The sequence below is a fragment of the Scomber scombrus genome, chromosome 20 (genome assembly GCF_963691925.1).
Source record: "Scomber scombrus chromosome 20, fScoSco1.1, whole genome shotgun sequence".
Lineage (NCBI taxonomy): Eukaryota > Metazoa > Chordata > Actinopteri > Scombriformes > Scombridae > Scomber > Scomber scombrus.
The window spans coordinates 17,824,780-17,968,958 of NC_084989.1; the positions used below are offsets into that span (position 1 = coordinate 17,824,780).

Below are 144,179 nucleotides of genomic sequence, written 5' to 3' on the forward strand. Positions count from 1 at the left end.
TTGACTGCGTAAGTATGACATTGTACGCACATTTGATTACTTCATAGTCCTGGAGGAATTTTGTAGATATAATCCTTGGCCATGTTGATAAGCAAAAGCATAGTCAAAGCAGTCCTCATTGGTGGGTGTTGTGATAACCTGTCACAAGTTAGATTACATTGTTCCCCCTACATTTTTCCTCAATTTCCAAATGAAATGGCACGTCTATTCAAAGTGCAGATAGGGGAAAAAACACGGGGGAAAATTGGTAGAAAAAGGACTTGTTATTGCTTAGTAAATAACAAACTCAGCGTAACATGAGTCTCCAGCCTGATGTCATTTGATTCCTCGCAGACTCAAATTTGTTGTACTGACAATCTAACACTTTAAGTAAAAGGGGGAATATCGATTCACAGACTCAAGAGGCGTTTGTTTAAGTATTCGCAGTGCAACGTCCACACATAATCTAAAATCTATTAAAATTTTGAGTATGGAAAATGTAAACATAATTGCAGCAAGAACAACAAAGCAGCATATTTTTGACTGATATGGGCCCATTATCAGTCATCAGTCCCTCATGTCACCCAACACAGACTCAGTGGGGATTTCTCCCTGGCTACCACTATATAAAAACAGCCAATTAAACCTGCCCACAATTACCTGGCATGTGATGTTTATTTTTATTAATTATTTGTTAAAGCTCATAATGTATCCCACAGCTCTCCCTACCACTTAAAAAAGGTGCTAGGTGTTAAGATTGTTGAATGTTGGTATGAGTCTATACTTGTAGATTTGCCCATCGCTTAATTAGGCTCACATAGAGAAGAACATATTTTGAACATTTTCAGTATCTTATAAATGTTTTACATGTATTTGCACTTTAAAAAAGCTGGCATGTACGCTCCTCATTGTTTGCCAATTTATCACAAGTGGTAAGTCAACAGGTAAATGTGTTAAGCAGTGTATCCTGATGACAGCATGACATGTTAAACTGCTTGTATACCTATTTAAGCCAAGCTCATCTTTAGTCACATTAATCCATCTTGGCAAAGCTTTGCATGGGGTTATGATGTCAGAGTCTTGTCTCTTTTCTATTTGCTGGAGATACGATGATGACCTGATGATCCTTTAATGGAATGTCAAGCATTTGATCCATTCAACATCCTTTGCGTCCATTAATATTTTTGTCTGCGAACAGGCTTATGAAGAGAAACGTTGAATTCCCAGCCAACTCCTCACTGACTGACACTCAATGCTTCTGTATAATAAATAAAAAATGTTAATGTGCTGCTCTGTGTGCCAGGATTATGGTGGACTCCCTGCAGTTTCTCTTTGTCTTTGTCATTATTTGTTGCACAGATGTAGTGCAACAATGACAATACCTGCGGAGGCGTCTTATCTTGAATCTGTCAAAATATGGACCAACTCAAACATAATCACAGCTTATCTTTGTTGATTTTTGCATGTGTACTTTTGTGTTTTCTTGGTCAACACATGATTTCCATTACCTTTGTAGTTGTAACAATGATTATAATATAATCTATAAACACAATAATTATAATATTCATAAAATGTCCCTACAGGAAAGCATTGCATGAAGTCCTGTAATATTTAATTTAACATGCATGTTTATTTGTGCTTTTTGTAAGGTTATTTTTTCTTACATGTGGATACCTCAAAAGAAACAGAATGTATAACAGATGATAGAAAATGAAGAAAAAAGGTCACAAATCTTTCTCTGATGGAGTGTATGTATTGTGTGTCAAAATAAAAGTATGTTCTACCTAAAAATGTCAGTATATTCAGCTCAGTTTTATTTAGAGTAATGGGAAGTTCTGTGTTGCAGTAATTGTCATCTCCTTATCCTCTGTTTGATGTTCATCCATTTGATGTAGACTACTGAATCCTTTTTAGGCATTAAATAATTAAGCAGACCTTTCTCCGACTTAAAATTCTCTCATTATTTATTCTAAATGCTCATTGGACTTCAGCAGATATGCTCTCAAACATAATTAGACTCAGAAATGATTAAATGTTTATAAACATCTTTTTTTCTTTCTAAATGATTGCTAAATATTGGTATAGGAATATAGATTATAGGGATATTGTGACAAAAACTGAAAAATCTAATATTTAAACTAATATTTAATGTCACCATGTGACATCTAAGAGTTACTCTGTAATTCAATGTTTCTACATTTTGATATAATGCTTAATATGTCTAAGGATTTGCTAATGCTCCTAGTATCCGAATGCCCATACTGTGTACTGTTCTTAATAACCAAGTAATAACCTAATGTGGAAATCTGACTGTAGTTAAAGAATGCTCTAAATTCTTAGTTTTATTTTTATAATAATAAAAACTATGTTTAAAAGGTTTTTTCAAAACTTACAAATGATGATAGTAAATGTTAATAAGTTATATTTCACATAAACAAGGTCATGTAAATAAAAATGTGATATTTTCAGTAATACATCTCTAAAACAAAAAAACTGAAGCCAGACAATTAACATTACAATTAAGAATTTTCACATTAACCGCATCAATGTGCACATTTAAGATCACAGTAGGGACAACACTCCATCAAGCCTGCTCCTTTTCTATCTCTGAAAGATCATTAAGCATATTCACCTACATTCTGTGCAATGGAGTCCCATCGTTAGTAATTACATTTTAAAGATAATTTAATTTACACTCTTGTTTACCTGCTACTACATAATCAACATAACCTCAAGTCACCTGTGAATTATACCTATCTCACATCCTCCCAGTCTGCTGACTTTTTCTCATTTAAATTGTCAAATAGATAATTCTAATTTTCACTTGTACCTTTAGTTAGTTAGTAACAATAGTATTATATGCACTATGTAGGAGCACTTGTTACTATGCATCTGTCTAGGTTTTTAATCATTGTTCTTTCATTTTCTTTTCTGAGCTGTTTGAGCTCTTCTGTGTTTGCACTGGATGACAAAATGTTAATTGAGACAACAAATCCTCCTTTACGTTCCAACAATATACACAGACAGCACAATTTATCAGCTGAGACTGTAAAATACATAATTAGCTTCAACTGAAAGCTTTTCTGCAGTCATCAGTCTTTTATCAGGTACTTCAGCCAAGACTGATAGCATGCCACAGTGCCAATGCCACACTGTTTGCATTACTCAAGTCTTTGACTCGCTTCTTTTAACAGAGAAATACTGTCCAAAAACCTTCAAGGAGATAAAGTGTCTTTTTTAAATGAACTCGAGACTCTTGCCCCACAAAAAGGTTTGTTTGTCTAGGATAAATTAACAGTGTTGTTCTTTCACAGCACTGTTTGAACATAAAAACATGCAAAACAGAAATATAAGAAAACAGAAACAAACAATTAAGAAACACTGAATGGGTCACATAATGTTGAGCGATAATAGGTTCCCACTGTCAAGTAACAAACACGAGAGACGAGGAATAACTTTGTGCTGGTTTGAATTCATTTAGAAAAATCTCGCCTGAAAGACCTCAAACTGACAAGTAGACTGTAAAAAGAATAACATCTGCCGTCTCATTTAAAACATCCTAAACCTTTTAAATCAGCACTTTTACAGACTGAATTTTCGGGGGATTTTATAGCCCAAAAAAAATGTCTTTTGTAAATAATGCATTCATCTCGGAAACGCTCTTAGTCCACACATCTTTTGCTTCTCAAGTGAAGTTCTTAACTTTCATGAACACTGAAGGACAATTCTTGACACCAAAAATGTACTTTTTTTCAGACAGAGCAAAGTGTGCATTAATTATTAAGGGATTGAACACTATTCCAGGCCCACTTTTTGATTCAGGATTATGAGAGGCACGTGGGTTTCATGTCAGATAAATGTAGCTTTAACAGTGAGGAAATGAGTGGCGTGGATCCACATATTTGACACCCATAACTCCTCTACTGAACAGGACATGATAAAAAAAGGAATAAAAAAAAAGGCCACAGTGAGCGCTCCCTGGCCACAGAAATACAGTACAATAAAGTGGTGATGCCAAAGTCACAAGGTGCAGGCCAGGGCAAGATTATTGCTATCAGACCACCAACACGTGGCTTTTTAGTTACACAAGGACAGGTACGTTCAACTCTAGCGCTGCGGATGTATTTACAGTGCTGCGGAAGAGCGGAGATAGGAGAAAGCAACTCACCAGGTGTCACTCAGGACTATATCCACGCCGGGTAAATTGATGGCAGTGGCAAGAAGGAAGGCAGGAATGATGAAGCCTTTCACTGCCACCAATCCATATCAGTGCATCCCGGATAGCGGTGGCATCACGCTGTGTGTGTAAACAGTGTGTGTATAGTGTGCATTTCCCCATTCCCTATGCAATGAAAGTATCTCGGCAGACTCCTTCAATGAAAGAAAACTCTGCAAAGTCTCCATTTAAATCCAGGTGGTAAATGCAGCATATCCCCCCGAGTATTACACTTACAGTTTTTTATTTAAAGGAGTTAGAAGTTGAAGCTGTAATTTGAGATTTTAGATTAAAAAGTCTGTATCTGTATCATCCAAGAGTACCACTGTGAATCCATAATGTAGTGACTGATTTCTCCCTGTGATGTCATGATTTAGTTATTCCCTGCGGATCGGTTCACCTACTTAGAAAGCTTTATATAGCTGACTCTATCTATCTCTAGAAATGTACACAGTATCACAATTTAACTGTAAGGTGTTATTTTTGTTCAATTAGTAACATCTTTTTTTTTTTTTTTTTTACATGTCAAAATGATAATCAGTCTCCATTCAAGATTACATTTACAAGTAACAGAGGTAGAATAGGAAGGAGGAGAAACACATCTCAATTCTTGTGCACATGCTGTGCCAGAAGCATCATCCTGGTGGAAAAAGGGACAGTTAAAATTTGCATTTAGATTACTGTGGTAATAGAAAAACCATAGTAATGAATCTTGTGCTGATGAAGAGACTAATGTGGCTGTATTTTGAATAAAATTGTAAAGTTGAACACTCGGGGTGAATGTGTATGAAAAGATGAGTAATGGAATCGTCATAATCTATCATACCTAGACAATAACAGCTAAGTCATTGCTATGAACGTCTGGAGAAAACTGTTACACAACAAAGAAACTAAAGTTATGAAAATGAATATAATTGTTAAAGCTGTACACATTACACAGTTACTATTAGGAATATTACATTTTCAGCCAAATAGCCTGTAACTGACATTGTCTGATGTCGCCATTGTTTGAACTGGAATCCGATTAATATATCTATATTGGCCTATCATGTTGTCCAATATGCACCAATATGTATATTTTTTTTAATGTTCTACAGACAGCATGTGGGTTTTTTTTTTATTTTTATAATTATTAATGCCCTGGTGAAGTTTACTGTGTCAGTGCAGTGTCTACTGTTTAACTGTAAAAATATAATGCCTTCATTACATACACTTCTCACTAATGTTTGATAACCACATTTGAGGGATCATTGCAAAAAAATATGTTTATGTATATATTTTGTGTATATATAAGATTAACAGCTGATATTTTTTAACTCCCTAATATCGGTATCAACCACATAAATTAATATATCGGTCGGGCCCCGGTTTGAACTGTACTCTATTTTGTAAAAGTCTAATATGTGATTCTTGAAACAATGCCAGGTTGCAATATTGAGAAATAAACATATAAAGTGATAAACAAAAGTTTGGATGGAAAGTGTGTCCAAACTTTTGACTGTCACTACATAATGTTATATTTTAATGCTTCCTTCACTCTATACATATCATCTCCATATGGCATAGACAGAATGGGAAATGGGAAACCGATTGTATTTCAATCACGAGAGGATTTTGCCACACGCCACGTCAAATTGCTGATTTTCATATTCATAAGCGCCACACTGTTTGTAAATAGTGCATACCAAAAGGGTTTAATTTGTTTGCAGTTCTCCCCCGTCCTCCGATCGCAAAAAGTGACGACTCCTCGGCATCAGAGCCACTTAATTAAGCTTCACCGAGTCTCTTCACATACACACGTTTTAGAGCTGTCTCAAATAATAACGCCTTCATCGGGTGAGAATTCCCCCGTCGACTCTAGTCATTACTGTGGAAGGGAAAATGTAAACAATGGGAAAGAAACTCAATTGAACACAAGTTGGGGGGAAAAAAAGTTACTTAGTATTAACTTATTTCTTGTACTTACTTCTCAAGTTGAGAGAGAACTTGATACTGCAGCACAGCATGATAACAAGCTAGCTGTTACTCCACACCGACTGCATTATCGACTGGTGACAACTCAAATACAAGTTGGAGGAGTTTTTTTCCATCTGTCTACAAGGTGACAAAGACGAACTCGTTGGGCGAGTGCAGTTTCATAAATGGCTAACACTGAACTGTCAGATTCCATTAGCATTCATTCGACTGCAAAGGTGAAGATGTTAGCCCTGTTTAAGCTTCAGTGAATAACAATGAGGAGCCAACCATTCATACAGTCATGAAAACTCAAATTGAAAAGTTGAATGATTCAATTCAATACTAACTTGCAAGGTTGTTTTTTGTTGAGGTTTATTTAACTTCAACAACCTGAGGAGTTTTTATCACTGGGTGTGAAATGTGACTTATCTGTCCACTGCATCGACGTGATAAGTACAACAGAGAGGCCGCGGTTGATGTGAGGACTTGTTACAGAGGTGAAAACCTTTTGATCTAAATGTTGAATATAAGATGGAACATTAAATAAAAGCCGTGCATAATAACTCTGCTTTTAAGTACATAACAGAAACACAAAATGAAAGAGAAAATAAACAGAACAGTGGGGAAGAGAAGAAAGAGCCGCTCGTAACACCGGCTCCAAAATCGCTGATTAAAACAGATAATGGCACCTTCAAAAAATGGCACATAAAACGAACATGGCGGGTTCTTTCTCTGCGACCATTAAACAGGAATTCAGGAATTGTTTAGGCCACTGCCCACTCTCTCTCCATCTCCCCCTCTCTCTCTTTCTCTCTCCCTCTCACATATCTAATTTATTGCCATCTGCTCAGGCTGGGTGTAAATCTGAACACAGACTGACTTGTTCGCCCAAGCTTTATCTGTTAACATTTAGCAATGTCTAATTAAGCGAAAATGGGGATGCGTTGGCTGAAAAATGCTGCAGCCAGATAATGACAGTCATAATAGTTTGGGATATACGTCTGTCACACCAGGCAAAAGCACTTATTAGATCAGGGTAATTAGAGGAAGACAACAGCTGTAATGGGCAAAAGTGGTTCTGCTGTGATTAAAGAGGCCAACTTGCACAATGCACATCAATTGTTTTCTCATAAAGTTTCAGCTGTGTGAGTAACTAATGAAGGTCACTTAGGCAAAATACCTAAAAAGAATAAATAAATAAAAAGTCTCCACTTTCCACTCTCACTGAAGGCAGACTAAAAACTTACAAAGCCTGAAAAATTATCTTTGGCATAATCTGATACAGGCAGCACTAATTAACTGTGCTGGATCAACTCCACAATATCGAATCACTAAATTGGCTAAATATGGAGCTTTCAGGTGACGTAACATCCACCGGAGGCCAGATTTGAGCACCAACAGCTGAACAGCTGATTGCATTTCCCGGCATATGACTCGTAACTGCAACAGAAATTAATAGAAAAGTATTTGTGCTGTTGATGATTGCTGACAAGAGGTTTTACACTGGTAAGCAGTTTTAGGACAGTATTAATGTTAATGTCACTTTAGTGCTGCTATGGGGAACATGAATTTATATGTCTATGTGAGGTTATATCTAAGCTATAGTCCAAACAAGTCTTAGTTTATGTGGTCAGCAAACACTGTTCTGTTGCCAACAACTAGGTGGCCATGCATGTAAATCCAAATTGATTACACTAAACATAAATATAAAGTTGAATGTTGTTGAATTATCCATAATCCAGGGTTCAAAATTCACTTTTTTGTCCAACAGCCAAATAGCTAGTGAATGTTTAAATTCTACCAACCATTCTATAGATAATCAAGTTTTTTGTTTTTTTTGGCTTGTCAGTGAAGCACATCTACCAGCCACCTGTACATTTCACTAGTTTAGTGCTATCTTTGAGCCTTGCCATAATCCAATTTGCCACCTTTTATTTTAGATAGTAATTGATTTCCTATTTAAATTATTTGTGAAAAAACAGTCATGGGCTTTCCTTTTCCTAGTTATGTAACATAGTTTGTGGTGCCAAATCCATATTTAATGATAGGGTGTTGGTCTATGTCTACTGGGGTCAACAAGTCTTTAGTGAAAAGAATCCCTACATTTCATACCTAGAACTCCATTTAGCTTGTACAATGACTCGGGTTAAATGTTAATGGAAGAAGTAATTCAACAGAAAACACCTGAACTATATTTAATAGAGCAGAGGTAACCCCTAAATGATGCCTTTGATCTTTAATTTATCCTTTAGTTATTGGTGAAGGTGTTTAACCCATGATTTATTCTGAAGAATTTATTCTACCATATCTAAGGAGCCAATCCCCTACCTCACAAAGTACTGGGTGGAACTGGTGCATTAAATTCAGCTATTTAAGGGACTCTTGATTTATTAAGTCATTTGAAATAGTTTTTTTTAAGGAATGTTGGCCCACAATCCACTGCAGTATTGCCTAGAATTGTGGGCATTAAACCTTCATTATCATTATGCCAAAAGGAGATTTATGGTGGATATGTTTGTATAGAAGAATCATGTATTAGTTGTACTGTTTAGATTATCTATGGATCTAATTATGGCAGTTTTTGTAATGTGGTTGCAGCAATGTTGACTTTAACATGCTGTATTTTGTTTTTGCACAGTGTGTAACATAGAAGACTCCTTTGTGACTTGTAAATGGTAAATGGACTGGAGTTGTGATTTTATTTAAAGTATAAGATAAATGCTTGATAATTGTTAAATATCCCAAATTACCCAAATATCCCATGTTTTTGTTGTCGTTCTGCACAGAAAATGTTTGTACAGAAAAAAAATATCACAGATTGATACCACCCCTTATTAGCACCCCTTATTATTGACCACATTTTTAAAAAATGTCATTCATGCAAAGTCACCCTGTTATCATTTTCTTTGATACACTTCCTCTTTTTGTGCTTGACCATTGGCCCTCTTCCATCTGTCTTGTTACAATCCGACTGGCCTTCTGTAACCCCTGTTGTCAATAGCTAGCATCGCCTTCAGCAGAATTTAATGACACACTCTTTAACACAACAACAGGGTTCAACATTTAGCCTCAGACTCTCTCTTTTTTCTCAGTCTTTTCTGAGTTCAAACTGTAGCAGTGGGGGCAGAAGCGCTATCTGAGTCTGCACTGCATATCCAGTAGAATCAGGTAAGGCAAGATTCCCCCTACTGTCACTTTGGCTTCTGGGTTCATAGTCAAACTGAGTGCTGACAGGTCTTCACAGTCACAACTTTTATTTTAATGTTCATTAATTCGGCTCAGATCAGAGAAACAACAGAGGCTGCGCTGACTCAAACAACAGGAAGTAGGCATCTTCCTGCTGCAGGGGTCTTTTATTTGTTTGGGTTTTTTTTTTTTTTTTTTTTTTGTGTGCGTATAACATGTCAGAGACTATTAACTAAATACATCAGTTAGGAGGAAATATGATTCAGATCCAGGGAGCCCATCTGAAGTTTTATATACGGTGTATTTCCTTTTTTAATCATAACCTTTCATTGGAGCTATATCTGTTGCATCATAGACTTTGTTGGCAGGGTATCCAGACGTGTTCACGCTGGGGAGAGCTGAGTCAGTGTGGTGTTTCTTTATTGCCTCAGGCCAGTTTTGTCTTTACAGCTAAGCCTTCCATATCTTAAGGGGGGGAAAAGTTCAGTTTCGTGCAGAGAGGCAACCTTCGTTCAGTAGGACACGCAGCCAATTTATTTTTCACCATCACTGGATTTTATTCAAGGTGATGTACTATCTCAGGGAGCTCATGTAGTCAATGATATGAGGCAGGACAGAACAATTAATCCAAATTTTATTGAAATTGCAATATGGCCTACTGCAATTTTTCAAATCACAGGATGTGCAGTATCTATGAAAGGTGAAATGTATCAAAATACCATTTTAAGTTCAATATTGTGGTGCAGCAGAGACATCATGGACTACACATTGTACTCTATAGACTTTGTTTGGTACAGACCCATCCCCATAATCATTTTTAAATGTTTTTCAATTAAGTGACAATAATGATTTAAAAATTCCCTGTAATATCAAAACATGAGGTTATGGGCAAAATGTAATTGATGAAGCTGCTTCTTGCCAGATTATAATCCAGTCTTTTTCCTGAATGGTATGATAGAAAATTATGTGAGATGGGATAATCTAGGGTTGCAAATAAGTCGAAAAAATTGCCTTTTTTCCCTTTATATGAATAGTTATAAGAAAGATCCAGCATGGATGACATATATTCACTTTGGCTTCACAAATCTCTGAAAAGCTGTTTATAAGTAGCCAGCTGATTTGTGACTGAACCATCATTTTTCAACTTGCTTCACACGCGCTTTACAAAAACAGATTTTTACACTACAAGTCTATCTGCTTCTGATTTACACACACTTCTACAAAGACTGTGTACTGGGTTAAAATGTGGCTGATCACACAGCAGTACTGTGACTGACTGAGAGCTGATGCTGCTGCCGCTCTGCTGCTGACTCGCTGTTTTGGCATTTGGTGTAAACAGGTTGAAAAAGTCTGAGACAATGAATGATGTCTATGTACTTGATATAAACTCTTTAATAGAAGCAATGTAAAAAATACAAGAAAGAGGAACCAAATGTCACTAAAGGAACTGACACTCCGTCAAAACAGTTTAAGTCAAGTTGTAACACTGAATTAGGGTTGGCATCGTCCATCGGCGATGCCTGACAGCCATTGCCAATGGAGACCCCCCCAAACATAACCTTGTCTTGTTTGATTTAACTGCCAGACTGCTTCCTGGCAGTGACTCATCAGACTGTTGCCATAACAAACACACAGCAGATTAATAAAACATTCGAGAACTCTACAAGAGTTGATGACATACAAGAAGTCATAATTTGATGTTTGTGTAACATATTAAGATGTATGATTGCTTACTTAAGTAGTAAACTACTCAATTATTTGAATAACTTTTATTGACTAATTGATTTTTCAAGTATAACCTTCAGCATTGACATTGCTAATATTGGAATGATTGGCAGACTAACACTTTAGTTTCAAAGCAGCTTCCTTGACACAAACAACAAAGCTCTGCAGTCTCTTTCCAGTGATGACTTCATGTTTCTGCAGACATTGCACTTTAGTAAAGTAAGCATCAAGGCACATTTATCACACAAATGGAGTTGGCAACGGGAGGAGTTTCCATTTGTCACTATTAAAAGAATGTGTTTTGGCTTACTGTCTTAGTGCTCTAATGAACTCAATGAAAGATAAAGGTGTTGTCTTCAATAGGACAAATGCTATGCCTCAAATCCTGCCATTCAATAGTAGCGTCATCTCTTTCAAAAATCACTGAGTGCTTTAATCGCTAAGTGCATTTTTCAGCTAAGTAGCTAATTAGAAGCATTTGGCTAGTAGGTGGTCTAAAAACTCCTGTAATATGAAAGCTAAGATGTACACACATACGGGAGGAGAAATTCAGTATAATCAGTATATAAATAACCACATCAAATCAGCTGTACTCTATGACAAATGATAAATTGCTTGGAAAGAGTACTTATTAATGATATGCCTTTGATGGGAAGTAGGTGAATGGATATAGGCAGATTATCATATTGCAATGAGGTCAAATTATGGGTTATCATGAAGATGTAAAAGCACCACTGACACACTGTAGGGAGTCTGGTCATCATATTTCTGGTATGAGCGCCCACAGCACTTCATATCCAATATGAATGGAAAGCATATTTTGGCTCTGCCCAAACATAATGTGCGTGGGATGTAAGAAAAAGTAGGGAAGACGACACAGCAGATCATAATAATGTTTCCATTGTTCAGTGCTCCTTACAGCTCTGTGCACAGGCCCCCCATGAATATCATACATTAAAAACATAAAAACATTATTTTCCCAATATAGCCACTGTGGCGTTCTGCATCTATAACAGTAAATGTCATTGTTTCACACCTAAATGTGGATAAAGCATCTGGTTTTTTTTGCCAAGCCAACAGAATTGTTGAATCCAAACTGCATTGCAAATGAGTAAATGTATCTGGGTAGCTAACGGAACCAATTTATTCACTATTCATTACTTTGTTTGTGCTATAACCTACGCATGAGGTGTTCTTTGATAATTTAGCTTGACTGGCCAGCTGTGTTGTTACTCCCATTTTCATTACATTGCTTCCTCCGACACTTCTTTCCTCCCACTCTTTCCCTAAAGGGTTTCAATGATATTAAAGTCTTCTTTGGCCTTAGCAGTGCAAAAACAACAGTGCTTTTCTTTTTTTTCTCTTTTTTTTTGTGGTCTTCCCTGACTGACTAACACTTTTTTCAGTCATTTCCTCAGCCGGAGTGTGTATGAGAGAGTATTCTCATCAGTCAGTGCTGCAGTTCAGTGGAGGTCACTGTTTTGATCATTGTGGTTACAGAGTGAGAGCTCAAAGCATCTCTCATTAAAAGGAGAGGAGCCTGCAATTACAACCAGTAGTTAAACGTTATGATCTGTACCAGTGTGCCATTAATCTCTACAAACAGATATCTGCATATGATTGCAGTATAGTTGCATTATATAGGCAACGGGACAAGATTTTGGAATAGTATTGACCAATATTCTGAGTATGCTTTGGTTGCATGCAGGCAGTGTTGCCCATCTCAGAATACATTGGCTAATGTCGGACACCAATTGAGCTTTTTATTAGCTGTTTTTATTCATTTGTATTCATGTGCACACGTGTTTATAGACAACAACTGAAATGTTGTCTGGTCTGTCTCACGTTGCTAATCGGACTATAAAAAAAACCACCTGCACAGGGATGAGGAAGCCTTGGCCCGCATATCTGATATCCATTATCCAGATATCTAATGGGACCCCAAAATATTGGCCGTTGGTCCCAGAGGCTAAATTGTTGTCAGATAGCCGATTAGTTGTGGTGCTTGCATATATGTGCATACAACATATAAATACAGAGACATGAAGTCTTTTTGCAAGTCTGGTTTTCGTTCCCCTTTTAAATGTAATTAGTTTAAAAGATTTTACTTATATTAACTTAACAGACTCATCTCTACATGTGTATGATAACCCAAAATGTATTGTTAGAAGATATATAATAAAATACAGAAATAAATTAACAAGGCGCTATGTTACTCTACCTTATAATTTCTTAACACACAAACTAATTACACTCTTGCTCCCTTTGGTATCACTTCAAATAAAGTCTGCTTTATGACATGATTAAGATGAGCTCTGTATTACATTTATCAAGATTTATTCAATGCGTATGTCAGCTGTATTAGATGATGTAATGACATAAATTATCCTGGTTTGAATACATTTAGAAATTTAGACAAGGTATAATGTTATATATAATCATCTTCTTTACTGTTGCACCACTGGTGACCTGTTTGTGCTGCAGTTGTAAGATCATTACACATTTTCATACTTTTGTACTGCTTGAATTATAGGTCTAACATAGTGCTTATAATCCAAAAGTGAATCACAACGATTTCAAAACTATTCTTGAAAACGTCTTGATTATTAATCAATTCCAGTCTGAATCATGTGGAGGGAGGTCTATAACCTTGGACATGCCAGTCGACAATGCAAAACACTGCAGTAGTTGAGGGCAGAAAAAAAGGAAAATCTCTCTGCCCACATATCAGGAAATAAAAAGTGTATGCAAAACAAGAACTTGATCCAGATGACTCATTTCTCCTCTCCATCTCAGAAGTCAATGCCTACTTATTTGTTTGTCATGTTTATGGCAGCCTTGACGACTAATAACTTTCTGTGGGAGTCTCTTGTGGGTGGTAATCTGCACCAGCAGATCGGCTAGCCATATGTTCTTTGATTATTGAAGGTGATGTGTGAGAACGCTGTCAGCCCACTGCATCGTGTTATCTGAAGTAGACACACAGGTCAAGGCTCACAACCGAAGCCCGACACATGCTAATGAACTTATCTCATAAAATATGCATCGAGCCCTCCCAGGGCTGTACAGTGGCAGGGGCGTGATTTTGCAGGAATTATGGGAACAGTCATTTTCCATTATGTCGATGCTAAATGAGGAGTGACCTGCGGGAGAGGCATGTCTGACTCGTGTCAAGATAGTTCCTGCCAATTTTGCACACAGAACTTTGCAGATCAGTTTTGACTTTTAAGATACTGTGGTGACAGAGAGAATAAATGGATCTGGGTGCACCGTATAACCTTGTTGAAGTAATCTCCCTCTGAAGCCGATGTTCCAAGTCTGTGTAATTAATCAAAAGACAATGATGTCAATGAGGGCTCCGGTTATGAAATTAGAGGAATGCTGTCTTCCATTACAGTACAGCTTATAAGTGCATTAGGAGGGAGACAGGAACAATAAACCAGGTGTGGAAACCATTAGCTCCATCCTTCATTCTAACTATTTGTGGTTCTCGTCTCTTGTTTTCTCCACAATTAAGTGTCTCGTAACAAGGCCAGAACTGAATCTGTTAAATGTGTATTGATATGGTAGTTAGCATTGCAAACAAGGTGTGAACATCAACAGTGCAATAATGAATGAGGCTTAACAAATAAGGTTGGTAATATGTTTTTCCTCTTTTGTGGAGTAGGCTGCGTTATGAATGATTGTTTAATTAAGAAATCACTTTTTTTTTGGTCGTCTTAATGATTAAAATGTGTTACCTGTCCAACCAACCATAGCTCACCTGAGTAAGCACAAGTAAATAAACTGCTGCATTTTTGTGCATTCAATACTAAATATTCTGTCCATTTACACCACACAGAGCTTTCATACATCTAAAAAGGTTTTTAATCCTGTTTCATTTTATAATCTGCAGTTTCTGTTTTAACATGTAGACTCATCGCAGAAATGATTCGTGACAAATTATTCAGTTGCTGTATTTTCTTTGCTTTGTAAATAAGAATGATTGATTAATTGTGTTATGTAACTGTAATTGTGAACCATATTTTTCCTTTTCTGAGAAACTTTTAAAATATGCTTGTATTGTCATGAATACAAAATGTATTGTACAAACAAATAATTCAGTTGTGAACATAAAAAAACCTCATATGTTAAAAAATGCCTCAACATTATTTACATTACAAATTTTCTCATTCTGACTACACTTGTGTTTTACTCATGCATGCAAGATCAAACTCAGTGGAATAACATGTATCCTGTCCATGCTTCAGGCTCACCAGTGTTTGCACTTAAATATGCAAAGATATAAACAAAATAACTGGAAGAAAGAACAAATTACGTATTAAACTGTGTGTCTGAGAGCTGGATTACATATTGGTAATCGTTTGTAATAGTTGCTTTTTTCATTGAACGCTTGCTAGTCAAGTGACACGCTGCGGCAAGCGGAACAATCTCTTGTGGCTGCTGGTTGTCAACTGTGTTGTGCTCCTAACCGGAGTGATGTCTGACGGAAAGCACAGTATCTTAAAGAAATCATTGTCACATGCTGCTTTGCGCCGACACCTCGTACAGTACACATGTCAATTTGATATATGGACTGCCAATGCATCATGCCATATCTTCAGATGACTGACTGTAACTGATGAAGCAACACCACTTTTTTTCCCCAAGTACTTTAGAGATGGTTCATCTCCATTTTTAGCTACTTCCTGAGACGTTTGACAGAAAAATACTGAGATAACATTTATGAAGCAAAAATAATAAAAGCTCATCAACAACTTCAGGTGTCATTAAATTATACATGACAACAGTAATGCTGACAGGTCTGCAGCACAGCAGTGGCCTGTAATTGACAGCCAAAAATGAAGTCACAATTTGCACAATAGACAAGTAAGCTAGTTCATCTGAGCTTAAATCTATCACACACTATTTTAAATGTTTATTTATGCTTGACAGTGCCAGCACTATTTTTCATCACACAGCAGTTAATAATTAAAAGAAGGTGTGGGCAAACTATAAGGGCCAATACCAGCAAGCTATCCACACCCAATACTTACTGTACATGCTGACCACTGTTTGCTAAACAGTTAGTTCTGAACATTGTCTAATAAGCATAATTAATATTCCCAGATAATGGAGATTCAGCACAAAGCATTCCCTCTAAATGTATTTTAATGTTTTCTCTCTTTTAGGTGATGAGCTTCATATATCTGTGAGTGGGCTCCTGACCGACCCGGGAAAACTGCTTTTCGGGGTTGCCACACCAGGCACGGCTCCCCACCTCACCCATTCCCCATAAGCAACATTTAACAAGCTGTTTCAACGTGGCTCAGCTCTCATCACTAGACTTTAACTTTGGGGACCTGAACCTCACAGATCGCCAATGCTAACAAGGAACTGCCTGCTGCTGTTCCTTTGGTTTCTCGTCGACGAAGGCTCAGTCTCTTCTTTACACCTGCCTTCATCGCCACTGGGACGGAGCAGGACAGCGAGGGAGCACGCCAGGAGCTTGGTGGGCCCGATGAGGAATGGGGCAGCTGGATTTCAGCGGGTCAAGAGGGGCTGGGTGTGGAACCAGTTCTTTGTGCTGGAGGAGTACATGGGGTCAGATCCGCAGTACGTGGGCAAGGTAAAAAGCTTTATTTTTTCCAGTTATTTATGGTGCGGGAGAAGTCATAAATCACATAGTAAGGAGCTTGGGAGAAATTGAATTGGTGGTAAATGGAGGGAGCGCAAGAACGTGAGGGAGAAAAGGCAGAAATGAGAAATAGAACTGAAAACAGCATACAACTTAGAGTAAGTTTAAAACTAAACTTATTTCAGCTGGGTAATTTCAACAAAATAAAACATCACAATGTGTTTATATATAATTGATACATGACAGTATTTTGGGTGAGACTGTGCTTTCTAGCATTGTGGTACCATTCATGCAAGTACCATTTGTGATGGAAATTACCACCAGTGACTTATTTTCATGTTGCCCCTTGAACTGAGCCTCACCATTTTAATCTAGTAATGGTCCTGTTGTAAAAATGTTTTCTAGTGTTTTAGGATATTAATGGTCTCAGGCATGGGGGGGGGGGGGGGGGAATCTATACATGCTAATGGAGCTATGCCACAACATTTCTATGTCAGACTGGCAGTTACACATGACACTGAAGTGATGAAAGAATTGATGGCCTGGCAGCAATAAATGTAAATTACAGTCCTTGTAAAGCTGTCAGAACATCATAGTTATGAGCCGGGAAGGATGCTGACAGCAATAAAACAAACAGCAGAGAGACCAGATCCTGAATTGGATACAGACTAAGATATAGGGTTGGGCTGGTTTCCAGTTGCTGGTCCCATTCAGTGTGTGATGTAAACCAGGTTTGATTTCACAGAAACTGAACCACAATTTGTCATTATGAGACATCAAGTGTCTCACTCTGAGGCTCCAACACTGCCAGGAGCAACAAATTCTCTGAGCACCGTGGGGCCACGGCGAGGCTCAACGAGGCAGGGGCAGATGGAGCCTGCGCCGGCCAAAGTGAAGCCGCAGGGCCCACCACTGCTGTCCACCCAGCTGGACGCCAAAGACGATCTGGAGGAGCTAGGCCGATCCCGGGCTAGTGCTTTTCTCACCAATAACCCAGATAAGCCCAGTCGAGCTGCTCACAGCTTCCTGCAGCCTGTACAATTAGACACAGCGGATCCATTTTACCAGCCAGCATGGCAGCTAGCAGCTAGGCAACATAGCTAGCAACGTTAGCATAGTAAAGCCGTGTCATGCTGTATGTAGCCACGTTATTTCTGAGTGTTAAACCAGAAACATTGCAGTTACACAAGAGAGAAAGTTAAGACAAGTTGCGTTGAATGAGTTCTCCTTATGTTCCACTCAGGAGTATCCGAGTCACATGTGAACCCTAGTGGTAAAATTTGGTATTACAGGTCTGGTCTTTGGCTTGATATCAAACTGGTTTGAACATTTCTACACCAGCCCAACCCTACTGAGATATATACACACATCCCATCAAACACACTCCCCTCAAACCTTGCCATCTCAGTTTTTAGAAGGCTATAGGATTTTTTTATTCACTGCTGTGGCTTAAGACATGCGTAAGTAAACTCTGTGGGGGTTTAAGGCTAAACTTGTAATTTGGCACTCTTAGCTTATATAGGATAATAGTAAGACTGACTTATCTGCCCTACTGCCACTGCAATCAGCCCTGACAAGCCATGCTGTTTGTGGTAGTCTCTGAGGCTACAAGCAGGGGGAGGGAGGCTGCTGTCTGCTTTCACTCCTAAGTCACTTAATCCTGGTGCTGCTGCACTGCTTCAAATAATTGACTGATTCTGTGTCATATGAAAAGCATTTGGAGATGAGATCCTCAGACCTTTGTCAGGACAGTCTTATGGGAAAGGCCTTTGGTTCAAAACAATTGTAGTTCTAACAGGATAAAAGCTTAACAGATAATGGCTGGAGACTGGGAGGGCAGGGTGTTGGTGACTTGTCTTCCAAAGAATTTATCAAGTGCTATCAGAGAGGCATATAAACGGTAATAGTTGTATTTTCAAGGGACATAAATAAACTCTAATGGGCCATGAGTTTCAGTGTAATGAATGCTTCTCCTATAATACATCAAAGCATAATTGTGCTAATGTATTCACTCTGGAGTGTACACATGATTTCCATTTAGTGACATGCAGAGTTTAGAGGCTACAATGTCTCGAAGATGCTTAAAGCACCCTTCTGATCCAAATGAAAAAAATATCTATTAAACTGTTTACTAGTATTGTTTTGCCCCCCCCCCCCCCTCATCCCTTTCTTTCTTTGAGCATGAATGAACATAATGAACATTATCTGATTTCCTCAGAGGTTATGGTTGGTTTGCATAGTTGCTTGAAACTAAGGTTAAATTACCAATTTATTTTCATTTGGCCCTCAATCAGTTCATTTCCACAGGCCACACCAAATGGTAATATGCTGTGCTTGCTATTGTGGTCAGTTTGTTGAGCCTGTTATCACTAAACACTTGTAATCTATATTACAATTTGAGGAACTTTAATTGTCAATGGAAATTGTTTATAGCCAATTACTATATTATGATAATAGTTAGCCATGGTTATCTAAGGTACTGTAGCTTTATTTGCTCATGGTGATGCTGACAGTGCCCTCTAAAGAGAGGAAACAGAAGCAGAAAGAAAAGGCTAAGGGAGTAGCTGTAAATTAAAGTTGATTTCAAAGTATAAACCAGTCAACATCTGAATCACAATGTATATAGAATTTATATTTTCTAATCAGTTGTTTCTCCAGGTAAACACATAAAAGCATGACAAATGTATGTGTTAGTGAGGAACATGTTTTTTTCCATATGATGCATGATGCCTCTCAAACTATCTGTGCACAATGATGTTAGTATTATTCATTCAATAAGTTTGTTTGGGGTTTTTGTTTCATCCCTACATACACTGGTTAAAACATTAAGAAAATGTGAAACTTTTGGTATAAAAGGCTCTGCTTTTTGCATAACATCTCCAGCCAGGACTGAAATGCTCCTTCTCCTCAAGATGGCTTAAAAAAATAAGTCTTATCTTAGCCTGCAACGCACCTGAGATCTGTAACTGTCTGCTGACAATCAAACTGCAAACTATATTTTGAAGAATGCACACATTTTATAAGCTTCAATAAAGTGGGATTAACTGGTTTGCATTAGATTGTAGCTATTTGAGGTATTTTAGTCAAAATTCAAAGAACCAAACTGAAATATTAAAAACAAGACTAAATCTACAGCTTGAGGCTTTGTGAATGCTATCATTCTAACAATAATAATACATACTTACACACTAATGTTAGGTAACCGCCTTAGTTCAGTATGTAAGCATGCTCACATTTTGCTACTTAGCACTAAACATAAAGTAGAGCTGGGGCTGATGGGAAAGTCATTAGTTTTGCAGGTATTTGATCATAAAGTAAATAACTGACCTGATTATTCTCACAATTCTTGGTATCAAGATTCATTTAAGGAACTATGCTTGATTCAGGAATGATCACTGTTTCCAGGCTCTTACTCCAGTGCACTGTCTGAAAACAATTCACTTGTATCCTTAGTCCACTGAAATGCAATATGAAACATAACTGGCAAGTAAGATAAATGGTCATGATAAATGGAACAGAAAAACAGCAGAGAAAAGCAGGAGAAAGTGTTTTCATTTAAAAAAAAGTTAACTGCATTAGTTTAGAAGCATCTCTCAGTCTCCAGTCTGTATGAGAATAATAGAATGAAAATATAATTTACTGTCTGGTGATTACATTTGTTTTATACAAACAGAAGTTGGTTTCTGAGTTCTGAAGTCAGGGAGTAAAAAGTGGCTCGGTCTGTCTCAACAGTGTGGAGCAGCACCGACCAGTCAATTCAACTTATGAAAATAGCTGCAGTGTCTGTTGGTCAGACGGTCTGGTTTATTTATACTGAACTTGTGTGCTCCACTTTACTAAGCAGGTAAACAGTATTCACAAATACTTTAATTAGTGCTGCAAGCTAATTATGAAGTTATTAAATCCAAAATGCACAAACAGTTGTGAACCACAAATACATTTTGAATGTACACATTGTACACCATCAGGGTGCTGCACATTGTCCTCATATCTAAGTCAGGGATCACCAGGAACATACATATATTCACCAAATTGCATGGCAATTAAACAATAGTTGTTGAGACATTTCACAAAAAAATGGAAAAGTCAAGGTATCACAAAAATAGATGGGATGGATCCAAGTCTACACATTTTTGTGCCAATCCATGAAGAAGATATTTCTCAAGTGAAAATGTTAAACTACTGGTGGCATTCATTATGGCATTAGGGATATCTGGATACCATCCCTAGAGCCATGCTAAAAGTGCTTGGGATGACACTCTTGTCACCTAATCAATATCAGTTGCTGAGCACCTTTACATTTTAAATGCAATTAATTCATGCAACCTAATTTGAGAACAAAATCCGTGAAACTGTCTAACTATGAAAAACAACAAGAAAAAGTAACAGTGTTTCTACTATAATTGTAGAAGCCAGACCAACGAGAACCACCACCAGACCAAAAATCTATTAATTCGGAAATCAATAGCATTTGGGGGACTCTGTGTGTGCCGTTCCAAAACAGGAGTCAACCTCTGTGTCGTTGCCAGGGAAACTCTTGGTAGCGTAGCTCCTTTTAAGGAACAGGGCAGTGCATAATGTGTGTGCGTAGGGAGTGAGAGATTATGTGAGAGAGCAAACAGCAGAAAAGTGACAGTGACTGCAAGCAGAGCAGAGGAAATAGTAATATGACAGTAAGTTATCAAATACTGCAGCTTCTCAAGACAAAGAAAAGTCTATTGTTTCCCCACATGCAGGAAAAGTGAGGAGGGGGTTAGCTCCAATGTTAGCAACAATGGGGCTGACGATGCTAAACAGAGAAACAGAGAGGGGAGAAATGTGTGTGGCTGAGTCTCTCCAGAGTTTTTGCCCCCGTCCCCCCAAGCCTAAACAGCTGTTTTGCCGCACTAGATAAGGTGGCAGACACTAAACGTGAAGGGAATGTTAAAAAACCTGAAGTCACAAGTGGGAGCTTCTACTTACACTACTTATCCTCTTTTCTCCCCAAGGTGCAAATAAGGTCACGGCAAGATGCCTCTATCCAGCATGATCTGTAGCACTGCTGCTGCTCGCTACTGACAGAAACTGCTCAGGTTATTTTATTTTTAGTTAAAAAATTAAATAAAAAAGTACAGTGGGGATATTAATACTACAAGTAATCTGTTAGGTATGTAAAAAGACCAGTCTACCAAGGGTGAATAAAAAAAGATTTACATTACTTCAATTATCAATCCAATTACCATGACTCTCTTCCTCTGCAGTTATAAAAAGACATAAATAATATCAGTTGAGAAACAAAAAGAATGCATTGATCCTAAATCACTTTAAGCACCAACATTTCTCATGCAGAGATTTCTGACAATCTCCTGTTGACAGCAACCACATTATAGCAGATTAGCAATTAAACCCTGCACGCTCAGAATTAGATAATGCTGAGGCCTTTTCCTATGCTGAGCAGTGATTATCTGCTAGAAAAATCTGCCATTAGTGGTGTGGTTGTATATCAAACTGAGCTGCTTCCTCTCACTCTCTATTAAACTCTCCACTGAGTTCAGCACTTTATTCTCCAGCATTTCTTTCTGGCATCATGGCACTCTGCATTTGAACACTGTGATAAATTCCCGTTTGTCATACCTTCCCTTGAATTATGTTGACGTGGAAAGTCAGAATCGGCTTTAAGGAGCTGTGCTTGTCATTTTGACGCATTATAAATATAATGACCACTTACTACCAGTGGAGGTGGAAGCGAGAGCAACAGTTGCAGGATTGACTAATGCTTTTTGTATTGACAACATGTACGAAAACAAACACTACATTTGTGCAATATTTATCTAATAATCTATAGAGAATGCACATACAGGCTTCAAAATAAGAGCACAAAGGAGCAGGTTTAGTGAATACGATACAGAGATAGGTGTGTAAAGAGAGATTGGTGTTGTGAGAGATCACACAGTGTGTTTGTACACAGTACTATCTTTCGCAAACTAACCGATGAGGGATTGGACCCACATAAGGACTACTCGGTCTCCATATTTGCAATGTATCTTAAAAAAGACATATTTTGTGTGTCAGAATCCACACTGGAAGTCGATACCAGAGGGAAGCGTGTGTTCTTTATGCACAAGTCAGGGGAACATGATAGCAAGGCAACATGTGAGATTCTCTCAAAGGAGACTAAACAAATTATACACTTGGCAAGAAGACGCAGCAGAGGAATCAGTTCCATAAAATAACTCGCTAAAGCTGCAGCCATTAAGTTCAGAAAGCTAAAATCATACCCATAACAGCACATGTACTGAAGGTTAAAGAGAAATCCAATCAATTTAGATAGAGTCACACTTGGGACCTATAAAAAGGAAAGGCAAAAAAAAAACTCTCAGTAGCCTTTATAGTAATATAAAGCATGCAGTGGCATGCTCCAATGCCCCGTTTCTCACACTTTCAGACAAAAGGTCGCTCATTTAAATAAAAGTCAATAAACCACTTTTCCTAGAAAGGGCAGACCTGTTTCTCCTACAACTTGTTTATCCCCTTGCTTCCTGCCTGACAAGAAATGACCATCCTTCTTTTTATTGATGGCCTTTCCTCACAGTCCCACCCCACACCTGGCTGAGATTTATTACTGATGTGCAGACCGCAATTTAATCTTTCAATGAGGACCTATAAGAAGGACATAAAACTCTTTTCAACAAGACCTACGCACCGGAGGCCAACAAAAAGAGATTCCATCATCTGACCATATGAAATTTAGCAGCCTCACCAGTGATAGTGTGTTCCACGTTGTTAAATATTGTTTAGTTTAAATGCTTTAGAATTTAGTTGTAAAACGCTTGGAAACCTGAAGAGGCCCACATAAAGGCAGCAAATGTGTTTACATGCTGTGATGAGGATAGCCACTGTTGTAAAATACTTCAGTGAGACTGACTGGAAGCCAGCAGCTAATTAACATTGATGCCAGTATCACAGCCCAATGTAGAGGTTTGTTCAGTGACCTGCAGATCTGAAAGGCTAATAAAAGCAGTCTTATCTGGTTGATCTCTCCATGGCGTCCATCAAGAATGACCAATGCAGTAACAGAGGCTCTGACACTACAATACTGCAATCACTGATATGGGAACAAACAGTAGCACACAAGTATCTGCAATTAAATGACTCAATATTAATAGAATGATTTAATAGAAGAAAAATGCAGTTAAAGTTGTGTGCATTGTGTAAAAAGTTAATAAAACACTCCCTCATAAAATATTAATGCATGCTCTCTTTAATATTTACTCTAAATTCATCTAGATATGTGTTGCCTAAGTAATTCGGTGTCAAATGCAAAGTAATTTGAAAAGATTGCTCCGCTGAAGATTACGCACAAGGTGTGCTGGTGATTCAGCTGCTCGTTAGAACATATTAAGAGGTTGAAGGCATTACAATTGTAATGTACGCTGATGATGAATGTTACGGGAAATTCACAAAAGAACCGCTGAAATAAAAGCTAATGACACCATTCATCTGTCCTGACAAAATAATATATATCATATATATTTTGTCCTCGTGGGGTAATGGACTTTTCTCCTGAACTGCCTGGATCATATTTCCAAATGGTGTTCTAATGCCCCAATCAGTATCACTTACTTATGTGGTCAGCGTTTTCCATTTGTACGTTGACATTGACGGGCAATACTGCCATGACTCTGGATAGAAAATTGCATTCTGCATGTTGTATCAATATCACGATATTGCTTAATCAAGTGTGATATGAGAAAAAGGGAATCAAGCTTTAAGCCCATTCTGTAGGATCAATAACAATCATGTACATTAATGTGATATGTCAAAAATCATTCTTACACCATGTTATTGTCTATTTAAAAAAAAAAAAACACAGATTTTTTTTTTTTTTTTTTGGGTAATGTATTGTTCTACTCATTGCATCACATTAATTCCTTCAGATTGGCGACCTAGACGAAGCTTCTTTTTTTTACTACCTAACATTTTATTCTTATTATTTCAACAAGCGTAACTACAATCTCCATCCTTCAACAAACGGTGAATGTAGTCGTTTGCTTTTTGATGAATGGCTGTTTACAACTGCATGAGAGATGTAAGGAGCACTGAACTGTGCTAATACAGCTTCAGAGGTGAATACAACTGAACGGCTTCTATCTGTCACACACACTAGGCTATATCTGTCAATTCTCTCTCTCTCTCTCACATTTTCAGTGGTTGCTTATCTACCTATATGGCCTTCTGTGTGTATGTCTGCTTTTTATTTTTTATTTTTTCCTCCATCCCTATTACCTGACTGAGGCATGACACAACCCAGATAGCGAGCTTCGAGCTGTCAGCACCAAAGAAATGGCTCGCGAGTCAATATCGATCAGCTATAATAAGCTTGCAGCATTTGACACAGTTGTTTTCTTTCCATCAGCGGCTCACCAGCATACCGACTACCCCGCAAGAACTTACCGCGCAACCGGCACTGGCCTGACAATGCACCACCTCAACCACCTACAACATGCTGCTCCGTCATCACACCGCGGCTGAGTGGTTGTTGGATTGACGGTTGGGACAAATAATGAACTGCTGCATAAAGACACATTTAAGACAGCAGTAGGACAGGGATGCCTGCAAAGCACAGATGGATGCTGAATAATTCCCACTGATTAACAGCTTCACAGTAGAAATTCTGATGGGAGACATATAGTACATGCTGCAGTCCTGCTTGACCTGAAGTAACCTGTGTAACCTGCTGTTAGATATGGATCAGAATCAATGTAATCACAGTATTGAAGTGTAATATCTCTATGTGGCGTGGCCCTGTGGCACCGATGTGTCTATATTCTATAACCGGGAAATATCAAAAAGCAAAACGCATTAACATTCATTTCATTTAAAGACGACAGAAACAAGCATGTTCCGACCCTTTCCAGAATGTTTACTGATTTGTAAATGCATTCGCTGGTTTCGAGGTTGCTGGGCCGTTCAAGGAAACAATGTTGGCTCGCTATCAAGCAAAGAGTTGTGGCTTCCATATTTATTCCTGAGAGGAGCTCCATATAATCCTGGAAGCAGAAATCCAATTACAGCATTTTCAACAGAGGTTGGTTACGTTCTCCATTGAAATCACTCAAATTAATCAATATGCGGGTTTACAGCATAGCCGATGAGAGAGAGCGTGTGCTGCAAATCCTGCGAGGAGCAGGCAACAGCACCTTCTCTCACAGCCAAGAATTCCCTGTAAAGCACAATCATTAAGTGACTGTTCCTCAGCCGCTCATGACAAGCTACCATTTCCCCCTCCATTCATACTAGTAGTTCAGTAGCTTTAGTCAGTAGAAGTAGTTTGCACTGATGATTATTAAGAGGAAAATAACAGGCCTGCTTATATTTGTTTTGATAACAGCCTTGATGCATCTCCTCAACTGATCCTGACAGGACAAAAAGGCCTAATGGTTAGAGAAACCACTGTGGATGGATGTTATAGGTCACAGCTGCCTTCATCCCTACAATATCTCAGTTATGTCTATAATAAAGCGTCACATCCTGACAAAATGAGCTTAAACAAGATTTTGAACCATATCATTATCGCTGTAACTTCCTTTTGACGAAAGAGTTAACTGTCTAAAATGTTAATTTTTTGACAGTCCTGTCTAGCACCTTGAACAATTGAACACTGAGGGAAAAAAACTAAATCACGAATGCAAACATAATTACTCGGATGGTGTGAGTTTGGATGGTGACATGAATCTTATTGCAGTTCCGCACACTACCTTTTTCTTTTTATAGCCGTCATGTCAACTGGTGCCATGAGCTGATCAACTTGCTAATTATGCTCATCATGAAAAATGGAGTGTAAAAGACATTTTCACCATAATATGGGTGCATATCATGCTGTCTCTACATACCAGCTCTCATTGAGTCACTCTGCACATTTGGATTTACATAAAGGTTATCAGTAATGCCATCATTTAAATTCTGCATACACTGGTGTGGTAGATTAGAAACAATTGTTACAAGAAAAGAAAGGACAGTATTTTTTTCTCCTCTCTCTTTGTTCAATCAATCAATCAATCAATATTTATTTGCATAGCGCCAAATCACAACAAAGTCATCTCAAGGCACTTTACACATAGAGCAGGTTCTAAACCATGCTGTTCAGGTTTTAATTTTAAAGAGACCCAACATTCCCACATGAGCAAGCACTTAAAATAACTTATTCTCTTCTGGTGTACTGTCAATAAGGTTGTGGCTGTGATTCTTGCCTCTTGCCTATTGAGCCCCAATGGGTGTTTTGTAGTTTAAAAAGAGCCCTTGTCTGCCCCCTTATTAATGAATCTTTTTATATAATTGATTACCATTGTTAGAGTAATGGAATTTTTAATTAATAACAGTCAACTTTCACTTATAATTAATGAGGCAATGTGCCTATTCTTTTCATATTTGCAATTGCATTTCTTTTTCATCTTTAATTGTGGAGTTCTGAATCAATCCGCAGGTGCCTCTCCTGGGCGTTTGCATCGAATTGAATAAACTGCAATTGGTTTTTATTTAATTTATTTTTTTCTTCTCAGTCAAAAGGACAAGCAAATGTAGATTCACCATTAATGACAAATACAATGTGATAATGTATTCCATAGTACACGAAAGTATGTAATATGTGTGCACATGCCAGAGTATACCAACGCCCCATCCAGCCTCAGTGAAAAAATGTATTTGGTGTTGATTATTAGGGCCTGTGTCACTTTATCAATATTTGTGTTTAAATGCCTTTGTTGCAGAATAGTACAGTTGATAGAAATGACCACAAACCCCTAAAACAGTCTTATCCAATCCAAATCAACATGAAAATAAGATGAATAATAACATTGCAATTTGTAATATAATGCAATCACAAACACAAACTTTGTGTCCTCAAACATTCTCAACAAAGACTGATAGCTTTCACCATAGTAGTGTTTGTAAATATTTGGTAAAGGTGTGTTTGTGTTTTTGTGTGTACCCCCTGTATGTTTTATATCAACCATGTGTTTTCTAGGCTGGAGCTAACCAGTGAAAGATTGTAGACCTCATTATGATTACATTGTTGCGACAGTCCATCTGCTCCTGTGATCTTTTTTTTTTTTTTTTTACTACGCCAAGAGAAAACCAATTTTCATCATGCCTAAGAAATTAGATTGCTGTGCACTGGTATTGTAATTTCATCTAATAGAAAAAAAAAGTTTAAAAAAAAAAGTCCAATACTAAAGTCTGCGATATGATGATGTACTGATGACTTTATAAGTTTTTTGAAAGGATTGAAAAACATGATTATGATGTTACGAAACAATAAGAAACAAGATTGATAATATCTGAACAACAGTTAGACAAAAAAAATATTTTCTGAAAGGTCCCCCCACTTCTATCACAGTAACACGGACTGCTGGAATAAACGCATCATTTTATTAAAGGCTGGCAAACCTGAAAGCACAAGTTTCTGGGCAGCACCTGAGGGCAACAAGACTCTTAAACCAGACTGCTGACAGCCAAACAGGCCCACAAGAAATACATCCCACTGATTTGGCTCAACTAAAAATGCAATAGTTGGATGACTGCATTCTGTTTGTATTATATGCAGCTACAAAAACAATCCAATCCAAGTTAAGAAAAACACTCAAAGACTTATGCAACTCTAGCTGACATCTGATGTTTAGGGTTTGAACTCTTGTGGTTCAGTTTTTTGACAAATCATTGCTGTGCAGCCTCACCTCCACAAATGCCAGACATGCAATTTCACCCAATCTCACAATAACAGATAACTATGATCATTGCTGTTCAAACAAGTACTTACCCAGTTTGTCTGACGGTGGCACTTTGATTTCAAAATAAGAGGAGTCTGTGTCACAATTTGTTTATCTTCCTACGAAACCAGATACAAAATGAGTAGCGACAACCAATGACAGCATAACACAAATACATGAATGCACATACAAGCAAGCGAGTGGTACAGCGACCAACACTGAGGTAATGGCACAGCGACCTCACCTCAAGCAGCATAGAAAAGAACAAAATAGAATAATGTGCTGTATGTATGTAGACAGAAGGCATTTGAGAAGTGTGTTGTATGTATGCTGCAGAAATGGTGCTGGTTTAAAAGGAGTCTGTGTCACAGTTTTCCATTTACCAGTTACAAAAATAAGCAAACACTGCCAACAACACAAACAAATACATGAATGCACACATACACACAAGCAAATAAGTGATACGGTGACCAACATTGAGTTAATGGCCCAGCGGCCTCAACCCAAGCAGCATAGAAAAGAACAAGATAGAATAGGAGGAAGACATGTTAGAAGTGTGTTGTATCTACAAAGTCAATAAACCCACCTGTGAGCAAATCCATCACATAGCTCATATCCAACATATCCAATCCAAACTTGCTGTCAAAGGTTAAACACTGAACTCAAAATCACAGTTGACATAATATAATAATAATTAGTCTCAAAAGCTGCACACATAAAAAACAGGCATTTCTGCTTTAGGAGCTAGGGGTGTGACGATACACTCAGCTCACGAGACGAGACAAGACGGGATATTGGGTTCACGAGATCGAGATGAGATTTGAAGTATATTTTTAAGAAAACCTCAATGAGGAAATATATGACTGTTCTTTTATTTAAAATTCACAAAATGGAAATTGAATTGAAATGTTTGAACTAATCTTGTAATGAATCACTTTTTTCTACTTTCTAAATATATAATTATCATATGCATATGCAGCACTGTAAAAGGTTTCCCCATATAGATATTTTATAGTTGGATAATTTTGGTATTTATGGAACTAACAACCATAAATACAAAAGTTAGATACAATCAAAAATACTAAAAAGTAAATTGTAAAGAGTAGAAACAATTCTAATATATAAATATAAATTAAATAAAGAATCCAATTATCACAAATTATAACATATTGCTAATAAAAAAACAGAAATAAAATTAAATTGCACAAATCCTGTATCACATAAATACACAAGTAGAACAACATATAAATTGTGTTATAATTTGGTAGTGTGACTCATTTTACTTTTTGCATCATTAGGCTCGCGAGATCTCGTGGTACGAAATCTTGTCACACCCCTACTAGGAGCACATAAAACCTGACCCTGACCTTTGATTGGCTGTTTGATTTGACCGCTGGCACAGTCGGAGACAGGCAGTTGCTGGAGAGAACAACCATTTTAGCTCTAAGCTAGACAGAAGACATCAAATCAATCACAAACTTGATAGGATTTGATTCCAGAAATGCACTAACGTAATGTATTAAATACATGCAGTCACATGGAAGGAAAGACATAGTACTTGACATTGCTCAAACAATATTCAGGATTGAGAGGACAGGAATATAAATTAAATTCATGTGGATTCCTGCACATGCTGGTGTGGATGGAAATGAGCTGGCAGACGAATATGCAAAGAGAGCAGCAAGAAAAAGAGAAATAGGTATGGTCGTAAAATATAGCAAGACTGAGGTTAAAAGTATAATCAAATCAGAAATGAAAAAAGAAATGGCAGGAAGAGCTGGATAGAGGAAATGAGGGTGAAACTACAATAGCATTCAAAGAAAAATAGGAGAAATGAGAGGAAGCAATAGAAATAAAAAGGAGAGGGAGGACATTATATGAAGGATGAAGTTTGCTCGCGCCATACTGAACAGTACATTACACAACATCAGGGGTCAGAATTTACTTTTTTGTCCAGCGGCCAAAAAGCTAGTAAAAGTTCATATTTTACCAGCCACTCAACAGATTACCATAGTGGGATTTTTTTTTTTTTCTCTATTGAGTGAAGTAACTCTACCATCCACTCGCATATTTTACCAGCATTAGGCCGGTGGCTGGTGCTAATTTTGAGCCCTGCACATCATGAATAAGCATCATGAGGTATCATCACATCATGAATAAGAATGCTATGGTTAGATTTGAACATTGTGGAAATGGTGGCGCATGTATTTTTATACTGTGCTAGATATCAACAAAAGAGACAGACACTTAAAATGACTCTCTAGAGCAATCACATGACACTCGGCTATTAGAATGAATGTTGCAGAGGAGTTCAGGGGATGTAGGGTCCAGGGCTATTTTGAGATTTTTATAAAACACAGGAATTAATTGGAGAATTTAATGGAATATGATATTATCTGTTCTGATCCACGCGCCAATCCAGATGGTGGTTATGCACCTAAAAGCTGTTTGCCAACCACCTTTAAAAAAAAAAAATTAAAAAAAACACATCAGCCACTGTGTATTCCATCCTCGCCTACTAAGTCTTAAAAGACAACTTGATGATGCTCGTGGATACTGTTTGTGTTCAGGTTTTCAGACTAATTAAACGCCATGTCAAAATCCCTGCACAACTGAAAATGATTAACTGATAATGATTATCACTAAATCACTTCGGTTGTTCACTGTTCAACTGGTTACATGACACAAACACACACAATACTAAAAACATGCAACTATAACTGCTCAAAGACATGCTTCCTTAACTTGACAGCACAGCCTAATAAGTTTTTTATCACTTATATTAAGCAACAAAAATAATTTAACTGAATCCACTAAATAAAACATGCCAACACCACCACAGCAGGTGGGACAACACTAATACATGCTACACATCTTCATTGACATCTGAATGGTGCAGCGACCAACACCAGCATGATGGCACAGCAGCCAAAACCCAAGCAACACACAAAAGAAGAAAATGCCATCCTACCTATTTGTAGTCACACCTGCAGAGTGTGTCCAATCAGCTGTCCAACTTTGCTCCTAAACAAACACAAACACACCAAAAAAATGCACAAAGAGGCAAATTAGCAGCACATCAGCCAACATAGTAGAGAAAGGCAAAGTCCGGAAGTTACATCCAAGCTAGCCTTTGTTCCACCAACTTCTGTGACTCCATATAATCAATATTTTAAAAATTAAGATTGTTCCAAGGGATGATTTGCCATACTATAAAGAAAATCTGCATCCACTACAGTCCTTGCGATTAGAAGTTGAAACTTTTGTGATTTTAAAATTAATAAAGAATAAAAAAATGTACCAGTGCAGCACACACATTTGCGTTATTCAAGAGTTAAGGTTTTTGTCCACATCTATACAATTTACACACTGTCTTCTAAATAGACTTGCCTCTTTGGTTGAGCAGTGTCTTGTAACCCGCATTGCTCTGGAGTGTCTAATCATCTTTGTTAAAGGCCGCTAAAACAAAAAAAATCATAATCAACAATATTAGACTTTAGTTAGCTTTGTCCTGATATAGACTTGGTTCTCAGGTATTTGTGGTGTTACAAATGGAATTGGAGTCTTTTTTTAATTCTGGAACAGAAGCGTCTCTCTGTGATGTCACAGCTGCATCCAAGCAACAGCACAAAGCATTGAATAACATGGAAAACGAAGTGAGAGAAGAAAAGAGAATAAAATGCAATAGGATGACATATAGCTGCAATGATTAATTGATCAGTTGCCAACTATTAAATTAATCATAAACTACTTTGATAAAAAAATATCTAATCATTTCAAAGTCAGATTCCAAAATTAGAATATTTATATTTTCTTTAGTCTGTATGACAGTAAACTGAAATATCTTTGAGTTGTGGACTTCATCTGGATGAAACTTGACAATTGAGGACATCATCTTGAGCTTTGAGAAACAGTGATCTACATTTTTCACCAATTTCAGACATTTTTTTGAGCAAAGAATTTATTGATTAATCAAAACAATATTCAATAGATTAATCAATGGTGAAAATAATATTTAGCTGCAGCCCTAGAAGATCACTTCTGCACCAAATACATGACCAAGACAGGGACATAAGGCCACATTCAAATGTATTTGAAATGGATATCATACTATTAATGAGAATATTTTCTAATATGACTATAAATAACAATGATGGAAAAAGTATTCAAAAATCACATAAAATGCCAAACATTAATGATCAGTGCAATGGCCTGTGCTCCACTGAAACTCATATCATCAGTAATTCATCTCTCAATGTTTATTAATTTTTTCACAGGTTTTTTAAAACCATTTTCTCACATTTTGGAACATGTCATTGCAATGAATATTCATTTTGGTATTTTATGTAACTGTGAATACATTTGCCAACATCATTTTGTATCAGAAAATACTTTCATTAACAGTACCCATTTCCATATCTATTTCAAACATATTGCCCGGCTTTATGTCCATGTTTGGTCATTTAACTAACAGAAGTGACATTTCAGGGCTGCAATGATTATTATAATTATAAATAATCTGTTGATCATTTATTAGTTCTTTTGTCCATAAAATTACAGAAAAAGGTGAAAAATGTCAACATCGACTTATGATTCCCAAAAGTCAATAAATGGTGATAACTATTATTCAATATTACTGAGCCACACATTTACTAACCCATGGCCAGAGAATAACACAGCAGCCATCAGCAGAATAATGCATGACACAGCAGCTTTCAACCAAGTAGCAAAGAATAAAAAAGAAAAAAGGCACAGCGGCCTGAAAACACTATAAAAACAGAATTCAACGTTTTCATGTCCTTCCTTTTGTAGTCAAAGGACACTTCAGGAGTCTGTTGACATCTTGTTCATAACTCCATGTGTGCAAAATCCTCAAAAATACACCTTTTTTTTCCCAAGTTGCCATCACAAATACCTGTAGATGTTTCAGTGGAGTTCAACTCCTCTGTGAAGTCCTTTGAAAACAACAAGGCTATAAAGCCATTTGTTGCACTTATTGTGGATTTAGCTACATATTAAACCAAATAAGCTAAGCTATCTTCACCACAGTGGGGGGTATACATAATTAAATAAACGTCTTCATGGTGGAAAGCATACTTTGAGCAACGTTTTCTTCAGATTTATTAAAATGTTAGCAACTGTTCTCTGCTTGTATCGGGCAACATTTTACATTAATTAACTCCTCATGTAGCTGCCATAGGTAGCTACCTGCTTATCTTCATCATGTAAGCTGGGTCCGAAGTCTTTCCTCTTGTCAACATCTGGAGGGCTTTGCAAGTTGTCCTCCTCTTCTTTTAAAATAGGTAACATTAGCACCGTTTCTTTTTTTAACATTTATTTTCCATTGACTGGGCTGTGATATGATGTTAGCGTCTACCTGTGGCATTTCTCTGCGTGGCCCCTGCCTTGTGGAGAGGGAAACCCCAAATTGCCCAACAAACAGATGGCTGCCAAATTCACTTCCAATTTACCTGAAGCTAAGGTGGTAGTGTCCTCACTCGTTCCCTAGCTCGCTCATTTCATCCCCTAGCAGGAGGGTTCTCCTGCAGATGGGAGGTTTCTGATGCTCTTTGATCTTACAAAATTAAGTTGCTTTTAATATTTAAAAGATCCCTCCAGACATGCTTTAAGATGTATAAAATACTCCACTTTTTTTTAAAATCATTTTTATCATAAATGATTTGGTTTGGTGTGGGTTTTTTTGTTTGTTTTTTTTCACAAAATAAGTGGAATTATATTGTTAAAATCCTCAAAATTACATGTCCTTTTCCCTCATTTGTTTGGCTCATAGGAATTGGTTTTACCATCCCATAATATAATCGGCAAGCATCTCTTGAGTGGGGGTCATCAGGTGGGCACTCTCCTTTCTCGCTTGGTGTCTCACTGATGGGCCCACAAAGCAACAGACCTTGAAGATGATCAGTCGAGTCCAGGTTTCTTCTGTAAATGATACAGTCCTGTTTTCATTTTTTTAAAGTCCAGAGACAATGAATACACAAATATTGTTCATTTCAGAAGTTTAACTGCTTGACACACAATGTCTCTTACAGTACATCAATGTAAAGTCCATTCTTGGTGTATGTACACTAGAGGCTTCAAGTTTCCACATCACACTTGTGTAAAGTGAATATTGGATCTCGATTGGCTTGCAAACTATTTGTGATGTCATAGGCCCACAACTTAAAATTGGAATTCCAATTAACACAGAGAAACTTTCCAATTCCAGCAGATGAATGTGAAAACAGTCTTCAAATATCAAACTCTGCACATAGCTCAAATATTCAACTGTAGAAACAAGTAGAAAACCATATTTTTTGAGTGGAGGGGGACTTTAACATTTGTAAATCAGCTTTGACTGTGTGTTCCTTTACAGTGCTGTACTGTAGGCAGGTTGTAATACATAGAAAAATGGCCCAAAGCATTAAAAAAAAAATCTATTTTAATTAGGGGCATATGAAAAAACATAAGCCCTTATTAATAATCATGAAACATATTAAGAGCTCTTCCCAGTAAAATGAAACACCTTAGGCATGATTGGGATGAAGTTTAATTTCTGAAGTGGTACAGACATTGTTGACTCCCCATGAAGAGCTTGAAACATGTTTATTGTGGATCATTCTTATGCTTAAAAAGACACAATAATAATCATTATTATGGTAATTTCGTTTTTTTTAATTATTAAAGCTCTGGAACCTCAGTAAGGAAATTGTAAGGAATACATTTTAAATATAAGGGTGGAAATTGTGGTTGAAATCACATAAATTGTGCTTCAATTATGGGAATATGAATCTACTTATTCATTAGCTTACTTAAAGCTTTGTAATGGTGGTGAAGTTTTTAATCTTATAATGTTTAATTTAATGACTTTAGAGTGCCTTAACCAAATTTTAACTGACAAAATGTTATAACAAAGCTAATTTTCCAGTCTGACCTTAGGTATCACCCCAAATTTCACCTTCAGTGCTGACTTATAAAGTGGTCAGTTAATCATCGACTGAGTTTTATTGTCACGTTGTCTACTTTGTGGAGGAGAATAATATTGTTTGCATTATTTGTATGGACAGTACATAATCTACATTTCAGATTTTGTGCTCATTGCAGAAAATGTAATGGGATGTTGTTGTCACCGAACAAGGGTCATGTACTAAAAATAATGCTCATTCATTTGAATAGCAATGAATAATGCACCATGGGTGAGAACATTATAATGCCATGCTACGCTTGTGTGAACTGGGCAATTTGCATTGCATCACCAATTACTCTCACTGTGTTTGTGCTTGTCTCTGCGTGTCTTGGGTTGTTTTGAACCATAACCTACAGAGAATTTATAGCTGCATCTCATCATGTTTCCTCACCTCCCCATGGCTGGCACTGCCATAGAGGTTCAGTAGAGACTACGCTTTGTGAAAAGGATAGCTTAATATTTAACAGTGGGGTAAAACAGACAGACTACATTTCTAAAAAGGTCAATGTTGCAGTCAGTCATTAGCAACTGCAAAAATAAGATGGCGATTACTGGGGCAGAAATTGTCTGTCTGCTGAACTTATAATTCCTAGTAAGCCGACAAACATGAAATCACAGTCAGATGTCACCAATTGGAGTCATCATCCGAAAGCAGCCAAAAACTATAACAATATCTATTCAATTATGGCAGTGCCTCAAATTCCATGCAAAAACTGTACAATTAGAGATATCTCAAATTATGAAAGTGTCTTTTGACACAGATACTGTATGCTTCTGCTTTAACGCTTAAAATATCCAGTCTTGTCTCCTGGAATAAGACTGCTGTTCAACAGTGTTGGTGGAAATCCTATGCCATTGATAAGAAGGCAAAAACCCATATCCGTATATGGTGATGATCACTTTGCATTAGAGCCTTAAATATTTAAAAGGCTTTGAATTGTATGACTGATATCCGTAGGGAGGTAAACATAACTATGTCAATAGGCTTTCTGTCACCAGCCCAGAATGTGTTTGTCTTGTACAAAGAGAGCTGCCATGGCCCAGCATCTATATTAACAACGATGTTCTCTGGCTCGAGCAGTGATATTTTGCAACTGTGTTGAGAGTCAACTGGTCACAGACCTTTTCTGTCAGGTGAAGGTATTAAAAATTGTTCTTGTGGAAAACGAGTATTTGTCTAGTTTTCAAAACCTGATCTTTGCCACTTTGAGAAAAACTCCTATCTCACATACGAGAAGGTTTTTGAGTCACGCTTGAATAGAAATAGGTCCACCATGTTGAAGAGTTATCACTGCACCATAATTGCACTGAGAGAATACATTATTTATGAGAGATTTAGCCTCATTAATCTGTGAAACGTTCTGAAAGTACGATCATTCTATTTTTCTCATGATTTAGTGTTTTGCAGATTTTTGCAGAGACATGAATTTTCTCTTTGATGCGAAGTCAGTTTCCTTGACTGTCTTTGTGAAATAGTGTTCTTTGACAGCTCGTCCCCAGTGCTTTCAATGAATCATTATCTGTGCCAATGTTTGCACTCAACCTGTCTTTTTCCTCTTTTGTCTTGCAGCTGCACACTGACCTCGATAGCGGGAAAAGTGCGGTGAAGTACACTCTCTCGGGGGATGGGGCTGGCTCCATTTTCACAATTGACCAAACAACTGGGGACATCCATGCCTTAAGGAGTCTTGACAGGGAGGAAAAGCCTTACTACACCCTACGCGCCCAGGCTGTTGACATCAACACCAATAGGCCTCTAGAGCCTGAGTCAGAGTTTGTAATCAAGGTCCAAGACATCAATGACAATGAGCCAAAGTTCCTGGAAGGACCGTATAAGGCCAGTGTCCCTGAGATGTCACCAGTAGGTATGTGACAGTGACGTGATCTGTTCACTAAAGATAGAGAAGACAGGACCTGTTTTAATGGATCTGAATCCTGTGCACAGAATGCTTTGTTTTCTCCTCTTGAACTGAGGAAGACAAAAAAAGTTGAGTTTCAAGAATATCACAGGTGCAACCAAAGGGGCAATGCTACTCCCCCCAACAGATTTTGACATTTCAGAGAATCAGTTATTCTTGGTGTGCCCTGAGTATATTTCACAGCTTTTTCTTTTTACATCCACCTCCTGGGACAACAGATCAAGGTAATTCGCTGGGAGAATGGTTCCTCTTGATGTGAATGGCAATGACGCCCTCAAAACACCAAAATCTGCAGGCTCCAGAGTACAGGTAGAAAGCAGGAATAACACAGCATAGCCCCAGTGAACACTCTAAATCATAAGCTGCCCTGTAACTATTTACTGTTGAATCAGAGAGGCTTTCAAGTTTATCAGAAACACATCTAGTGCTGCTATGGAAGCAGAGTACAAAGATTAGCCTCAAATACCACCCACAGCATGAATCATGTAATGATCAATTAAATGATTGATAGAAAATGAATTAATCTCAATGTAGATAACTACCCGAACACGTGTCAAGTGAATGCATCGAAGAATGTAAAAATGTGTTACCTTCCTATTATTATCAGATATACACTTTATTTATCTCTTTTGCTGGGTGATCTTTGACAGAAAATTTAAAACATCACTTTGATGTTTGGTTACTACTATGTCATCATATTTGATACTTTAAGTTATGAAGGATTACTCAATCAATCAAAAGCAATAGATTAATAATGGTTATCTATAATGAAAAGATTCTAACCAAAATATGGGTGCATTTCAGAATATGCACATAATCAAAATGTTTTGATCAAAATGACTGCAAAACTCAGAAAAAATGCTTCAACAGGGGTGATACAAAGTGCAACAAACCAAGCTAAAAAAGTGCACTCAGTAAAGCAAAGGAGGTAATCTGACTTATTGTCACACAAAGCTAAATAAGATGGGGTTTATAAATATCTATATATTTAAAAATATAGAAATAGTTCGAAAATCATGCTTTCATCATTAACCTTTACTTTTATTGTTATCACCTTTACCTCCAGCTCTAAAAATGAACCAAAGGTTGTTAATATAGTAGAACATCTCAACGACTTAAATCTTTATCAATATTTATACCAGAAAGACAAATGTAATTAATGAGTTCATTAACTGTTACATCCTTCTTGTTAGCAAGGCAAAAAAAAGGCTAATAGAGAGATGCATGTTTTAACAACTGGTAAGTATTTATAAAACATATTTTGGATTTCAAATTTAATCCGAAAATCAATGTGTATATCAATGTATATTATGAGCAGTTAATTTGTGTATTTGCTTTTTTTTTTGCTATGTATTGTAACATTACAGTGATTTGTCTTACATTATAATATGAGGATGGGGATACAGTAGATAATATTCTCTTTTACAAATGTGGTTCATATCATACTCCTCTCTTGTTTACCAGCAATGCCCTCTGAGGCTTCCACCTACATTTTAACTGCACACCTAAATTTCCATAATTATACAAATAGAATTTATTTGACGTTATTTATTGTCTCACACCTTGGTAACGACTGTTGGCCTTGTCGCTTGGGAATGTGTAGGCGTTTTTCATGCTTAAATGTTTTTAAATTTTCAGTGCTAGGGATTTCCTGTCCTTTGCAGACCTGAGAAGGTGTTAATGTATTATCTCATCTATTGTATATTCGTCTTGGACACGATACAGTCTTTCTCTGGTATGTCTAAGCAGGCATGTGTGGCTTTGTTAGGGAGGATTGAGACACTAATCTCTCGCGCCTAATGTTTTAATGCCATTGTTACCATCTGCTCAGACTGCAAAGCCTATTTAATATAGAGCAAGTTCTTTACAGGGAGCCAGAAGCTTACCAGAATTTAAAATGACCATGTAAATGCCATCCCTCTGGTCAGTTTCTCCTGTTAATGGTAAGCGTTCCACAAATCCTGCAGTTGAAAACATTTTACACAGCATGTTTTGAAGCTGCCCGTATGTGGGTGTGTGATTGATGCAAGGACATGCATATGTGCATGGAGCTGACTGCCTGTGAAGGCATCCACTTTAGCCTGTCTGCAAGTAGTCTGTCTAAAGAATCTGCTCAAAAAACACCAGGTGTCTGGGATTAATAAAATAGTCAGGCTGACAAGGCATTTTTTTGATAACTCTTCTCAAACTGGAAACTTTTGAATGAATTTGGTGAATTTAAATACATAGTAAATAAAGACTGTATTAATAAAGTGGTGTTTTCAATGCTAGTTAAGGAGGATGAGCCAACCTCGAACAAGTAATTATTCTGTCCCTGTTACTGCAGGAGTTTGGAAGACTGCAATCTTAACACTATTCTTGCCATGGCCCTTTGTTTTCTTAATGGTTGCATTGTTTAATAAATGGTTGCAGAGTAGCCACTTAGTAATGTTACAAATGTACAAACATACAACAACAAAATTCAACACATTCTTTCTCCTCTACATGCATCCTCATTGACATTGCACTCTATCAGGGACTGTTCAGTATTAGCTGGAGCTTTCTCAGTTGTTATTCATCATTCATTAGTGTCAGGTGAGATCATTCATTAAACTGATGAACTTCACAGGGTTTGGATTTCAGTCTCATGAGGAAGCAAATTAAGTCAAAGTCAATATATCTGCCCACTCTTTTCCACAGGGACATATGTGACACAAGTGACGGCCACAGATGCAGATGACCCTACCTATGGAAACAGTGCTAGAGTGGTATACAGCATCCTCCATGGCCAGCCATACTTCTCTGTTGACGCTAAAACAGGTAAGGTACTTCTCCTTCTTTTTATTTATATGACACAATAGTATATCAGACAGTGACAGTTTTTATTTTTTACTATAAAATGTGAAAGTCACTCCTGTCAACAAATAAGTGTCTTTTTTATGAAGCAAGGGATTGCAGTGAGGCAATCTTGCTGTAAATAAGGTTATCTAGGCCATTTTTCTCAAATGATATGTGTGATTGAGTGATTTCTAAACAGTGTGTGTGATGTAATGTGGACTGGAGCAAGCATATATCAGGAGAATAAAATAAGACCCAGCATTGACCCCAGAGCATGCCACACATGAGTGGGCCACAAAAGGACACATGTTCTTCGATAGAGACTGTGAATTATTCATTTGACAGGGAATGAAAGGGTCAATTGTATCAAACACTGGGATTAAATCAAGCAGCGATGATATCAAGCATTCAACATTATCAGCAAGCATGCCGTAAAACATTCAGGATATCAGTTTCAGTAGTCTGCTGTTGTTGAAACCTTGATGTAAGTGTATAATATATTTTAAGTACAGGAGCTCTAAATATGGTAGTTGCGAGCTTAGTGAAATGGAAGGAGGTCATTACTTTTTGCAACATCTCAAAATGTCAGGAGTAACCATAAACTGACAGCCTCAGTATCAAGATGTGCCCACGAAATAAACTGCTATCTCAAACCACAGCTGAATCTTTGCTGCAAGGATACTGACTAGTCCATGTTGTGCATAGCATGCCAGCAAACAGCTTTAGCAGCTCACTTTAATTGACAAAAAGACAAATAAGACAATAACATTAACAGTGTTTTATAGTTATTTCCTTTTTATTTATACTTGCACTACGCAGGAGTAGGAGGATGGCGTCGTAGGAAGAAAATGGCAGTAAAAAGGTTGTAGACTGGCAGCGGGCGGGGGGGGGGGGGGGGGAATTGCAGATGAAATACCTTCATAACACCAGTGTTTGCCGTTAGTGGGCTGCTGTTGGCTTACTATCTGGGACAGTTCAAAGCATATGAAAATAGGTTCATACAGTACATATCACACAGGCAGATACGGGGGAATCTGTTGCTGATTATGCCGCTCATCCCACAGCTTTACAGAGCACATACTGTGACTGTATTTCAAACTGATGCTGGAAAAAATCAAACTGTTAAAGTAAATGTTTGCCCTGCTGGGCCTGCATCTATCTGCAAATGCACATCAACAAGGGGAACAAACATTGGGAGGAAAAAGGTGAGCAGAGGGAGGGGGGGATGACGACCACGTGTGTTAATCGCCATGCATGTCACAGTATCATCCCTCTCAGAGACAGAAATGTGAAAAATAAAAATATACTTTGATTTTTGGATTCACACATGTTAGATGTCTGTGAATCAAATGTGACATCCTCACCATATTAAATGGAGTAAGAGGAGGGGAAAAGAGCAAACCTACCTATCCTGCCTGCTTCCTTTTAGCCTGCCAGCCTCCCACTGACCTGGCTATTAATCTGCAGTACAAACGCTCTCTGATCTCAGGGTCTCTGATCCTCAAGTGAATCATTATATGGCTTCACCAGAGTTCCCTATTGAATGTCAAGTGTCTCCAGTTTGTAAAATGACCTCTATTTCAGCCTTGGTCAGAGGCACATGTCCAGCTGGGGAGTGAGCTCTTTAGGTGAAAGTTTACTCTGTATTTTGAAGTAAATTGTGCATTTAGCATCAAACATACTTCAGGTGATTTTAAAAGCTTTTTCCTTTTGTCTTTTTATCTCTGTATCTCTGTATCTCACTCTCTCCTCCTCCATTTCTTTCTCCTTCATTATCTATTTCAATCAATCTTGCTCTACACCAGGGGTTATTAAGACAGCCTTGCCCAACATGGACAGAGAGGTGAAGGAACAGTACCAAGTATTAATCCAGGCCAAGGACATGGGAGGCCAGCTCGGGGGGCTGGCTGGAACCACCACTATCAACATTACCCTCAGCGACGTCAACGATAACCCGCCTAGGTTCTCCAAAAGTGAGTGCCCTTTGTAGAAAATAGACATTTCAATATAATACCTGTTTAACAACACCAAAACAATAATAATGTGGATGACCTTATGCAGGTTCACACATTTTATGATAATGAAATGAACACTGCAATTACAACAGGGCACAGGGTATTCATCATGACTTCTTGTTGTAATTGGTTTTCATTATTTGTCATTATGCACTGTCGTAAGCAGAGGGCTGTTTATTTAGCATGATTGAATCTACAGCTACTACTCCTGGCAAATAAACCAGGGTTGGTGTTATTTTACTCATGGAGCATCCTTCTATATTTAGATCAGGTTAGAGAGCTATACTGCTGCACCAGGGATTGAGTCAGTGTATTTAAACACTGTATTTTATCCAGTATTTTATATAAGCTGCTAAACCGGATGAATTTGATTGTACTGTTCATCAGGTCATGTAAAAAGCCAAGCTGGAAAATATATCCCTTGCTGTAAACACATTGGTCTTTGAGAGTTTTCTACATGAAGCATAAATATTTGACTGTGTGCAAAGTTTATTCTATTTTAAAGCAGCAAGGATATGACAGGAAAGCACAGATACTGTTCTTTACTGATGCAGTCTCTTCAGGTATTTATAGGCGACTCTCAGTGGTCTCCTCTGAATGTAAATACTGGCAGTCAGACGGTCAAGCTCCTTTGGCTGCAAGGAAAAGATGATATTTCCATAATGCTGTGACAGCACTGAGGTTTGGGCCAAGTATGGCGGCTCCTCTGCCCTGTCCCAAATCCTCTCTTAGTCCTCTTCTTTTTCCATCTATTGAGAGCTTACAGGTCAAAAATGTCTGGCGGCCATATTGGAGGAAGATGATTCAGTTTATATATGACATTGCTGCACGTATCCATCCACATATATATTTTCCAGAAATCTTTCCTTTCATACCTAGTTATTATAGATTACGTATTTGAGAACAGCCAGTCCCCTGAGCCTCTATGAGGGCAACAGATGCGGCTGCAACTGCAAAGCATGCATAGTTCAGGACTGATAGTAATGTATAGTGGCTGCATGTTGCTCTGCTGAATTATCACAGAAGGTAGACAGAAGTTTTAAATTGTCTTGACCTGCAATTCAGCATGTTTTGGCACAATGATTGGATCTAACAAAAAGAGGTTCTTGTCCTATCATTAAAGGACACAAACCCAATAAGACTTTTAAAAAATGTATGCGTGTCCTTGAAAGTACTTGATTATTTATTGAAATTATGGCAGCCAAATTCATCCAAATGCCTCAGATCCCCTCTCTCATTCCTCGGCTCAACACTGAGGAGAAAGATCCAGGTTAAAATGAAGGAATAATAAATAAGTTCGAGTGCAATAACATATACACACTGGTATAGCATGACCTCAGGTACAATATTGATTTAAAAAAAAAAAATGTAATGCAACACATTGCAATAACCAAAGCAAAGACAGGTATTTTGGTTTTGCTTCAATAAATATATGTTGATCCTCCAGCAAGAAAAGAAATATCCTCTCAAAAACTGTCATATCAGGGCAAAATAAATCTAATGTTAATGTTTTTCAGTCTGTTTTAACTGTTTCTTTGTTTGATTAAATGGAGTAATGTCAGGTACTACTGCTTCGCTTTGATGGACTTTTGCACATCCAGTCATAATGAATAAACTTGAATAAATGTTTCGGTTACTAATTTCAAAAATGTATCTTCTAAATGAATATTTTCATGATATTAATTTCTTGACATTTCTTGGTCTGAAGGATGAGAAAGAGAGGCATACTGTAATTACCCTAAGTCCCTAGAAGAGTTGTGACAATGCTATTTTAGTGTTATTCATGCTGCCCACCAGTTGTGGGCACTAATTATATGCATTGGAAACTTTACCACTAATTTCTCTGACTTGAGTAAATACCATTATTCAGAAACATCTGGCCATCACAGAGAATAAAAGGAAACACAGAACTTTCTATCCATTGTCTGGCATTAGTGATAATCAATCAACCTACAGTTTATTTGTAGAGTTCTTCATAAAGTCCTCAGCAGTATTTTTTGCTGTTGGGAGAACCAAAGCCCTTGGGCTCTTGTGTTTGTTGATCTTACAGGTTGAGTCAGCCAGTTACAAGGAGCTGAGCACCCTTGATGTCCAAACACGTCAAAATTGAATAATGTCATGCCTACAGTATAGCCACAGGGCTGACTTCAGACAGAGAGCATATCAGCTGCTAGCCTGTGGGTGGATAAGACACCCTCAGGCAGGCAAGTAACTACATAAAGGACAGGAGATGTGAAGAGCTTAGTATTTCCATCCGATGTCAAATGATGATATAAATGAGACCGTGTCCAGTCTGATGTTTGTTTGTTGACAGGTTTCTTTCACCTGAGAGTTCCTGAGTCTTCTGCTGTGGGTTCTGCTGTTGGGAGGATCAAGGCCCATGACTTGGACATTGGGAAAAATGCTGAAGTTGAGTACACCATTGTGCCAGGAGATGGAGGCGCCATGTTTGACATCACCACCAATGAACACAACCAAGAAGGGATCATCATTCTCAAAAAGGTATGTCTCAGGGACAAAATGTTTAACATACACAGTATTTTTTTTAAAAACTTTTTCATACAAGATTCAAACATAGTATATGCCAAAACCATTCTGAAAGGCCAAAGGAAAATGTTTTTAGCGGGTTTATGTTGCAAATCTGTAGAACAGAGCCCTATAGGGTCCATACAACATCAAAAATCTCATGACCATATCATGTTACGTTAATCTTGACAGTTATGTTACAGTTATGACAATACAAAAATAATACAGTCCTGTCATTCATGACAATGCCACACTGTCACATAAAGTGCAGCTATTGTTTGAAAACTGCATTTGAACATAAATATTTTGTTGTATTTTTTCATTATGGTGGAGCGACTATTTAAATCCTTTATGCCACAACATATAAACACAAACAAAATATCATGAAGCAAATGAGCAAACTATCAGAAAAGCTCACATTGCTTGCCATACTTATTAATGAAAAACAGAAGAAAAAGAACAGTTGAAGGGCGGTGTAACATAACAGAAAGAAAAACTTGCAAACACACTTGCAAAAAGGTAGGCTATATATGTATAGTGGTGGTGCTGCACTTTGGAGCGGGGTGTTTCAACACCCCCAGCACCCCTACTTCCTGTGGGTATGCCATTCCTTATATTATATTTACACCTGGAGGTTTCCTGTCACTGCTATTCCAATGGTGCCACTGCTGCAGGCTTATCACCAACACCAATAAAGGGGCAAACAATTGGAGGAAATACCTTTTAAAAAGAAATCTAAAAATTGAAATCAAGGAAATAAAATAGAACTCATAATAACATAAATTATAAGGTTGTACCTCAGTGTTTTACTGGGAGTCCAAAAAGATTTTAGTAGTGCGTACGTGCGTTCAGTCCACACCGACTCTGACCTGCATTCAGCAACTCTGTCCACAGAAGCGGCTCCTGACCAGCAGCAGGCTAACCTGCCTTGACCAGGCTGACTGACAGCAAAAATTAACTGAACCAAAATAGTTTTCAAGTCAACTGCATGGGAAAAAATCAACAGTGTTTATTAATTCATTGATTTTATTTGCATACCCAAGTGAGTTGAATCTGCCTGTAGTGAAACGGGTGAGTTCACAACTCACTGCCAGTTGAGTGCTGATCAATCAATATAAATAACAATAATAAGTTAAAAATACGTATACAGTAGGATATTTGTGTGATCAAGCAGCTGCCTGTGCAATTTATGCTTCACTCAACACAACAGAAATAGCCTCAGAGTGTTAAAAAGAAAGCAGGGGGTCTCCAACGTCTTCCATGTGAACTGGCTGTTGACCCCTGCTGGGTGCTTTGCAGATGCAAATACGTGATATTTCAGTACCTGCATTTGATGATGGTGCTCTCTCACTGTTTGTCTTCTTAATGTCTATGTCTTAAAGTACAACACAGAGTAATGGCATAGGTCTCTCTGAGTGCTGGTGCTATATAAAGCATACACTCAGCATGTCAGGGCTCATTTACCATTCCATATGTTATTACTTGCTAAGTGGATTAATACACCCAGAACATACTGACCCACAGCAAGAGGTCTTGGTCTTTGGTTGTACTTTCTCTGATCCACAGAGTCCATGTATCTAATATAAAACCAACTTTTACTACATATAGCATTTGTAAGACCATGATAGTACTTCACAAAAATGGCAAGTGGCACAAAAGCACCAGTAAGATTAGACAAATGTATTACTCTGAGGATAAACCCTTTGAGATCTATCATCTCATTTTCAGGGGGGACCCACAACTACCAGAGGGAAAAAAGGACATTACAGCCACAGACTAAGAGGAAAATATAGAGTGACCCAGTCAGTGCAATGAGTACTTATCTATTAAATACCTAGGCTATAATAAGACTTTTATAGCAATCAATTATTAACTTAAGCCCATATATTAAAAAAAAAAAGTTCTGCTCCAAAATTCAATTAATTCATACTTAAAATACATCAAAAAATGTAATATGAGGAATTAATTTACAAATGATTGATATTTCATTTCATACCGTAGAGCAGTGCTCTCTAAACAGTTCCATCAATACAAATAAACATTTCAATTTTGGATAAAGGGACACTGAGTAATACAGTAAGAGCTTCCTGAATGCCACATGGCAAAGCCTGTCCCTGGATTCCTTTGTCAATCAGATTTCATAACTTACTCATGTTGTTTTGGTATATTAAGTGCAAAGCTGACCATTAAAAATATTCCCTTATTTCTGTACATTCTCGGCTCTGTTGTGACACTCTCCTCAGGGTATGCCTAGTTAAAGACTTGGAGATCCATCATGTCCAAACACTAAATAGAAATAATATCATACTTCTACCCACAGGCTTGACTGCAGAGAGCAAAAGCGTAATATTATTTATCTTTGGACATTGAGGGCATTGAACTCAGTGACAGTGGGTGGGCAGTACGCATTTATGAGTGTTGCATGGGCAGAGAATGAAAGAGTCTCAGCATGGTCTCATTAAGGTTTCATGTGCCTATTCTTGAAAGGTACATTTGGTTTTTAAATGGTGGCGTGTGTCAATATGACAAAAGAGAATAATAACTAAAAGTACTGTATTAATAATATCATCATTAGACTTAGTCCTAGCCACATTTGGACATATTATTCACAATGTAAGTGGTGCGTTGAGGAATGTGGGCTCACTTATGTTGATTTGTTTGCCTCTCTAATCAATCTGATATGCTTCTACATCATTGCAGGCCAGCCAGGTTAGTAAACGTGTGGTTTTCAACAGTATACAAACTGTTACATCTCACTGCCAGTAACCACTGAATAACAGAAGTGCTCACGCTTCCACACTTCTGCCAGCCTGCGATTAAAATACATCATGTCAGTATCACTTGAACAGCTGGGGAGCGGTTGGCTCTGTGTCTCTACATGTGCCATCTAACAGTTAAGCACATGATATGAATGTTTTAAAGTGACTAGGTCTCACCCACACATTAAACTACATGGATGCACACATATGCAATTTCTCATAAACTCTCACAGGTGCATATGCACAAATATAAGCCTTCAACCTGCAATTGTGTTACACACGCTGTCTGACTTGTTTGCACACTCACCCACGAACCCCTGTACATTGTTTCTCTCATACACTGTGCTGCATTTCCCTTTGGCAGATGCATTAGAACCCTGTGGTGAGTTCAAATGCCATTTGTTGTCACTGCTATTTAAGTTCATAGAAAAAAAGAAGAACGGCAGAGTGATGCTATGCTTACATAATGCAATAGGATGCATGGATGAGATTTATCTCTGGAGTGTGTTATTCCAAAATGTTGTTGGGTAAATATTCACACCTGAGATTTGTCTTATCATTTCCAAAACACACAAAAAATATTTAACTTAAAACATACATTGAACTATTCTTTCAAAGGTGGCAGATAAGTCCCAACTTTCGTATCAACTCGTTCTGCTTCACCTTCATGTCAGCAATCATTTTGTCAGTGCTGACATTACTATTTTCCAATGATGGATATCTAGTTTTAGTTTGTTTAATCACATCACTTTTGATGCCCTCTAAAAGAGCAGCCTGCACACAAAATTGCAGTCACAACACAATACACAAGTAGAAATACTGTTTAACCAAAGTTGTAGTCATAATAATCATAAACTGTTATATGCTGAATGTTACAACAGTAAAACTATGTCATCATGAGTCTATAAGTACAAGTCTCAAACATGATAAAAGATGGTCCTTCAGATTTCCTCCAAAACATAACTATATTTACACGCAAATCCACTTCTGGAAGATTAAAACTCATTTTCTCATTATATTCCTGCCTTTTTCATGCAAATTCCCCTCAACAAAATACTTTTAAGGAGTGGAAATATATCTATCTTTGTCACTTTTTGTTACTTTTGATGCATGCAGTGTATTTCATCTGATTGCAAAAGCAATAGAAAAAAAAAGTGCAGCCAATTCTGTTTTTGTGCCTCTCAGGGTATTTCTGATGTAAGTGTCTAAATTGCTCTTTGGGGGAATGCAAATCTGCATTTGTTTTTCTGATGTATCACACTGAGGTATTCGTTAACTGTTACATTTTTAGTACATGCCCCAGCTCACAAGCACACAAAGGTGTGTGATCCTTTGATCCCCAAAAATATGCAGCTGAGTGAGTAATTGATTCCCTGCTCAGTGAAAGAGCTCTCTCAGTATGCTTTGCATGTATGGAAAGTATGGACATACAGCAACCTGCATTTATTACATCATATATCCAGTGTACATACAATGTATGTGAATTGAGCTTATAGTCATGGCTATAGATCACTGTATATGTATGCCCTGCTCATTGACAGTAATGGAATAACGGAACGAGACAGGATGCAATTATGATGTAAATGAAGACGGTTATTTGTTTACATCATGTATACCCTCGATGGATGGCAAGGCTTCATCTTTCCTCCTATTGTTTTACTTTCAGTGTTTGATATGCTGCCACAACCACAATGAGGCAGTGTGATGTATTCCCTGCAGTAGAGGGCTACCACACAAAGCCGTTGTTGATGGGGGACATTCTGAGCCCCTTTAACTGACCAAGCCCCCCACAATGTAATTTACTAAACAACATGTGCTTCTACCATGTGGAATTGTGATAGTAGCAGGGCACAGATAGAGTGAGAAGGACAGGAGAAAAAGAATGAGATGTGCCTCGCAAAGGTACGGGGAGTAGGTAGCTGTAGATGAAGCCTTTATGAGTTGTTCACTATGTTCCCAGAATACTGACCCACCCACAGACTTGTCTTATTTCAGATTGGTAGAATATCCCCAGAGACAGGTGTGCAAATGTGTGCAGACAATCCCACTCTCTACCCCTCTCCCTTTCTCTCTCTGTCTCTCAGCTTTCCCTCTCTTCTCTTTCGACTTCCCTCCCTCGCACAAACGTCAAAAAAAAAAAAAAGGAAGGAAAGAAAGAGACACAGCAGGGCAGAGACGAAAGCCACATTGTACACATAGCAGAGTTTGGCAGACCCCAAATTAGAGACTCGGGAAGGTTGGTTATGATAAGAGGATCAGGCTGAGTAATGGGTTCAAAGGATGATCATCTGTTCCCCAGTCTGTGATACAGGGGGAAAGGAAAAAAGAGGCGCAGAGGCATGAAGGGGGTTAGCACATCCCATCTGCAAAACATAAGATTATTGGAGACAATAGGTAAATCCACCAATGAATTCCCAGGGAAATGTGCAGGCAAATGTGTGCGCACAGAGCGACATACTGTATATGATAAAGGGATGTGAAAGGAAAGAGACACATTCACACACTGCTATATGTATGTGGAGAGCACGTATGTATAGTATGTGGGATTGTCGACATCATAACCTTGGGTTGTGTTGATAAAATCATTTTCAATTAGATTAAATGTCGTTTTGTGCATTTGTCCATTTGCATGTTTATTTACCTCCTCGTGGGAGAAGAAAAGATGGCAGATATGCATAATTGAAATTTGCTGTTGTAAGCCTAAAGGAATGGTATTGTTTAATGACAGCATGTGTGGCATAATAGTTACTGACTTACATTCAGGGAAATTCATTTTAATATAGGACGATCTCTGCACAGTACAAGCTGAATACCCCCAGCGGCAACAGTGCATTGAATACAGAGCATTTGCTGCAGACCTCTGGCACTGCTTCCAAATCCATTGCCCCAGAGTGTCATAGGGGTTCAAGAAACATTGCGGAGAAGTGTAGGTGACTTGTGTGCTGCAAATTGCTGCATGTACTCCTCAACTACTGGTTTAAACTGGTATTCAGTTGTAAAATATATAATACAAGTTAATAGTCATCGTGGAAAATAACTACAAAATATATATTTAAGGAAACTAGTTGATGCACAAGGCCTTGTGGTTACTTTTTAGAGTTATTCAAAGTCTGATGTATCTGATTCCTCTGTGCTTTAGACTTCCATTGTCGTCCAAAAACGATTAAAAACTCATCAATTAGCCACACCATAGGTCGAGTGGTTAGAGCGCATGCCATATACGCAGTGGACCCCGGTTTGAGTCCCGGCCGGCGAACCTTTCTGCATGTCACACCCCCCTCTCTCTCCCATAATTTACTGTCTCTCTACTGTCCAATAAAGGCGTCTATGCCAGAAAAAATCTTTAATATAAAAAAATAAATAAAATAGCCACACCGTTGCACTGACTGTGTGTCAGTCATGTTCTTTCACCACAAAGATTACGGTCACAGTATTTTGTTTAGAAATGGCTCCAAAGACTGATGACAGTAATCACATTTTCTGTCTGTGTAGACTAGTTCCATGTAAGGTAGATGCCAGGATTGCAATTCCATTTACAGAGCTTCACTAGCTTGTGCTACATATCACAACCAACTTTGTACTGAAGTTCTTTTAGAAATTTACAATATAGCACTGAGTCAAGAAGTTGTGATGTAGCACAACATTTCATTGTTGGTTTGGCTCTGCACATGAGTTTTGCTGACAATGAGGAAAATATAGAAAATGGCCAGCCACATCCTTTTGGTGTCCAAAATCTCAGTTTACTGCTTGCTATATAGTAAATTATTGAGTGTCTGCTATATAGGAAACGGTGAAGAAATAAACAAAGCATTGATTTCTAAATCAGTCTGAGACATTGCTCTGAATGTTTTCAGCACCATGGACAGAGACAGTAAGAGACTTGTTTGAAGGGTTCTGAATGATGGAGGTAGACAGATAATCATACATTTCATAATAACTTAAATTTCATAACCATATGTTGGATCGTGGGCCCAAGTCTTAGCACACTAATCCCAGACAGCCTTCATTTTTTCAGGCAATATACAGGTATGTTATTAATTAACTGCGGTAAATTGATTTGTTGTGAGTAACATGGAACAAATAGTGGCCAGTGATTTCTTCAGGTGACAATTTTTCCACTTCTAAGGAACAACACATTCAAGTGACTAATGTTGCATGACATACACGAAAGAAAAAGAGCTTGTCACTAACAGAGCACAAAACTGATCAACATTGGTATGCAAAACAAATGCCACTAATTGCCTGGATTGCCAAACGTGGGCCTATTAAGACTTCCCTACTCAGGGCCATTGGCAGAATTGAGGCAAGGAGCCTTTTTCATCCTTCCTGCCATCAATTAAGGATTTAATTTCACTAAAGCCAGACACTGACTGCAGTCTAATTTCTCTATCAGAAATGTCATTACTGGGCTGTTTGAACAGTAAATCATTTCAGAGAATGGAAGCTGCTACTGCCTTACAGTCTTGATGAGATACTACCAGGCAGTAAAAAAGGGTAATGGTCAAGTGACACAAGTGTAATGAACACACTGCTAACTTGACTGAAGGCAAGAAAACTGTGAGGAATGCTTGTTGTAATATTAAAGAAGACAATAGGCCGTGGTCTCATAAATTTTACAGTGTTTACAAGGATACATCCATACAGTTAATATAAGAAGATGTCCTTACTTTGTGAAAATATCTGAATTACACATATAATCTTTTCTATAGCCCTGAGGTAATCACAGTATAGGTTAAAATTCATAGCATTAGTGTCTAAGAGTAGCATCCGGTAGCATGATACCAGCTGAACCTTGCTGAGAGACAGGAGTTGAAACTAATCTATTGATTATAGTGCTGAATGTTTCACTGGGAGGTGAAATTAGTTATTTTAGGCCATGGTGTGAAAGGAGTTGAGAGAAGGAGGAGAGATGAAACAATACCTCAGAACAGCAGGAGATCCATGTACCCAGCATGGACGAAAAACATCTCACCAAGCAACCAAGCGGGGAGCAATGTGTGTGTGCATGTCTTTGTGTACGTCTGGGCATGCATGTGCTGTCTGTAAGTGAATGAGCACAAAGAGGGGGGAAAAAAGAGGAGAGTGATAAAGAGGCGGCTGAGGTGGTGCTTGGAGTCGATGAAGTGCCTTCTCTCTGGTGGCCTGGGGAGGCGTGGGTGTAATAGATTAAACTAGTGTCTCGGGGCTCATCCCATGGCTAACCCTGTCCTATTAAGAGTGGCAGTGCGAGTCTTTCACAGTCACTCCACTCCACTGCAGTGTGGACAGGGCTACTGGCAAGACTCTCACATGGCACTCCACTGTTGTGAGCACTGGGGGGATGGAGAGGCTTTGAGGCAGCCAAGGACACAAACTGATGTGACTGATGGCAGCACAATAAAGTGAGCATCTCTTCTCCACAGTGTTAGGACCCCCCGCTTTTCAGAGGGACATCAAATGGCTCTTTGGGGCATGTAAGCTTTCCTCTGCTGATGATAAGTGTTATGGAGAATTTATTTGTCAATGGTTAACCTCAGCAGTGGAGAAAAAGGGTACAGGAGTCCAGGATGTCTTACGCTGAAAGTGTTTATTAAAGCTTGGTCAAGGAGAATCGTGGTGACATCCTGCCTTGCACAGGTGTATTGATAATACTTTGATTCTCCTTGGCCAAGCTCCAATAGACACTTTCAGCTTAAAACAGCCTGGACTCCTGTACAACTTTCTCTACTGCTGAGGTTAACCATTGACAAACAAATCTGTTTGTTTCTGTGGAATCTGTCATCCCTTGATAGTCTTTAAGCCTTCACAGATAGTACAGTACCACAAATACTCTATGCCCATAAATGGTCATACTCAATGCATCTACAATAATGGAATTTGTCTATTGGTTCATTATTCTTCAAACAAGGAAACACAGTTACCCATCTGTGGGGTTAGGGAGTCAGACAGTCATATCCTCTAACCTTGGGTGCCAGAGCAATGCTGCATCACCATTACTCCTTCATTCCCCAAAACACCACAGACAGTTGCTTTCACTGTCTCAAGGAGAGAGACATAATGTCTCTCTGCCAAGATGACAGTGTGGCCCTTACTGTGACCTCAAGGCCCATGCTTGATCCAAAATATGGAAAATTCCCTAACAATAAGCTCTCTGTGCTATGTGGTCAGTTGACTGGTGATGGCACAATGATGCCTAGAGGTCTTTAGCATTCTTCTGCATGGCAGAATCTTGCTGAACTGTCAGTCAATGACTGCAGTGACCTTATAAAGAAGTCATTCATATACAACAGAGATATTATGCCAGACTCAAACCACTGAGTCATAATTGCCTATCTCAGAATCTCAGTGAAATGTTCACACTGAAGTAGCTTTGCATCTCAGAAATAATGTGCTAAAGCTTTTTAGGCATTGTTAGGACTATTAGCGCTTATTGCAACCCAACAGGCAAATTATTAGCTTTTCAATGATGGGTGCTGTCATGTGGGATCAAGAGGTTTTGGCCCCCACTTGATATAAGCATCCAGACATAGTCTAATGTTGCTGTTTGGAAAAACATGTTGGCTCAGACAGCTGCAATTAGAAATGTGTGTTATTCTAGGCATATTTGGCTTAGCTTTGATTTGCTCTCACAGGATAAATCATGTGAGGGGGTGTTAATGATTCATAAGTGGTATTGTAAATATATAATGCTGTGGTAAAATGGATTTACGGCCGCTCACCATATCACAGATTAAACAGCATTTTCTGTGTTTTTCGCCCTATTTAATCTTCTGCCTCTTCAGGTAATACCTGCGTTCAGTACAAACAAATGAAATCATCCTGCTAATGACTTGCTGTGCTGTGATAATTATTCTTTGTGGGGAAAAACTAGATTCACCCATGGGTGTTGGCAGCAGACCGTCCCCCATAAAATGAGTGAACGTGGTGGATGTTTGAAGAGAATATTGAACTCTGGTATTGTAATACTGTACTGAACACACAAACAAACTGAGAACCTATTAAATATGCATATCATCCTGCTTCTCCCATCCCCAAAATAACCAGTAAGCCGAAAAAACAGCTGCAACTAACACTTTACACTGCTCAAGGAGCAAGCTGTGAGGGAGGCACCAGAAACAGACCAAAGTCTTAGTTTATCGCTGTAAATCATCTTACAATCACATCCATTTTTTCTGTGTTCACACAAAACTGACTATGTAAGGACTTTGTATATGTGTGTGTGTGTGTGTGTGTGTGTGTGTGTGTGTGTGTGTGTGTGTGTGTGTGTGTGTGTGTGTGTGTGTGTGTGCGTGTGTGTGCATAATACTGTACCTGTGAGACTGTGATGCCTTGATTAGTCCCCTGTTCTAAATTAACAAATTCCCTTGGAACATAACAGGTTCAATTGGCAAGAAAAAAAAGTTCCTTCATTCAGTATCACTGCCAGTGCAATGAAGGTACACATTTACATATCAAAGGGCGCAGCACTATGTCTAGAATTTCAAGTGTGTTCTGTTGTGATGTTGAAGAGCAGCAGCACTGACATGAGAGGAACTCAGTCTGTCCTCTTTACAAATTCCACCGTTGATACACTTCCTTGTTGTGTCCGCAGTAACCCATAAAAGGTGCATAACAACTGAAGCCATAATGGGAACCTTCAAACTTGTAATTGAACATGCATAGGTGTATGCAGCTTGTTTAAGGATAATATATGAGTGAATATGGGTAATACTTTCTCATACAACACCAGTTCTCGGCTTATAAGTAGGTCATCCTCGAGAAAGGGGAAAAACGTAAAATGATACATGCAGTCTGAAAATGAATGGCCATTTTTTTCTTTCTTGGGAAATTTCCCTTATGGCCTCCAGATCTGATTTGATTCTCCCTAACTCAAGCGTTGACACATTAACACGTCTTCTCATTAACTCAGAGTTTCTCATTACCCCCTCCTGGCCCCATTTTATTCCTATTTAACAACAGATATCCCAGACATACTTGGACCATCTTGTGTCTCAAACACATTAAAAAAGGCAGTGAAACTCTCAGAATTACTGTTTTGCACCCAAACCAGAATATGTAAATTATTCTGTGAGATTTGCTCGACAGTTAATCATATGGCTGTCCATGCTTTGTTCCTCGGATGTCAGAAAGGTTTCTTCCTCCTCCATCTGCTGAGGAAATGTGCTGCAGTTTGTTCATGTGTTGCCATCTCCTTTCTTTGCTGCAACTTAATGAGTACCTGTACGGGCAAAATATTTAATCCTGATAAAATGCTGTGGTGTGTACTAGACTGTATCAAATGAGTAAAGCATAATAATGAGTGGAGTGTTGTGATAAATTATTGTACAAATTCACCTGACTTTTAATACAGGCACCCCAAAGCATGTGAAGAAGGGATCATTGAAGCTGCAAAAACAGCTTCAATGTACATACGGACAACTTACTATTGTTTTAACATAGACCTGAAAAATGTGAACCTAGTCTTTAACATTACTGAATACACCTACACTAAATAACATCCCTCCAGCTCAACTGTTTTAAATGAAGGCATTATAATATTTGCTTAAAGCTGTTTGTTTGCTGTGACTTCAGGATGCCAGCTGTGCTTGCTAGAAGATTTGGCAAAAATGCAAAGCCTGTGTGTGAAAAGAGCATTTCCCCAACGCGCTTCACAATTCTCCATCATCGGCTATTCAAGGATTACACAAAAATTAGGCAGTCATAAAGGGTGAGAGTTTGGGCCTCTATCCTAATTGTGGTGATGCAGCATGTCGAGATGGAAAGCAACGCTCCGCCTTGTCCCCAGTGAAACTCTGGCTAATGAGGCCTGGTGTACACCTCCTGCTGTCCACCTCCCCAGCAGCATCACTGTCCCTCCTCCTCCTCCTCTTCCACCTGTGCACGAATTCTAGCTGAGCTATGCATGCTTGTCTACATGTGCTGGTTCAGGCCCAATATGACATGTGCTTATTAGCTACTTACTTATTAGGTACTTACTTATATGTTATTTACTTTGCTTCTCTCATACTAGTTTTGCATCACTTAAACTATAAATAATAAGAATGATGATTGCATCATTGATGAATGTATTTCTTAGTCTAAGTCTCACTCTTTGAAAATCAAAGTACACAAAGTTACTTTTGATGCTGATTTCCAGCAATCCACAGGAATCAGCAAGAAGCTCTGTAAACTGACATAATGACTGCTGTATATTTTAGGCTACTTTGTAGGTGTAACTTAGCGAGCAATCTTTGAGTTTGATTGTAGGGATCAGCATTTGAATGACACCCATGATGAATTCAGTTTTTATACGTGGCTGTTGCTTCTGGGAACTGGGTGCTCTGTCAGTGTTGTCACTTCTTGAAAGAGATTGAAAGGGACAGTGCATTTCCTCTTGAAGGATCTTATAGCTTTGCCTAGCCAGTTGCATCTGGTGCACTGTAATCAAACCAATCATGGTGGTTGATGGTCAATGATTGCTTTCAGATTGGCTTGCCTTCACATAGCTCTTTTTTTCTTCTTTTTACGGACACCTGCTGTAGTAGCAAGGCTGTGAAACCATGGAGATAGTGATGAGACAGAGGGCTTGAGAAGCATCTGCTATCACTGTGAAATCACGACTGCAAAGCCTCTGATCATTTCTAGTGGATGGACTCTAATTAGTTAGCTAATTCATGTGCATTTAATTTGGACAGATGATTGGTTATGTTTATCTTGCATCATAAAAAGGCCTCTTTTTTCCTACATCCTCCAGTGCACCTTCCTTTTCAAATCCACTGTCTCTTCACATAAGCACATTTCACTGTGCCATTACTAGCTGTTTTCACTTGGTGTCTTTTGGAACAACATGCCGTAGAAGCCCAAGTCCTGGGGTGAGAAGATAGCATTGCTGCCATAGTGGTTACATGTTAGTCAATTTGAAAATACACAGAAAGGAATGTCTCTCATGTGACTCCGCGCCAGTAGAGCGTAACCGACTGCAAGCTTGCCAAGTACGGTCGGTCTCACATGAGAGGGCAGGAGACGAGCAGAAGCACGAATACGGGTGTCACCGCTGTCGGATGTATACACCTCAGCTGCAGACATGCCGAGGATGCCAATTCCTCTCCTCGCTTTTGACTAATTGACCCTGAGCAGATATGTCAGAGGCTTGAGGATGTAGAACGTATAAACCCTTAAGCTGTTTTTGGAGAACTCTTGCATCGTGGTGAAGTTCTGCTGAACCAACTAAATGCAGTTAAAGTGACTCACAGTAAGGGGCAGAAACATCAACCTGGTCAAGAAATACATGTGGTGCTCTGATGAATTAGATAATTAATTAATACTTTTAACCTCAATTTGAGCTGTCATTTAAACTCCATGACTGTATACGATCATCACCTGTTATATTGTAATTGAGGGTGATTTTACGAGTGTGTTTACTCCTATTTTTTAGGTTATTCTTGTCCAACATAGAGAACAATGCCATTTAAGTGTTTGACGGATGAAAGCAGAAATCAGATCAGATTGACATTTGTTAGATATGAGCAGGCTGATGTTGACATCTGATAGCAGTTTCACCTGAGCAGCGTCCGCTTCAAAATGTGAGAATAACAAAAATGAACTGAGGGTAAATTGCTGCCAACACTGATGCTCCTATTGAGCTAACGTTTCCTCAAGTGCTTTCAACTTGTACAGTATGAACACCACAGAGAAAGTACATTACAGCAGGAGTGCTGACACAATCATATGAACTGCAGGTATGAATGTAACTTTAACTGAATTCTTTTCTGTTATTTTTCTTCTCTTTTTTAGCCCCTGGACTATGAAACCAAGAAGGCATACACATTTAAGGTAGATGCCTCCAATGCTCATCTGGATCCACGATTTCAAAGCTTCGGGGCCTTCAAAGACACAGCAACAGTGAAGATAAACGTTTTGGATGTGGATGAGCCCCCAGTGTTCAATAAGCCCTCCTATGTGATGGATGTGTATGAGGACACACCAGCGGGCACCATCATTGGAGCAGTGACGGCACAGGATTTAGATGCCAGCAGCAGTCCAGTCAGGTAAAGTGAAACTCTTCTGTCTAAAACACTATGCCGTTTACAGGTTACCTTTTGTGCATAATGTTATATCAAAATGAAATTAATCAGTTATTTAGTTATCAAAGTGAGACTACATTTCATTAGAATAACAAATTAAATTCCACAGACGTATGTTGTGTTTGGTCACTGTTAGTGTAGGTTACTCTTGTCATATTTAGATTACATTTTGTGGTGAACAACATCTATTCAAAGTTCAGTTCTATGTGTCTCGAGCAAACAATTTGAATTCCCAATCCTAATACAGCTTAGTGGGATTCAATGGGGAATCACAGTCCTTAAAGGATGGATAATTATGGATCATGCAGTTAGATAGATCTTTTTCTTTAAAAATGCACATTTTAGTCCTTCCTTTCTTTTCATTTAAACAACATTTTCAGTTTCAGTACAATTTGCAGTGCATACTAACTATGGACTTTAATAGAAAAACTGAACTAGAAATTCTCAGACTTTTCCCCCTCAATTCTGCATTTTCCCATGTAAATTTAACTTTTTAAATTACTGAGCCATTTCTGAATAATGTAGTGATGAATGGCTTGATCACTCAATAAACACACAAAAAGAGTGCTGTCAGGTTTTGAAATAATATAGTCAAATAATATGATCAGAAGTACAGTGCATCATATTTATGAGAGACCACCTAGAATAACCTTTTCACTCATTGGTGACTTGACAGTTTTTAAATATCCATGTACAAGATAAAAAATATCAATGGAAAACCCTCAAAAAGAAACAAGTTCAATAGTTCAACTTGCCTAGGAGCAGGATTTCTTTCACATCCACGTATGTCAGAATAACAGCACACAGATGTGGACCAAAGTAGTGTTGGATGAAAAGTGACATTGCTATCACATTGAATTGAAGAACAAACAACACTGTCCTCTAAAGGCTTGTCAGATCAACACATTAAAGAGACACAGAAATATACACAACTGTGATTTGTCATACCTCTGGCTCAGACAAACATAAACGGTAAACTAACTGCTAAACTAAGGCTAAATAACTCGCATAAAGTCTCATATCTCTTACAGCAAGGAGCTTAAATAGACACTGCATGTTAATTATATAGAACAGGTGTTTAGTGACAGATTAACACTGACCACTTTGATTGAGAACATTTGTAAAGTAATGAATATATCCAATAAATACATAAAAGTATAACCACTATTTAAATCTCTCTCACAATATAGTCCATAAATATATCATATTTATATTTATATTTATATTTATATTTATATTTATATTTATATTTACATTTACATTTACATTTATATTTATATTTATATTTATATTTATATTTATATTACAAGTTGTGTTATGTGCTATGCTCTGATGGTGAGTTAGTGAACTGACATGGCTTAACAAAAGTGAAAAACTACACTAACTGGGTTTAATTTGTCTGATCATATTGTTTGCATTCAGTAGACACAGTACAGCTTGACTACCTTTAGTGAATTTAGTAGTAAACCAAATGTTTATTCTTTTGAGGATAAAAGAGCTAACGGGGAAAGTACTGTGATACTGCAGTCAGTGGTTGAAGCTTTTACATCCCTAATCCATTCATCAATGTCTCCAGTCCCCATTCATCAATGTCAACAGGGCTTTAATCTTGAGAGTATTGTCAGTTTTACTCATCAGTTTGAGGACTAATCAGTCCGTGTTGAACGTTTGACATTGTCATGTAAATTGTTCTAGCACCAATGGTTGGCAGTTTTTGACTTGTGGGTGACTGCCTGCAACAGAAGGAATACTGTAACTTTGGCTGACATCCACTCAGGCCAACTGTAGTGCTGGTAATTGTTTGACTTGGCAGTGTGATACGCTGTAATTGAAAGGACAGTGAAGTGGATGTACTGCATTCTTGCCAGCGTTCTGTTGTCTAACTGTCATGGCAGTCATTAAAGTGGACCAAGTCATACAGAAGACGCTGTCCCCATGCGTTCTCGTCTACCCACTGTTATAATGAGTTAATACTTGGACTAACCAGTGTTATACTATCTATTTATGCAGGGCCGCTGGAAGAAGTTTTCAGTAGGGGGGGAAGCCAAAGGAGTGTAAAATGTGGCTATTCTTCTTCTTCTTCTTCTTCTTCTTCTTCTTCTTCTTCTTCTTCTTCTTCTTCTTCTTCTTCTTCTTCTTCTTCTTCTTCTTCTTCTTCTTCTTCTTCTTCTTCTTCTTCTTCTTCTTCTTCTTCTTCTTCTTCTTCTTCTTCTTCTTCTTCTTCTTCTTCTTCTTCTTCTTTATTATTAATGTATTATATATTATTTTTACTATACAGCGCAATGTACATTTCACATGACTCAATGTTAAATATTTTGACAGTACGAGTGCGCAATTAAGTTATTTAATCATTTGTCAATTGCTTTTATTATGTATTTCAAGTATTAAACAGAGTGCTACTCGACAGAATATCTCCTTTATCAATAATGTTCCAACTTGTCAAAACTTCCGATCTCAGGAACCTGATTAATGTACCTACTAAACTCAGTCAAGGTTTCATTGTGTATAACGTTTATAGGCCTACAACTACACTATAGAAATGATAGAGTTATATATGGTTTAGTAGGCAGATTAATCACATTTCTGAGACAGACCATTCTAGTCTCCTAGGTCTAACATGTTGCGATAACTGAATTGTGGTGAATGCTTTCATCCGTCTAAAATGTTGTTATGTACGTGTATCAGAGCCAGATGTGTCAAACTATGCAAGGGTAGCTGACGCTCCGACGAGGGGGGCTTCAGCTCTGGCAGCACCCCCCTTCCCACATTAATGAATCAATGGAAACAAGAGCTAGTGTTTGACCAGAATTTGCAGTCAAAACGATCAGAAACAACAGATACAATATAAAGAGCACAGCACAACATTTTTTGAGCAGTAAATCACGCAACGATACAGCAAAACGGCCTTAGAATATAAATACAGGTCTGGACATTTGATAAGATATACACAGTAAGTGCCAGTGTATCCGTATAACCACACAAAAGCAAAAGGACTTAATGCAGACTCATAATATACTTTTTTAAATCGTATATTAAAATTAATTCCTTAGATTTTGATTTATTTTTGATTTTCTTTACAGAAAAAAAAATCAATAATGAATACTTATCAAAGTAAAAAATATGCCAAAACATAAGTGGCAAACACTTAAGAAAGTACTGTCCAGTAAACCCATGCTCTCTCCTGGTGCTCATCAGGTGAGACATTTAAACGTTGCTGGTCGGTTTTATGGATCTGACGTGCTCGACTCAGCTCCTGATTTATACTCAGTGCAATTCAACCCTTTTCTTCCTCCATCTGTCTGTCTTGCACACAGGCACAAACATAAAACTTGAGTGGGAGATAACAATAGACTGTCCCTCCCAAAGACAAAAGAAGTGCATTCTTAAAAAATGTATGAGAATCCTTTGGTTTTTAAAATCTATTAGCTACTTTTGCTGAGGCAGATTGCTTCGTATCAATGCTTCTTCGAAGATGCACGCTGGAGCGTTACGCAAATGGCAAAAGCACCTGTTGCGTGGACGGTAGTTGTTTTATTATGAATATTTCATGCCAGAGAAAACAAAAGAATGGAAGAAGCAGAGATTTGTACAACAAAAAGCTTATGCCCTCTATTCTGTGGATCTCCACTTTGTTTAAATATTCATCAATACCACAGCTGACATTGTTCATTTGTGTGCCATCATAGAATTCTTCACTTCAAAACGATAGAGCCAATGACCCATCATGCATAGGGAATAATGCTTTTAGACAACTGATTCTGCTATTTAGCAGCATAGTGCGGAGTTATCTCTAACTGGAGAAACAAAAGGGCTTCATGAATACTGCATTGGTGGCTGGTTCTGGAGAGCTTTCTCAAGTTTGAATGAGATTTAAAGACTGCACTTTTGGCCTCTGTTTTAAATGGTAATACCACAAATCACAAGACACAGAATAGCCATGTTGGTCATGAACTTTGAAAGGCTTTACTACAGCAAAGCCCCTAAACCATAAAATCATTAACTGTTGAAAAAAAACTCAAATGTGCCTTCCTTTTTACTTAAATTACCTTGCGTATTTTGCATAATGTTCACTGGACTGAAATAACATCACTGCAGTTCAAAGCAGGAGATAACGCTGTAATTAATTTTCATATCTACAGCTCTCAATACTAAGTCCAGCTTAAGTAGCCTCTTTAGATCAGTGATTTCTTTCTCAGAGTTGTTGATGAGCTCTATTCTTTTAAACGATAGCTTAAAAGATTGAACCAATTACAAGTAAAAACATTTTTGATGTTTTCTATTTCACAGGAATACAGAAAATGTACTTTCTGAAATATTTTTGGCATTTAGCATGAGAGATTGTAATTGAGCTGGTGAGGCTTTGTTGTCGTGTTCAAGGAAATTTCAAAACATGCATGCTCGGTTTGTGATTCATCCTGTAATATTCTGGTTAGGCGGCCTCTTTAACCACTGGGCCACACTGACAGTTAACATAGGCTTTAGTAGCAGCTTGACTTTAATACATCCCCCCCAAAAAGCTTTTTGCCCTGAGGAAAAATTGCAAACCATTGCTCTTTTGAACTCTTGATGGGAGTTTGGCTGTAATATTTATCAAAGAGACTCACACTAAACTATTTTGACACAATCATGTTCACTTCAAGACTACGTGCAAAACAGAGTTAAAGAGAGAACGTAGATAAATCGAAATTGAAACAGAAAATTCAATGAAAACGAGGCTTGTAAAATAACTCTATTGAAGTGGTTTTGTTATCATTCTCATTACAGTAAAAGACTTGGGGGTCTGAACATATACTAGGCCTCTTTCTCTTAATGACTGAGTCAAGTCCATTTTGAGGCTCTATAGTGAAAAAAACAAGCATGATAAATATTAATGAGAAATATCCTTTTAAGATCAAATAGCTTGCCACAAGAAAAAAAAAAGGCAGAATGGTGACACAAAGAGGTGCAGGCTCAAGCCCAAGAGAAATTAAACATCTGTGCTGTGGAAGTGTCCATGAGCAAAACACTGAAACCCCCAATCAGACCTCCATGTGAAGGAAAGGAGGAAGATGATATTTTTTTCTCGTGGGAACTCAACTGGCGATAACGAAATTATTAATGAAAAATAGCCTTTTAAGATCAAATAGCATGACATGATGAATGTCTCTATTGGTGTTTGGTTTCAGATCTCTTTTGTATTTCATCGTTTGCATTCAGAGCAACTGGGTAAGACCAAAGATCCATTTCACAAAGAGGACACTGTACCCTCTGTTCATAGACACCAAACCAACATTTTTATGCTTTTGTTGTTCGTCGGCTGTGAGAGATTGATACGGTTTCAACAGTGCCTAAAATTCATTTATGTTCCCAAGAAAAACGTTTATTCAGCATGGCTAAAGTACATGTGCCCCATTACTAGATTGGAATTTATATGCGATCCTCAGCACATTTTCTGGAAATGACCATTCAGAATGAGTAATGAAGGCTATGCCAACATTATATTACACCTAACTCATATACATGAGCCCAGAGGGAAAATCACTGTGGTTTAATTCTGGTTTATGCTGGAAATGGATGCCATTAAACAAACATTTTTCTTTCAGGTATTCCATTGACTGGAAGAGTGACTTGGACAGCTACTTTGACATTGATCCAGTAGAGGGAACGATTTCCACAAATGAACTCCTTGACAGGGAGAACATCGCCCAGCACAATATCTCCATCGTGGCGACCAAACTTAGTAAGTATGACAACAAGACAGATTGTGATTCATGCAGGTGTCGTCGTCCTTCCCCCACCATAATCTGTGTGAAGGATTTAACACACTTTTACTCAAGTCAATACTCAATCCCATTTTGCGGGAAAGGTTTATAGGTGACTATAAACCATGATGGCTCTCCCGGAGGGATGTATCTTCAGGACATTGTCTCCTCTGGCATACTCGTCTCAATTCTGTTTTCATTTTTAACTGCCTTTTTTAACACGTTTGATGACATTGGCATTGGAGGGGAGCTTTTCTTGCCAGAGTCAACTTTTACTTACACCGCTGTAAAATGTGAAGCCTTCCAGAGTTTTACAGCAAGCAGATGCAGTGGCATCACAGCATGTTGTGAGCTGAGCTCAAGAAAGCTGTGGCTTTAAGACATGTCATCAAGCTAATTATGTTTTTATGAAGGAAGTGGAGCAAATTTCCAGATAAATAAGCAAATCCATCGTCATCAAGTCATCAAATCTGCTAAGAACCGTCAAAGTCATTATCCCAGAGGCAGGCTGGTGCTCAATCAAAATTACCCACGCTGTATATTCATTAGGACAGACTGTGAAATATGGGCTGTTTAAACTTGAGTTATTGTCGCCTTGGAAACTGATATTACTCACTTCCCTTCAAGGTCATGGCACTGACATGCTAATTCTGTTTTCAATGTGTGTATGTGTGTTTTTCTTTGTGTGGCTTTTGTGTGTAAGTGTCAAGGAACTGGAGGATGAGGTAGACTGAAAGGATATAGCGTAGTAGGAGGAGGGAGAATGATGAAGATGGAAGTTTTACAAGGGCGTTGCTCAGTCTGTCATATTTGGTGCAGGAATCAAGTGGTATTTCTGCACATTTTACCTTCACCCACCTGCATTGTACTCCTTTCGTATCACCTTTCCTAAAGCCTGCCTGCTGCTTGGTTCCCCTCTCTGGAGACAGATATTCTTCTAGAGACCATTTTTGCCATGAGAAAAAAAACAAAAAAACAAAAAACATTGAGAGTTGAGTGAACAGTGAGTGTTAAAAAAAAATGGTTGCACTGGTTGAGTAGGGACAAGATAAACTCTTTTGGTTGCTTGCTCATGGGTGGAATGCTGGGTCTCTGTAAATTAAAGTATGGTACAGTTTTGACCTGCTGTTTCTATGAAAAGTGTCATGAGATAATGCTTGTTGTGATTTGGCACTATATGAATAAAACTGACTTGACTTGAAACTCAGCACCCCAGAGTGTGTATCCCAATGTGGGAGTTCAAATCTGTTTCTGACCTTGAGTGAGATTTGGCAGAACTTTGTGTTCCGGGTATTGGATAGTTGTTATGGCTCCTCTGTGATGCATTGTATTATCATGGTTGGGATACTGTCTCTGTTATTCGGGGCTTAAACCATGAAGAGCAGCAATAAATACTGAAGCACATGATACCTTCAATGTCCATACAAGAATGCATTGTATGAGGAGAGTTTAGGCACAAAAAAAAAGTTCAGACTTTTCCACAGTTTAAAGCTGCTTCTGTTGGCATGGCACATCAGTTTTCAATAAACAGTAAATTATTGCAGACCTCCGTGTTTGACCTTTCTATGCATCTACTGTGTGTCCTTGCTGCTAATTATTTTGAACATTTATCCATTCACACCTTTGACTACCCTGTACAATGACTCGGGTGAAAATATCCAACACTTATAAGTTATTAGATGACATTTTCCTGCCCTTTCTTTAGCTACCTTTACTCTGCAATGATTAGAACAACACCTGAGTTGGAAATGTTTCACTTCACACAGCCTCAGAGATTTGTCCGGTCATTGCTAGACACTGCAGTCATGCAGCAAAATGAGAACAGTGTCTGCTGCTCTCCTGAGACAGAGCACACAGCAGAAGGCGTGCTAAATAAGAGCCGGGGCTAGATTAACAGTTAGCTTTTTGGCTTTTAAGCCCAGTGGCAAATTTTAGGAGTCAAACAGGAGGGAAAATCTGTTAAATGCAATAATAACCTTGGAAGGACCTCATGAGGGAGCATTCTCACTATCTATTTACAGCAATTGAATTTAGTTTTACACTTAACATGGAGTTTTGTGTAGAGAGTTTACTAACTCATTCTGTCTGCAGTTGCACTTTTATCAGATTGATATCCTCAAGAAATCTTTCTATCTGTATTTTGCAGCTCGTTTTATAGATTTGCGGTTGATTGGCTTGCAAAGATGGAGCTTTTTTATTAAAATGAGTTTTAATTAAAAAAGTAATATCAAGCAGAAAAGCAGTGTAAGGCAGGATTATTTTATGGCTGACCACTCAAGCATTCTGTAGGAATACAGGATTCTGATTCAATAAAATAAATAGAGCATGTGTTATTGGACTAAAATGCTGACGCCAGTCTGATTTGAATATACCTACTATACCATTGCTCCATCTAGTGGGCTGAATGATACATCACTCATGACAAAGTCAGAGGCAGCCAACAGTTATGGAGATTAGTATTTGAGATGAGATGAGGAGAACATAATAAACTATTGTGTCCAAAAGCTTTTCAAGACCAATTTCACACATTTCATTGATGCAGAAGAGTTGAAGTTGTTGAAACTTTTTGGAGGCCAAATGATTCAAGACACCAATGACAAAAGCAAAGATCGGTATTTTTGCTGGGTTAGCATCAATGTTAGTAGTTCAGTCAGTGCAAAGCAGCAAATCCCATGCTCAGTGTCATTTTTACCTCAGTGGGAAGATTGCTTTTTCCATCAAGGTCAGAGACGGGTTACTAACTGAGCCGTGGCTGCGTCTCCAATCCCCTTGAGATGACTCTACAGATCCCCCCCCCTGCATTCTTCTCAACCACCCACCTACACACAAGCCTACACACCTACGCACCCATGCACTGGCACTCACATAAACAAGTGCACACTAAGCCCCCCCACTGCAGAGCAAAGCCTATTCCCACATCAAATCCATAAAGTTTACCTTACTTCGGCTTTCACACAAAAAGAACATTTCCCCGTTGTGCCCCTGCAGTGAGTAAACATTGTAACAAACAACCCTGGATTCAAGTTAGTCCCTCTCAAGGGGGCTTTCACACTATAATTAATATGGGCTACACATCTTATGGCTAAAACCCATGGCAGAACCCAGGGAAGAACAGCTTGTAAAGAAATTATTCTCTCTGTTGAGCCATATTCCATAATGGCAGGCATGCTTTATTTGTAGGCAATATATGAGATGCATTTACTGTGTGTTTTTATTTAATTCTCCTTTTCATCATCAATCAAAAGCTTCATAAAACACCAGGTCTGAGTGCAATTTATGCATCAGCATGTTCCTGACATCAGAGCTTTTCTAGCAGATGTTTAACCAGAGCGATGGACAAGCAGAAAGGCGGTTTAGTGTCTGCTCAAGGACACTGTGACTGGACACTCAGGCATGACAGGCATGCATCCTCTGTGACCACTCAGCCATCCTTCTGCAACATTGACAAACCTTTATGCTCCTGCTCATCATAAGACAGTAGTACTTCATATATCCACATGATGTCAGTGCTGTGATTTTTGTTTTTCTTCCTGTTATGCTATATTCATGTAACACTGCCCACTCTTTTGTGCACAATTGTGATTTATCTAAACAATTTTGTCTTGTGTTTTCTCATCCAGACAGTCCAGTTCTGACCAGTCGGGTGGCTGTCACCGTCCATGTGTTGGACATCAATGAGTTTCCACCTGATCTCGCCAGTCCTTATGAGACCTTTGTGTGTGAAAATGCCAAGGTTGGACAGGTAGGCTCACATATACTCTCCTCCCTGCCTCTTTCTGTAACACATGCCATGCGCTCATGGCATTAAACACAGCACATTTTCCAGTGTTACTGTTTTCCCCAGTTGCTTTGGTACATTTCTCAAATCACCCTTAACATTTGCAACACCCTAAGTGTGTTATAAACAGCGGGGCAGGTGGACCCACATGCTGAGAGTGTAGGAAAGGAAGGGTTGAAAAAAAAAACTTTTATTCTGAGATGGGGCTGCAAACAGCATGAAGAAACAGAACTGACTGAACAGACAGAACAGAGGACCCAACAAAACTCAACTATATACTGTGTTTGTGTGTATGTTTGTGTGTTTTGGTATATGTTCAGTATAAAATGCAAGTGAAATACTGTAATATGAAGCATTACAGTAAATATACAATGTAACAGTACAGTGCGCATTGTTGGATTACATACCTGTTCTGTCAATGAAACATTTGAATGATTGAGGACACAGTTGTCCTCTCAACAGTCGACTGCACCGGTCAACCAGCCTCAGCCATTTTAAGGTCAGGATTGAGAACAATGATTGATCCACAATTGGGCCTTGATTTAATCAGAAACTTACCCATCTCTTTGGCTTCTTCTACCTCTTCCTTTGTTTTGCCACCCTACCCTTTTCCATGCTGTCTTACTCCTCTTCTTCGTCGTGGCTGTTGACCCTCTTCATTTCCTTGTTGTTTTTCCATTGTCAGAAACTGTAACACAGTGCTGTGCTCTGTCTATGCTTGCCAGTTGAAGGTTCATGAGAAGCACCTCTGAGCTATTTTAGAGATCTGGTTCACACTTCACAAATTCCCCTTCATTAGTGAAAGTCACGATTCACTTGAGAGTGATTAATCAATTCAAGACACATTTATTACAAAAAAAAAGGCTAATAGAAATGTACAGAAAATATGCTTGACAGATTATGACAACTAGTTTTGCGTGTAATGACTTATGCAATGGTCTAATGTTATGGGAGGTAAGTAAGACTATTCAACAGAGAACCAGTGTAATACACTTTGGTCAACATGACATAAGCAATTTTTAATGTAGGAAACAGGAGACAATTGTACATAATAATTTACATTAATGTGCTTAAGCATTTGCAATTTGTTCAAAAGAGTGACAAATTGCTTTTCAGATGTTCACAAGTGACTACATGTGGAGATTGAACAAATAGTTTTGCAATTCTGATCTGAGAAATGTACCAAAGTGCTGGCAAAGTGTCATTGTTAACGCTTACTAAGAAATAAACACTGATTTTGTGGTGCGTAGTGATAAAATGTTGTGGTATTCTTCTGCTTTTTGGAGCATCACATTACTGTAGAAACACATTTAGGTTTCATGTTCACAAAGGGTTGGTTTTCAGTGTTGTATTCAAGGTCACCTGAATAAAACTCTTTATTCTCAGGGATTTTACAGAGAACCCTTCAGCACAGAGTTTGAATCCAAATCTTGAACTATGATTATTTCGAAGAGTTCGATTCAGCAGGAGAAGCAATCATAAAACGATGCAGTTCTTTGCATATCAGCAACCTGGAGTACATTTCAGATGATATATTAGAGACGCAGTGAAGAATTTGCCTGTGCACATTGTAAACCACCCGTGCCTGTAAATTAGCCCATTAACTAGCATCTATATGCAGTTAGTGTTCTGAGGGAACAACTTCTTTGACAGTCTATCAAATCGGTGTTGACTCCTCATCATATTGAAGATGTTTTGCTGGTCCTCAGGCTTACTGCAATCAAAACAATGGCGGCACCCTCCATTTGAAGCATTGCTGTCTTCCACATGAACTCGGCTGACTTAAAATTGAAGCATAGAAATTTAAAAATGGGATGAGACTAATTTGACACTAGAATTAGAACAAATAAAGCCCTGAATGCAAAAATTCGAATAAGTAAGCTTTCTTCTCAAATAGCTATTTACTATAAGCAAAGAGGCTCTACAATTTTGTGCTGTAGTTTTGATTATTTCATTTGAATTACTTGTTTTTCTGTCTGTGCATGCCTGAACAGGTTTAAAGGGTGCATGCCTCAGTTGGAAAAAAACAGGATGTCACAATCGTAAATCCATCAATCAGGATTTTGCAGTATTTTAATCAAAATCTGGTGGCAGATGTTTGGTTGTTTGCTGATGCTGCAAGGCCACTAAAACCACAATCACACAGTTCTGATGAGGCAGATTAGCAGAGTTTTAAACTCATCATAAATAATAGCTAAACTGATAGCTTTTTCCACACTTTAACCTTAATTATTATATTTTTAATAATAAATATTTCCACTTATAGAAAAATACTTAAAATTATAAAGGATGGCTCAACAGATTAATATTCACTTGCACAACTTCCAATTAGTCTCCTTTAACATTCAGCCAATCAATACATGGGATTTTGACAGAATTAAACTATCCAACACTAGGGAGGAAATGAATTATTGCGGATAAGAACATTTTAAGAGAAGTATGAAACATTAGACAAAACAAGATGTCAAAATATGCACAGAACAAGTTCAAGATTAGCTGTATTGTATATTCAACCTGCTGCAATTATCATAAAATGTGTCCTGTATTTGAAAGGCGTTGTTGTCTCTCCTTTATTCTCACCTAATGCTTTCCTCTTCCTTAATCACATCTCCTCCACTTCATCTTCTTCATTCCCCTCCTCTTTTTCTCCTGTCCTCCTACCCCTCCTTGCCCTGCAGTGCAGAATGTACATTTTCCTAGCGTTTCCACAGCATGATTCCGCCAGGTGTTGCACACAGCTGGTGGATGATAAAGAATTGCAGATCCTCTCTTCACACATCGCCCTTGATGATTATCTGCACTCACACTGCTGAAAAACACACAAACCGCTTGTTTTGGAGTGTCCCATGCTGTGGCACATTCTACGGGAAAAATGATCAGTAACCAGGACATAACCAGGTAGCAAGGGAAGCAACACTTTTCATGCAAATGTGTCAGAAGAGGAAGGAGAGTGGCCTTAAACTAAGATTTGCAAATAAAAAAGACAGGGCTGTGGCCAAGCAAGACAGTAAAATATTTCCTTATTTTATGATGTACTGCGCTCTGACCAGTCAACTGGTCAAGTGTGAAATGGGAAAAAAGTAACAACAAAGGAAACATAAAACAAGCATATTTACGACTCAAGAATTAAATCGTAAAAAAACGTTCTATATATTAGATACATTTTAATGCGTTCTCTGAGCATTGTATAATACTTCGTGGAAGTGCAAACCTTGTGAATCAGTTTGTTACACTAAAATAATTACATTTACATTTACAACATTTAGCTGCTGCTCTTATCTAGCTCAACTAACAATGCAGCTGAGTGCAAAAGTGGAATACACTTAAAGTCATTTAACATGTACAATAGCACCCAGTAATAAGCAGTAACAGCAGTCACAGCGCTATGCTTGTGATCAGGAAGACACTTTTGAGTGCAAGAACAGAAGCATTTGATGCCTGCATGATAAACTATGATTGAATAATAATATATTGAACGAAGAAAATAAAACTAACCTTTATGTTTTAAAAGCTGATGCCAGCACTGAAGCACTGAAGCTGTTGATAGCAGTGTCTTGTATTGATGTTAAATATTTTCATTGAATCAGTATTACTCCCAGTTTCATGTACCTGCAGGTAGGAACTTTTGTCATATCAGTAGTAGACTAGATGACAAATGAGCAATATGTGAGGAGCACTCATCACACCTGGTGCCAGGTTTGTTACTGTGGAGGGATTTTATTCAAATACTGAGAGAAAAAGCAACATACACAAAGTGATGTAACAAAGTAGGGGGGCTGACTAGCTGCTACTGTATGTTTGGGGTCCAGGGCTGGGGCATCAGGTCTGCATCAGGTCAAGCCTGCTAAATGCGGAAGAACAGACTGGTTGCACAGCTGGGCTGGCAGAACAGCCAGTTTCAGACTAAACTTTGAGATGTTTGGGGAAAAGAAGAAAGACATCAGCAGCTTGGTTCAGAGGCAGCTGAATCAGCAGTCTGCGTCTAGGAGCGTGGAAGAACAAAGAAGTTGGATGTTGGTTGGCGAGGTGTGAACTAGCAAATGTAAAGGATGAATTTTATTTGAACTGCTATATAAAAGGTGTCAAATTGTGTCTCTTTTTTTATTGTGGGTTGCTTTGGGAATAAAATGTTGGTTTCTCCTGTGGTTATAGCAGATGTACTGTATTGTAAGTACGACATAAAACAACTGGCTTTTGTTCATGACCCTTGAACAACCTCCAGTAGTTTTGAATGAACTTAATCCATCATGCGTTGTGTTGCAGTAATATAGAATTTCAACAAGTTATCAATCAAGTGCTCACTGACTGTATCCAAAAATACTGAGAGAACAATTGCCAACAAACACTGCTTTGTTTCAGCAGAGACAGGTCTGACATAGAGTCAATTCAGTTGACACCTCTGTTCATTGGTGAAGAATTTCACATTTGCTGTCAGAACAAATTGACCTGTAGGAATTTCTTTCCATTATAAAGCGAAATACTTGACATTCAAACAACTTCTCACAACAAAATCTTCCATCTGTGCCAATCCAAAGACTGTTTTCTGTCAGTATGTAGACAACACCGCTATTACAAACACACTAGAAAAATCTAACTTTAAAACCTTTCAGTGAAACCAAAACTTAAGTCTTAAGTCTCTTTTCAACAGGTGATTCAAACCTTCAGTGCTAAAGACCAAGATCTACCACCTGCTGGACAACAGTTCTCCTTCAAATCACCAAAAGAAGATATAAAAAACAAGAATTTCACCATCCGGGACTTTGGAAGTAAGTATTATTCTAATAACAGCTGTTTATGGTGATTAGTATAGCATGACAGTGCTAATTGATTTTTCTAATGCTTCCTATCAACTTATAACAGTTCATGGAGCTCCATCCCAGAACAATGACATCATGCTTGGGGGGGAGGTAAATGTCAGCAACAGGAGGTGAAAGAGGTGGCTGAGGGCTTCTATCCAGCGCTGGGATGAAGCAATGTGCAGTGAGAGAAAAAAATACCTTGAGATTGTCACTAAAATGAGAATAGTTGGTCCAACATAAAGATCAATTCTCCTTAATCGAGCCTAGTCAGGTTTATGCTCAACTGCTGAAACAGACATTTTCATTATTTTAACTGTAGTATGCCATGTAGGGTGCCATTAGTAAATTTAAAGAAGGTTTAGCCTGTATGCCAGCTGTTACTGCCCAGAAAAGGGTCACATTTTTTCAATGATAATTTTGGGGAAGCTAACCTTTCCCCAGCATTGCCATTAATAGCATTGCCTACGCTTCATCCTACATTCTAGGGAAACCATATCACACTTTTCTACAACTGACAAATAATGACAAATATGCAATCGGAGTGAAGTAAAGGTACCTTCAATCAATCAATTACAGTTTCTTTGTAAAAAACGATAATAAATATATGATTTTTTCAGCAAAAAAAGGAGTATGTAACTTGTAAGGTCACAAGCAGTGATGATGGTGAAGATGTTTTATAATAGAACTGATATTGACCACATATTAAAAATTACCTGTGATTACTTTATCCTATTTCCTGTCCTATTTTTTTGAGGAGTGATAAACATTCTCACTAGTTGCAAAGTTTGCTACTTGAACCTTGTAAGAGTGGCATATCTCAACGCTAAAAATAGCAAATGCATATGGTCAGACGTTGTCTTATGATAAGGGCATAAATGACACTGCAGTGTGCGCTGGCCTGTGAGTCCTTTGAAGTCTAACCAGAAAGACGGGTAATGAAAAGTGGGACATGGAAGGATGAGACCAGGGAAACGAATGCATTCACCATCCTTGACAAGCCCCCGTCCGAACCTCTGATCCAGTTTTACCTTTTGGACACACTGTCTCGCAGTGCCCTGACTGCCAGAGGCCCTGTATGCACACTCTACAGACACAGAACAAGATCTGATAGGCAAGGACAGGAAATACAAACACCACAGACGGGTTCAGCAAGAGAGAGATAGAGAGGGAGAGAGAGAGAGGGCACAAATACAATCTGCACAACATGCAAGGTGTGCTAAAACACCTGACCTCCTGTCAAGAAAAAGTGCCAGACTTTGTCAGTGGAACAAACCTGCCTTGACAGGGGTCAGACAGTCTAGCTCCAGCAGCCCGAACCAGGCAGGTCCACCCTGACACGTTCCCTCTTCCTCATATACATTGTCGACCTCTATTCCACTCGCTACCCGCACACATCCGGCTGTCTTCTCAGCTGGTTCCCTTTGTGTGTTTTTTTTTGTCTATTATCTATCATGTCTAATGCTGTGGAGTGAAGTTGCCTGCACAAAGAGATAACAATATAACTACTGATCCCTATAGGTCTCACAGTATAGGTAGACAGAAGCCTCTTTGCAGTGTTTCAGAGAATGATGTACTGGGTGTGGTTAAGCTCTACCCGCTTTTAAAGTAAGTGGTGTAAAATGGTGAGAGCTTTGATAAGAGAAGTCTTTGAAACGTTACAATATCTCATCGCATTCAGGGAAGCACATTTGGAGAGGATTTGATATCAAACATAAAGAGTTATCAGACACTGAAAAATTTAATCTTTATCATGCTCGGACCTCCACACTAGTAATGTAACTCAGAGGATTGTCTGATTGATGTGAGGTTATACTGGATAGAATATCTTCTTCTTTGGTCAGAACGCGCTCTAACCTGTATAGATCAAGGAGTAAGCACTTGCAGCACAACTACAAGCCTGTCATACAAATTTTCTTTGAATCAATTTAAAGAATCTGAAGCTGTGTCGGAAATTTCTTTTTTGTTTTACAAGCAAAATTTTAAATGTCTTTCTTCTTTCAGATAATACAGCTGGAATAGTGACGAAACGGAGTGGCTTTAGACGGCGTGTGCAGGAAATCTACTTTCTTCCTGTGGTGATTGATGATAATGGCTATCCACCCAAGAGCAGCACAGGCACCCTGACCATCCGTGTATGTGGCTGTGAATCAGATGGTTCTCTGTTAACTTGCAGTGCAGAAGCCATCTTTCTCCCAGTGGGCCTCAGCACGGGTGCTCTGGTTGCTATCCTTCTATGTATCATCATCCTGTTAGGTGAGACATGTTGTCTTCTAGCTTGTAAACATTTTTCATTTTAACACGGTACCATAGATGATCATAAAGGACACAGGAATTTGTTGTGTTGGCACTACAGCTCTGACATCCTTGTGGTTGCCTGGCAACGTCATATGCACATATTTCATGATGTCAAACTATTCCTTTACCATTTATTTTTGAATTTTAAGCTTCCATAATCTCCTGTAAACTAGTGAGACTTCTTGTTAGCTAAACCTTAACCTTAATTTGGCCAAACCAGACAATTTGTAAGGCCTTATTAAACCAAGTTTAAAGATTTGGATCATGAGCAAAAAAATCTTCCCCAATACTTCATATCGATTGGCTTGTGATGTTGGAGCGAAAGGTTCCTGTAAACTATAAACACCTAAAATACAAATGCACGTTTAATCTACCAGACCGTTTAATCTACCAGACCTTTTTGCCAACACCTGACTTCAAACATGCAGAGCTGACCATCAGACTTGGGCTGGTATACCTTCAGGAGTGTCTGCAGTTAATTATAGGACCCATATGAATTCGGTCATTCAATGAGACATTTGAGATTGGAAAGAGGGACGCTTGGCTCTATAAACTAAATCCAATCTTGCTGCCCTGTGGCTGCTTCCCAGGCTATAGCTTTTACATTTCCCACAAGGTCATGGATGTAAAACCCCTCCTTAATTCTCTGCCATTAATGTTCAAACTCATCTGCATAGCGGGGAGGAAGTAAATGTAGGTTTATGGTGTAATTTTCAAAATTATGAATGTGGGATAGTTGGTTGTTAAAGAAGTTCCAGTTTTACAGTGCAAGTCAAGGGCAGCCATGACCTTTAAATTGAGCTGTATTTACTTTTCTCTATCTCTTTCTAATATATGGTCCCACAACGACTGAACTGTTAAATCCAACTATAATCATTAATCCTTTTTCATTACCTTCATGAATGTATTCATGTGAAAAATCAGCTCAGCTTTCATTGTTTTATATGTGAGGGAACATAAAACCTCACAGTTGATTGTAGTGATGTTGGGCTGTGTCCACTTCATCTAAGAAGAATGGCTTCAAAGCTCTAAGTCATCTCGCCCCTAAGGCTGAGGCTGATGCAGAACTGTCATGCCGTCCCTGCGAAGGAAAGTAGCAGAGAAAATCAGATCTCACGCTGAGAACATTTCCATAGACCCACTTAGTTCCTGTGCAGGTTTTGTCAAGATGACCCAGTTGTCCTGTGAGGAGAAATGGTGAGGTAAATCAACCAGACCAGTACAGAGACATCGTTATTTCTGTGTCTTCAGACTGAGGTAGATTGGCTGCAGCTACTGACATGCTGTGTTCAGCTAGTGTGTCCCACAAAAAACGCCTGTTGTTGAAGTCTACACAGGGGCCACTGGGGGGAGCTAGCACACTATATACAGGTAGATGAAATCACTTGGGAGTGAAGGAAGGCAGAGAGGAAGTGAGATATAGGGAGGATGAAAGGAGGAGACATACTTAAGGCTTTTTTTCAGTCTGAATGTATTTACTGGACTTTTATTTGAATGATTTCAGCTTTATCCTGGCCACTGCTCTTCCTCCAGGATACAACAGCTTATTGAAGACCCAGAAGAAACACATATATTTTACTGCATTTTTTACTGAGGAGACAGCGAGCGGGACACAGATGGAGATAGACAGTGATGTAGACAGATTGCATTGACAGGCAAAAAAGGAAAGAAGGAAATTTATTGTAACATTATGTGTTGGAAATCACACAGAGGTACAACAGTGTGTAAAATATGCAGGACCTTATGCAACCTCTGAAGTGCTGCGTGCTAAAACAGTAAACTGTTGCTTTGGGTATATTCTCAGCAGTACGATTTTTATTCCCTGCAGTGTTGACAGTTTCTTCACTACCTTTTATGATGTATGTGGTTCTGCCAGTACTTTACTCTGGACAGCTAAAGCAGTTAAATCCCCACTGAGAACTTATTTGCAGGTCAGAAGATGTCAAGACATCTAGGTTAAAACTAGGGTTAAAGTGGACACATCATGCTTTTAGTGATTTTCTTTCATGTTTACACTGTTATGATGTTGGATGTCTATATTAAACATTGTAGGTTCCAAAACTTGAGTTGAATGTAATAATGCTCCCCTTCATGTCAAAATACAGGGCTTCAGCTTGCTCTGATAGCTTTGTTGCAATGCCAACAAATGGCCTTCTGTTGTCTTTGTTGCTACATGGGTTGGCTATGTTTTCCTCTCACATATTTCTGATCAGATTCACGCTTGAACATGTACAAGTGTATTTGAGAGGCTTCCATTTCAAGTAAAGAAAAAGAAAAGAAGCGAAATCATACCACTGTTAGTTTATCTAACTGCCAGGGCTGCCGAAAGTTTGCCAATGCACCGGGAATTGGCCATCAAGACAGAATGGGCCTTCAAGAGACAGAGATAAAAAAAAACCTGCTTCAAAAGTGGTCAATGAGGAACTGCAAAAAGAACCAGTATAAGAAAACCAATACATTGTTAGAGCTGTAAATCATGCAAAGATACAACAGTTGAGACCCAGAATATAAATACAGACCTAGAAATGTGCATGATATGTCCCCTTTAATCCATGTAAAAGTGGGTCTTTTTATGGACTTCATACTGTTTCAGTAGGATCTCATTTACTGTATTCCAATGTAAACCAGGTCTTAACTAAAACCAATTTAACAATCTCAGATTTGGAATAATGATACATATAATATTAATATAATAATCTGCTCTGTGAACCTGTGTCTGTGTGGTGGTGCTTTGAGCTAAAGCCAACTTGGTCACTATGATAATGACAATGTAAATATGCTGATGTTAAGCAGGGGATGTTTACCTGTTCACCATCTTAGTTTAGCATGTTTGCATGCACACCATTTCTATTTCTATGAAACAAAGCATTGGAAGAATAACATTTTTAATTTTTGCAATGGTGCTAGATGAAAAGGATAGCTAAACTGATTATAATTCACGAAGAGGATGGCATGGATTTCTGTACCAAATTTCAGAGCATCTGCTCAATAGTTGTCAAGATACTGACTGACAGACAGGCAGACATTGTCATCCCAAGAGCCACCCTATAAACATGGCTAAAAACTTACATCTTGACATCTAACATCTAAAAATGCCTACCAAATTCAGTCCAGTTTGAACCTAAAATACTTAATTCAACATATCTTTTGACCTGCAAATCATCTGAACCATGCTTACTGGGATACAGTGATATAATCTCTTCTCTCTTCACAGTTAAAGTGTTTAAGATGGGGTGATATGGGTCACTTGACAGTGATTTAACATGTGATTTTCGTGATTTGTTCTCCCAGTCATCGTGGTCCTCTACGTGGGGTTGAGACGACAGAAAAAAAAGGAGACCCTCATGTCATCCAAGGAGGACATACGGGATAATGTCATCCACTATGACGATGAAGGAGGGGGTGAGGAGGACACACATGCCTTTGACATGGGTACGCTTCGCAATCCCAAGGTTGTCAAAGAGAACCTGTACCGCAGAGACGTCAAACCTGAGTTGAAGAGAGGTCCCAAGCCACCGATCTCACAGGACAGTGCAGACATCCGAGATTTCATCAACGAGCGTCTGAAAGAGCATGACATCGACAACTCAGCCCCTCCCTACGACTCCCTTGCCACATATGCTTACGAGGGCGATGGCTCCGTGGCTGAGTCACTCAGCTCCATTGAGTCCCACGCTATAGACCTTGAGGAGGACTATGATTACCTCAATGACTGGGGGCCCCGCTTTAAGACACTGGCAGGAATATTCGAGGAACAGTCAGAAACTCAATCAGACTCAACAACAATGGAGAACACACATTGATGTTATTCACAGACTCAAAAAGCAAATATGTAACAATGTTCCTTTGGTTGGTGACACACAATGTTTTAGCATCCTCTCATTTATCTGTTTTAATGTTTTTCCAGCTCACCATTTTCTATTCTATGTGGTACTTTACCATGCTCGGTCCCAAAATTGTAAAAAAACAGGGGGGGGGGGGATATACAGTAACATTATTACATAAGCAAAGCAGCCATTCAATTACCTTTCAATTGAATGTTGTTTGTTGTCTGACACTTTGTTTCCTAATGGGGAATAAGCATACACACGGAAATGTTGTCATTTCCTAGGACATCCTTAAAAGTGCCTCAATATGATTGTTCTGTCACTTGCCATTTCATGCCACACACCCAGTGTTTTCTCTTAGAACCCCATAGGTCAAGCTGATTCAATCAGCATACAGTACTGTGCTCTGACTGGCCGAGGCATCCACCAAGACCAATGTCAACTCTGTGATAAAGTGGTCCGAGTCTGGCCAAAGATGTTTTGAATGTTATTTATTGTTCTATTTATTTATTGGCTGATTGATTTGATTAGACTTTTGTGTATTTATCTATTTATCTCTCAGTCATCAATCTGTATTTTTAATTTTTGGAGACACTCGAAGATTTTATAATTAATTAAGGCCCACAAGAAAATCGATGTTTCTGTTAGGTGGGTCCTGTGAATAGACTTGTACTAGAGATGTAAAAAGATAAATTAGGGCTAAATACTGCAGTTCAGTCATGTAATAAACACTGTTTTCTTAAATAAACCACACTTGGGGAAAAAAAAAATCTGCCCTCATGTTTACTTATTTTGTTTGCGTCAATGTTGGCCTTAGGGTAAAATCTGGGTTAAAATATTAGCAAACAATATTGGTATTTTCTTTAGTTAAAATAATAAAAAACTAAAAGAAAACCTCAGAAACTCCTTTCTTTTCCTGTTGTTTTACATCATCTATCAAATGAAAGACAGACTTCTTTTTTTTTTTTTTTTTTTACAAAAAACCCCCAATAAGATAGTACAGCCTTACTTCAGTGGTTAAATTCACAGGTGATTGGCTTTTCTTCTCACAAATCAATTAAATGCTTTTAAAAGGGAATCTTTCCAGATTCAGCAAAACATCCCCATGCTTTAGAAAGGCAATCAAGGTACAACAATTACAAGTCAGACCAAGGCTTCAGTAAGGTATCAAAATGACCCTATTTCCACAGTCATTGAATAGTGGCACAGACCTTTCTTGCCATGGTCTGGTGACGACATAATGGAAGGTCTGAATGAAAGCCAAAGCAGTCAGTGACATACAATGCAGAGCCTCCACCAATGGATGTGAGGTGATTCCCCTCTCAGTCTCTCTCTATCTCATCCAAAAGGTATAGCTCAAGGCTGAGCTTCAGTAAATGAGCAGTGATGTGTTTGAATGGACATTAAGTAATCTGTGACCCGTGCAGCCAGCAGGTATTGCAACAAAGCTGACATGAGTTATCTCCTATACCCTACCATCCCCTTGAGTTATGATGGCCCATAGCTGACACCAGCAATGTAGTCACTAACACTAGCAATTAATTTTAGGGGCAGATATCACCAGAGAGGACTGTACCAACAAATTACATTATTATCAGTTGTTAATTTCTTCCTAAATTGCATCATGTCATTTGTTGTAGGATTTTAGTTCATTGGTCCCTGCCTGGCTGCTTAAGAGTGCATTTTTCTGATCCATATTTGCAGTAGGTCTACGGTGGCCGATGTGAATGTGGGGTGGCCCCTCTCTTACAATGCAATGTGGGAAAATGTGAAAATGTATGCTCAGAGTGTTGCTGTATTTAGTGTACATCACACATTGACTGTATATAAATATCCCCAAAAGTAAAGCCAAAATATATTGATCACCCCCTAGTGGCTGGCTGCAGTACAGGTAATAAATCCAATGCCAATAAAATTTTGGTGGAATGGTAACGTTGCTTGGTCAAGGACGTTTTTCAAGGATTTGTTACATCTTTCTGAGGATTGAAAAACACGAGAACAGCAGGAATAGTCTGCTAAGTGCTGTGAAATTATTCTTAATTGGAAAAGTGAGCATCGCTGCTCAAATTGACAGCGCATACAGTTGCTCCATTGAGCACTTTAACAAACAAATGGAAGAAAACGGATAGCCTACATGCTCGGTCAGATCATCACATATATTAAACTTATTAAACTGTGTTGAAATTGCGGATCGGCGGACTGTCATAGAATATTTAAATGCGTTTTTGAGACTATGTACAGTAATCTCTCAGACCATCTGACCACCAGACCAGATGAAGAACCGTTGTGCCGACTTTCTCTTCAAGTGAGCCTCAGCTTTGGTGAGTGAATGTATATTTTATCATCCTGCTTTTGTGGTACTGGTCAGTGCATTGGCTTTAATATTGTGCTGGAGTGCAACAGATGCTGTGTCAATGTGTCCATGCTCATCTGTTAAGATTGTTGTTACAGGTTGGATTTGCGTCCCTGAAAAGTTGTCTGCATTCTCTGCTGTGGCCTTCAGTGGTGTTGAGCTCTTTGCTCTTTGCTTATGGCCCAGTAGGCTCATTTCTTCTGAGCTTTCTTGTGTTGGTTTATAACAATGGATTATTGCATTCTAGTCTTCTAGTCGTGAGATTATATATCATGATATATACTGTAGTGCCTCCAATGGGAATTGAATTTTAAAACTTTGAACAATGTTTTCCTCACCTATCAAGCTTGCTATCTTCCTCTGCTGTCAACAAGGGAACAACTTTATTACCTCACCTTATGTTTAAGAGCTGAGACTTTATTTATTCCAAAATTCAAGAAAACGGCTATCATCTGAGTCATTATAATGGATTTTGATATGGTTTAAATGGCCATTTTTAAAATGTCAAAAAAATGATTCAGCATCCTAAATAACCCCCCAAAACCAGTCCAATATTGTCCACATACAGGTGATTAAGTTAATAAATGCTAATTAATGCCATCAGTTTCTAAGTGCTGGGGAATCATACTGTACATTTCTAACATAAAACTTTTGGGTACTCAACATTTCTGGGTTCACAATAGGGCTATATGGGCTGGCAAATAGACTATTCTTAATGTAGGCTTGTGACAGTGGTAATGTAACTTTTGTAATTTCTCTCTCTCTCTCTCTCATCTCTCTCTCTCTCTCTCTCTCTCTCTCTCTCTCTCTCTCTCTCTCTCTCCTCTCTCTCTCTCTCTCTCTCTCTCTCTCTCTCTCTCTCTCTCTCTCTCTCTCTCTCTCTCTCTCTCTCTCTCTCTCTCTCTCTCTCTCTCTCTCTCTCTCTCTCTCTCTCTCTCTCTCTCTCTCTCTCTCTCTCTCTCTCTCTCTCTCTCTCTCTTCCTGTGTATGTGTACAAGACCTGCTAGAACCCTTATTCATTATAAGTGACTTGTAATGTAGTTTATGTGGAAGGAATGCACTTATAATTCTTGATTACATTTGTTTTTTGTCCCAGAGGTTGAATGCACTTATTCTAAAGACAAAAGTGTCAAAATCAATGTAATGAAACGGCTAAACTTTTAACTTTGTAACATCAGTCATTCTGTCTTCACTGCCCTCCAGTCCGCCAATCCTCTATCTATGTAGCAGTACAATATGACTCTTTAATGAATTTAACTCTACATTTTTCTGTTAATCAAAAGGACTAGTGCCAAAGTAGGCAGGACCACAGGTACCACTGATGACTGAAGTTATGCCATCTGTATTGGAGAGTTTTACAAACCTGTGGGGATGTTAATCCACAATTAAACACCTAGTGCATATTTTAAAAGTGAATCAAGTGGTTTTAGCATCAAATGAAGTACTTTTAATTAATTTAAATTACTCCATCAATATTTGGCTCTAAAACTGAATTAGGCCACCATGTTGAGAAATCAAATATAAGGTCAGAGTTGTTAAAAGGAGAGAAAAAAGTTCAGGTGGGTTAAAAAAATCTAAGAATAAAATTGTGAGCATAGCTTCAAATAATGTGACAATAAATTAATTGGCTGATTGACAGGATGTCAAAAATATTTAAAAAAAAAAAAAATCCAAGGTGAGGATTAACAGTTTGTCACTTTTTATTATTATTATCATCATCATCATCATCATCATCATCATCATCATCATCATCATCATCATCATCATCATCATCATCATCATCATCATTTAAATTACATAAATTGGTGTAGAAGCAATTGGAGGATGAAAATTGTGGAATTTGTCCTGAATTTGTGACATATGATAGAGAAAACAGTTAGTTGTGAGATTAAAAGTGAATTAGCTGCAGCCCTGTATGAGTAGTTTGGTGAAATCATTCTTTCAGTTGGTATGGTTGGTACTAAACACTGTATCCTGCCTGTTGTTGTGTGGCCTTTACTAAATCACAACATTTCCACACCACTTATGACTCATCCTGTGTAGTGGCACAAGGCAAAGTAGACAGACTAAACAGAGACATCAGCACTAACAGGAAGGAGTCGTGTGGTTGTAGGAGTGAGGGGGCTGCCATCCTATGCATAAACATGAGAGAGCTGGCACAATCTATGCAATAGCTGAGGGGAGAGTAACCATTACACAAGCCAAAGGAAAAATAAGTGATGGCATTGATACTGTTTAGATTGGATGGGCTTCAACCCTCAGTGCACCAGTAAACAGCACTGTCCCATTGTTCAGTCCCCTCTTTAGCCATTTACAGCCAGTACTCCACCATGAGTAGAGCGACTCCATAAAATCAAAATGTCCTCCTCCTTGCAAATAATTCATCAATAATGTCATCATAACAACAAGCTTTATTTGCCATGGGGAGGATGTGGCAAATATTTGATTTTGCAATGTAGGGAAACAGCACAATTTACAGGGATTTCAAATTATGGGAGCATTGTTTGGTTGTGAACCAAGGTGTTTACAGCATTCATTTCCTGAGTCATACGAGTTTGTGCCAGCATAGCTGTCATGATTCAACAAGGACGAGTTGTCAAAGCGTCTTTTGAATACACCCCTCCATTGTTGTAGGCACTGAACAATTTGCTTAGACTGAAATAAATGAAAATACATTACCAAGACCTGTCTCCGTTGGTACTTTTCAGTTGGCTATGGAACTATGCCTCTCTGAGTCTAATGAACCCCTGTATTGCACACTGGGGTTAGGGATTATAGTGCTGATGCATATGGGTGCTTTAATTAATACCAGTCACTTTGTATTATTCTGCATCTAATGGTCTAATGGAGTATTTATGCATATGGAAATAAAGCTGTCACCACCGCTGCAGAATGCTCTGCAAGCTGACAGGTTTGCTTTACAGGAATGTGCTGATCTTAGTGTGCAAGGCTGCATATATTTGTGGCCACTAACCTTTGTTAACCCTGTTAATATGCAGCAGCAGAGGTGACTAACCTTGAGATGGTGGCAGGTAGGTAAACAGAACCGTCATTATCACACTCTAAGAACATGTTTACAGAGTGTTAAGCAATAATTAAGACATTAATTGATGGAGAAACAAAAACAAATGTGTGCAAAGGCAATTTACGCAAAGTTGCCAGTTCATCAGGTTCAAGTGGGTGCTGTAAATCAGATGCAATCCAATACAACAGTTCTGCAAGCTATTATATCTATATGAAGCGTGAAATGCTTAGTGTTGGTCAACCCTGTCTGAGATGTCATGTGTTGATTGATTTGGAGGTTCAAACCACATTTATGTCAGTGTGGGTGAAAGTTAAACCTTTATTTTAATCATCACCAACACCTATAAAGTGTAGGTATACTTATTTGGAAACTGCTTAAAAAGCCTCAGCTACTGAAGGCAACCATGTCTCTGGTATTACACAGTAGACTGGGTTGAAAATAACAGGGTGAAAATGTCAGCCAGCAAATAAAAAAGCATTGTGTTTTTCCTTCGAGGGTATTGCATACAATTAAGCTGCAGAGTAACTTTTAAAATATGTCCATACACTTGAGGGAAACGTGTGGCCAAGTTCATCTGTAAATGCTTCTTCTCTGTGGAGTTTTAACTTTCCAACCTGTCCATGTTGTCCAGTGGTGCTGTATTATCTAACAACAAAATCAAGAAAAAAGGAATATTAACTGAGACATGAAATAAAGAAATGAGAGCCAAATGCCAATAGACGAGGCACATTTATTTGTAAAGTGCCTTTCAAACGCAAAGCAAGAAGACGAAATTAATTAAAAGCATGTAATAAAATAAAAAAAACAAGAACATCTTCAATATTAAAACTTAATTTCATACATAAGAAAGTTTGTTTCAGTCATTTAAGATAGCTTGAGAATATGTTCAAAAGGTCCTGGGTATTTCTGCTACAGTCGATAAATGGCAAGAGTGGAAACTGATGCATTAAACATGAAATGTCACAACAATTCAGCACGCAGCTTGTACCTTTAATATTGCAATGTCAAACATTATAAACCGAACTGAATATTCTGCATCTCCATTGTAGGTTTAGACATTATGAACTCAACCAAGAAGGTTAACATTTTCCACTAATGTGTGCTTCTTGTCTCACTTCATAAACAGTGCTTTCACTTATTGTACTTGCTTGGCTAAATCAAATCAAGTATTACATGTATGACATCAGTGAGCAGTGGTTGACTTAAAAAGTAATAATCACATGGCCAGTAACTGTTAAGTGTTTCACACAGTGCCATTAAATCATGATTACAGATCCACTTATTATTCATTCTCTAAATGACAAATGGAAAAAGAAAGTTGATGCTGATTTGTTTGTCATTCCTTCTCCATCTGAAATGATGAGGTTCCTGTTGTGTTGCTAAAAACGTATCACTCAATTATAATTATATGTAATTATAATGAGATATCTTTATGGTCTAATACAATGCAAACAGAAGACTAAAACACACAAATGATCGTTAGATTCCATGATGGAAGTCAATTTGTGAATGCTTTAATATTTTGCTTTTAGTTTTGAATGAGGAAATTTCAAATAAAATATCTGTCTTAAGTCACCATCATCTTTTTTCCACTGTGCATAATGATTTATGTGCAGACTTTGACACTAGAAGGTTGTTTTCATATTCATCTGCTTAAAGTCTAAATGTCTTTGAGCTCATTGAAAAGCTGATTTTTAGGGGCGGGCCGATGAACAGGATTTGTGACATCACAGCTAGTTTGGAGCCAATTGTGGTCCAATGTTCAATTTACACAAGTGTGATGTGGAAACTTGAAGCCTCCAGTGCACAAAAACTGAGGATGAACTTTACAGTGAAGTAGGAGATGTACTGTGCCCAACAGAGAAACTCCATGTTTATAGATTCTGGAGTTTTTAATGAGGGAGAAGGAGTATTTTACCAATTTTAAAGTGGTAATTATACTTTTTGTGGAAAAACCATATTACACACACATACATCCATTATTGTTCCAAGCAGTGTCTTTGTGAACAATATACCCATGCTCAGACTTAACATATGAGTACACATGGCTTGAACTCTTCCAACCCAATAGTAAACCAATGAACGCTTTACTAACATCAACAGACACAGACCATTTCCAACACAGTATCTGTCCCAAGGGACTGTGTGTGCTATTTTAAAATCCAGTAAAAAAGAGGTTGCGCTGCCTGGCAGGACACAACCATACATGCTATTACTAAGCCAACTAAAGTATAACCATGTGATGGATCTGCAAGAATATTGGTCTGGGATTCTTCTTAAGCTTTTTCTGATATATTATACACACACAGAGGAAGGCACTTTATCTAACCGATTGTTTATAACCCAAGATGCATTGGTGAAATATAGGATCAAGCTAAGGATGTACACTTTGTGTGCGCTTGTAGCAGATTGTTGTAATTTTTTAAACTTGTCAGTTCCATACAATTTCAAAGAACTGTATAACATCATTTAAAAGCACTGGTGTCTTTCAACTGCAGTGCTGCAGTTTGGTCAACAAACACGATTTAATGGCTGTAAAGTCTTGTGGGTGTTGATATCCAGACAGAACTTACTAATGTTTGGAAAGAAAAGTGAAGGCAAACCACACATTCAACTGCTATTAACACCAGTTTGTTTTATTATCTGTGTCAGGAGTTTATGTGTGAATCCACCTTATTACTGTGGCACCCATTTAGATGTGGGTCTGCTGAGAGTCAAAGCTTTCAAGAGTATTGAATTTAGCAGAGCATCCCTGCCTGAAGCTTTCCTCTATGCACTGCTGGTACAGTAAATGATTCAGCGTGGAAGTCCCTGATTCCTTGAAAAGATTTGACCACAGATCTGTGAAATTGGACAGATTACTGATTAACACTAGAAAGCACTCAGAGAGCGGATACTTCTACCAATGCTGTACAATCCTCTAAATTAGCTATTTTAATAATACTGTGTGTGGATATTGGGGTTTTGTACATGGATAAGAAAGCCTCACACAAAATCTCAATGACATTGGTATTGTACAACATTGTACAGTTGGGTCAATTTGTTTAGAGGGGAATGGTAAAACAAACTAAATCAATGTCAGCCTTTAACAAAAATCTTTTATAAGCTACTATCATGGATTAAACGTAGTGCATGTATTTTGCTTGCTAAAATTTACATATGTAAAAATTGTATTGATATTTGGTTGCAATTGTATAAAGCATTCAAGAGCTATGGCAATTAATAGGCAAATAATCCACACATAAAAGATTTTGGCAACCAAAGCATTGATTGAATGAAGAAGAATGGTAAAGAGGAACAAAAAACAAAGAAAATCTAAGCAATATCCAAAAAAATCCAACAATATATTACTTTATTTATACCTGGAGGGAAATGAAATTGTCATAGAAACCAGATATATAAAAACACATATTTTTACATTGTTAATTATACAAACATGTTCTCTTGACTCTACAGTTTTCTACATATTGATAAGCCTTCATGTTGTCATCACCTGATGCAAGCAAACACAAATCGGGCATGTAGTTAAGTTAATATTTTAATTTAGTTCATGACAGATTGAGAACATGTTTTAAAGTAATAACACCTAAGCAAGATTTAACATGCAGTAGACAGCCTACTGCAGCTGTTGAATAAAACATGATAGACTGATTATGATGCTAACAAGTCTATTGAAAAGCTGAATTCATTTATTTTCAGAGATGTACCAGAATGAGAGAGTCGTGATAGTAATTATCATAGTGATTACCTGCGGGAAACAGTCCAAATATAGACCAAAAGTTACTTTTAATAACATCCTACCAATTTGCTAATTTCATGCCACATCCACAGGGGCCACTCAAAAAAACCCAAACAAAACATTACATTCTATTGAAATAGAACAAACATAATACCCAAGTCATATAAGACAGTGTAATGATGCCTGTGATTTTACCTGTGCTCTGTGAAATTGCACCTTGGCTACATCTTCTCAGCTCTATGGTGAAACACAGGCGTTCAGTATAAAGCTCAAAGCTACTTTTACAGCTCAGTGTGGGAATATAAACAAGCTGGGATGACTGCAGGTGACATTAACCCCCTGATGTCTCTTTTGGGACAGAAGTAAAAAAAAAATAATAATAATAATCTGCATCAAGTGCTACAGAATACCTTTTACTGTAAATGTTGTTGTAAAGGTGATGGTAAAGTTACTCAGTCACTGTAACTATACAATGAATATTTGTACATTATATATTGAGTATTTGTTTTATAAAGCTTTGCATAAATAAAATAAACTTGAAACTTAATATTAAGTACTTAAAATAAGTCCCAACTCAACCAGCTAACAATTTAACAAGTTCTTCAAGCACCAGTGATTATACTATTATAATAATTTAACACTCATAGGCAATTTTGCATGAGCACTTTTAAGTATTTTTAAAACCCAGGTGTATTTAGCTGATTATACTTTTTGCATCATGTGGTAACTAAGCAGATGAACCCAAATACGAACACAGACAGGCCAGTGACAGGATTGAAAAAAGAAAACTATTTATTTTCAAGATAGCAAGTTTAGAGGTTGAGCCAGGTGAGGTCTAGGGAGTAGTTGAGAGCTGAGCCAGGCGGAGATCCAGAAGAAAGAGTGTGGAGCTACGTGGCTCCAGGTTAGGGGAACGGGGCAGACAAGATGATACAAGACCAAAAGTACAGAGAAACAACATCAGACTGGGTACAAGACAGCAGGCAACTAGCAAAACGCTCAGCTAGATAAGAATGGCTGGAAGCACAGTTCCGACTAAACAGAAGCTACGATCTGGCAGAGTGGAAGTGGCAGTGCTGAGTATTTGGAGAGGTCTTGATTATTGAGATGAGGTGCAGCTGGTGTGGCTCTGCTCTGACTCTGGCACACCTGCAGACAATCACACACACAGGGAGAGAGGGTAAGAACCTCTCAGGGGGTGGCACCAGGTTAAGGAGGCATTGAATTAGAGGTAGAGTCCATGGAAGATGATGTTTCAGGGACAGATGTTTTTTGACTTTTGCTAAAGTAACATTTTGAATGCAGTATTGGCAAGTTAACGCAGAAAGATGTGAAACTTCAGTAGAATCAGACTTTTAAAAACATTTTAAAATGTAAAACATCCATATTATGCAGTAAAGTTGTAGTGAAATACATTTTGTAAACCAAGAACATATATAAACCGATCAATACAAGGGATACAGCTGCAATGCCATATCTAAAAACCTAATATCCACCTTTTCCAGTCATTTCAAATGTCAACATTAACTATTTTGAAATGCTGTAATGATATACTGTACACACATGGATTTGCATCATTCGTGCAGTTTAATTCAACACTTCAATCATATTTAAATGTATATTATATGAAAATAAAGAGAACCAAAGAAATGCCAGTTTATTGTGGTACATTTGTAACTACAGTAATGGCTGCCCTTCCCTAGTATCCATACAAAGACATGACAGGTTTGCTTTTATGCTCCGGCTGCCTTGCTTGTCGGTGGAGAAGTGACATATAATGTCCATGGAGTTCAGATAGCTTGATAATAGTAATTATGTCTTCATCATTCAATCTTGTACTATACATGTATGTGTATGATGAATAGATTTCCCAGGCTTGGAAAATGTAATGTGAAAATATTTGGTTTATATTGCAGGAATTTTGATACACTCATCTCAAATTGATCGATAATGGTTGATAAATGATGTCACATTTCTTTTATACAGTAAATGTTGGGTGTACCAGATTTTAGCATCCTAATCAGGACACTCATATAATACAGATTGTATATCCTTGAAACCTCCACCATGGTTGAAAAGAGTTGTGCAGTACCTAAAATCATCTGTGAATAGATGCAAAAAGAAACATTTATTCAGATTCAGATCCGCTTGTTACTCCTGGGATGGGATAGTCTCGAGGTGAGAGTGCTACAGATTTTGATCTACATCATTCCACCTTAATACAGTCTGGCTGCAGTATTATGTGACCTTCATATTCAAAGATGGACACCATGAAGTCTTAAGATTTATGCTTTAAGATTCTTGTTGCCTCAGACTGTATTCAGTGTAACAAGATCAACCACACAGTTATCTTAATCCTCTCAACCAAAGGGGAATAGGCTATATAGACAGTCTGTACCGCAGCCAAATGTAATCTTTTAAATCTGCTGTTTTTTATCATGTTTTGCCCTGTTATCATTTAGTTAAATCTTTCTGTTGTATCTACTTATCATGATTTTGCATGATTTTGTTATTTATTTATGAATTATATACAGCCGGATTAAATTACGCTTTCTCCAATTTATTACCCCTGTGAATATTTCTATGAATACACAAATGGGTGTCATTGCACTTCTACCACCTCTGTAAAATCTGTACTGTAATTTATTAATGAAAAGGAAGTTGATCCACCTCTGCCATTTAATATAACTGATTTTCTGTGTTGTTGTCAGTGCCAGTTTACTCACACTCATATGCAGTTATTAGCATGTTGTAGAAACTTGGAGTGTTTTACAACAGTTTTGTTTTTCAGAAATTGGCCAGATAGTAAAGATTTTTTTTTCTTCAGGAAGAAACTATACTGTATCTGTGCACGTATGCTGCATTTGAGAAAATTGTAACTAGGATTAATTATGATAGGTAAGAAAAAGACATACTTATCAATCTTATCAGTCTTATCAGTTATTAGAATTTTGTATTTGTATTTAAATTGGGTTGATATAAAATTAGTCTGGGTAAATTGCTTGGAGACTTTACTAAAACTGGTGCAGAAAATTCTAGCACACAGAGGCACAAGTTCAACTCTAATGACATTGCCAAAAGCACCTACAATGCTGAAATAGAAACTCGCCAGGAGAAAATGAATAAACTCATTACCCATGTCAGTTTTGTTCACTGATGAGAAGCACACTACTCCAACTCAACAACTGCCAGAGGCAAAAGGTAATGGAAGAAATAATGTAGTAACCCTGAAATTGTCCACTCCATTCAGGTGTAAGTGCAGACGTTTACAGTGTAGTTCTGTTCTGCATGATGAAACGCTCAGTATCACTGCAGCAAAAGGTTGAAACTAATTCTTGATGTCATTTTATTTTAAGATGTATTTATTTTAAGATTGATACTCCTTCCAAAAAATAATATAATATTATAAATGTATTTAAAATTTTATATGTAGGAAAACTGGTTTTAAAAGAAACTATGTCAGGCTCTTGATATTCTGTTTACCACCTGTTTTATTACTTTTAACTGTCAAGCTTTATTGTATTATTGAAATTTGTTCCACATTAATTGCATTCTGTGTGATTTCTTAGTGAATGTGATGATGTAGGAGCTATATCGGATATTACACATATACAATGGTGTTGAAAAGTCTGAGACCACTAGACAAGATATTTTTATTTTGCATTTGTTATAATTCAGGTCAGTTCAATCATGTTATAAAATGATAAAAACAACACAAGTACAAACACATACAACAAAACCATTTCTAAAATGCTAAATTACAGGCACAGATTAAACAGAGTTGTTGCACAGGATACAAAGGAGCTTTTGTTTCTATTGCATTTGAACTGGGGTACTCAAAATCTATGGCCTGAGGGGAGAGTTTCAAACGGTTCATACTAAGGTTTGTGCAGTCAAATATAGACCTGGCTTTGTGGAGAACCTTCTGATCAAAGATAACTGACTGATGTTGAGGTTACCATACCAAGCATTCACAGTAACAGTGAGAACATATTCAATAAGTGACATGCTAAACAAAGACATCATTTTCCTGTCTACATTACAAGCATTCAACCTTCTAAGGAAGTACAAACAATGCTCTCCGTTCTTATAGGCTGAATCCAAATTGGCATGTAATAGTTTTTCCATTACAAATTATATCAGCTTAACAATAAGATTAAAACGTTGAATCTATGAAACATTTACATGAATGTCAGAATATGTATATTTGGTTATTCCCCCTTTTGCTGTAATGACAGCATTCACTCCAGCTGGCACAAGCTCCACAAGTTTGTACAAAACCTGATGACCCATGTTATCCCAGCATAATGTTCCAAAACAATGACATTCTCAGTTTTCAAGTGCACCCATAAGTGCAGCCATTAAGCAGGTTTCTAACATTTGCCATGTCTATTTTGTGAGCAAGTTTGGGCCTTACTTCCTAAAGAGTGATGTAAAAAATGAAGGATATATGTCACTTTACTATCCTTGCTTTCTTCGTGCTGTACTGTGTACCCTTATAGTGCACATCATGCAATGATATATACACAATATGTATAACTTAAATTTGTATAATAGCAATGAAAATGATCATCCCAGGACTCCCATATTTAAGGGCAGGAATGGGGGTTATTATCCAGATGAGAGCAACAACAAACTCACAATTATCAAGCCTGCTATTAAAAAAAAAAAAAAAAAATCTATAAAACATTTATGAAGAACAAAACAACGTGCCTAAACACTGACAGAATTTGGATGGTCTGCAAATGGAAACAGAGTCCTCTCTGTAATAAGCACAGAGTTTTATTGAAGTTCTAAGATGGAAGTCCTGCAGGTAATATCAGCTGACAAGTGGAACTAATCTACTGCTCCTTCACAACTGTGAAGAAGAACAACTGGGAGCCTTAGTAGGCAGATATTTTATTGAAATTGAGATTATGGCATTCTTTAGGTACATAGACTCTACCTGACTACACGGTCGCCAATAAAGTTGGAATAAAATATTTTTTACCTCTTTCCATGAAATAATTGTGACAATGTGATGTATTCTTGATAGATAAAGTGTAAATATTCCCAAAATTGTATTGATCAATCTCATTATACCTGATCAAAGGGGATTACTGATGTGTATAAATAGAAAATAAAAAGAGGAATGTGTCTGAAAAGAAAATTATTCCAACTGTATGGGCGACCGTGTATATAATGCAGCAAACAGTTGTGGCTCAAGCTGTCATTTAAAATGAGCCAGTGTCCTCTCATCTCGTTAAACTATAGTTATAGATGTATGTTAATTATGCTATATTGTTTCTCAGCTAATTATTAAAAGCACTTCACACATAGTGACATAACTTTTATTCAAATGTTTTCATTTGAAAGGTATTTTGTGACTTTTTTCACAGGCTAGCTAAATTTCGAAGCACCTGTCATGATCAATGCTTGTTCCTCTTTACCATTATTCTGTCATGAGCAATTCCAGTAAGATTTGTGTAAGTTTATTCTAAACCACTTTGTAAACCAATAAATAAAAATTACTCTCAATTATAATCCATATTGTTAGTTTTTCTCTTCTCCAAGGCTTCATGCAAATCATTTCATTGTAAAACAACAAGCAATTCCAGCTTTATCTGTTTGCCTCCCCCATGTGTTCAGCTTGCCACCTGGGTGTTTTAGGTGTGGATCAGCACAGGAACACAAGCTTTGCTGGCGTAATTTAAGCCTTGTGTGTCTGTAAGCCTGTGTTTTTAGAGCATGGGAGTAAATGGTGGATTATGCATGAAGCCCCTTGCAGCAAAGCAGTCAGACAAGGTGACCCCAGAGAACGGGGCTGTGTTTGGAAGATATGGAGATCAGTGTGGTCATCCATGACTGCCAGTCTCTTACTTTGCACACCACCTTTCCCTCTCCAATCTAACTGCAAAATTCAAGATAGGGTGCATCCCCACAAAGCATTTGCACATTTACAATTTTATCTCTTTACCACTGCTAACTGGCATTTTATTCATACACAGGTGGTTATTTGCTTAATGAAGACAGAGACTCATTCAGGATTATTATCATGGTTGAAATCCCACTGTGAATGTAGCTTTTACAGAGAGCAATTGTGTTTATTTAAAGACCTGGTTGCATTACAAGTTTGGTGAGTCAGAAATGTCTGGAAAAATAATAAATGGACAAGACCCCAGAGTCCTGCTTCAAATATATTTAGTGTATTCTCATGAAAAGGTCACGGTAATGCATGTGGCACACTGAAGCATGCAGAAAACAGGTATTGCCCTTCTAGTCTTTGCCAGATATATTGTGAGTGTTAAACAGAGACTACACAATTGACAAATGCCTAGTGTATTTAACTTTTTTGCAGTCAAATAACTAAATTATAGAACAGTAATTAGTTCCTGTATTTGACTCTCAGTCTCTGTAAATTGTTTTTTATTGTTTTCTCAAATGACATATCATGAAGTCATTTACATTCACTATTCATAAAGGAAACTCTATTATAGGAAGAAGACTGGATTGATTCTTTTTTATTTTGCCATCTCATTTACAATTTCAGACTCTACTCAGGTCATTACCAATTAAATTTTATTGAGAGTAGTTCTTTCAAACAGCAGTCATTTAAGTTAGCATTTTTTTATGTCTTTGCAAAACATTATGATAGTTATATTTTGGTTACAGAATATTGCCGGTATTGTGGAATCATTTGGGTCCACAGTATTGGATTTGAATAATTGTCCGGACATTTTCACACTACAGAATAGGAAACACACTCTGCAGGGAATAGGTTTGGACACAGTCTTTAAAGAAGTGGGTGTAGAAATGAATGGATCAGTGGATAGAAATGTTGCTACAAAACTACAGTACCTTGAAGTATTAGTCAGTGTGTGATCCAGTTTCTGTTCATGATGGACATCACATCATTTTTGTGGGCAGGCCTGCATATCTCAATTGACAACAGTCAACTGTTGTTCAGTGGAAAATTGTTACGTATCAGCTCCGGAGCAATAAACTTTCAACAGTCCTCAACTTTTTGCCTTTGTTCCGACACCTTTGAGAGATCATTCCTTATATTTCTGTTCCCTTAAGATGCCTCCTGAAATCATGTCAGAGTGTTCAAAGCAACTCAGGCTGATGATGCCCTATTTCAGTGACAAGACAGGCAAGGGAGCAGTACTCCTCTCAAAAACAATGATCCACTGTGGAGATACTCTCAATACTGTCTTTTTTGGGGGGTTGCGAGTGTTCGGGAGTGGATTCACTCACAGTGCTACAAAGCGGAGCCTCTCTAAAGTTTAGACGTCAAGAAGGGATCCTCTCACTCAACCGACAATCTTTGAAAGTGAGGTTCTCATCCTCCTCTATTGGTGGCTACTTTGAGTACAATATCATTCAGTCAGACACCACAAGCATCCTCACATGGTGAGGGATACAAAAATATTGTTAGAAGATATTTGACAGCACAGAAAACAAAAGGTAACTTAGCCTACTGTAAAGCCATTTTCTGATGTGTCATCACTGTCCTCTCCTAAACCTTCACCCTGCTCGACCACATATTACTCTTGTCTGAAAAAAATCCCCTTATTGCAGTGAAACTACCATGGGCCAGCCTCTGGCACTCTTTTCATGCAGGACAAAAATTAACAACTGTCCATTCACTTCGCTTTCCAAACGTCGGCTGTAAAGCTGTGTAATAATTGATGGAGGTGCGAGCCAAAGGCAGTCTCCCTCTGTGAAGTCTGCTAAGGTTTTATAGCATGTTATTTTCAGTTGGTCCCTCTTATGCAACATATATTGTAAAAACGAAAGGCAGTGTGCATGGTTTCTGCTTCATATTTTAATGAAAGACCCAGTGCCTCTGCAGACACTTTTTTTTTTTTTAATTTTCAAGTGTCAGTTCAGAAAGTCTCCAATGTATAATACATTGAACAAACTCAAAATTGTGAACTTGAAAATGATCGACTGTCTGACATCTTTGCATCAAAGGACCAGTGTGTAAGATTTAGTGGCATCTAGTAGTGAGGTTGCAGACTGCAACCAAATGAATACCCCTCCCCTTGCCATCCTCTTCCAAATGTGCAGGGGAATCCATGGTGGCTACGAAACAAAAAAAATTGTTCTAGAGATAATCTCTAGAGCCAGTGTTTGGTTTGTCCGTTCTGGGCTGTTATGGTGCAACAAGAGGACTCACTCTATGTAGATATAAAGGGCTCATTCTAAAGTAAGGGAAAACACAAACATTCTTATTTTCAGGTAATGAGGAGTTTCTAGGATTTGAAAAGCTCTGTGGCTAATTGACAAATGAGATTTATCTCTTTTACCATGTTTCCAAAATTGATGGTTACTGCTTACTTCTATCATTTCCTATTATAATTTCTTTTCGGAGTGTCTATTTGCACCCCTGGTATGAATAGCCTCGTCCACACAGCTGAGCTATTTGCACCCTAGACATAAAACAACGTGAAAACATGGCGGATATTCATCTTCCACGCCAGCAGAAAGGGGGCGAATTTAGAAAGGTTTCATCTCTAATGTTTGTTCTGAAGACATTTCTGCCGGGAAATTTTTATTATATTTTCATAACCTTTCCTCAGTGAATGCATACAAGCGTCAGTTTGTCAGTTAGAAATTATTTGACGCCAATATCTATCTTCCATATTAGCAAACATATTGGGCTGGCACATCACTACATAGGACCGAAGTGGTGGCGTAATAGGTAGCGTGTCCGTCATTAGTGCAGGAGACACAGGTTCGAGTCAGCATGTGGTTGATGGAAACTTTCAGTTGATTCTGATTCTGATTGATTGGAGGAGGTGGGTTGCATTATTTATTGGTCTGAAAGACAGAATTGCAATGATATTTAAAGAACAGCATCCAGGGATTGACTTGAGGAGGAACGCTGAGAGGAAGATCACTGATCAGGTTTGGTGATGATGGAATATCATAAATGAAGGAATATTTTGAGTTTGGAGAAGAGCAAAACAACTCTGCATGTACACAAAAGTCTTGCCTCTGCCTCGTTGATGGCACAGCAGCTGTCATGTTTACATTGATAAACACATTGGAGATGGTGGAGGAAACTGCGTGCTGTCTTTAATAGTATCTTTAATGCTTTTTTGTATGCGTCTTGTCATGTGCAGCACTATATTACTTCGCCTCATTCTGAAGCTCCAAGTAAAGTTCTGCTCTACTTCATCAAAATGCCATTTTAGATGATCAGCAACAAACTTTGTCGAAGACATCAGAATAAATTGAAAAACAGATGTTCCAACATAGTCTGTATTGTTGAGTTATCATTTATTTTATTTTCATAGAAATAATAACACTGTTGTTTTCTTAAAATATAAGTTCTTTACATCATTACTAAATCATGATGGTTACTACTTAAGTTTGGTTAAATTAGATGATAATTAATCTTTTAATTTGGTTAAATAGGATTTATTTTCAGTACTCCTGATGTTCAAGGAATGAAGTGGGTACATTTGTAGAGTAAATAATACACAAGAATGAGGGATTAGAGGCAGAAATTGCTTCATGTCCCTGAGTAAATGTCAGCCTGCACATGATATTAGTTGTAAATCATAAAATAGTTTATAACCCTCTCTCACAGCAGGAAATAATCATGTTACAGTGTACACTCTTTGGTAAGTGTTGATAGCTGGTAATCCGTGTAATCACCTAACAGGTATATTTAAAGAGTTCATTTACAAAACCATCCTTTAAAAAATGAACTGACTGTTGTTTTGTCACAAAAGCAGTTATTGTTAATTGTCAATGCAAGGGTTGCTGATAGATTGGATGGACCAGAGGGAGGGTTAGGCTTAGGGTTAGGGTAAGAGTTAGGGTTAGGGTTATATAAAACTCATGAGATTTATTTGCTAACCTTTACCTTTACCTAACCCTAAGCATTACACCAATATATAAAGTAAGGGGAACCATCCACTCAGAGTCAAAGGTAAGAGACACTGAGATAAATCAATGCATTAAAGATAATTGTGTGTATTCAGCTAACACTGATTGATAATTAAATATTTACAATATTATATAAATACATTGATTTAAATTTGATTATATTTAACATTTAAATAGTGTCAAATACTAGAAATATATATATATATATATATATATATATATATATATATATATATATCTCCAGGAGAGTTTTTAACTACATGGGAGATGAGATTGAAATTGGTTAAATTTGTTATTTACCACCATAAATTGAAGTTTACTGTGATGGTCACCTTGAGAAAAACATACACCTGTCAAGCCCTCCTGTAAATCCCAGACATACAATAGTGCTGACTGTCTGACCATCAGGAAATCTTCCTGTGCTGAGCATTTAAGAAATAGTAAGAGCAACCTCTAACGCACCATACTCTCTTTGCAATCCTCATTCTGGGAAGGTGCAAGAGAAGCAAAGCTCATTTAAGCTCTATATTCCATCTCTGTGGACTTACTACAGAGCTTTATTGCAAACAATCAAAAATAAAATGAAACTTTGCGAGCATGCATCATTTCATTGTATTGTCAACATGCAGTGATGTAGCTAATGAGATTTTGGTAATGGGCCGATTATTCCCACAGGTGCTGTAATGGCTGTCTCTCAACAGTTTTGGTGGAGCCAGGAAATTGCCTTGCCATGAGCTCTATACCCTGATGAGCTTTGATTTCTTCAAAGGAAACTCAGCACCTTTATGATCTCCACTCTTCTGAATGATGTTTGCATGTTGGGAGGATGCAGCCCTTGTCACTCGTTTAGTGTTGCTGCAAAGACGTATACAGCTCATTTGGTGTCTGAATGTCAATAATAGAAAAGCATTTTTTGGATTTCTTTAAGCTCAAAGTGGCCTTTCATGTCCTTTTATACTTGAAGGGATGTCAGATGTAACTCCCACATCATAAAGGTGGCACACAGATCATTGCGTATGTATGAAATATAACGTGTGTCATTCTGTTCTGCATCTGTCATTGCTCATTTACTCAAACCTCTTCAAAATACTTTTGGAATATATATATTTTTAAAATGCATTAATGCCCCGCATGAAGCTACTTTTTAGACACAAATTAAGGCTATTAGGCTATCTTTTGTCCTTTAATCTTTGTATTTTTCCCTTGATTTGATGTCCTTTTAGTCACAAAACACAAACAAGATTGTCATTCACATATAAAGGTTCTCCTGTATCAACTGTATAGCAGTCTTTAGATTTCTTTACACTTTCATGATACATCCCCTTGATTGTTCAGGAGCGGAGTCACATGGCTGGATAGAACAAGCTGAAAAAATGACAACTGTGACAATAACTATCAAATCTGTCATCATTATTGATTGAGGATAAAATAAAAACCTTTCTTTCTCACCCTCTCTTCTTTAATTAAATCATTTCTCCACAGGAAACGTGCTATATAACCTCCTACCATCCTACTACGAGCCTAAATTGCACAATAATTCTGAAATGTTTCTTTGACAATTCAACTCCCTCGTTTGCTAAACCATTCTTTCTCTCTGGAAAGTGTGAAATATCTAACTGAAGAGTAAAACTCTCTATAGAGCTGTTTTGCAAAGCGAACAAAATTAAAATTTGCCTCACTGAGGACAATAATTATTCACAGAAGGGTTTTCGCTGAAATGCCAGACACTGCAAGCTGCATGATTCAATTCAAATGAAATACCCAAATGGAACCATATATTTACATGAAAGTGCCCAGAAACAAAGTTACTGTTACTGTTACTGCTACGAGATGTCTTACTGTACCTGGCAGTGTAATCTAAAACCTTTTTTAATGTCTTTTAGCACAATACAATAACTCACAGGGGATGGATGGAAGAAACCCAAATTACAATACTGAGACTATATGCCAGAAAGATCTTTCTTTTAGATACCTAATTGCTCCACTTTTTCTTTCTTTACACACGAAAATTGTGTCTTTTCCACAGTATTTACATTAAAATGTAAAGTTTGCGGTTTGCAACAGCTATATAGTGGGATGGCACATGTGTTGGCTTGTTTGTATCTGACAGGAGCTGTGTCCTTGAATTGCCAAGTAAAACCTGTTTTTAATGCTATTCTTTTACTGATAGTTGGATTACATGTAGCTTGATGTTTTAAGTTTTCTGTTTTAACAGTTGTGTGTGTTTTATGAGTGATGCATGGACTGAAAACAAGCTATTATGGCTGTGTGTACGGCTGTAGACTGCAAACTTGCTTACTCACAGTTAACAGATGTTATCCACCGCCTGGAGTCAGAGCTCTGAAAAAAGGATAGGCTGATTGACGGCTTTGTCTCCGTAGATGCTGCTCAGGCAAAGCATATTTCGTAAATGCAGTCTTCCACTGCTGTCCCAGCTCACCCATCTCCCTGTTGTCACTGATAGTCTCAAACTCTTCAGCCACTCTCCGTTGGCTGGTGTTGATGCACAACTACACATTACCGGTCCAACCCTGGTGGGTATGGCAGCCAAACAGAGTGGCCAGTCCTCTGAAAGTAAGCTTTGCTGCATTGGACCTGGATGCTAAAAAACAGCAGACGGTCATCCCGGTGCCACCAGATGATCCAGGGGCTGGAGCCACGATCCCAAATATCCTGAATAAAATCCTGGATCTACTGTCCTTACTCCCGACCTCTATTAAAAGGATAATAGCTCATGTGGATACAAATAACACAATCCATTTTAACCCACTTTTTAACGTTATTAAAGAACTGTGGAAAGTCTGCTTTCATATGAGGCCCCATTCCCACTCTCAGTTGTGGACCTGTCCATTTTATTAGACCCTTCACACTTAGCTCCAGTCTGCCAGTAGGTCTCACAACATAGGCGTTATTGATTATCTGGAGAACGACCTGTAATCCCGAACCAGCCGACCTGAGAGGTCTGCAGGGTTCATACAGGGTCAGGAGACCTGATATGTATCTTTCACCTCAACTGTTCAATTACTTATGGACAAGCAATAGTATTTTGAAGTTGATTCTCTGAGAAACTGGAAATGAGTGTAGTAGTCTTGGAACGTGAGTGATATGCTGAGCTTTTTTGGTCAGCCATTCTTTGTTTATTGCACTCTCCCACTGAGTCTGTTGAATTGTACTTGGTTACACAACTATATATATTTGACAGGTCATCCACATATGTGTGATAAGAAACATTAAAGTTTTTAATAATTTCAGCTAATGGGAGCATGTAAAGATTAAATAAGAGAGGTCCGATAATTTATCCTTGAGGAACTCCACAGATCGTTGGGAGCTCTGATGTGTAGTAACCAATCGATACAAAATAGTCTGTGCCTTGAGGGTAGGACTTGAACCAAGTGTTCAAATGTATTAGTTAATATACTGTGATCAACTGTATCAAATGTGCAGTAAGATCCAGTAATATGAGGACAGAGACTTTATCACAGTCACTGCTGAGAACCTTGATAAGAGCACTACTTTCAAGGTAGTTATTTTACTGCCAAAAAGTTGCTTCTTAATAGTTTTACTAATAATTGGTAGGTTTCATATGGGCCTGTAGTTGTTCAGTACTCATGCATCCAGATTAACTTTTTATTTTTATTTTTTTAAGTGTCTTAATTACTGCAGTAATACATCTGTTGTCAGGCAACAAATAACATTTAATACAATCTGTAGGCAGAGAATCAAGGCAGCATGTGGAGGGTTTTAGATGTAAAACCTTTTCACCAGATAAGTTGTATGGGTCAGAAAGTGCTGCTGCGGTGTAAAACAGTGTACAGCATCATGTGTAGGAATACAGAAGTTAAACAGAGGAGAATATGTAGTGCCAAAGGATAGGGCTGTCTGACAACATGGACACTGATATTCATTTTTTAGGTGGCTAAAATACATTTAAGTACATTGTTTTGTACAGTCTTTAGCTTCTGTGCCAATACTCCTGTCTTCTGCTACAAACTGGGAGTGTGCCGACCTGGACCTGGACCTTTTACCTCATAAAACCCCACTTAAAAAAAATCAGGATCATCCCTTTGAGACATATCTTTTAGCATGGATTTAACTTAAGGTACTATTTATTGTTTTATTAATACATTATCGCTTCATTTTTTATGTTATTTTGCTCTTTTGTGCCTTTACTCACCTCTGTTTACTCTATTTAGTTTTTGTCGCATTGTCTTTCAGACATTAGGCTACAGCTACTGTGTGAAATGTGCTATATAAATAAAAATTGATGTGATTTCAACACATGGCCAATTCGTGAGCCTAACGAACAGTGAATGTCAGAGGAAATGAGAGAGGCATTATAACTGACAGCCCCAAAGCCTGTAGAAAGACGTTTCCTGAAGTTTGTGCATCTGCTTGATCATAAATTACCCAAAGCAAACTCATATTGGGTTTCATATACCATAATAGACAGGACATGATGAGGTTCACAGGTGGTGATCCAGAAAAAAATATGAATTTGACCTTCATTTTTGTAACTACATTTGCTGAAATGTGATTCTTGATGATTGTTATGATCAGCATTATTATTATTATTGGCTTTGAATGTATTGTAATTCTGGAAGAAGACAAGTATATTTTTCTTTATTTCTATGAATCCACAGTTAATGAATATTTCAGAGGAGTTTATGAGAATAGATATCAGTTTCTGATTTCATCATAAAAGTTAAGACTATTGAAATTTAGTAAATTATTAGTTGATGAAAACTGATGACAAAAATTGAGAGATTATTTTAGAAAATGATTTCTCAAAATATGAAGAAATAGTTTTAATGCAAATTGAGATTAGCATACTTGGCAATGAGTGAGCAATATTGGTCGAGCTGTGTAAAATTGCAGCTGATATCCTCATGTAGGAGCTGGTGTCTGGGGTGGTGTGCACACAGCTAATGAGATCTCTGTGTAGCTTGCTGAGGCCTTACCTGCATTGCCTTAGGGTCTGTAGCTCCATGAGACAGTCTGCAAGTCTCTGAATTATGCGTATACACAAATTCACACTAAAACACCACATGTGAATATGCACTCTTTCGAACCCATATGTTGCTCATCATAATCACAATTTTTAATTGGAGCCGCAGCATGTTGCAGCAGGGATCCATGTGGTACAGCAGCAGATTCAAATTAACTCCATAAATCTGTCTTTGGAAAATACACACACACACACACACACACACACACACACACACACACACACACACACACACACACACACACACACACACACACACACACACACACACACACACACACACACACACACACACACACACACACACACACACACACACAGACAGATATATATACACAGTATAATATACCTATAAATGTGTATTTTATGGCCCCTTTAAAGGTTCTATGTAGGATTCAGAAATTCCTTCTCATTAGTGACACCGGTGGCCGTTAAGTGAGCTGCAGACAGTATCCTGTTACTTGCACTTTCTCACTTGCTGCAGCTAGATCCATGAGCCATCAGGTGACTATTGCAGGTGATGCATTCCTTGCTTTCATAAGAACAACAAAAAAAATCTAATGTGTTTTCAGCATGTTTCTCCAAAAGAAACACACAAATACACACAGAGAGGCTCCAACAACTGTGGCTGCTGGCTGGTGAGAACCAATGTTTACTGCCCAACCTGCACAAATATGCATTAAGCCACCACCTGAACCTGACCTGACCCTCAAACCGCCAACTTTTTTTTTCTTTTTCTTTTACAAATTGTGTTTACTAAACACTGGTAGGCTCATGAGCTGTGGCTGGGGAGCAACATGCTGTAGTTTTGTGGTAAAATGTGTGCTTATTACCACCTTTGGAGTACAAACAGAAAAAAAACAAAACAGGTAAGCTATGTTTTGCTATTGCACTGGGGCCTGTTTTTCTTTATTGAGGGAATAATGTTGTTTCAGCTGTGTGTGTGCTTGGGAGTGGGCGACTTGTCATTGCAGGGGTGTTTGGCGTGAAATGTGTGGTGGTTGACAGGGGCAACTAGTTTTCTCATTAAATGGAGGGCTAATATCTTCGGGGGGGTTTCTACTCAGATAGGACTGTTTTGTGGTAGATGCCTGCTGTTTGTTGAAGTTAAGGGGTGAGAGGCAGGGCACTCTGTAGCACGCTAAAACTTCCTTCAGATAGAAATCAGTCCTCAGACTGATATACCCAACTGAGAAAGACTGGAAAGGTCAGTTACAACCTGTTCACTCATTGGCATGTATAAAATACTTCATAATTCCTACATATAGAACCTTTGAATATGCCTTGGTACAGACTAAAAATCTCTGGATCTCCAGTGTCCATCATTTGCTTTTTTGTTGACATGTCAGTCCTAAACGGTTGTTTTTTTCACAGGTTAGGAGACACATTCTCTCATATTTTAAGATATGTGTTCTTTCTCCTCAGACATTCTTCAAAGTGTCTTCATGCCACTAAACTATTTTGTAACATGCATGTTTTATCATATCATAGTTTTCAGCCATCATTCTGTTGTGACTTGTAAGTATTTGTTTGTCTGATGGAGCTGAATGGAGGACTAAACTTATAGTGTACATTTTGTTAAAACTGTGATGAGGGTCATTATATCACTACTTAATGAAAGGGCAACCATTGCAGTTCATTTTTCTTTTAAGCTATACCGCCATACCACACAAATGTGACTGTCTAACACATCACTCCCAAACTGAGGTTTTATATGAAAGGTTGAAATCAAAAGATTATTTCAGGGCAAAATTTAAAGATATTCTAAATGCATCATGTAGACTGAAAAGTGTTTGGTTATCATCTATGTCTTATTTGAGCTTGTTTTCAACTGTTACAACACAATATCTGACAACAAATTAGATTTTTTGTTAGACCAGACCAGGACACGACTTCATCTGTCCCTCACTTAGACTTGGTAATTCTTCATTTTAAGGAGCAAACCCTAGAGATCTTTAATAATGAAGGACCTCTCACAATTTCAAAGAAGCTTTTCACGGTTAATTTCACTGAGATATGTCTGTCAGAAAGGCGGCACCATGTCAAAGACTTACATTTTTTATGAACTTTCATTAATTTGATTGAATAATTCAGCAATCGCTTTGATGAAAGCGACATCACTGCCGTTGCTCTCATGGTTGTCAGTTTTTACACTTTGTCTAAACAAGATTGCCCAAGTGCATTATGCAACCCATATGTGCTGCATGTGACAAACCAGGTTTTCATTTCTTGTTTGTCCTATTTTTTCTTTAATTTTGCATTAATTTTTCAAAGGCAAATATTTGATCTGTCCATCAATTTTATGATGGATTTAAGATGATTATGCTGCCGATTGCACTAAAGAGTGTAGTATAACATTTTGATATGATTCTTACTATGTAATGTTATTATTATCTTAGCTGTACAGTAAATATCTCAGAGTAGCAGCTCATTCTACCATATCTGTAAAGCTGAACATGTAGTATAATACAGGTGCATTCACATACTGAATTATTTTCCTGGTTATTATAATCTCACTGAACCTCTTTATTTGCTCATATAGAGATGTTCTGCATGAATTGTTTCATTCTTTGTCTTACAACTACTGCAGATCCTCTCTAATGATCAACATCTTATTTCATAGTTTATATCTCATTCCTATTCTTCCATTTTTCCTCAGGAGTAAGAAGTTGTATAATTGATACCATCTGTGTGACCTTTGGTCATGATAATTTTGTCTCTAAAGCAACACACACATTATTTTGTACTTTTTAAAAAACCTCATTCTCTCCACAGTTTGTACTCAGATTCTTTTGGCATTAATCCCAACTAATTGAACCATTTTCATTATTCATAAGGGAGGAAATAATTACTGTATTTTATTATATCTTTTTTTCTGCCTTATATTACGTTACACATTCTCAGCCATGCTTGGTAAACTAAACTTTTGCCTGTTTGTATTACATATGAGCAGTGTTGGGAAAATTACTGAAAATTAGTATGTAGTTACAGTTACTACTTACTTCTCTCAAAAGTAATTGAATTACTTTACCAATTACTGCATGTTAAAAACAAATTATTTCCCAGGAAAAGCAACTTCTGTGATACTCTTACCCCAAAGTGTAACCTGTCCTACAATCTCAGAGTTCAGTATGCTCAGTAAAGAGCCAGTTTTGTTTTCCCCCAAACCCAAATCAGTTTAGTTCAATCCAATTTCACTACTAGATCCTCAACTTACACCAGGAAATCAAAGTGGGTATTGCAGCATGAGTTCAGTAACAGTGATTACTGAACATTAAAACTCCAGAGACGAGACTTTTATTGTACAACAAGTTGGCTACAATGAAACGGACTTTACCGTGTGGCTCTGAGACACGGTAACATCAGATGATGTGTTGTGTGTGCGTTTGTTTGCTATCATCTGCAGCTGTCACCTTTTGCCAACACTGTATGTGAGTGTGAAGGTAACTTGCTGTAACAAGCAAACAACAAGCAAAACAGGATCTAAACTTGTTTCCAAGTTTCACACCTGCTGTTTTTTTTTCCTTTTTTCTGTGGTCAGATTGGCAGGATGTGTACAGTATTGCATTGTAATAATTGAGAATTTGCCCTGTCCGGTCCAATAAACAAATCAAAGGAGCCTCCTCCGTGGGTGTGCGTAAGAAACTTTTCCTCAAACTCACAGCCAATCTGATTTCAGCCTTTTGCTCCATACAGTATACACCTTTCAGTGATCTCTAAGTTGATTTTCTCAAGACCTCTTGAAATGAGCCAGAGTTGTGGCTACGTCAGTTTACTGCTGGTGTGATAGATGGCCGAGCTGTTGATTGAATGGATTCAAAAGTGCACTTTTGAAGGGGACAAATGCCTGTGGTTCAACCAGAGGAGTAAGTTAAACTATTTTTCAAAACCTTCACTTTTATTTTCTGTTTTTCCCCCCAAAGTTTTATGGCATTTCAAAGCAGGACAGGCTTTGATATTCTTTGATAGGCATATTTATTGCTTAATTCACATATGGACTTGTATCCTTTCAACAATTGCACAGCCACTTCCACCTAAATTATATAAAGTGAAAATTGTCTGACTGCTTTCTGTTAAATAAACATAATCAGGTTGTAATTAAAATCTGCAACATACAATTTAGGACATGCATGATACATTGATTATACATTTCAAAAACCAATTTAGATTGCAAGCTTGACATTTTTTTGATGTATAAAGTAGTATGTTCTTTGAGTTTAACAGCATCTCTTTCGCTTTGCCTTAATGAAAACGTAAGGGTAGGCTGAGAAATGGAATGCACTTTTAATTATTTAGCAAACTGCTGAATAGAGCTAAAGCACTGTTCTCATCTTCAAACAGAGTGATGCACGGCACACAGAGAGCGTGGATCCACTGCCGTCAGTCACGAGCTGGCACTCTACGCTCTCCAAGCTGTCTGCCTAATGAACTGTCTGGTCCCTGGAAAGTTGCTTGGGAAATTCTTCTATTTTAATAGATCTTTAACTCACGGCTACAGCCACAGCCCTGTCCATAACCCCTATACAGCCTTTCAACATTACACCTTTGCAGAGTGTGTTTTGGATGGCAATGTCAGATGTTATCTGGAAGAAACCCAATTAGGCCTTAGTTAAAGAACCTTGAAATGCGAAGTGTTAACAAGCATCCAATTTATATTTTTTAATGATCAATTTAAGGCCACAGGGATAGTTAGTGTGTGGGACCAGCAGATGATTACAGTTCAAAGTTTTTGTTCTCAACCATACAGAAATACCTAAAACTTCAATAAATGACTTTTAATATGCAGACTGTCACTGTCAGACACAATGCTACAACTTTTGATGCAAAAATTATCATTTTGCTCCAAACTGAAAGACAAAATAGATTGTCTGTCACTGCTTTCCAAAATGTTTTCTCAACTGGCTGCCATTGTGTCAGATCACCATGACATTGTTTGTCAGTTCCTTTTAAAACATATATCAGTGTTACAAAAAGTATTCAGACAAACATTTTTTTCATCTGCCATGGGAATGTTTGAAGTTTGGATGAGTTTATGCCCAAAAACAACACAGTTAAGCTTGTGGTCACAGTTAATAGAAACCAATGTTGACTGTTGGTACAGTAGAATACAGGATGAAAACAACGATCACCTATGTCATAGTTTAGGCCTAACCATCCACTAGAGGTTTTGTGGCACTATGGTTAGATACATAACTTAGATACATTAACTAATAACAAGGCCACACTGTTGCTTTTCAGTAAAATGTTAATTTAGGTTACTTTGAACATTTGAAGAAGTGATCAATGCTGTAAGTTTTGTGGTTGTGAAAATAGCTTCTTTTTTACCCCTCTCTCTGTCATACCCCTGTTTCCTGTCTATTTGGAAACATCCAAAATACAAGGCACAAATGCCAAAAAAAACCCTCAAGACATGATAAAAATAATAACAATGTTGTTATGGTTAGTGGATGATTATGGTCATGCTTTTAAAAAGGGGAACCAATTGCAACCGGACCTCTTCATACGCTAAACCATGTCACCTGATTTCTCTCTTTGCTCCATTCATAATTACTACACCTACTAGAGGGCGTTTGTCACTTAAATGTCACTATCTGTTATTTTGGGGAACTCGCTTAAATGACTGACCCTGTTGTTGTCAGAACGGTCTCACAGTTATTAGTTATTTGCATACGGTGGAAGCTAAAGTTAATGATAATGTTGTGATAACAATAACATGTATAGACAGAGACAGTTTTCTGTAAACTAACTTGAGAAAAACCTCATCACAGCAATTACCCATGTTTTTATTTAATATTAATATTTAATATGTAATTGACCTCTTTACTACATCTTTCCTTTTCTCATGTGATTTCTGAATATTTAGATATTTAATAACAACTAATACTCAAATGAATCTCCAGGATAGTGCTGGAGGGTTGCTAGGAGATTGTTAGTATGCAGAGCATAAGGAGACATGCGTCATGAGGAATCAGCATTGCAAACATGTATTGGTGCATACATTGATTTAGCATGAAAGATGTTTCCGAATTCTGACTTTTTTGATCAAAATGAAAGATATTTACAGTGCTTTTATATTTTCAGAGACAAAATGAATAGTATGAAGAATGTGTGTCATGGATAGCTGATGCCCAGCATTAGCTGGAATTCACAAGAAACATTCATAAACCAGTTCAAATCAAAGCTCAGTCATTGCTCATTAAAATTACTTACAGAGTAACATAGAGAAAAGAGAACGCCTCAGGCTGAACTTTTACCTTGGTGTGACATCATCTATGAGCACCCCCATTTGCCTGGAGATGTTTATATCCCTGAGAGCTTCAAGGAAACACAGCTGATTCTTATTTATACATGTGGGAGTGTTTTTCCAAACACTTCATTATTTTTATTTCTGATTTCTGACCTAGAATGCAAAATCTGACTAATCTCAGGTTATATGAGTACAGTGTGACTGTGATGAATCACAATATATTATTTTCTTTAATTCCATTAAGATGAATATGTTTGCAGAATAATCTTTTAACCTAAATGGCTAGTGGAGGTGTTATTAATAATAATGTGTTATCCTTTTTTATTGAATGCGGGTGACATGGCTAAAGATTTTTTATGATGCAACCAAACTTGCTGTAACTAGAAACGTTACCAAACCAGAAGACTGTCAGTATATCAAAACATTTCCCCACAAAGACACTAGAGGCAAGCTGCTGAATGTAGAAAATAATTGTATATTCTCAACATGTGCATGAATACGAACACTTCATGGCACAGAGAACACAAAAAAAGTCTCGGACTGAAGGTTGCTTCGGATTGCAGCGCGTTTCAAACTTGGGGCCCTTCCTCCGGCAGCGTCAAGAGGTTTATGCTGACATATCTCTAGATACAACGAAAAGCAGGATGTGACACTATTATTACACTATTGCATCATAACAAGACAACCATACAAACCAATATTTAGATGATGTTGCTTTTGGTATTTCCAACAACACCCTCTCACAGTATGCCATATTAAACACCCAATAATCTCTTTTACATTAGTGTAAGAGCAGAACAAAATTAAGCATATAGTAATCTGGAAGATTGAATCAAAATTAAAACTTGTCAACATAGAAAAACCTTGATAATGCCAAAAATCTGTAGCAAAACCAATCACCTTCAATAGCGTGCACAGTAAATATGCTGAGACTGTTGGTATTATTTTAACCTTTGGTGAACTCTTTGAAGACTTTTGTTTTACAGTGCTGACTTTTGATTAGCCTTCATAGCACCAGAGTACATATGATGGTACAAACATGTCTTTTGAATAAACTGGGAAATTTTGTGGCCTGTTTGTGACCGAGCCAATAAGATTGCTAAGTGACAATTAGCCAGCTCATTAGTTCAGAGAACTGTTTCCCCCACTACAATAAATCTTGAAAGAAATGATGTACAATCCTGATAACAAAATGCCAGGATACAGCACACAGCACATTACAGAGAAAATAAAAAGAAGTATTGGGATCTATTGTGACTGACTAGTACTAGCATGTCAGCAGTTAAAATATCAGATAATGTGGAATACTTTAACTGTGCTACTTTCTAAAGGACGGGATGAGCTGTTGTTGACCTTTTTATATGTATCCTTAACCTATAACAAATATTGACAGGCACGTTTATGTGCCGATTGACTAAGTTAACAGCTTTAACTTTAAGAACATTTATGGGAATGAACCTAGACCTCTCCAAAGACCAACCCTTGTTTCAGTGTTTCAGTTTTGCACACATCCACCAGCATAGCTTTCCTGTGTTTCTATGTAGGACAGATGTTGAGTTGTTGGTTTTGCCTGCACTGTATTGGTTTTGTCCTTGGACACCGAGACAAGGAGGGGGAGGTCACATACAAGTCCCAGGTGAGACCATCAGTGGCAGGATGCATTTGTGCAACAGAGTGATGAAGCGAGAGGAAAGGAGAAGTCTACAGGAATCGAAGAAGTACCTGAAAGGGTGGCAGGGAGAGGGAGAGGGAGAGGGAGGGGGAGGGAGGAGGTTGTTGGGGTGACCTCTCCTGTCCCTGTAAAGCTGCAGTTTACTTTTGTAATCCCCTACAGAACAGCTAAGGCGGATATTCACACTGAGCTTCCTTTGAGGAAATAAAGGTGACAGTGGAAATGATACATTTTGTGCTCCGGGTTAAATGTCAGATTGCTGCTTAGATAAATACTAATACTACTGTACTGTAAATGAGTCTGGTAAGAAGTCTATGAACATTTTCAACATCAAATTAGCTTTTTCAGTCTAATCTTTGAGTTATATTAGAGTCATTTCAAGTTATTATCCTAACCATGTTGATTAAAGTCCCCTAACCTTGATGAAGCTTTTATTTTATTATCATGCTTAAATCTGACCAAGCCAAAGTGTATTTTGAAACACACTGTCCTGCTTAAATTAGCATGAGAAAGAGATTATGTGTGTTGTCCTGGAGGGCATGGACCAACTACATATTTAGTCATTTAATTTGGAGGACTGGTTGAATTAGAAACACCACATTAATACAATCAAATTTCTCAACCTGAACTGTAAGCTGCAATTAGGGAAGTGCAGTGTGCTTGCTTTGCATTTATAGAGAGAAATACTTGGTAATTGTATATCGATCTCATTCTCTGTATTATGTTATTATTCTTGTTTAGTAGCACCTTAATACTGAAGCTCAGGGCAGGCTATTGAAAATCTCCTCAAGCTTGCCTGTAGCTAAAGATGCACAGCCAAGACTCTCCTCAGCTGTACATTATGCATGTGGGCAAGTATTTATACAGCCACATTATTAATGTAAGAGATTATCAAACACATAATTGCTTAGAAAACAGCACAGCTTTGGATTTGTGTTTCAAATCTCCCTGTACTTGCTCCTAAATGGTAAAGTATCCCATCCTAAATGCCCTTATGAAATTGGAATTTGCCAGAGTTCAGTCCCTGCACGCTTTAATCACTGTCATCCTTAAAAAGAACCATAACAAGGTTTTGTTCGCAATCTCTTCTGCACTTGTAGGTATCATATATTCACTGCCCCATTCTTGTTGACCTGGCAAGGGATGCAGCAAACAATTTTGCAGACAACTGCAGGGTAGGCAGTGGAGTTCAGCAACATCAAGGTGTTGCAATGAGATATCAGAAAACTCAGCGAGGTTGATATGCTGTAGTGTGGAGAAATAAGAGAAATCTCTGGGAGCAGATCAGATCGGTCTCAAGCTGCATAACCCCAAGAATCAGCTTAAAGAAAGAAAGAAAGAATGTCAGAGCTGGCAACTTGACATCAAAGTAGAATCTCCCCCTCAGATGTTTTTCTCCTTTACCTGAAAGGCCACAATATGTTCCTCCTGTAGGAATGAAAAGAAAGTTGGCTGAGTCTTGCTCAACTGCTTCAAAAAGAAACAGAATGCACACAGTGAAATTAAACCTGATCACTCTCCATGAGATTAGATATTGATTTGTCCTCCAAATGACTATAAAGAGATCTCTCTCTAGATGATTAGGTATTTATGCTTCATACCGTTATTTCCTTTTCCCATGTGCCCACCATGGATTCAATAATAAAGAAATGATTGCAGAGCTTATGGCGTGGAAATCTGCATTAATAATAATCAATAAAAGGATTCATTTTTTAAATCTATTCTTAGATTTGTTCATTCACCATAACCTTTTAAGCCACTGTGTATAGTTTCTCTGAATTTAGCCATTTCTTTCCATCCTTTTTTTCTTTTTTTTGGTTCTGCAGTTACTTTCCATTTGACAGAGTCTGATGGAGGAGTTTAGCACAGAGCTGTGACCCTGGAGCTCTCTGCTGTCTAAATCTCATTTCTCCCGCCTGGTACAGAGGCGCTTACTCTGGAGAAAGTAGTAATAACCACAGAATATGGTGAGTCACGTGGCTTAAGCACTTCATGGACAGTTCTCATATAAAGATGCACAGGCACGTGCACTCGTGCTGAAGATCCAAAAGTCCTAAACTAGATGGCACTACTGCAGGAGCACAAGTGTACACTGATGAATCATGGATGGGAGGCAAACATGAATAGGATGTTAAGAGTATTTCTGCAAGAGAAAACAACTTACTACCTATCACTTCACTTAGGTGACTGATTGACTGATTGATTGACTTATATTTGTTTTCATGCATTATTTGAACTATATGCAAAGAAGCACCCTAATGTTAATATACATACCCTTTAGCTGTTTGCATATTATAAGTCATGAAACATTTTGGCAGGTAATTCTAAGAGACCTAAGGTCCATACATTTTTCATATGATTCATTTTTTCCTACAGCAGTGTGGTGTCTAAACAAAACAAATTACTCTCCTCCAAAAGGAACTTTTTTATGCACCTCAGTCTGTGAAGTCAGAGCAGGCTTCGGTCTATTCCTGTTCCCACTGAATAAAAAGTGAAAATAACAAACACAGTTACACCGTTGTACATTCATGGGGAAGGTTTAATTAGCCAGTGGCGTTAAGGGATGGACTACTTTTATAGTACTGACCACAAATACATCCTTCACTGCATTTAAAATGGTTATCAATCAATCAACTTAAGTACATGAACAGGATTCTTGTTGGACCTGAATTTTTGTTTTTATTGACAGCATTCACCCAGGGGCAATATATATATCTTAATAGTGTTGTCCTCAAATTCAGATACATTTGCACATTCATTATTTTCCCCCTCAGAAATCAAACACATACCTTTGTCTCTGCAGTCTGAAGTAATTTATTTTTAAAACTTTACAGTATTTTACTTTTATTTTTATCTGCAATGCATTATATTCTAAGTTTTATGAGTTTATACCCCTCTGGCATCTTGATTGGTCTAATTAGGTGGCAGCACATTTTTGGATGTTTTTACACTTTGAAGTAAATTCAAAACATTTAATGTGAATACATATAATATACAATGGAAAATATAAATATAGAAATATGGTATATAGACTTTCAACGTAACAACATATTTTACATTCAAATCTGATTTTTCACAAATAAACCATTTAGCATTAGTGATCAGGTAACTTTGTTAGGGATGTAAAAAAATGTATTTCATTTACATTTACACTGAGTAATTTGGCAGAGACTTTTATCCAAAGTGACTCACAAGCGAGAAAAGACAATCAAGAGGACAGAGAATCAGAAAGAGTCGAAGAAAAAATTGTCAAGTAACTGACCAGGTACAAGTGCAATGAGAAAGACTGTTAAAAACAATTTATTTTATTTAAAAAAATAATTACATTTAAAGTAAGAAATGACTGTAGGTAGGCAACTGCTTAAGAAACAGCAATACAGTAGTGCAACAATCAACAAAGAGCTAAAGGTTAAAGGGGCTCAAGTGTTGAGATGCCCACGTAGGAGCTGAGTTTTCAAGTGTTTCTTGAATGCATCAAGGGAGTCAGCAGACCATGTGGAGCTGGGTTGCTCATTCCACCGTGGCTGTACTTTAAACGAAAAGAGTCTGGATTGTGATTCTGTACTGGGGGGAAAAAGGGTAGTAGACCTGCTTCATATGCATTTGCATATTCAAAGGGTACAAATGTCCAGATATACAGGAACAACTCTTTGTTGTGGTATATCAGAGACTTCAGATTGTTAACTCAGAAAACACCTTGTCAAAGTATATTCCATCTGTTATTTAATTTCACTGAAGGGAAAGTGGCAACATACGTATTGTCTTTTATAGGAAGGTGATCTCATTTCACTGAGTGTCAAACTGACACAATGTGCCTGTCTCCCTGCACAGTCTAAAATGTGGGTTTTTCAATTCAGAGAAAGGAAGAACAAAGTGTAAATCAGAAGTATGACATCCTGTCTGTTCAATCCAGTGTAGATAGTGAATTATTGAAAGTCTTTTTTTTTTTTTGATGAGTTTAGCTGCCTGAGTGGAGAGAAAGACGGTTTGTAAAAAAACGTGCCTCTCAATTAACCTGAAAAATTAATGGAAGGAACATTCTTGAATATTCTATTTATTGCAGCTGTTTAGAAAAAAGCATAATAAAAAACACAGAAAAATGACACCTGTCAACAACTCTTGAGGCTGAGCCTTTGTTTTTCTTTGTGGTCTTAAATTATACCAGAAAATGCCCCTAAGCCCCCGTCACTGGCACAGTTTCAGCACATACCTTGATGAATATCCTCAAGCTATTTCTGGAATTCTGCTTGCTTATTTATTTACGTAAACACAGATGCAGTGACAGTGTGGGTTTGAATGAATGATGATAAAGTAGAGCATCTCTTTAAAATGTTAGCAAATTATTATTGCTTTTTTTTTTTTTTTTGGAGAGGAGCCAAGATCATGTAGCCAACTATCAGGGATTGGAAAACATTTTTTCCTTAAAAGTGTAGTAAGTGTAGGATATAGGGGGATGTAATAAAGGTCATTTATCCAGGTGTCTTTTTTACATCCCTGTGCTCTTGGAAAAGAGAAAATATGAAAAAGCCATCCAAACGTAGTTGTTGCAGCTATTTCATAAACTCCCCTTTTGAATTTCTCCTCAGATATAAGATAAAGGAACAATACATCAGTGTTTGCAAAGCTTGTAATCTTATAACAGTTATTTTTAAATAAATAGCTGCAACAAATTAGTTTGACCTTATTGGATATAAAGCAGATAACTGGCTACTTATTCAAGAAAAAAATGGATAGTACTAAAAAACAAACAAACAGTGTATATACATGCATGGTTTGAATAAGCAGGTTTCTCTGCAACTGCGTTCAGAGAAACATAAAAATGCTCCTGCGGTTTCTGCAGGGTCAGTTATTAACGGAGAGGGCAAGGTCACTTAGGAGGAAAAGGTAAAGGGGAGGTGGGGTAGAATGATCCATGGGAAGCAGATACCCTGCTATGGACTTACTTTCACATCTGACCTTTGACCCCTGCTGGGAATAGTTTATGTAGAAGCACACCCCCTTAGCTTATCATGATGCAGTTGTATAACACATACCCTCATGGATACCTGGGATGTCCAAAGAAAAACATACCTAGAATTGCTCATCAGTAAAGGAATCTGGGATATAATATGAACCCAGGAACAGAGCTGTGTCAGATACCAGCAATGAATAAATATGGGGTATGTGCTCAGTTCAGGGTGCTGCAGAGCATGGATGTGCAGTGTGACTGGGCTGCTTCAGAGGACAATCCCAGTTACACAGCAAGCTGAAAAGGGATCCCAGGGAATATCATCCAAGCAGAATGTGGATTTGAAGGGAAGGAGCCCAGAGATATATCTGTGACTTTCCAGCTGGATCTGATACCCCTGATGAATATATATGGCCCGAACATGTATGTTCCTGAGGGGGGTTGGATGTGTTACCATGACAAGGGAACCATTTCTTAGCCACAATGCATTCTGACAAATCAGGACAATTAAAAACTGTAAGGCAATTTCTGCTCTCCCATTGCACAAAGGAGGTAGATCATTCCTGATGACCGTTCGATTACCTCAGGAGGTGCTGAGGTTTGTAGTTTTCTTTCTAGTGTTTTTGGGACAAACACTTCCCACCCACAGCCACTTCAAGATAATCCCAGTCTTCACCTTCTGGCAACTGCTTCGCTATGTAAGATGATGCTGTGAGTGTCTGTGTGCCGCAGAACATTTCGGTTCTAAAAACATATTCTCAAAATGACGTATAAAGCAGTATTATTGAAGTTTAAAAAAAAGAAGTATGTCCTTCCAATATATCTTCTTTTTTTTTTTTTTTTTTAAATGTGTTGACTCTATTGAATATCTACTCATATTTACTCATATTTGTTGTTGAAATACATACTGAAAAGCATTTACAGATACTTTAAACTTATACTTAGTATTTATTAAAGAAATAGAAGTGGAAGTATAGTTGTGCCAGATATTTGTGTTCATAATCATTTCTATCAAGATCATTCTTCCATTGTGGAAGAAAATATGTTTTCAAGGACTGACCATTGTTCCTGTTGTATATTATGCACTACAGCTCCATAGTAATTTTTTGTAACCTTACATTGCTTAGATATCAATGAGAGCCGGATGTAGATTCATACTTGCTAGTCATGTTGAGATATATTTGTGTGAGGTATTGTGTATAAGCATGCTGCATTATACTATTTAATGCACTCCCTAGCTGTATGCAGTGAAGCCTGAAGCTACAACTGAGGACAACTGAGTGGAGTCTGTATTTTATTCATCATTAGTCATCAGTGTAATGGTCAAGCAGCACTGTACTGTCCAGATGGGCATTTGTGGATAACAGTGTGTGTAATAATGTAGGCATAAAAAAAAAAAAAACTGAAATGCTGTTCTATATGGATATATTAACTCAATCATTTTGTTTTTCATATTACATATTGGTAAGATTTTATTTAAATATAATTACATATACCATTACATTTACAATTTCGTTGAGAATTTTCAATAAGCTTTTCACTGTTCTAGGGCTTTCAGTTTCATTACATGGTTTTCATCAACAGCTAAACTCAAACTGTTGTTTTGTCAATTGCTGTATCAAAATTCAGTTTTGTTGTTTTGTAATACAAAGTGTTCCTGTTCCATAATAACCACAACGTAAAACCACAGTGATATGTTTAGACAGTGTTCTGATAATCAGTAATGGGAGGGCAGGATATGTCCCTTATTGTTGCTGGTTTTAATGATCATAATATTTAAATGAATTAAATCCCACAATGCAGGTGTAACATTTGAAGTATACATGATCACTGTTTGGAATTAGGCCTTTGAGCTGCTTTATAGTAGCTGCTGCACCAACTCTATTTCTGGATTGTTTCATAGTGCCGAGACATTTTACTCAGGACCAATCACTGACAGTCCGATGTACCACTGACATTGCTATTCCTAGGGCTGTGCCGCTAGCAAGTCTACAAATTCCTGTATTATTTAGTACATTTCCTGAAGTGTTTACAATAATTCTTGGTCAGATAGGAGCTCATGTAGGATTATGATCTGGATGACATGAAACAGCTGTTGAGCAATACTTTTTGGCACACATCCAATGTTGCTTCAGGATTCAGTATGGTGTATAATCCTCTGTGATCAGCACAAAGCAGTATCCCACACTACAGTCTGATGCCATTGCATGTCCCAGGTCAATTGGAGGGAATTGATCAGTTGATAAAGCACAAACACCTTCACACACATGCAATGATTCACAGTTGACACACACACACACACACACACACACACACACACACACACACACACACACACACACACACACACACACACACACACACACACACACACACACACACACACACACACACACACACACACACACACACACACACACACACACACACACACAAAATAAGTGTTGAACAACATAACATAAAACAAGATAAACAGTAATATTTTAAAAAAGAAAAACAGGTTACAATAATAAAACAGAAATAAAATAAAAGCTGATGTAACTTCAGGTATGTTTTTACTTGATATAACCCCCATGTGCATTAAAAAACCTGTATGTAGTTATAGTGCACCAGTCATCTTTCATCACTCGATCATATGTCATCCAGAGCTCCACTGGTAGCCAAGCCTCCCTCTTGGGAAAGGTGCACCTGCATCATAACCTGTTCCTCTTCATCAATCTTAGATGACAGAGCATCACAACAAAACACTACCCTGCCTGCCAGGATCATGCATGTGTATATTTTCTCAACAGCTTGTTGCATTCAGGATCGTCAGGGCTAGAAAGAGATGCAAAACTTAGCTGATTATGTTCTGACTTAATGATTTGACATGGGATCAAATTTGATTTGTACCAATTTAAACCAGGCAGTGACTGATAGCAATTTCAGTTCCAAAGTTTAAACCTTTTTTTTTTTTACTCACACTGGTCTTTGATTTGCTGCTATATAAGAAAAGTTACCCAGAGGCAACTTAAACAGCCTGTCCTACTTTCATCAATTAGCACTTGTCCCAAAATGACCCAGTGCCAGACTCTGTATTGGCTCCAGAGACACCACTTGCTGACCACTTGCTTGGACTAGAGAGGTGGCAGGAAGTGTACAAGACTAAATTAAAATGTCTGGTGAGGAGTGGGGAAAAATGAGCTGGATCAAGGGAGAGAGCCATGGACTGGTCTTATGTCATTGGTGGCTAGAAGTGCAGATGGATGTCTGCTAGGTCCATGGCATCAGTTAAGATGACTAGTCAGTGGACCAGTCAACCATGGGTTTCTGGGGGCTCCAGTACCACCTGCTTGATGATCTCCTCCATGTTGAAAATTCCCTGCTGCATGTACCACCTGCCGACTAAGAGAAGCTGCTATGCATAATAAATGAGGTGGCCCACAGCCACATAGGCGATGCCATGCATTCAAACTGAAAATCTTCCACAGTCAGACCCAACAGGCCCAGAATCTCCTTCTTTAGGGACATATACTGTACATGTCTGATAATTGAAGGCTTGCTAGCTGTCTGTCACAACTTGTCTCAAGAGCATTTGCACACCAACTTACTACAGACTTGTAGCAAAGTTTCAGTTCTCAAACATATAGAGCACAGTTGTAGATTTTCCAATAAAATCCTAACTGAAAAGCAGAAGTTGTGGAAAATGTATCTTGTGATCAGGGTAGAAAGAATATTTCCTGGTCTGTTTACTGTTCATACTCCACAGCGAATTCTCATGTAGGAGCACCTGGGGACAATTTATTATTCTCTGGGAGGTCAGGAGTGACATCTTTAAGTGTCTGCAAACATTGAGCTTCTATTAAGAATTAGTTTGATGTTAGATTACATTTAAGCGATTAAATGTAAGAGATTAGATAACTAGTACAACATGACATTTCTATTGACACCAGATTGACCATATCTCTCAGGTGGGCTCTTGGCATTGTAACTTGGCTGTCAGTCAAACCAAGGTTCTCCATGGGACCATGGCTAAGAATATATTGGTTTATGAAAGCTCATAGGTTGTACTCATTTACAGAGTACTTGACAGCAAAATGTTCACAAAAATATTGTTTTGTATTCAGTAACAAAAAAGATTATCCACAGCGTAAAATGAGTTTATGTGAAACTCCATTTGTGCCAAGTATTCTTCAATAGCTATCATTGACTTAAAAAATGGCATAAAACTGCACCAACAAAAAATAATAAAACTGAAACTCCTCTGCAAACACTTAAAGTGATTGGCCCCAAATAGCAGTTACAAATTTGCAGTGCAGGTTAAACTTGACTTTTTAACTGTGTGCTTAGCACAGGTCTCATGTAAAAAGTTGCTGCATTAGATTGGAAAGTGGGGAGGGAGTGGGAGCATCCGCACACATTCTGAGACACATTTAACCTATTGCTCTATTCATCCTCATATGATTTACTTTTTTGTTAGATCCACTTTTTCTCATGCTGCCTCATTTACCCAACAAGGCCTCCAAAATAATGACACAATACGTCACTGGTCCATGCACTGCAGAACGACATATGACAGTGTTTTCAAATTTGATGGCCCTATCAGCAAGATGATAATATTAGCCAGGTCCTTCCAAAACTGTTAGAAATCATTGTTGAAGAATGTGTATTATGTGAAAAGACTCTAGTTATGGTTTGGTTAGGTTTAGGGAAGATCATGGTTTGGGTTAGAATAAGTTCTTTGTTAAGGTAAGGCAAACATTGGGATTTGGGGACTTTCATTGTCATGGTTACAATAACGACCACATGGTTAGGTAGGTGATGGTTGCGTTCATGGATTAAAAAAACAACAGTGCTGACTGGCGGTTGGAGGCAGGAAACAAACAGTAATCTCCAGTGTTAATGTCCTATGTTTTCTTGACCTATCCATCCACCTGACCTCCTCCTTACGCAGACTTTGTCACTCTATCATTATGTAACCCGATCCCCTCCTTTGCTCCGCCATAATTACTACACCTGCTAGATGGCTTTGTCACTCGAAAGTAAACATGTTGTTTTTGGGCACTTGCTAAAACAACAGACTTTGGGGGTTATGACACAGGTAATTGGAGACATTTACCAGAATTCTTTGTGTGACCCTGCATAGCCTAAATGGTTGTTTCTAGTCTTTAGTTTCACAGGTAAGTGGAACAGAGTGAAAACAATGGTAACAGCCTTAGTAATGGCTAGAAAGCATCTTTCCAGAAAAGAGTTGAAATCCTACAATTGCACGTTAAAGCAAACAGTTTGGTGCTCACTTTTGCTCTGCAGTGACTTCGTTTCTCAAATCACACGTTCAAAGAAATCAAAAACATTTTTGATCGTGTGTCAAAAGCTAGTTGAGATTTAAGATTAAAATGGACATCCCCAGTTGAGATGTAAGACAAATTAGACATCCTCAAGTAGTTGAGGTTTAAGATCACAGATTTAAGATTTTTCTACAGCTTTCAGACACACTACCAGAGCAACTGAAAGTGAGTATCTTAGGTGTCGGGATGTTTCAACAGTCCAGCACCAAATGTGAAAGTCATCATCAATCCCTCCTTCATTTCCATTCTGTAGTTCTTCAGCCCATGCTGTGTGATATTTTTTGCATAAGAAAGTGCGACTAGAATGAATTTAGACATGCAGTATATAGATGTTGCATTTCTTTCCACACAGTGGAAGCTCAGCTCATGGCCTGTTTGGCAGTGATAAAGGAGATAAAGATACAGACCAGCTTCTCAAAGACTCACAGTATGGCTTGAGCACAAAGATTAACAAACAGTCTTTACAAACACAGCCCAAAAATCGGATTCATAAATCTGTACAGCATCTGGCTATCTTTTCTTGGTTGGTATGGAAAAATGCTGAGAATGAATTCCGGTGTCCAATAATGCAACAGAGTGATGCACTTCTTGTTGCAAATGTAGGCTTATCTGTAGTCTCATCATGCTTGAATAAACCTTTTGGGAAAACCTCTTTGAGTTCCAGATACTATTTTGAGAAGGGTTATTTAAAATGTTAATGGTGTTTGAATTTGGTTTTGATGGTAGAATAAAATGAGGTGGACCAAAAGAAACCATAAGTCCTTTGTTCTCAAGAGAAACCTTGACAGGTTTATGTTTATTTGATGAAGCTGAACTGAAATAGAGAAGAAAGGCATTCTGAAGCTGGACATCCAGAATAGTTTCATCACTATTCCCATGAATATGTGACAAAATATGATGGAGAAAGACACTTACAGTAAAGACATCAGCAATATTCATACAGTTTTTTAAAATTGGTGAATAGGCTGTCTTTGATCTCTTGAGAAATGATGTATTTATGTAACTGTATGAAGGGAGACTGCCAGAGATGATGATATTTTCAAGACTTTGAATATTCAGGCAGTGAAAGTGGATGTAAATAAATAATTTGTCGCTGCATTTTTCAATAGCTTGAGTATGGAAACATCTAATTGGTGCCATTATTGTCTTAAATCTCTAAAAACACTATGAAAAAGTTGCAATTTAATTTAATATCTTATTTCATTCATAAAATTTGCCCTGAACATTAAGCAACTTTTTATTTATTTTTTGTTGCAAATGCGATCATTTCAGTCCGACACTACACAGATCTCTTTTCTGTTTATTTTCTTGTAAATACTTTAGTTTCAACTTTATTTATATAGCACTTTACACACAACACAATTAATTCAAAATCCTCTACAGTACACACAGAGTAAAAAAATAATCCAAATAGTGGAGAAGAGAAATAAGAATGATGATACGATACTGACAAGCACATGGTCACACAAAGCCCTGAGAGACAACATTAATTATTTCCTTTTCTACACTATGCATCTCTTTTTTGTAGTTCCTTTTCTGATTAAACAATTATAATTTAGTTTATATTTAATTTAATTTATAGTTTTATGGTCAGATCATGTTGTGATTATCAGTATTGCAAATTGTATAATATTGTTAATCAGACATATGTTTATGGATGAGGCCAATCAATTTAAGCTGTGTAGTTTTAGTACTATAGGTTTATTCTTTCCATTAAAATCCTGTAAAGGAATAGGTTACACCAATGGAGAGTATTTTCTCTGGCTAGTGGAAAATAAGTAATAATCAAAAACTTTTGTTATTATTTTGTCCCTGAATACTCTCAGGGTCCTTTGGTGTCCCACAAGGACATCAAAAGGCGTGATTCATTTTCAAAGAAGTCTCCTATTTTCTGCACCCCTGTTCAACACAGATATTTCCTTATGAACCCTTCCAAAACAATGTTGTTGTTTTTGTACCTGAAAAGAGGAATGCTGTTGAGGCTACTGAAGAAAAAAGATACATACTTGAAATTAGTTCGACCATCCTTCAACCAGGCGGCCCAGATTCAAGCACCCATGACAGCAAAGCCTCCTTCCCTGCTAAAATGTCCTTGAGTGGGACATTAAATCCCTCTGAGGAGCGATCAATGAGTTTTGAGAAAAAACAACCATTAAAACAACAAACTTCTCTCAGTATTTTTTTTAACATAAAAAGCTGTAACTTTTATATACTGTATGCTCTCAGTTTGCAACTCCACAAAATCATCTTACAATGGTGTTCTACCTTGTAACAAAATCACCCGTTATTTGAAACTTTCTGATGAAATCTCAACAAAAATAGAAAAAAATGAGTTTCAAGCAAGCAATCAATCAATCTTTTATTTTCTTTCCCCCCTCTTCTATACAGTACAGTAGGTGTCACCACATGTTTTCAAACTGTTGTTTTGTCCTCAGGAGGTGAAAATCATTCACATGTAGTATTGATGTGAGGCAACACTACCTGGCTATATCGTTGTCATTCTGTCATTCAATTGGAAAAAAACACAAACATTTCAACTGAAAGGATGACCTGCTGTCATCATTGTCACTCACAGTTAGAATCTGTGTCCACCTGGATCCACAGAGCTCTTATTGTTAGTTTCAAATGAAAGGAATCACTGTAGCATGTTCCCAACCATAATACAACACTTATTTCTCCTATACATTGGCGTAAAGCTGCTATCTCAAATACACAGACTCATGTTGCAGTGTACTAACAGTTGCTCCAGCTCACAAACTAAATCTCCATTGGAAACTCTTCCATAAACATTTACATTGTTCACAGCCACCTAATATTTTTTCCTGTGCTTATGCATTTTTTCAGGTGTATATATCTAATCTCTGTGTTACTGAGGTTATAACACAGGTACTATTCAAATACTAGATCATACAACAAAGTTAACAATGGTATGTGCTACTATATTTCTTTTACAAGCCAGAAAATGACCCATATCAAGAGATTTTCTGTTGTGACAAAAGATAAAACAATTGTCACATAGTGAAAACACTACGCAGTTGAAAAACCTGGTCTTGTAAAGCAGCATTATAAACGGCTGTGTTGTGTTTTGATGTCTTATCTAATACTGAAGCCAGACTTTCTGTCACATCCTCCAGTCCTACTTTTTAACACAGAGCTGTTTTAGGTCTGAATGTGCAGTAACATCTGACCAATTTCAACCTTGACAGTGATAATGTGTCAACTTCCTTACCAGAAGTGTATTTAAGTGTGTAAAACTTCAGAGAACGTAACTTGCCAATCACAACTGCTTGAAAAAATAAAAAAATAAAAGGCCTCTTGAAAAAGCATTGGAATAGCTTTAGACCTGAGGCATTGACTTCAAGTACAGATAGTTGTAATAGATGTATCAGCACTCATTGCTAAGCACGATAGTTTATATTTACATACAATATTGAAAATCTGAATTTATTGACTTCTTGAGGTCATTTTATAAAATGTATGTATCAGGTTAACAGGGTTTGTTGCCCGTGTACTCAACAAAAACCCAGTAGAAAGTAGTAGAAAGCAGCACTATAACTCAGTATGCAACAGCGCTGATAATATGTTCGTTTCTACCAGCTACAAGAATGATTGATTTACATGGCAAGCAGTGTATTCAGAGCATGTCTCTCCCTATAGTCAGATTTATGACTGTGAAAACAGGCGTATAGGTCAAAAAGAAAAGAAAAAGAAAAAAATATGGGGGTTGGGGGACATATTACACCAACAACACTGAATTTAAAAAGTAGAGATGGTGAGATGCAGAGAGTTGTTTGGAGCTGCATAAACATCTCTACAAACATAAAACCATTAAAAAGAAATGTTATTATTTCTCCCTGCTACTGTGTGGTCTGGGTCTGTGGCTGGGTCTGTGTGGTCTGTTTGCCTTGCCAACAAGTCGTCCAAATTAAACAACCAAATAGGTTGTTTGACCATACACCATACAACAATAATATATATATATATATATAATTTCAAGGGACTCAATGTCCAGCAAGCTTCAGTAACATGCAGCTAAAAAGGAGGACTGCTGTTTGGCTGCAGTGAGTGCAAGGACAATGTCACAGGTTAACGACAGTGTTTGATAAGAAGCTGTATAAATTACAACTTTGTGGACTGCTTTTGTTAGCCGGCTAGTCCTGATAGTTCCCATAGTATGTACATTTATGATACTGATACTGTAAATTTCATTTTAATTCCACTGTATTGTGAAGATTAAATGTTCTGCTGTACATCATTTATTCGGACACTTAGCCCCTATGACATAAATAAAGCGCTAACATCATGTCTTAATGGGTACTCCCACAACAGATGTGCTATTGTTGTACAATTTAAGATACTGTATGTGCCAACACTTACACAGAATAAACGTTGCATATTATTTCACTGGAGGGAAAAATGAAGATACATGCTTAATGTGATGAATAAACAGGATGGGAAGCCAACTACATTCAGGAGGCCCCACAGCTAGGGCGAGGAAGCCAGAAAGGGAATAATGCAGACACACACACACACACACACACACACACACACCTAGTGTAAGTAGTAAATCAGTTCATATGTCATACATATATATTTGCTGAAAATGGGACAAATAAAGGCCTTGAGCCTAATAACTGATAATCTTTTAAATCCACTCCTTCCATTAAATACTACTTATTGGTTTACATAGTTGGCCAATTTTGGATGAGACCTCAGCTTTATTATTCCTAAATCCTTCACCACATCACATTACATAAGCATGTTGCTCCCAAAATGCCATTTCCATTGTGACTGCAGTGGGCAACTATCCATGCTGGCAGCTTTAAAATGCACCCAGAGGTAATTGTTGGAAAACTTTAAACCTCAATTCCCAAAAGTCATGTAATTTGATGTCAGCAAATGCTCACTCTGTAATTGTGTTTATACCAAAGGGATGAGAGAGGGGGAAGACTGGAGCTAGATGGAATGGATGGATACTATACCCAATAAAAACATTTCATATGGGCAAATAGGACACATTTAAAGGGTCTAATTTAGTAGAGAATGGTATGCTTTTAGATACACTCAAGCTCATAAAGAAATAGCAAATTGTAAAACAGAAGATTAAGCACAAAGTCATGCACCAATATATTTTTACTGGTTTAGTATTATTTTACATAAAATAATTTTCCTAGTGCAGCTTTAACTAAGAGGTTCTAGTCAATTTGATTTATCACAATATGAAGTACATCTCAAAATATGCTGATCAAACTGCTTTAGAATAACAGCAGAGTGATTTATGTACAGTATCAGCTAGCCAACTTTGCACACAGATAAATTAATTATCCTCTCTTGATCATACAATAAAGAGAACATTGAAACCAGTACCTATTAAGTGCTAGATTATTCATCACCTAAATGTGCACTTTTTTAGTGCTGGGAGAGAAGCATTAGCTATGCTGCTGCAGGAGAAAAATCCCTTTCAAATGTATTGAAACATCAAGCTGCTAAGACTGTACAGCTAAGTGCAGTGCTTACACTGCTAGAAACCATTGTGACAGTTAATTCATATAGTTTATATATTAAATGTATGGCCACATTATGTGTTGAATGTGCAATTGTGGGTAGTCTTCCCTAGGTGATATTAACACATACAAGTAAAGTGGAGGTCAACTGAACCTGCACCATGGGAATGACTTTTTGGCACCCAGTTATATTACTGATTTGTATTCTCAGTGCTCTCATACGTACCACACACACAAATCTCTGGCCCCATTTCTGAGGAGTTTGTGATGTATTTATTCTGTTTTGTCTTCTTTTTATCCCTTGTTTTATCATCTGTTTTTTAAATCTTGTTTTTTTAAGCATTCTTCCCCTTTGTTTCTTCTAAAACACTTCTTGACACATCTGTTTAAAGTGCTTTGGGAATGAAATTGACCTAATTTGACTTGACTGCTGGAAATATAGTTCCACAGACTGTATTTAGCTCTCCAAAATTAGAGTGAAACAGTTAATTGAAGGATAATAATATATAGCTAAGGATAAACTCAGTCATGAAATAACATTCCCTCATTCACTGAACTGCCTGCTTCTCTTTTGCCAAACATAATGTGAAATGACCACATTCTGATGAAAACTGACTCCAAATCGTTTTAAATTCATGTTTTATCACAACTTCTTAACACTGAGTTCACCACCCATGGTTACTCCTGGGTTTTTAATCTGGTCACTTTAGTGATTTGGTCTCTGGGCTTCAGCACCTATAATCAAAATCTCAGTTTCATCCCTGTTGAGCTGAATGAAGTTTGCTGCCTTCAATGCAGCGGTTGATTTCTTCTCAGTAGCTAGTGAGATGAAAGCTGCATGTCATAATTATAGCAGCTGATTTAATGTTTCTTGATAAGGCAACCAGGGGGAAGCTAGTTTGAATAGAGGAGGATGGAGCCTTTCAGTACTCCACAAACTTATTTGTGTCTGCTGGGGTGGAAGTGCCCAAGCGAGACAATTAAACCCTGATTTTGCTGGTAGGATTCAAACCACTACCAGAGAGACCTGCCCAGTTTCTTAGTCTTTCCAGAAGATCCTATGATCCACTTTAACGAATGCAGAGCTTAGGTCAAGTAGTATTGGGATTGAGGATTTATTTATTTTTTGCAACTGTAGATCCTCAAATTATTACCAACTGTCAGGTCCAGTTTTCACTCTCACAAACACTTGAATCCATGAAACAAAGATCATTGCTCAAATCCTTTTTTCTTGTGCCACCAAATGGCTAACATGTCAGCTTTGCACACAATAGGCCATTGGACTGTGTCATAGTTAGGGCTATGTTTAGGCTATGTTAGTTAGTTATAGTGTTTGTCTCTCTGCAGACGTTTACTAAAAATCCAGTGCCGCCCCCAAGTCATTTAAATAATCAAGACATTTTGGGATACGCTTCCTGTAGTAGTATGTGAAGAGTGTGGTGGGGCCTCGGTAAAACATATTTGAATTATACTGAACAAAATTATATAGGATGGCTAAAAATACTAAAAGTTAAGTTAGAGCTCCTTCAGTGCATAAAAAATGATTGAGCTTTGATCTCAGATAATTAAAATATATCTTATATGAATACCAAATTGTTCTTGTCGTCAGATGGGCACATTGTGTCTAACTGTGACAATTATATGTCCAATTATACATATGATGAAAATTCCATTTTGTCATCTTTAATAAATCATAAGCAAGTGTCTAACAAAGTCCCATCTAATTTCCTTCTCTGAAAAGAACCCTGCGGTGCACAAAGAAAGGCTACTTTAAAAGGTGGATATGGATTTGGCTCTGAAGCTCTAAAAATGTCAGACTGTTCTAAAATGAAAGCTTATTCGTCTCTTGACACTTTAATGCCCTGCTCAAAAAAGTCTGTCATAAACCCGGTCTGTGAAATAAAATGAGAAGCAACTGAAATCACAATGTAAACACCACAAGAATTATACAGAGGATGCAAGTTCCACCCCTGCTTTTATTCCTCGGCAAGAGAGGAATGCGTGCCTGCTCTCAGCCAGTATTTAACATGAGAATATGATTTTTTTTTGTATTTCGAGGGTCAAGTGAAGAGTTTGGATTTAACACTGTATTTTCTGTAAATATATACTCTAAACTGCTGTTAAGTCCACTTCTGTACCAACAAGACTTGGTCCATTTCTCACATAGCTGGTGGTGTTGTGTAGCACAGTGTAGGTGCCTCATTACTGCCTTCTAATGTAAAAATATGAAATGGATATTATTTTAAAAATATGAATTCAGTCTTGGATGAATTCTATATTGTGGGGCGCAGAGGTCTGTGATCTACCTGCTGCATCTCCTCCTCCAGGACCTGGATTTGAAGACTTCAAGTGCTTTCAATATCACCCAAAGGTACCTGGTGATCCAGAAGCTACACAAACTCAACACTCCACTCTCATCATCTGACCCATCTCCTGCACAATTTCCTCAGTCACAGACCTCAAGCTGTTCGAGTAGCCTCAACAACATCACCTGCACTCACCACCAACATCGAAGCACCACAAAGGATGTGCTGGGCCAGTTTCTCTACACACTGCACACCAATGGCTGCACCAGTTTCTCCCCCCTACCACCACTTACCACAAAAACCCTTTCACATATGTTGTCTATCCCTGAAGTGTTGAGGAACATTTTCTTACATGTGTTCATGTGTGAATGGGAGTAGAGAGAGTATTCAGGGTATTATATAGTGCCAATTCACCACCTCAAGACCTAGAAACCTTTCAGGGAAAATGCCATTATGGCTGTGAACGAAGGCAGTAACATTGCAGTCCATCTCACAAAAGATGCTTTCACATGGAGCGAGTAATAAATCACGAGACTTGATGTTTGGGTGACTTAATGTGAGTTAGGGTACTTGGTTTTCTGCTGTTTTCAACATGGCAGCCACATCACAGTCTTTCTCAAATTATAGATAAAAAGTACACTAAAATATATTTCTAGAAACACGACTAAAGATTATGTTACTGCATTGCCTATTTTTTCCCTCAAATATTTGATCAAGACTGCCTAGTTTGAAAGCCTGATCTGAAAATCATGGGTTTAGTCCCTTTTTCTTCTGTTCAGTTTTATAGCAGTTGGCATCCATATGTGTTACATTACAGCCAACTGCTGGACTGTCCCTTCCCTCATCTATGTTGGCATTACCATGGTATGTGAAATTACTAATGGTGCCTTAAAAGGTCATCCCAGAAATTTAGCAGGAACTATGCATGAAAGAGACTAAATACTCAATGACAGAGCTTCAAATATCTTGGACAATAAACTCAGCTTTGACCAGTATGCAAAGGGCATTAAACAAAAAGGAACCATCAATGACTATTAGCCATTCCTCCAACGGTATATTTTTCAACCCACCCAACACCAACAGTGCTGCCAAGATAATTCGTCTCCCAACACCCAGCCTATCAAGAGCTTAATTGTAAGGCTATCACACGCATTGTGAATACAATAGCACAGAACATCACAAACCCAGTCAGTCACCTCTTCAATGTACTGCTCTCAGGGTGCAGGTACAGGTCCCTAAGGTGCAGACAGGCTCTCTTTGGCAAAACCTTTGTACCCGCAGTCATAGCAGCCATAAACATGGTGACTCACTGAGGGAGATATGAGACTTATTTTCATGTTGTTTTGCTTGTCATTGTTGTGTATGTGTAAAGTGTAATGTTGATTTTTCCTGTGATGTAGGGTGCTGTGAAAAATAATTTCTCCTTGGGGACAAGAAAATTGTATATCCACACAAACTTCCATAAAATCTAAAAACATGGAGCTCCCATAGTATAACAACAGCCAACATTAATTCCTCATGAACAGAATGTTTGGATGTGTTGAAAGGATGCACATTGTTTTATATATTTTCTAAATCTAGAATGCAATTTGTGGCACTCAGAACATGCTCATAGTTATGTAAAATGATGGTGATTACCAGTGGGAGGATATCGACCCACAGCGGAATTAACCACACTATAGCGCACAGTGAGAAGTGACTCTGAGCCATGTGTGCAGAGCTCACAGTGCTTAGAGATGTGGGAGTGGAAGACATATATATAGAAGTAATAGAGACATTTTAAAAATACAACAAAACAATGCCATCTGTGTCAGAACCAAACAGTAAAGTATCTCAGAGGAAAATCATGTGCAATCTATACCTTCTGATTACACTATAATGCCACCGGGTAAATGCATTATTGAAAATGAATTCAACTTTTCTCTCAATGATGAATGAGGAGAAGCTCATTACTATCACCACATTTGAGAAACCTATTCCAGCCTGCTAATTGGTACGAGCTATTAGTAAAAGAGCGTCATCTCTCAATTCTGGCCTCTCACATGATAATAAAAGAAAACCCTGCAACATGTAAATGGGTAAACTATTCATTATGAAAGTAATTACAAAAATGCAATTCAATCAGCCCACTTTCACAGATGGAGTAGTTTTGATGATAGCCACTGCATATTGTGCACACAGTGTGTCAAGGTTTTAAATACTGAGAGTTCATTTTATACAAAATGAGCATCATTTATTTCTTTACTAATAGTGGACACCATGCTTTGTGAGGAGACTGGCAAAGACGATTTATGTGTCTGGGAAAAAGCCACAACAGCTGTCATTCAGCCTGCAACCTATCCTTCCAGCCTCACAGTGTCTCGGTGGAACAACAGGCTTAGTGTGATGTCTTCCCATGCCATTTTCAATTAAAGTCATCCTCATCAAATCTGGTGTCTCAGATTCTTCTTGCTCAATATCATGGTGCCTGGAAGCACTCTTGTGTTAAAAGCAGACCACTCCTGCTAAGCTGTGCCAATTTTTTGAAAAATATCTGAACATGTGTTCTTTTCTGTGTAACTGGTGACAAGAACAAAACAGTAGGGGAAACAATAATAGGGGGATAGGGAAAACAATGGGGGAAGGACTGTTATTAACTGCTTTGGTGTGGAAAAACAATTACTGATCAGTCAGGTATAGTGTAAGATCCTATAAAAGAATGGATTTACTTACCAAAACAACAACAACAACAACAACAACATCAACAACAACAACAAAAAATGTTCCGGAAACAGCTGCCCAAAACATTTAGAATATAATATGACACCTCATCAAATCTATGTTAAACTTATTTCTTTAAAAAAAAAACAATGTTTTTTTTGGTTCAAGTCTGAATTTTCCCATTTTCCAACTTTTACTGTCACATGATAGATATACAGTAGGCAGAAAATGAATGCTGCAAATATAAATAAAAAAAACAACACTTTTGCAGAGATGACAAGTCAAATATGTTAAGAGATGAGCTCAATTACCTCGTTAACAAGTGAATGGATTTTTTTTCAACTGTTGTGTTTCTGTGAGGCCGTTCCAAACTGCACTTTAAAAACCTGTGATTGCAGTTTTTCTTCGTGTTACCCTGCCAGGGTTGATTTCAAAGGTAAAAAAGCAAAATGGTCAAAAAGCCAATGTTCGATATGACAAACTGAGGATGTTCTTTCAGATGAATCAGTGAGAGAAGATGTTTTCACAGGAAGCATTAATAGATTGTGCTTAGTCTGGATTTTGAGATGTAAAGAGTTTTTCTCAAAGCATTTTAGTATTTTTCTGGCCCCAGTGGCTGCACTTGCTCCTAGATACATTTCAGCCATTTTGAATTTGGTCCAAATCAGTTTTTTCGCTACTCCTCCTACAAATGTTGATTCATTGTCACCGCATTTGGCACTTAGCATATCTGGATCAAGCTATGAAAAAAATACAACTTCCAACCTCACACACAATGTGGTTGTACATTTTCCACATCATGATTCTGCCAAAAAACAAAATAAATGTTGATGTGTTGATTTTCATACATTTGACACATTTGTCAGGAAAGCTAATGATTCCAGATTGAGTGTTTCTAATTCTGGGTGTACATGGATCCAGAGGCCTGCTGGTTTATATTCCAGCCGTCTAATCAGAGACTGATTTACACCAGGGGTGCAAGGTGAACACAATTATCTGCAATTAACCTGGTTGGATAGAAAATTAGCTAAAAGCCCAGCTCGTTTACTGCACCCCTTATTGAATAATACCTGGGTTTGATTTATAAAAATGTCCATTTACACGCAACCAGTCCATCAGATATGTTATTTGGTTGAATTTACACTTTTCTGGCTTATGCAACAGCCATCTCATTGGCTCAAGACACAAAGTGGCTGATTGTAAATGTGATCCTAAATTTCAAATCGTGGCACACTTTCAGTTCATTTAGTGTTCAGACAGATCTTTCAAACAAATCAACAATTGTGAGGATTACACATGTGAAGTACTGCATCAAAAACAAGTACAAAAGTATGGTACTTTTTTTCCTTTTCTTATTTATTGGTTGGCATTGTTGGTGAAAACAAACCTAAGATACAGTACAAAAGATATGACGCTTCATGCAGGATGAGGATAGCGAAGAGCACACCAGTCTCAAGGCAGGTGGGTTTATCCATTGTAATTGCTGGTCAGTTGTTCTCAGTCACAGGTTGTCAGCTCCACCGATGCAAGAACCTGTAACAAAACACTTAGACCTAGACCTAGAAATTAACACAACTCGAGGTTTTTGTGAATCTTGTGCTTTATTAGTTTAATTTCCTCCTCAAAAAGAGCGAGCCTTGTAATTTTATAATAATCCCACAGACACACACTCCTATTGACAACGATGGTGTATTAATTAAATTAAAATACTTGATACTTCTATTAACATGCTTCCTGTGCTTAAGTGCAAAAAGAGAGAAAGAATGAATCAGGGGCTTTTTGGATGACTCAGGAAGTAATAAATGTTGGACGCTCTCCATGTGGGAGACAGCATTAGTCATAGTTCATTCAAAATCACCCTTTAATAGCGTTTCAGGTTCATGAAAGTCACTTAACACTTAAATGACCATATCAAGCATTGGTCCTGATGGAGTCCTGACAAATATCTGTAAAACACTAAAATGTACCCATTTCCAACATTCATTACCAACTTGTCACTACAGTTAAATTATAATAGACTTACATAGAAGGTTACCATGTTCTGTTTAACTCATTATAACCTAACCCTATATAAAAGCATGAACAATGCACAACACATTTTAATTCAACACTGATTTGTTTGACAAGCAATGTATCTTTGTTAAGGTAGCTGCTAGCCTATGACACTTGAAGCTCTGTCTGACAGGTCACTATGCTGATGGTTAGCTATCGTGCCGATCAGAGTCAGCCTTTTCTAAAGAGTTCCAGGAGTCTTACTCATTCCTTCATAAAGTATCCAGCAATGAAAATGCTCTGCTCTGCACACACTGCAAGAGTACATTTTCAGTCATGCATGGTGGAAATGCTGATATAAAATATCATATTAAGTTAGCCAAAGACAGAGACAAAAAAATAATTTTTCATCTGCTTGAGGCATTGTCAGTGGTGTTGAAAGGTGCACTCAGTAGATATGCTAAGTGATGAAATAATTGTCTCCCACCCTGATGAAAACAGCTATGGTAAGTGCATAAGCACATACAAGTGTGCATGCATGAATGTGCGCTACACTTAAGGATCTACCACACTACACCCTTAAACGTTTGGGGTTGAAAATTTGGTTACCTAATGTAAAGGGCTGGAAGTGGACAAGTTCTACATCACATAATGTCCAACTACTTTTAATGTAACATCAAAATACTTCAACTTGGAATGGTAAGAGTTGTGACGCCCAAAAGTGACGTAATAAGTCAACAGTCACATTCAGCTAAATGACTTGCTCTGTCCTCCATTTGTCTGAAATCACATGTAGGTGGGTGCAGCAGGTTATAGGTCAACACACATATTTTACAGGCATTTTGGCTAATGGACAGTAAATATGGTGACTTTTCTTGAAGAAAGGCAGGGAGCAGGTACAGTTCACAAGCCATCAGTTGCCCATTCCTAAAGTAACGCAAGGGTCACAGGTGAAGCATGAAATGTCCACAAGCCTTTACCTTGCCGTCATTAGAGCCAGATGAGTGTTCACTGGCTGATATTAGCCAGACAGCTGACACAGTGCTATGACCCCTCTCTGTGGTGACTAATGGATCCAACATTGCTAACCATATCTCCTGGGCACAAGTGTGTCACCCAGTCTAAAAGGCCTCAGGGTGTGCAACTTGGAGACTTCTTATTGCCATATTGTTATGCCATATTTTTCTAGACTTTGAAAAAAACAATTGAAAGTGTCTTTGATGATGTTGATGATTGAAACAGTATATTTTAAAACAATTAAAAGCAATATTTTTCTTTATGCTGTAATCTCAAATTAATTTGGATCCAGCCTAATTGACAGGAGCAGGTTGCTCTGGTGTTTCTTTCTGTCTGGTGTCACTTGTCAATCTGGCCACTACAGTCACATTTCTCACTTTAAATTTGATTAGGTTTTTTCTTTTGAGATATTGTGTTTCAGTAATTGTGTTTAAGTAGCTTAATAGCATCAATAGCTTCACTACTATTCAATTTTATCTATCTTACATTTTGGTTCTTTACACACACAAAAAAAGAAAAACAAAATAAGTATAAAAAAAAAACAACAGCTGTTGTTGCTGTACAGTTTTGTCATTGATGTCTTATTCTTGACATGTTTACAGGCAGGTCAACCCTTAAACAATTGAAAATATTTCCTGTAGAGGGTACAAGACTTAAAAGGCTGATTCTTCCATCTTGACAGTTACTGGCACAACAAGTAACATTATGTGAACATCATTTCTGGGTCATGCGGGTAGAGAATATGTGGTTTTTCTGACCTTTTGAAGCACACATGGTGTTCAGAAAGCTTCCAAGAATTGGTTTACATTGACTACCCATTGTATCATCTGAATTTGGCGAAAAGAGTAGAACGCAAAAAGAAACGTGTATGAAAATGTCATGAAATTCAATTAACTGAGGAGCTCAAAGTTCAGGTTCTGCATGCCCAGGTTTTCCTTTTTACATACAGCTCTAATCTTAAAGCTGTAGAAAGTATTTCCACTTGGCATAGAGGCACATTCCTGCAGGCACGCACACACCCACACATACACACACACGGTTTATGAGTGATACAATCTCGGCATGATTGAGCCATAGGTAAGGAGGAGAGGATTTAGAAAACATCAATTAGGTGCGGGTGTAGTGTGGGATGATTCTGAGGGGAGAATTGCGTTCGGAGTGGACTGCTAATGTTTTTTTTTACAATGGGTCACAAATGGAGGAGAGCAAAGAGGTGGGTCCTGATGCCACTGATTGGCCTCAATCATCGTGGGTGATTGGGAGACAGGATGATGGAGGGCTTGTAGGAGAGAGTCCTGCTCCTTCCTCACTAATCATTCCGCTGCCTGGTATAGATTCATTTATTTGTGTCAGGGACATTCAGTGTACTGAATAGAGTGAGTGGATGTATAGATGTAGACATACTAAAAGCAATTTGGGTTGCATTTTGTAGTATTAGTCCAGTGTGGAGTAATAAAAATAAACTGACAAGAGAAGGTGAATTTACTGAGCATAGCAACCTCAATAACCACCTACAAGTGAGCCACATTTTAGTCATAATGTTTGAGCTTTTATGTAATGATCAGATAATTTTGTTAAACAAGGTGGTCGCATGCCTGATAGAACACAAGCTGTACACAAAATGCAGCTAACAGAGCACAGTTAGTGTAGAGAGTGACCTTGATATTGTCCAGGGAGAGAGCTGCAGCAAGCAGAATATACAATACACCCAGTCACTACAGCTAATGAGCAAGTGCATTGCTGAGCTTTATCTTCCTAATTAATGAGTGAGATGTGACTCCTCAGTTCTTCCTGGATATAAGCACGTCAGCTCTGCGGGGATGTAACCGTAGCAACTCGTGTGGGACTGTTATTTGCAAACAAAAAGCAATTATCAGGTGAGAGGTTGTGAAGTGTAAATATAAAGTGTTTTCCAATTGAAGTGTAAATTTGAGGCTTGATTTAATTTTTTGTGCTAGCACAAACATTTGCATCTTTGTGTTAAGTTCATTAAGATTCACATTTCCCAATTACAAGGGAAGCAGTGCATGTACGCGTAAGCAAAAGTCACATGGACTCACAGGGAGTTTAGGTTATTAATAACTTTCAATGTAGAAATAGGTTTTAGCAGCTAGGGGAGTCAGAACAAATCCACTTCCTGTTATTCTTAAGCAATGATGAAATTCTTGCTATTAATTACCTTCTCCTCTATTGTGCTCACACAAGTTAAGAATATAAATACAGTATATTAAATGTGCTTTCTAAGCTTGCCCAAGTTATCAGATTCCATCACCACTTTGTACACAAATACATGTTTAGGATCTTTTTGCCTGTTAATATCAGTTATTTCATGTCCATGCATGACCCTGAACGTAAGTCTCTTACTGGAACCAGCCAATACAAGTTTTGGTGAAGGTTTGAATACTGCAGAGGCTAAAGTAGTTGCCTTAAACATGTCCAGTATGAACACAGTCCTGATATAGATGATTGTAGGAATTCAAGACAGCAAGGTGCACTTTTCTGGCATCTAAAATATGTGTAAATGCAGGAAAGACTCAAAGTAAAGTCACAAGCTTTACTGCCACACTTTCTGCTTCAGTATTTACTCAGTTGAGTGGAATTGACATTGAGTTAAATGCCAGCAGCTCTGACTGTTCACTTTTTGTTGAAAAATCATTCACTGCACCCTAGAGCCATACTAGATATGGATTCTGACTGTCTTGTGAGTATTTTGCACAGTGGGAAGTGTGCCAAAGTTAAATTAGGCATTATACAGACCAAATTTTCTTGATCTGAATGCAAGATTGATAAACATCATTGTCCCGTAATGTAATGCACAATGATATTTGAGGAGATGAAGTTTGTTTTTGTTGCATTTCCAAATTGGAAGTAGGAATATGTGTTCCCCAGTCAGTCCTCTATGCCACTGTATGTAGATCACACAGTCTATAGATACCTTGTAGTCTTAGTATTTCACATGGAATGCGACACAGTTATAAGTGAATCATAAATAGAATAAATAGGTTATCGAAATTACATTCAAACAGTTGTTTTGGAAAGGAAATAAGTGCTGAATTGCAGTCCTTAAATTTCCCATGAAAATAAATGAAAGATAAAATGAATAAGAACAGACAAAAAGAAAATAAGTCAAAATAACCAATATACTGAGGGAGTCACTTAACTCAAATATCATATTTTGTCGAAAAGTTAAACTTTCAAAATCTGAAGCAAGTGAACTTTTGTTTTTCACCTATTAGTATTTTCACAGCACATTAAAATGTTTTTAATTATGTTGCTTACAAATGTATTGCCATTGGAGCACAACTCATAAAAAGCTGTAATTTTTAAAAGATAATAAACATGATGTCTCTCTATAAATAAACTGTAAAGGTATAGTGACAGAGAAATAATAATTGTGACATGTATATTTTATGTATATGTACATTTTAATACAGGTACCTGTGTGCCACATTATGAAAGGATGATACAAAGAGCTGTGAAATACATTAATTACATTTAACTTAACAAATAACAAATCACATTTTTCATGAATCACCTGTTAAAATACTCTGAACATAATTGGCCAAACCGACCAGACCTGTTGTTGATATGTGGGCTGTTTTTAGTTTAGTTTTTTTGTAGTTTCAGGACTTTATCAAAACACCAGAGAGGGAACCATTTCTTCGGCCATGGTAGACGCTCCTGTAACTGGCTAATTTAGATCAAAACTCAATAATTAAAATTATAGTTTGCTCAAATGAATAAAAGGTTAATGTATTTGCAACACCAGGTCCCCTACATGTGTGGATGGATGGACTTTTGCAGGGATCTTCGCTGTATGTTGTGAAGCTGGAGAGAAAGACAGGGTGTCAGTCAGTCATTGTGAACTTAAACTCAATATCTGTGTTATTACTCGATTCAAAAAGGTGCCTAAAAGTAGCAGTGTTGCATGGGAAAGGAGGCTCGGGATCAGCAATCAATAACACTTGTTTTGATATGTAGAGTAGACCGTTAGATACAATAGTATACAATAAACTTTAGTGAGCCAACATGACTTGAATTAAGAAAAAGCACTAATGTACCAGTACAGTTGCAATGTAAAAATAAAATAAAAAACCTACCCGAAACGGAGAAGAATCAATTTGCATCAAAATGCTTCTTCCATAAACCTCTAACATCTCCATCATTCCCCAGACGAAACAGTAGTGGTTGGCTGTTTTAACATTTCTAAAGCCTTTTTGAAAATGAATGTGTATAAGTTTTATAATCATTACTCAGGTGGATTTAATGATAGAGCTTTTTCTTCTTTTGTATCACAAGGTAATATTCAGCTCACATTATGTGAATGCCTAAAGAGGACATTATCCTTGTAAGACTTCCCCCCTCCTAAAAACAAGCTTGGGGTTGTTTTACAAGGGCTGAAAAGCGAGTACATGTGCCAGTGTCACTGTGCTGGTGTGTGTATCCCTGCTAGCTGTGCATTATCCATTCTGCTGCTGGATTAATGGGGCAATTGATCAACAGCAGACTTGTGTATCCCAGAGAAGGGCTGATCACTCACCTACAGCAGGGCCCGACACAGGAGCACCAATCAGCACCGCAACAACCAGAATGATTACAGACGCATGGCTGGGCTGAGTAGCAGAGGAGCCGTCGCTGACTCCCTCCTCCTCTTGACAGCCTGACATTGATAGTGGAAGGAGCTGCGGCGGTATCGCAGGAGAAGCCAAGGGATAGGTTCAACAAGGCAGAAACCTTACAGGAATGAAAACACAGGTGTAAAGCTCAATCACACAGCCGAGGGCAGGCTCGGAGGGAGACAAATGCTTCTCAGTGCCGTCAATATAATGATGTACACTTGAAGAGGCATCACAGTTGATCGTATAGATTGAGATAAAGATAGAACAGTTTGCATCAATGGCTTCTGTAGGAATGGAGCGTGGATACAGGAAGACTGTTTCCACTTATTGGTATTCAATAGGCACATGTGTCCAACTATCTCTTAAACTGCAGACCATAATCAGCTCAATCACCTGCCTCTCATGGTAAATAACAGAAAACAGATTTAAAGCTAGGACAATGTGACTTGGTTTAAACGATCCCTTTCACCAGAAATAACAGCAAATAATGTGTCAGATAGTTGAGGACCACTGGCATGTGAAAAGTGAGGAAAGGTGAGGATTTAAGAGAAGAAAAAACCCCAAAGAGAGCAGATTTTAAACATATTGGGTCAGACATTGAACCACAATCTCTCGAACATAAATTTCATTTGATGGATGTTATGGATGACAGACACTAAAACACAACCTGTAGTAACACAAGAGGCACTGAAACAGACTTCAAGTGGTCAAAAGATCAAGATTTTCATTTTGTCTCCATCCTTGCTTCTAAGCCGTGTCCTTGTACACTTCCCAGTGATCACTTGTCCATCACACATCAAATATTGTGCTCTCAGAGCTCAATATGATTCTGGGATGGGAAGACAGAACTGTACCTCTTACAAAAGCAGTGCTTTAATACAGTGTTGAGTTTGTTGAAACATTAAATCAATGCAGGAAATGATCGTTTATTTTATCCGACTGTATATTTCCACTTTCACACTGAGCACAATGGAGGCAGTAATGCTATATGGTAATGCAATGTAATCTAACTAACACTGAAATGGATAGACAGAGTGGGTTCAAGTTGCAAAGCACACAGTCTTTGTCTGGACTGTGCAGTAGTGAATGTGCATTTTATCTTGGGTTTTGTGTAAATGGTATTTGAGTTGTTGTATACGCTGCTAAACGGGTCCAGACTAGTTTTTTTAAAGAGAGGCAGAACTGACAGCTTTTAGAAATGCAGACCCAGATACAGGCAAATGAAATGCTTAAGGGGAGTTTATTGGAAATGTACTCAGTGTTGGCTGAAATTTATCAGTTGTAATTCAGGAAGCAGCAGTAGAGGATGAACGGAGGACGAAAGATCATACCAAAATGTGAAAATAAAATATGCATGTTGTTTGCAAATACAGGAAGTCCACAGGCTAGCTACAGCAGTTTCCTTGTGCAGCGTCTTCACAGAAAGCCATTCAGCTGCATTTTGCAGTTGTCTGTCTCATTTGTCTGACGGAACAGATACGCTGCTATTTTAATCTCTTCAGCTGTCTGCACAGACCGTTTAACATCTCCTGCTGTGCGCACATAACGGCAACTCAAACTATATATTTTTACACTTCAAGTCTATTTTTTGTTTTACATCTATAAGTTCAATGACTGCATTGGGTCCTGGCCACTGCCAAAATGTGGGTGAGATACACTCAATATTCTGCCCTCACATTCTGTGTAGAAACACAGACAGAGGTGAAACTGCTGTGTAGAAATGTCCTGTTTTAGCCAGCCTGTCAGTTAAAGGCATATGTGGGAACAAGTAACATCATCTACTAAAACATGCATCATGACCACAACGCACACTGCAGACCTCTTTTACAAGAGAAATGATATGTTTGACCACCATTCAGCTTAATTATTGATTTCATTCATACAACCCTCTCTTGTTGCTGGTTCGGCTTACTTTCTCACAAGTGACCCTGTAGTTTACTGATGAGAATTTTCTGCCCCAACAAACCCAGATGGTAGTGTAAATGCTGCTGAGTATGAATAAACCATTCAAGTGTATAAACATACCCTTAATACAGATTAAATATTTGCATTATCAAAAGCAGCATATTGTTTGGGCTTTCTGGTTTTAAGAAGGATTGCCTTTTAATTATGTAATACAAACTCTCTTTTGCCTAATTTTTGATGCAGATTGTCTTAATTACCATGAGCATGATTGTGACTGTATTTGTTTCACTCAAACCATTAAATGTCCATGTGACCAAACTAACTCTTGCACTGAAGACAACAGTTGAAATTGGTGTAAAAATACAGTAAATGCGGATTTGTATTAAGATACACAAAAAGACAGGCAAGGGTTGTCAACAGCAAGATAACACTGACATACTGAAAAAGGGGTGGCTTGAGACATTGCCTTAAATAGTATATTTAATTAGAAGCAGCTGAAGAATAATCAGGAAGATGCAGGGCAGCTGTGACTAAGGAAATCCGGAGAAGATTCATGAACTTCTGCCATGACATAAACACACAGTTTAAATGAATAAATCATGAACACAACTAAGTTTCAGAAAAAATGTAAATTCTACGAGGCCAGTGACAAATGTATTAAGACTGATATAAACAACAACGAAAGAGGGGTGGTAGAGTCTGGATAAGGATAGGATACATACAGGATACATATATATATATACATATATCTACAGTTATATGTATACACTAATTAAATAAGATCAACTCTGTCTGTGGGCATGTGTGCAGTATGTGTTAAAAAAGGAAAGGGTTTAGTGTCCGCTCCTTATACTATCTGTAACACTCCTGCGCTGAGCTGCTTCTTATATGGCATAACTCCCCCCTCCTGCCCCCCCCATTACTTCCCCATCCCAGCCGCGGCAGATACCCTCTGCTCTGTTCACTGCACCGACCCAGCCCTTTAGTGGACTGTGCCATTTGATCCATGCAGAAGATGATTCACGTTCTGCGATCAAGGGAGTAAGACCAGCAGAGGAATCCCTCTCTCTCTCTCTCTCTCTCTCTCTCTCTCTCTCTCTCTCTCTCTCTCTCTCTCTCTCTCTCTCTCTCTCTCTCTCTCTCTCTCTCTCTCTCTCTCTCTCTCTCTCTCTCTCTCTCTCTCTCTCTCTCTCTCTCACACAACCTCCCCCCACCCTTCCACATCCATAATTCAGCATTTGCGCCTTCCTCCTCCTTCTCCTCCTTTTTTTCTCCCCCTGTCTCCGTCCTCCCACTGCTCTTGCTGCTGCTACTCACTGCCGCGCGCACTCCAGCACAGCATCCACAACCTGAGGTATCAGTCGTCTGTAAACCACCCATCTGGAACTCTGCATAGTGAGCGACACAGGTAAGGTGAGAGCAAAGGTAAGGCAAGAGCAAAACAAAGTGCTACTTTGCCATCGTAAGATTCAGAGTTTGTGGTGTGTGAAATGTATGCTGGCTGCATGCATCTTTAAAATGTTTGTGGCTGATTCACTTCCTAACTTACTGGAAAATTTACCTTTTTTTGTTTTTTTTGCAATTAGATGGTTTTTGCAGCTAAGACTTTGTGAAACTGTTGCTATGGTACCTTACCGAAGGAGCCAAAGAATAAAAAAGAGTGCAGTGGTTGTAACACATCAGGGGGTACATTAGAAATTGTTGGAGCGTTGGTCGTTGGCATGCAATAATGTTTAATGTCCCCATGTGAGTCACTACCCCCCACCCACCCCCACCCCCTCTATTCATAATACACACACACACACACACATACACACTGCCTCACACACTCATACCGTTCACCCACTCTGTAGGCTTCTACCTCTATACACATAAATAAAGACAGTGAAGCTTATCGTGTGAGTTCAATCACTGGACTCTTGGTGGAGCTCAAAGGAAAAAGGACTGTGTGCCTTTGCCAGAAGCATACTAACAGAATGGAACCCTGCTGTTATATGTTTTATGGTGCATTGACACATACTGTTGGGCTGATGCTTTTTGATATGTTGTATATAGATTTGATATATTGTTAAGATGTATACCTTGGTTATATTGTGAACATAGGCTTTTGATTAGTGGGTGGGTCTTTTGCATTTGAAAGATGCCTCTGGAGTCTGTGTGTCTATGAATATAAATTCAAATATATAGTTTATATGGTGCTTGGTCTTGGTTTTTCATTTGACTATGTTCTTGATGTGTTTCACATTCACAATGCTGAAAAAAATGTCATGGCACTACATTACATTTTGTTTGTTTATTTGAAACTCTTGATCTTGAGACTACTCTCCCAGTAGTTCATTATGTAAGATATAATATCTTTGTTAACCACTCAACTTAACACCAGGAGAAATGAATGTTTTAAAGCTCTAAAAGGAAAATCTTTGCAAGCCCTTATTTCTCATTCAGAGACACTAATACCCTCACATGTAACCAGAGCAATATGTGGCCAGAGATTGATATGTGACCCCTGCCTGAGGGAAGTGAATTGATTTGATATACTGTGGAACACCTTTTAAGTTGATTTCTTGTTGACTTTCTGTTTCATAATGCAGCGGGTATAGGACAGGCTGCTGGAGAGAGTTTCAAAAAAGGGAAAGCGAAGAGAGACAAAAAATGTGTAACATTTCACTGAGTCTGGCTGTTGATGTGCTGCTACATGAGAAAGAGTTGAGGTGTACTGAAGTCGAAATCTGACGCAAGATTGTCAACACAGCTGGATTTCAAAGAGGCTGGTTCAGAGTGGGATACTGTTGAGATTTTTCAATTGAGTGAGAGGGTAGAAATGTAGCTCAAATAGTAATGTTTTCAGGGTAAATACACCCCTGAGAAAGCAGAATTAACATATTTTACACTGTTATTGATTTGGACTCATATTTGTCTTAGATGATCAAACATTTTCAATTTCTTGTTTTATGTGACATTTGTGCCTTCCTACTGTACATTCATTTTTGCTTTAAACTATAACATTTCTTCTGCTGGTATGAACTGCATTGT

The 144,179-nt window shown here is 37.9% G+C and overlaps 1 protein-coding gene across 4 annotated transcripts; it reads left to right on the top strand.

The window, feature by feature from the left end:
• The first annotated feature begins 16,389 nt into the window (after window positions 1-16,389).
• On the top strand, window positions 16,390-78,937 carry LOC134001942 (cadherin-12-like). 4 transcript variants are annotated; one of them, XM_062441143.1, is made up of 13 exons: window positions 16,390-16,670; window positions 36,958-37,252; window positions 39,986-40,105; window positions 41,929-42,096; window positions 44,453-44,640; window positions 58,176-58,429; window positions 64,048-64,188; window positions 66,057-66,071; window positions 67,846-67,939; window positions 71,189-71,198; window positions 72,619-72,750; window positions 74,785-75,036; window positions 78,370-78,937. In XM_062441143.1, exons 1-13 carry the CDS (start codon window positions 16,425-16,427, stop codon window positions 78,879-78,881), a joined length of 2,427 nt encoding a protein of 808 aa, XP_062297127.1. In that variant the 5' UTR covers window positions 16,390-16,424; the 3' UTR covers window positions 78,882-78,937. The 4 variants fall into 4 exon arrangements, with proteins under 4 accessions (XP_062297127.1, XP_062297126.1, XP_062297125.1 ...); XM_062441142.1 differs by lacking the exons at window positions 66,057-66,071; window positions 71,189-71,198 and having other exon boundaries at window positions 67,831-67,948; window positions 72,633-72,750; XM_062441141.1 differs by lacking the exons at window positions 66,057-66,071; window positions 71,189-71,198 and having other exon boundaries at window positions 64,048-64,184; window positions 67,827-67,948; window positions 72,633-72,750.
• The last annotated feature ends 65,242 nt before the right edge of the window (window positions 78,938-144,179 follow it).

Coding starts and splice junctions, on each gene's coding strand:
- LOC134001942 (XM_062441143.1), top strand. CDS start 16,425: ATGCTAACAAGGAACTGCCTGCTGCTGTTCCTTTGGTTTCTCGTCGAC. Junction 16,671..36,957: donor ATCCGCAGTACGTGGGCAAG/GTAAAAAGCTTT, acceptor TTTGTCTTGCAG/CTGCACACTGACCTCGATAG. Junction 37,253..39,985: donor CCCTGAGATGTCACCAGTAG/GTATGTGACAGT, acceptor TCTTTTCCACAG/GGACATATGTGACACAAGTG.